At 31.7% G+C, this 144,179-nt stretch overlaps 5 protein-coding genes and 3 long non-coding RNA genes across 15 annotated transcripts; 2 read left to right on the forward strand and 6 right to left on the reverse strand.

The window, feature by feature from the left end:
* Positions 1-1,483: 1,483 nt before the first annotated feature.
* Positions 1,484-43,069, reverse strand: LOC134692786 (tyrosine-protein phosphatase non-receptor type 11-like). Of its 4 annotated transcripts, none has more exons than XM_063553322.1 (15): positions 42,962-43,069; positions 22,001-22,123; positions 17,747-17,941; positions 15,241-15,409; positions 13,997-14,113; positions 11,683-11,796; positions 9,985-10,081; positions 8,986-9,065; positions 8,256-8,402; positions 7,477-7,644; positions 6,502-6,662; positions 5,721-5,788; positions 4,332-4,483; positions 2,421-2,548; positions 1,484-1,786 (listed from the first exon to the last, which is right to left on the reverse strand). In XM_063553322.1, the coding sequence occupies exons 1-15, from the start codon at positions 42,973-42,975 to the stop codon at positions 1,723-1,725; spliced, it is 1,797 nt and encodes a 598-aa protein (XP_063409392.1). In that variant the 5' UTR covers positions 42,976-43,069; the 3' UTR covers positions 1,484-1,722. The 4 variants fall into 4 exon arrangements, with proteins under 4 accessions (XP_063409392.1, XP_063409390.1, XP_063409389.1 ...); XM_063553320.1 differs by lacking the exon at positions 42,962-43,069 and adding an exon at positions 33,438-33,623; XM_063553319.1 differs by lacking the exons at positions 11,683-11,796; positions 42,962-43,069 and adding exons at positions 11,844-11,957; positions 33,438-33,623.
* Positions 33,683-49,315, forward strand: LOC134692787 (uncharacterized). Of its 5 annotated transcripts, none has more exons than XM_063553326.1 (3): positions 33,683-33,780; positions 34,080-34,184; positions 47,889-49,314. In XM_063553326.1, exon 3 carries the CDS (start codon positions 47,889-47,891, stop codon positions 48,966-48,968), a length of 1,080 nt encoding a protein of 359 aa, XP_063409396.1. In that variant the 5' UTR covers positions 33,683-33,780; positions 34,080-34,184; the 3' UTR covers positions 48,969-49,314. The 5 variants fall into 5 exon arrangements, with proteins under 5 accessions (XP_063409396.1, XP_063409394.1, XP_063409395.1 ...); XM_063553324.1 differs by having other exon boundaries at positions 34,080-34,199; positions 47,889-49,313; XM_063553325.1 differs by having other exon boundaries at positions 33,738-33,793; positions 34,080-34,199; positions 47,889-49,313.
* A 1,295-nt stretch (positions 49,316-50,610) lies between these two features.
* LOC134693362 (uncharacterized) lies at positions 50,611-55,537 on the reverse strand. The gene is made up of 2 exons (XM_063554136.1): positions 55,384-55,537; positions 50,611-52,343 (listed from the first exon to the last, which is right to left on the reverse strand). The coding sequence occupies exons 1-2, from the start codon at positions 55,454-55,456 to the stop codon at positions 51,142-51,144; spliced, it is 1,275 nt and encodes a 424-aa protein (XP_063410206.1). The 5' UTR covers positions 55,457-55,537; the 3' UTR covers positions 50,611-51,141.
* A 6,015-nt stretch (positions 55,538-61,552) lies between these two features.
* LOC134692197 (uncharacterized) lies at positions 61,553-65,725 on the reverse strand. The gene is made up of 5 exons (XM_063552646.1): positions 65,694-65,725; positions 65,342-65,386; positions 63,956-64,128; positions 63,152-63,268; positions 61,553-61,639 (listed from the first exon to the last, which is right to left on the reverse strand). Exons 3-5 carry the CDS (start codon positions 64,079-64,081, stop codon positions 61,553-61,555), a joined length of 330 nt encoding a protein of 109 aa, XP_063408716.1. The 5' UTR covers positions 64,082-64,128; positions 65,342-65,386; positions 65,694-65,725.
* A 35,168-nt stretch (positions 65,726-100,893) lies between these two features.
* Positions 100,894-104,516, reverse strand: LOC134692045 (uncharacterized). Its single transcript, XR_010102212.1, has 3 exons — positions 104,397-104,516; positions 103,810-103,824; positions 100,894-100,966 (listed from the first exon to the last, which is right to left on the reverse strand). It is a non-coding gene; the product is annotated as an uncharacterized LOC134692045 (long non-coding RNA).
* A 5,797-nt stretch (positions 104,517-110,313) lies between these two features.
* Positions 110,314-113,971, reverse strand: LOC134692047 (uncharacterized). The gene is made up of 4 exons (XR_010102213.1): positions 113,863-113,971; positions 113,391-113,414; positions 111,503-111,607; positions 110,314-110,415 (listed from the first exon to the last, which is right to left on the reverse strand). It is a non-coding gene; the product is annotated as an uncharacterized LOC134692047 (long non-coding RNA).
* Positions 113,972-120,319: 6,348 nt separating this feature from the next.
* Positions 120,320-122,141, reverse strand: LOC134693115 (uncharacterized). The gene is made up of 3 exons (XR_010102337.1): positions 121,935-122,141; positions 121,263-121,320; positions 120,320-120,337 (listed from the first exon to the last, which is right to left on the reverse strand). It is a non-coding gene; the product is annotated as an uncharacterized LOC134693115 (long non-coding RNA).
* A 2,383-nt stretch (positions 122,142-124,524) lies between these two features.
* LOC134692198 (neuroglian-like) lies at positions 124,525-137,849 on the forward strand. Its single transcript, XM_063552648.1, has 10 exons — positions 124,525-124,608; positions 131,200-131,256; positions 131,825-131,933; positions 132,463-132,839; positions 133,451-133,585; positions 134,216-134,318; positions 134,569-134,765; positions 135,918-136,061; positions 136,891-137,049; positions 137,827-137,849. Exons 2-10 carry the CDS (start codon positions 131,208-131,210, stop codon positions 137,847-137,849), a joined length of 1,296 nt encoding a protein of 431 aa, XP_063408718.1. The 5' UTR covers positions 124,525-124,608; positions 131,200-131,207.
* Positions 137,850-144,179: the final 6,330 nt, after the last annotated feature.

Genomic DNA, 144,179 nt, shown 5'->3' on the forward strand with positions numbered 1-144,179 from the left:
GAATATTTTTAATTTTTTTTTAATTTGCTAGATTTTGAGGAATATTTGGGAGTCTGATATTCACTATCATTTCTAACCTACATCTGGTGATTAAATTCTGCAACATTCAAATAGAACAAGCAGCAATCTACATTTCTTTTTAATAATTGTCGTTCATATTTATTCAATTAAGGTGGTACCCAACACTTTCACTAAAATTAATTTGGCTAGTTTAATTTTCATAAAATTTTGTCAAAGTACTTACTTTGACCCTTTAACAAAAATATAAAAATTTCAAAAATTTGAACCAACGGTTTTGTAAGAAAAATTACACTGGTTATATAGCAGTTTGACAAACACCAATTTTGATATTTCAGATGCTTAATATTCGTTAATATTAAAATGTTGAGCTGACTTTACAGAGTTATCTCCCTGTAGTATTAGGTACTACCTTAATCACCTAAATTTAAACAATAGCATTGAGAAAGATGACAATTCATGGATATTACAGAAGTTCTGCTTACATATTTATATAATGCATTGGAAGATACTTTTTAAATGAAATCATGAGTAGCTAACAAATACAGAAGTTCTACTTACATATTTATATCAATCATTTTAAATTGCTTTTTAAATAAAATCATTGTATAAATGTGCAGCTAATAATAACATTTGTATGGCACCAAAATTACCAAGAGGTAGCGCTACTTGTAACAAATCGTTGTTTATACATCATATATCTATTACAAGCTTATCATATTTGTAACATATATTTACAGATTTAAAGAATTACATTTTATTCAAATCAAAAAGCAACACTATATAATACTTATAGAGCACTGAGAGAAACAAAATCTATGACTTACAAAAAGCCAATACATTTGTATATTTTAAATCTTAGTAATTTGAATGGTTAAAATCTATAAAAAAATTGTACAAAGGGATAGTTTATTCAAAGGCGATGTAATGAGAATGAAAGACTGCTTTAAAAAAAAAAGTTATTTAATTATATAAAGTATATAAAAATGATTTTTTTTTATAAAAGTTTACCAATTCATATTCTTGGACTTTTTGAAATTGTTTCATTTGCCTTGTCAATGAATTATGATTGAACTTTATCTAGGACTTAAAATGAAAAAATGAATATGAATATAATATAAAGTCATGTCAAAAAACTTATTAGAAACTTCATTTTATTTCCAAGTGTTGAAGTGGCAAGGGAGATAATTCTAGCGATATTAATTAAAGAAACATGGATATATCTTTATTACCAGTTTCGGACCTTAAATTTAAACAAATGTTTTCTGTAGATTTTAAGGTTATTTTCAGTCTACATTTTTATGTATTGTATATATAATTGCTACACACTGGTAGATTTTAAAGTTGTTCTATGTCACCATTTTTGTATATTTGTATACTAAAGCTTGACACTTATACTCTATATATTTGAAATTTACATGGTAGTTTTTGAACAAACTGTGATGTCTATCTCTTTTATTCTAGATCTTGAGGCTGAATAGCCTCTGATTTTTAAATATAGAGTCAATTGCTTAGATTTTGCAGCTTTCTTATGTTATACAAATCTGAACATGACCTTTAGACACCAGGTCAAGGTCGCTGTTCTGATGAAGTGATAATAATCAATTACAATAAAAATACTGACAACAGTAAAAGAGCCCTAATAATAAATATGTGTGAAGTTTTATCTTCTTCTGTTTGGCAAAGTTAATACAATGGGACCTTTCATGCTTTGTTTGTCTTTAAAGGAGTAATGTTTTGATAAATTTGTCTGTTATCTTCAGGCAACCTACAACAGAAATATACATTCTTTAAGCATAAAGCATACATCGGGTAATACATATTGATTAACTAAATATACAATTGTTGTCCCCAATAACTGTGACACTGCCTGCTATCTCCCTGAAAAACAACACCTTTAATTCGCCTTCCATAACTTTCAGCCCAAGTGAGACAAAAAATTATGAAATAATGATATAAATAATCACTTATATACATAAGTGGAAATACCAAATAAAGTAATTTCTTATAATGTATCATTAACAATGTACACACACGATCATATTCTTCTATTTTCAGGTAATGATTTCTCATATCATTTTATTTTTCAATAAAATATAAACATTAAGAAAGAGCTGCTCTTGACTGACCTGCTCCTTTTTCTAGATTGTTTTTTAATTGAATTCATTCAGGATTTTTATAAGAGTAGCATGTCTTTAATTTTATTGGAATAATATTATACATTCGTTCAATGTCATTTTGTCTCTGTTGAAGAGTTGTCTCATTGGCAATTATATCTTATTTCATTATCATTTTGGCAACCACACAATTGGTATATTTGTTCCTCTAAAAAATAAGAACAGCCTTTAAGCTTTCACTGCAGAGTGATGCCATCACAATCCTTTTTATTCCCTAATTCTTACTTTGGTAAGTCTTTCTTTTCTTTCTTCCTTGTATTAGCTGGCTGTGGCGGTACGATGGGCCTTGATGTTGGTCTGGCGACAGACTCAACTGTGTATTTTATGTTTGTGTACTCTCGTCCTACACTTTGCTGAAAATATATGAGTACAATATATGAGTACAATATATGAGTACAATATATGAGTACAAAGCTCTCTTATCAAACAAATGTGTACATTTATCAATACAGTTATATGTGTTTTTCCTGTACCATTTTACTGCATATTTTTATGTGCCATTTGTTAGCCAACATATCGATATTTGAAAATCAGAGAGGGTTGAGATTTCAAATTGCTCAGTATTAGGCTAACCCTAACAAGCCTATATGTCAGGATCATTGTTACAGGCTGTTCTTTGTGATATATATTTTAAAATGTATGCTTTTGTTATTTGAAGAACTTGTTTAAGACAGATCTTTAATAGTCTCTGCTTAAATTGTTTACAACTTTTTTCTAAATTGGGGCAATTAGAGTTTGAAATCTATTGTGAAAGTTTGTAAATTAACACTTGATGTGTTTTGATTATTTGTTTCTCATGGTTTCTATTTTATTTGAATATAACCCATATTTTGAGAAAAAAGTACACTATTTTAACCCCCCCCCCCCCCAAAAAAAAATTATGTTTCTACTGTATTTTAAAAGTATATTTGTTCCCTGAATTGAATATGTCAGTCCCTTATAAATTGTTCTTTAGAATTCATGAATGTTTATATATGTATAGGTATGTTAGTAACTAATTGAAAACATAAAAGTTTGTTATCATTTTATGACAAAACAAACAGCCATTAAGTCAGATTTATCTGAATTGAAAATAAAATCTAAACAAATATTACAAGCAGATAATGATTAACTATCAAGAACCCTCAGCCACCAACTCTTCAACCTTTTTTTTCAAATTTGAATTAGAAATCAAGAATTTGTGTCCATGCATAGGACACCATGCCCAAGTCATCGATATCCTATTTCCATTTTATGTGAACATTGCAAACAAGAAACCAAAATTCAGCTTATTTGATGTGACCACAACTTCATGTCAAACTAGCTACATTTAACAAAACTTTAAAATGATTATGAAGAACAAACTGATGCAGAAAATGAAAAACAAAATGCTCCCCTAAAGTCAGTGATCGCAGGCAGGGCATAGAAGAGAAACTGGATCAGGCAGTTATTTTAAAGTCCTTAAATAAAGCTTTGATGTAGAATTATTTTGTGTCTTACTGGACAGAAATTATCAGCAAATAAAGTAAACAGTGCAAGAACATGTTAATGAATACATTCAGAGATTTCTTTACTTCTGCAATAGATATGGAATTAAGCAAAAATTTTGTTGCGCAAAGAAGTCAAGTTAGCCTTTTTATTTTATTTGATGCTGTTATGAAAGAAATTTCTATAATTTTACAAACCATTTCCTGGGTAAAGCAAATACATAATGTAAATATAATGTTTGTGTGACTACAAACTATCTTTTTTTCAAATAGTGATGTATGAACAGAAATTTATCAAAAATATTCTGCTTTTTTCAAATAGTGATGCATACCCGTAGCCAGGGGGGGTTCGGGGGGTTCGGACGAACCCCCCCTTGAAAACTATTAAGCACTGTTAAAGTCGATGTTCTGTTCGAATTGTGACTGTTAAAGTCGAGTTTGTGAGTCAAACAAACCCCCCTTTGGAAATTCCTGGCTACGGGCCTGGTGATGTATGAACAGAAGTTTATAAAAAATATTCTGCCTGAAGTTAATAATTATTCAAAAGTTGATATGGATTAACTGGTATTAAAAAAAAATTAATTATTAAATGATTTGATATCAGTAAGTAATGTAGATATTAAACTGATTTTTTTATTAAGAAATTTAATCATTTTAATATTTCACACACCTCTTCTGCTCGTTTCCTCTGTTTTTCTGTTTCTAAGTAATGAAGTACAGCCATATATACAAATTTATACTGAGCTTCAGTTTGTACCATACCAGATCTCTGAGATCGGACCATTTGTATTGTTTTTTGTATATCTATTTCACACTCCAATCCTGTAAAATATATGGAAACACTACTTTTATATACTGTGGATTCATTAATGTTCATTTGATACCAATTTTTGTTGATTTTGTGGATACAAAGGAACCACAAATTTAAATATTCTATGAATTAACTTTTGTTTAAAACTTTGCCAAAACCACAAAATTTAATATCCAGGAATATGCACTTTGACTGTAATCTACGAAAATTGGTACCAACGAAAATATTTGAATCCACAGTACTTTATTGTTTTGAAAATATCAAAATCAATTAATTAACCAATTACATGTCAACATACATTTTCTCTCAACTTACAGTCATACTGACATTGCTACCACATCGATTGTGCTCTAACATTGGCAAGAAAGAAAGACATCATGTTTCAAACAACTTTGTGTAATGTGTTATTTTTAAGCTGGCTAGGTGAGCACTCTCAAATAATGTAAAATTTCTTAAATTGTAATTCCTCTTTATTATGTTTATACCTTTATAATATCAAGTCTTAATCTGAAAAAGCAAAAAAAAGATAACTCCAAAAATTTGCTGTCCTATATGTTTCTTTTAATTCTACTTTAAATTCCATTAATTCTTAATTATTTTGAAAAAGAAAATTTTAATCTTATTTAAAGTTATTGTATCATAGTTATCTCCCTTTCATCAATCAGAATTGAAATTGGATATCAATAGAAATAAATTTGGACCTGTTAATATCAGTATTTTTTTTTTTTAATTGGAAGTGTCCTAGTTATTTTACATTTTAAAATTTATTGGTTATCTATAAATATATGACTTAAGTATTTCATATGTAATGTCCAGAGAGCAAATAATTGTTTCAAATTCAATATAGGCATTGTCCATGTAAACAGACATGGAATATCTTATTAGAGTTGACCTATGATTATATAGATTATCATTGGTCATTTCAATGAGACTGATTTTTTCGCAGGAACTAGTACTGCAAAAGAGAAAAATGCAATCGAGATTTTACCACGGGTTGTCCCTTTATGCCGATATTTTACCCCTCGCTATTGCTCAGGGTAAAATATTTGTCATAAAGGGCCAACCCGTGGTAAAATCACGATATATTCAAGCCCCCATGAATTATTTCTTAAATAACGTCACAGGCCCCCTTAGTTTCTAGGAATAATATTTCATATCACTCAACTGTGCTGCGATAGGAAACTATCAGTTAGTAAGATCAAATGTACATTTCGTAAAATAGCGATAACCTATATTTATATTACTTACCAAACAGTTTGATTTGATTGAGTATAATATCTATCACAATAAATGTTCCAGTTCGGCCAATACCAGCACTGTAATACAAAACAGGTCAATTAATTCAATGTTCACTTTCTCTAATAACTTGGGTATCAAAAATCTTATAAGGAAGGCACCCCATTTAATTTTTTTGTATTTCCCACGTATTTAATTTCTTATCCATTTGTATAGCCTATTATATATGGCAATAACGAGATAAAATATTCAAAATTCAGCCAACAAGATAAATAAACAAAAATATACGGAACTTTTTTAGACTGTTTTGTGGTATTGCATTTAGAAAAGGACTATTTTAGCCTGTTCTGATGTGTCACACAGAGAAATGGACTATTTTAGCCAGATTTGAGATGTCACACAAGCAAAAGTACCATTTTCTCGTGTTTTGAGGTATCATACAGTGAAAAGACTATATTAGTACGTTCTGAGGTATCACTGAAGTAAAAGGACTATTTTAGCACATTTTGAGGTGGAACAGTTTGGAAAAGGACTATTTTAGTCTGTTTTAATGTATCACAGGGAAAGACTATTTTAGTATATATGTTATGCAGTGTCACACATGAAAAAGGACTCAGTTTTGAGCTATAAAACAGAAAAATGACTTTGTTAACCTGTTTTGAGGTATCACAAAGACAAAAGGACTATATTAACCTGTTTTGAGGTGTTACAAAGACAAACGGACTATTCTAGGCTCTATCCCGTTTCAAGGTATCACACATACAAAGAATAACAACTGTTATAGTTTACTTACCTACAATGAACAACAACGGGACCAGCCTCCTTTATTGAATCTTGTTTTGTATTGACTATGTTTAGAAAGTTGAGTACACTTCCTGGATCACCTGGTACCCCATAATCAGGCCAAGGCAGAAAGTGATAGTGATATATACTACGTGGAGTACTCTCTAATTGCTGTAAAACAACAATGGGTATATTAGTCAATAATAAAAAACATTGCAATAATTTCTGAATTTTCAGTTGTTTACTGAAGATCAAATCTCATGAATTGATTATTGAAGTAAAATTCAAAGTAATAAATTGAAAGTCATTAAAGGAATTTAGTTACAGTGTTTCTTTGCTTTTTGTGTTTTTTACTGCACATGTCCTGTCTTATATTTTGGTCATGGATGGATACCAAATATACTCTTTTTCCATAAGAGCATGTGTCCCCAGCTAGTCATGAATATATAAAGCAATTATTATCAGTGTTGGAAAAGTAATTTATTGTGGTCATATATGTATTGATTTTTTTCATCCTTGAATGTTAATTTCTTTGAATAAAATTACTCATGTCTGTGTGGGAGTTTTCCTGTGAAACAACTAGAAAAATATTAACCTGGCAATCATGTTTTTTTTGCTAAATATTTATTTATTTAAGTCTTAATGCATTATGTAATTTTTGTGCAGGACACAATTATAAATCTATGTAGGATTTTAACCTAAGTTTCCTTCCTTACAGATAACAACATTTTTCTATTCCGATTCAGCTTCTATATGTATACAAACACAGCTTCTCATGAATAAAAATAGACATCTTATCTTATCCTCATTAATGATCAAGTAATATTTGCCTGTGAATATATGCATCTAACTTCTCCAATGCATTCATTTTATGGTGGGATAAAAAATCAAAATCTAAGCTGTGATCTTGGAAAATCTTTTTGGATATATTTGCAATAAAAAATTGAAACAGTAGGTGATCTTATAATAGTTTCTTTCACAATACCTTTCCATCTCGACCTTCACGATACAATTCAAACTCCCGATATATAAAGTCTGTATCTTGTTTCTGTGATATATGTTTTAATGTCATTTTGCCATCATACACATCCCAGGACTGTGTTAAATTGTTTTCTGGGTGATCAGGCCCAGGCCAATACCGCACAGCTTTCACCTATTGGAAATTAATAAATTAAAATTTAAAAACTTCTTTCATACTTGTGCCAACTGTTACTAGTTTCTTCCGGAGCACCTGAGATTACCCCTATTTTTTGGTGGGGTTTGTGTTATTCTTTAGTTTTCTATGTTGTGTCATGTGTACTATTGTTTGTCTGTTTGTCTTTTTCATATTTAGCCATGGCGTTGTCAGTTTGTTTTAGATTTATGAGTTTGACTGTCCATTGGGTATTGGTCCTCCCTCTTTCCTTGTATATTAAGGTTACTTTATCTGCCTTTTCAGTTCACAATAAGACTGAACATAAAAGTTTGGAAACACATCATTAAATATCAAAATCTTTTTTTTCTTCCATGAGCTTGGCCTACTGTTATTATGGCATGTGCTCCTTACAATATACTTGTGCTCACTGAAACTAGTTTCTTATGCATTCATTATGTTTTATTGTGATACACAAACTTATACCATCACTGAAGATATCTTATAGCTGTAATAAATTCAAAATATGCAATAAATTCATTTTTTATTTTTAAATAAGTTAAGTGTCTATTTCACATTGTTATTTATAGAGTGTAATAAAAGATCTACATACATCAAACTTTCATGTTTACCTTTCCACGTTCTACTTCCTTTGTTGTCATGACAATAGTCCGACAATTTTCCTGCCATACCATTCTCCAGAAATCAACAACAGTATTTGGCAAGGCACCTTGAGTAGCAATATAACCTTTCTTCAGATCTAAATTATCATCTTCCGTCTGTAAATATAGAAATTGCTTTAAATTTTAAGGAAAATATTACTTAACCTAATGAAGAGCATGATCAGTTACTGATCATGCCTCATGGTCATAAAACTTTTGAGCATGATTTTTGTACTCAGACTTGAAATTCAACCAATCAAATTGCTGGATTTTATGTTTCGAGCATGATTTTTGTGCTCAGAGTACTGAGCATAGTTTAATGCCTTCAAGGCCAGGAATTCAAAATTTCAAATGATTGATATCATTTCAATTTTCAACTGTTGCATGCCATAAATCATTCTTAAACATCGCATTTTCAGACTGTAAAACTGCTGATTCAGGTTTATGTATGCTGTGACCTCAGGTATGACCATGAATACGGTTAACATCATGAATATTGCAAACAAAAAACTAATTCTGTCCTTTTTTTTAATTTCTATCAAGACATTCACTCAATTCTAAATTCTTTTCATCACAAGAAATTTAAAGTGAATACCCATGTATATTTTATCATGCTTTTACATTTTAAATGTATAATCTTCTTTTTTTCTTATAAAGTTATCACTGATTTTTATAACATCAAATTTATATATTTACTTACTGATATTAAGTTACCATTAATATAGTCTGAACCTATCACTTGTGGGTCACCATCACGTAATACAATGCGTGTATGATCAACTGAAAAATACAAAATTGAAAATTAGAAGAAAAAAATTTAACTTTACAATAAATTTATTGAAACCATCAAGTTTTCAAACAACTTTTAAAAAGTAATGCTGAGTTCACACGTAATTCGAATTTGATTCACATTAACTAATTTGAATTAGTTTAATTTGCATTCGAAACGTTTTACGTCCTAACGTCAATTCTATTTCGAATTGCAATGAGCGTCAAATTCGCTTTACTGTCCAAACGGCGTTAGCTTTTAATTCGTATTAACAAAAATATATTTCTAATGCGAATTGACTAATTCGATTTAATTAGAATTCAAAAAGAAGAGTGTGTGAACGCAATAAGCGAATTCGATTCCGATTCGATTCGAATTCAATTCTAATTAAATCTCTGTGTGAAGAAGGCATTAAGCTTATACATTGTAGTAAGGGTTTCTGACCTTCTTGTTGAGATTACCTGACATTGGTTTTTCTAGATGGATGTGAAGTCTGGTTTGTTTCATGTGTTTTTGTTCTCATTCTTATGTATCAGAATATTTTTCTCTTTTATATAGTTATCAAAAGAAACATATATTCTGTCTTCCTGTTTTAAAACTTTTGTCCATATCTCATAAAACTTGGAAAATAACATTAATTGAACCTCAATAAGAATTGAAATCTTTTAATTTACTCCTTTACTTTAAAATAATCAATAACTATTGTAAACCAACTAATTTTTTGCGAGCGATTGATTTTCACGACTAGATAAAATCGTGAAGTTAAATCGTTGCAAATATGTAAAAGTTGGATCTTTCCTTATTTCACAACATCCAATTAATTAGAAAATCGCGAAATTAAATTGCCGCGAAATGAAATGGACTCCAAAGGGCTAAACGCGAAATAAAGTATCCACGAAAATAAGTTGGTTTACAGTATATGAGACTTACATGGCAAGATATTTTTGTATCTGTTTCGTGGTTTGTTTTCTGGTCTCTGACCTTCTTTACGACTGTATAAATGTCGGACTTCCATCTGTTGTAGTTGCTGCAAAGAAATAAGGTGGGTTTCCATGGTAAAGGATTATATATTTACAATCATTTAAAATATTTTAGCCAAACACATCTGTTTTTGCTCTTTTTCTTACACAGCTACTTTTGCATAGGTACTATTTCTGTACTAAAAATATGTAGTACAAAAATTTACTTTTAATACTCTGTACTATTTTGTTACTTTAAAATTATTGTAATATTTAGGTACCTGTATATTACAGTACTTAATTTGTACTTGAAATCAAGGTAATACAGATTTTTTGTTACTACCGTTACATTTTCAGCATTTTGAAAGTTTTTCTATTTCAAATCTCTTCAAATTATGATTTTCAAACTTGGAATATTGTATTATTTCTGTACCAAAATATTAAGTACAAATCAAGTACTGTAAAATACAAGTACCTAAATATTACAATAATTTTAAAGTAAAGAATTAGTACTAAATATTAAAAGTAAATTTCCAGTACTACATATTTTTAGTACAGAAATAGAACCTATGCAAAAGTAGCTGTGTAGATAATAATAAAGACAGAGGACTTTATGCTCTGTTTGTTATTTTATCTATTGTCTTTTAACTACAGTTGCTCTGGCCAAATTTTATTTTATTCATATTGATAATAAAATAATCAAGAATTAAGCAGAGGGTTTTTTCCCCTAAGAAAACCCCAGATTCTTTTTACAGAAGGATATAAAATTTTCTTCTACATTTGTACCAGCAATAGATAAGATATAAAAGGGCCTTTCTTTGCATCTTTAAATTTGAAAATCTTACCATACCATCTCCCTTTTTTTAACTGATTTGTAACTTATCAAATGTGTGGATTAAAATTAGTTTTATTTGAATTGCACCAAATAAGAATCATATACAGCTAATGTGACTTATTTTACTTAAAACAAGAATAATCGTACTTTGGGAAACATATTTTCAAAAGGTTTATCTATCGACTAAATGTAAATTTATTGCACCCCATTGAAATTACATTGAATGTTAATAAGCTACCATAAAGCATTAACTTCTTGTAAATGTGAAAAAGTATATGGTGACAAGTGAGGAAATCCGAAAATTTTAGAGCAATAAAATCTAGAAGGCTATATTTTATTTTGGTTTTAAGATATGCAAGTGATTTAGGCAAGAATAAAATCTTCCTCCCTCCAATGTAATATTTTCTGAATCTGAAGTACATTCATTATTGACATTGTGAAGTATTTTTTCTTCTCATCTCATTGTATTACTGTAAGTGTTATTGGTATACCCTTCTTAGTAAAAGGGGTTTTCCTACCCATCTCATTGTATTACTGTAGGTGTTATTAGTATACCCTACTTAGTAAAGGGGTTTACAATGTGATAAGTGCATCTGTTTATTGGTATGTAAAAAATGAGGCCAAAATAAAGACCTTTCTGAATTTTTATCATGTAACATTTTGACTGGAACAAAATTTGGCTTTGCCAAAGCATATCTAAACCTTCACCATGAAATATAACAAGATTATTAAGTTATTTTAGTACATTTTTTACTTACTAGATGACATATCAAAAGTAGTTATTGTTAATTTTGCCTGTTGCCTCATTTTAATGTACCCTAGATGTTCACCAACCTCAAATTCATCCCAAAATCCACCTTTGTTCCCTTGTTTCTTTTCCTTATCATTGTCTAGTTGTTTGACCCGAGCCTGCAGGCCTGATGCTGATATTCGTGTAGCATTGAATGGCTGGAAATAAAATTTTGATTGATATAGATGTGTTTTTTCATACAAACCTCAAACTCGTCCCAGAATCCTCCTTTACTTCCTTGTTTCTTGTCTTTCTCTGTTTCTAATTGATTGACACGTGCGCCTAGACCGGATGCCGATATTCTTGTGGCATTGAATGGCTAGAAATATAAAAGAACACCGTTCCAATGTTCCCAACCAATGCACATATTTTACATGTCCAAGGGCAAAAACACATATAAAATGCTTTGGTGTTCTTTTAAACTTTTCATACATATTTTACATGTCCAAGGGTAAAAACACATGTATATAAAATGCTTTGGTGTTCTTTTAAACTTTTCATACATATTTTACATGTCCAAGGGCAAAAACACATATAAAATGCTTTGGTGTTCTTTTAAACTTTTTCATATATATTCTACAAGAATTTGACTTATAATTCTATTTCTAAAGGGCTTAATTCCTATAAAACAGCTGTTCATCAAACTCTTTCAAGACCTTGCTCAATTAAAGCTAAAAATGGTGTGAGAAACGCAGTCTTGAGCAGCATCTATCTTTATTATGTTGCATTTTTTTTCTTCAAATTTGTATTTCCATGGGACATAACTCCTGTTAAAATAATTGATTTGAATTGATTTTGTTACTTTTCCCAGATATTACTGATATAAACCTTTGATATAAATTTCAAAATAAAGCTTAAAATATCTAGGACCAAGAGCAATTGCCATATTTAATCTATATTTCCAAGGACCATAACTCATTTAAAAGTAAAATGATTAGCAATAATTTTTTACATGTCCAAGTAAATTTCAGAAAAATCTGGTAAGAATTGTAAGTGTGAGGATGTTAACAAGTTTAAGACACACAAAATGATGCCCAGTATTGTTATGTCCTCTGCTGAGGACAAAATGCAACAGTAAATCTAAAACTATGTTGTTTACTACAACTTTTCATTCCAGATTTGAATTACGGCTATATAAACAAAAGATAATCCTCAAACAGTAAGAAACTTCAATTTTACAGAAGTCTACTCCCTTATAATTTTTCCTGAATTTTTACAGTGGCGAGCAGGAGAAGTCTTCTACAAATGTAAAAAATAAATAAAACACACAATCAAAATCAATAAATGACCAGAAAGGAATGTTTTTGCATTTGAGAATGGATATAGTGTATTGTGAAGTTTATTATTTGTTCAGAAATTAGTTTGAAATTTTTTCTGTATCTAGAGCATGCATGTTGTTTTCCTCATTTATGAAAGCAAATTAAGGTGGCTTGGGTGTCTTCCTCAATCTTGGAATTTGAAGTAGCAGATAACTTAGGTCTAGATAATTGATGAAATGTGCAAATTTTGAGAGTTGCATGTAATTTATGTAAAAGACTTTTCATAATTACAGCTGTAATATCTCAAAAACACCTTGTTTGTGTTTGATAAGATTTTTTTTCAACTTTGCCAAATAAGTAGAGATAACTCAGATGAAGTAACACTAATAGAAAGTGTTATGAATTACCTATTTTGATATGTAGCAAGAAAACAAGTTTGATGTCCCCATTTCTACTTGTTCTTATCTGAAAGCATGTTGCAAGAGCTATCTTCTCAAATTTTATTTTAAATTTCTAATAGTAGGTTTTCTTTTTATCACACAAAATTTGATTTTCCATGCATAATCTATACAAAATCTGACAATTTTGCACTACCTGTAGCGTGAAAAAAAATCTGGTGACCCATACTTTTCAATATATTTTTTGAAAAAAGCATAATAAAAACTTCATTTTAACAAGTTATCAAAAATTTCTATCAATTTTAATTAAGCTGCCCTAGTCACCTTAAAGACAAAAGGTCTTCCTGGTGTGTATTCTGTGTATTGATGGCCATAATGAAGAGTTCTTACTACTTACTGTTTTAAGATGTACAACTGTCCCCGATCGTTCAACCATAGGATTTTTACGATAATGTTCTATTTATAATACTTACTGTTTTAAGATGTACAACTGTCCCCGAACATTCAACCATAGGATTTTTACGATAATGTTCTATTTATAATACTTACTGTTTTAAGATGTACAACTGTCCCCGATCGTTCAACCATAGGATTTTTACGATAATGTTCTATTTATAATACTTACTGTTTTAAGATGTACAACTGTCCCCGATCGTTCAACCATAGGATTATTTCGATAATGTTCTATTTATAATACTTACTGTTTTAAGATGTACAACTGTCCCCGATCGTTCAACCATAGGATTTTTACGATAATGTTCTATCAAATCTGACAAACTTTTAAATTTCTCACCACCTCCAACATCATAATTCTCTTCCTGTAAAAATAAGAAAGAAATTAAATAAATCAACTGTTGACACAGAAAAATGTCGCTGCATTGAAGACCCATTGGTGGCCTCATCTGTTGTCTGCTCTTTGGTTGGTTTGTTGTCTCTTTGACACATTTCCAATTTCCATTCTCATTTTTTTTTATTGTCTGTTACTATATGTAATTAAGATAGTGAAATGCAAATGTTGAAATTAAAATAGCAATTCTATTCCCAACAGTTAATGAAAAAAAAATATGTAACAAGCAGACTATCAATCATAACACCTAAATTTTGGTCTAATATTTGTAAATTATCGCTATTTTACGAAATTTTCCTTTGATCTTGCTAGCTGACAATTTCTTTCTCAGTGGAGTAGAGTGATCAATATGAAAATTATCGCTAGAAACTAAGGGGGCATGTGGCTTTGCAAATGAAATTGACATGAAATTGACAACATCGTCATAGGTAAAATAGTGATAAACAGATTATCATTGGTCATCTCAACTTCATTGCTTTTCTCACTTTCGCTGTACCAGCCTAAGCAAGAAACCAATCTGGTTGAGATTATCAAGGATAATCTATAAATCTATGGGTGTCATGTAAACATACCTAATCAAAGATTTTACATATAAGTTGATGTCAGTAGCTTCCAACAGAATGTTTTTTTGAGGAGAGACAAAAATACTGATATTTCAGTCTTTATAAATTAGACTTTTTAATTTTTGTTGTTGTTGATCACTGTTGGTGTATTAGTGTGCTTATAAATCAACCTTAATATTTGGAACAAGCAGTAACATATATTATTTCAGCTATCAGATTTAATAAATATTTCTTGAGACGCATTATAGCAAGGTTTAATATATATATACAAAATAACATTCTACTTAATGAAAATAGATCACAACATGTGTAGCCATTTCTGCCAGGTAGTGCAAGGTTTAATATGCTTGTCTTATATATAAATTTATAACGTACTATTTCTTAAAATAACAGACCATAACTTGTGTGTTTCTAGAGGGGCAAAGTTTTTGTATTACAGTATATAAAAAGACCTACTAATTCATGAAAACAGATCATAGCTTGTGTGTTTCTAGAGGGACAAATTTTATGCATTACAGTATATAAAATGACCTACTAATTCATGAAAACAGATCATAACATGTGTGGCTTTGTCGTCCGTCCTGACTGACAGTACATAATCTCCTGGTTTGCTCTGACTCTCTCTAACCAGGTAACTACCGTTCTTTCCTTTTTCCATTAGCACCTTTTCTGCCTCCTTCCCAGATAAATGGCCATGAAACCATCTGTAAATAACAAAAAAAACTCAATATAAAGAAAAAACATTTATGTTGATTACAGTACTAGTACTGTGATGTAAATGATCATGAGACATGCATGCTAAATAGTTTCAATTTTTTTCATATCACATCTGATATTTCATGCTCAAACAATAGTATGACACTTAAATTTTACAATTTATCAATTATCAATAATCATAGTTTTACAAATTCATCATATACATGATCATGATGATGTATGTCTCAGGTTAGGGGAGGGCTGGTGCATTCAAACTAGTTTAACCCGGCCACATTCTGTATGTGCCTATCCCAAGTCAGGAGCCTGTAATTCTGTCGTTTTTTTATGTGTTACATATTTGTTTTCGTCTTTACTTGTACATAAATTAGGCCGTTAGTTTTCTCTTTTGAATAATTTTTCATTTCAGGCCTTTTATAGCTGACTATGCATTATAAGCTTTGCTCATTTGTGAGGGCAGTACCAAGACCTATAATTGTTAATTTCTGTGTCATTTGGTCTCTTGTGGAGAGTTGTCTCAATGGCAATCATACCACATCTTCTTTTTTATATATATGTTGCCCTCTGGTTTTATTGTGGTTTCAATATTGTACATACTAAGAAGGTTCTACTGATGATGTACTGCCTAAACTCTCTATAAGGCCATTAGCAAAATTCAAAAGATAATTTATAATTTTATATATTGTCAGTTGATAATTTATGTAACCATGATATCTGTACTTTAAAATAACTATGACTACATGTACAGCTCCTTCAGGCAAAGCTGACCTAAAATTAGTTTTGAAATTATCTTGAGGCCTTGCAATAAAATGTTTTATTAATTGGCTTCTTAAACTTTAGGTTTCAAGTCTACCTGATAATCATGATAAGGCTTATTCTGAAAGCATGTTTTGTGTATATTGATACCTAACCTTCAATGCTTTTCAACTTCATACTCTCTTTGGTCTGTTTAACTTTTTTGTTTCAAGCATCACCGATGAGCCTTTTGTAGACAAAACACAATGCAAATCTGACATCCAAATTTTGAATGCTGGTACCTATGACTTTATTTATACCAGTCAAGCTCCAGATACTTCAACACTGTCATTAGTTTACATAGGCGGATCCCTCCCCCCACCCCCACCCTCTTTCGTGGGAATAATGATTATTTACACTGGTTTACATTAATAATGTATTTGTATGAACTTGATAACCTACGAGGATGTTAGTATCATATCATATTTAATGAAAAACTGTAATTTTACAAATTAAGGAGAGGGGAAGGGTGTTTCAACAATTTAACCCTATTTCATGGTCATCATCATGATCGTGGTGTGAGTGAACCTAAACTATTCTTTATTGATCAATGCTATAATACCACATCCTTTACTATGAGGAATTATATTTACGACATGCAACTTACATGTAATAATACATGTCACCATTTGTAATGTGTCATTTTTAGCATGGAACGTAAAGTCTAATTTCAATTTAACATACAAATGTACTATTAAATTATTCTATTCTTTGTTTAAATCTAATTAAACCATGATAACATAACGCCATTGATACATGTATACGTATACATAGCCATTTCCGTCACAGACAATATCATAATCGCTCACAGGAAATTTATTTCAAGTACATGTATATTCATATCACTTAAAACTTATAACTTCTTCATCAAATTAGGGTCTTAATTCTGATAGAGAATTGTTGACAGGAAATATAGAGGAAGTGGAGTATTGATAGGCTTAAGTTTGATAATTAATATTTACGCTTGTAGGTGAACTGGCTATTATTTTTACACCCTAATACCTTACATAAACAATATCAAGGTTTGGTACCAACAGTCAGGTTGGATGCAAGGCCAGATTTTGATAAATAACATTTACTTTTATAGGTGCAATTGCTATTATTTTACACTCTAATACCTTACATAAACAATATCAAGGTTAGGTCACAACTGAGTCACGTTGGATGGAACTACGTTATCAATTAGAATTATGTACATTTTTTTAAGGATTTTGCACTTAATAATTTCAATCGTCCTTAGATCATGTTGATTTGAAATTGAAATGACGCACAATTTTGTTTTTTTACACAGTTTCAGGAAGTTCTTCTTCGTGAACTTTTCCTCATGGTACAGACTGATGCTGAATCATAAAATTTTACTGATAATTATAATGTGACCTTGATAGTGCCGTTAGAGTGACCATGATAGCACCTATGAACATGTTGTAATTAAACTATTGATTTCATGCACTGCAACTGTTTTTTCACATTAGACGTCCCTATCAAAAACATTGCAAAGGGAAAGATTTTTATAGGCTTGCTATCTAAGTTACCTTTCTGTTGTGGGATCTTCAGAATTTAAAGGATATTTAAGTTCAATAACAACTCCATTTTTCTCCTTGAGTTGACCTTGATTTTCCATATAATATTGCACAAGTTCAGCGAGGGTGGCAAACTTTTCCCCTCCATACAAATCATAATATTCTCCATTGTTCTGGATCTTTATGTGTGTTACTTCATTGTTCCGTCTGAAATTAAAATAAACGTTAACTATCAATATATATTAGACTAAAAACAATTGGTTGATGCATGATTGCTATACATCCAGCATCAAATATCACATACATATTCAGTTGAATTGATTGGTTGGAGTTGAACTACACCACTTTTATCACTATATTTTGAGGCAGTTAGTTTTTATTGGTGGAGGAAGCTTAATTCAGTTGGATACCATAAAGATAATTAAATATAGTTACCATTATACTGTACACAGCATTTGGTTACATTAACATTGTAATCAGAATAAAATTTGCCGAAATCATTAAAATCTTTTATTTAACAAATTTTACTGCATCATATAGAAATATTGAATATCAAAATTCATAATATGTGACTACATTTCAAATGGTTTTCATTAAGGAAATACAAAATGAAAACCGAACATTTTTTGAAGAGGAAAAATATAAGAAGTTGTGCTGCTTGATAGTAATCTACGATAATTAACAAAATTGAGCATGCACTACTAGGTACAGTATGTTATCAGGAAATCAGTACAACTCAGTAACATCTCTGCCAACTTATTCAGATACATGTACATGTACTTGGAAAATTCCAATGGTAGTAATTATAACTTATTCTTAAGGGCCTTAACTTCACAAACTTTACAAATACTGTCGCTATAAATTTGAAGTAATATTTAAACAATATTTTTAAGATTTCCTCAATTTGAGTTATATAAAATTTTTAAGATTTCCTCAACTTGAGCAATGCTGTGCATGCTGAGTGAAGTACTATGTGTTTTTATTTTATATTTTTTTTAAAAGTTCAAGTCTAATTTATTTCCCTAGCTTTCATGTCACGATATACATAATTCTTAAGCCATTTTACTTCCTGCTTTAAAACAAATCTCATTCTATCATACTTTCAATTTGATACCATAATGGTTGATTATTTATAAAAATGATGTAATTGACTCCAACTAAAGCTCTATTGAAGAAAAGGTTAACCTTAACCATAGGAAATAATTTTGTTTGTTTGTATATAAAGATTTTATTGTGTAAAATAAATGCAAGCAAATTTATATCTAACAAGAATGTGCAAGGATGCCCCATCCGCACTATCATTTTTTATGTTCAGTGGACCGTGAAAATGGGATAAAATCTCTTATTTGGCATTAAAATTAGAAAGATTATATCATAGGAAACATGTGTTCTGCTGTTGTCTGCTCTATGGTCGGGTTGTTGTCTCTTTGACACATTCACCATTTCAATTCTCAATTTTAAGTTTCAAGTTGATTGGATTTCAACTTCATCAAAAACTACCTTACCCAAAAACTATTACCTGAAGTAGGACAGACAAACAGGCAAAAGAATGAACGAATGCACAGACCAGAAAACATAATGCCCATAAACATGATAAATGTGGCATAATAAATGGGGAATAAAAACAAAATGAAAACTGAGGCTTCTGAGAGTACATATCACTTCAGGAAAAAATACTCTTAAGAAGATACTTTTTATAAATTTGGATTAAAATTGTTTTGTAATTATAATTATTTCAAATCCCTTCAATTTTAAAGCCATGTAATTTGTAAATAAGTCTCAGAAAAGGTTTTTGTTTATTGGTCAACAAAAGTCAAAGATTTCCTTATTCATCTGATAAGAAACAAACAACTTAACAAGGGTACTTTTCAGTTACCTCGATCGATCTCTTTTGTAAATTTAAAGAACTAAGTGAAACTTGGTAGTTTTGGCATTTACCCTTTACCATCTAGTGATAAGCTAATTAAGGTCATAGAATTACGCAAGGTTCAACATTAGAGAATGAAACACAAATATTAAATCATTTGAAAGACTTTATCATGTTTATTGATGCATTTTTTGTATTTCAAATCTGTGAAATATTTATAAAAGGATTTTTGATTGAAAGGAACTGGAGGTACATTCTTGTAAATCTTATCAATGCAAATTGACATTTATTTTAATTCTTTTATAGCCTACCATACATAAATGTTTTATTGAGATTTAAACCTTTTTTAGTGTAAATATAGGCAGTTTGACAATAAACTATACAGGAAGTTGATAAAATGCACTGATAAAACTTGATTTGATGAATTTAGGTCATATACATATACACAGTGATATACTGATCTTTAAATTATCAATAAATCATATCAAAAAATAAATCGTGTTCAATTGGCTATTTTCATTATCACATCAATACTTATCTTTATTTAGTAATGATACCATCACAAAAATACTTTACATTTTTTTGGTTAAGTTTTCTTAAATATATTTTTCTGTATTGTTTTTGTTCGTACATCTATTTGAAAAGCCAAAAATATCTTTACAATACAAAATAGGAAGGTTTATTCTTAATTTGCATAAACATAAATTATTACGTCACACGATTATAGGCAGAACCGAAACCTTGTCACTTTTATAAACATCATGTGTATACATAGCAAAGTTTTGACACATTTTTTGCAATACATAATTTTAAAATGTGTCTTGTTTTCACAGCCTCATATTTGTGGAAAAAAATACCTGTGCAAACCTTCACATGTTTTTCCCTTACTTTTTCCTCCACAATCTTTGCTTTTAAGGTAATATGTCTTAGTAATTCTATGGCCCTTGTCCTATATCTAGTAACATCATAAGTTATGCAAATTGTCACTTTTTTAGGAAGACCAGAAATTGTATGTGTCACTGTTGCATATTTGCCAAATACATGTATTTGTTGAGTATGTTTATATGTGAAACTCATTGAACACATTACATGTTTGTGAGAAAACCCAGTATTTGTTGAGTAGATTGTGTGAAATTCTATCTTTGGTTTGTAAGAACAACCCAGCAATTGTTGTTGAGTAGGTTGTAAGGAATTGGTGCTATTTTTGTAAGAATAACCCACTATTTGTTGAGTAGGTTTCAAGAAACTCTCTCCACTTTTGTGAGAAAACCAAATATTTGATTGAGTAGGTTTCGTGAAACTCTTTCCATTTTTGTGAGATTAACCCAGTATTGATTGAGTAGGTTGTGTGAAACTCTATCTTTATGTGTGGGTACAATCTAAATACTAGTAACATTTTTACATACTTAGCAAAACTTACTCCTTGAAAACAGGAACTCAGGAGGATAATTTTATACTTTTCCTTTCGTTTTTCATTGTTTCGTTTTATAATCTGTTATTAAAAATTTTCTTATACTTTTTTGGTTTCTTTATCAAAAAAATAAATCCAGACATTTAATACAATCAGAAAAAGATGAAGATAAATAATGTTTAAGTATGAAAACATTGATCAATGCATAGATATCTGGATATAAACCACTAATGTGTTTATAATGAGCGTTCAAATCTTATGGGCCTTTAACAACAACTTGTAAAAATTATGGGTACAACCTCAGCAATAAACATCAAATTCAATGGTAAAATGGAACACACTTACAGCTAATTTCATTTAGTGTGTAACCAAGGGTAATATCTTTGGTTAGCTTGCTTGTTAGCTGAACGGTGAAGTCATTGTTAGGTAAGGTATACTACCCTCCTTTCGAAGTAGCCTAGTCCTACAGACAGATAAGTTGGTTTTCTGTTGGACTAGTCTATTCTTAAAGGAGGGTAGTTTACCTAACCTAACAAAGACTTCACAGTTCAGTAAGCAAGCAAGCTAACCAAATATATTACCTTTGCCTACACACTCATTGAAATTGGCTGTAACAATAAAGGTAAGTCTACTTTTGATTGATTGATTGATTGTTAGTGTTTCAACGCCACTTTTGACTATTTCTTTGCGGTCAGTATTTATTGGTGGAGGAAACCATCTGACTATTGATAGGAAAACTGACAATCCTAGTCAATTAAGATTGGAGTCAAGTGCACCCGTACAAGCAGGGTTCAAACTCACAACCGCAGTGTTGACTGGCTAGTGAATACAGTAGTAGAACTACACGGACCACTTCGCCACCGATTCATTTTTGAACAAACTGATAAGTATATATATTGTTGCTTTGGGAGGTGGATTTCCTGGTATGTAACTTGCGCACCTTGAACACACTATTATGTATACAAGTTGATAATATATATATACAAACCTGACAGATAGTGTGAAATCATTTGGTGTACTACTACTGTGTCTGGCTAGGAAGCTCCCGTCATAACCTCGCTCCTTCAATAGTTCCTCTGCCTTTATCCCACTAATGTTAGGATGGAACCATCTGAAATAAACAATATATCAATTAATTATACCATGTATACTGCTTTATGCTGAGCTAAATGTTTTTATCAAAAATAAGCTTCAAACAAAATATTTTTTGTTTTTGTTTCAAACATTATTAACAAGAATGGAGCATTGATTAATACCAAGGTTTTATCTGTCATTTTGGTTAAATATGTCAAAATAAGCCAGATAACTAAATACTAGCAACTTTATTCAATTTGACTTGCATGACTTGCTTGTCAATAACTAGACCTCATTGTATTCCAGTCATTCCAAAGGTCTATCAGACATGTGGCAATGTCCAGTAATAAATAGTTTGGTCCAGTTATTTGTCATCAACTACTGGACCAAATGACCATGGTAGGTGCAAAAACTTTGTAATACTCATAGTGTAAAAGACTGCTAAAACACTGTCTGGACCACTAATGGTTGAAAAATTACAGAACCAAAAGACCACTGGTATCCAAGAAACCTTTGGAACCTCTGGTATTCATGTGCATAAACCATAATTTCACAGGAGGCTTAATTAACCACCTCGTACCCTGGTGTTATATTCTCTACCATGGTACTTATAATCTGTGATGATTTTGTAATTGATTGTATAGGGGCCAATTTTGCAGGGTGCTATATTGTGTTCGGACAACCTGTCTTATAAGGGCTATGCTTTTTTCCATGGTACTATCTGCAAATTCATGGCAGAACACTGCAACTAATCATAACAGGCTATTATCTAAACTTGGAATTATTTTTAATTATGGAATTTGCATAATTTCTTGTGTTTAAAATTTTTAATGAATTCCATGTGTATTTGGTATTATAATCTTTTCAGCAGTTAATAACACTTTCCATACAATATATCTTGGTTAGATAGTGTTGTGTGCGGCACAGTACATTCTACTGAAAATATACTATTTTCTTTGTGAAAGGAAGTGTTGTGCGCAGCACAGAACATTTCAGTACAGACAATGACAGAATAAAAATGATAAACATGGAATTTATTAAAAATTTCAATAACAAGGGTTACACGCCATTATTCCGACAGCCCATTAGTCCGACAGCCCATTGGTCCGACAACCCAATAGTCCGACAACCCATTGATCCGACAGCCCAATACTCCGACAACCCATAAGTCCGACATTTAACAAGTCAGTACCAGGGTATCAGGTGAAAATAAAATTTGTCTGTCTGTATTATATTACGTCTAGATATGTAGTAACATATTTTAAGAAATAATTCCGTATATATAAAATAAGGCTTAGGTTGTTCGAATACTTTCTATATACTCAATTCGAAATCTGTATATAAAATATAACAGAAAAGAATACGTCATTTTCCAAACTAAAGGCTCTTTGAAGAACATATAAATCAAGAACAACCATTGAGGGTACGAGCTGCTGATGAAACCCCCGCCCAAACATTTCGTTAAACGGGAAATGTTTGAGTTGTGAATCATTGAATTGTAGTTTCTGAGAAAAATGTGACGACATTTTCAACTTGGCTGTCATGTAATGAGTAATGAATTTGAAAAGGCATCACACGACATAGCCAACTTCAATAAACCTTTCAGAAATCCTTGTGATGTAGTTCCTGAAAAAGATGCAACGAAAATATTTATGGGACGGGTGGACGAACTGACGGATGGACAGACAGAGATAAAACAGTATACCCCCACTTTTTCAAAGCCGCGGTCTAATGATTGGGTCAATATTCCTGACATTAAGACATTACAATACTTGATATAATTATCTTTATAGCACTATAAGCCTCAGTTACCAAGACAAAATATTATCATATTTATCTTACTTTTTAAAGTTCTTACATGTGCTAGAAATATGGTGAAAGAGTTCCTGCCTCGAATTATTATGAAGTGAGCATTCGATTAAAAATGATTTTTATCCTCAACTTTATCAGCTGTACAAGTATCTAGCATTTTCAATTCTTTTAAAATGTAATGGAAGAGCACCGATTGTGAATTAACATATGAACTACCTTTCTTAAAATCAATAATATCTAAATATTTTTCTTCTTCTTGAAAACAATCTTTAAATGAAAAATAAGTGTCAAATTTCCAACAAAACACATAATGTACCAAGTTTTTAAAATTAGATAATTTGACAAAGACACAAGCAGGACAAGAATGTCACACATTGTCTTAGTTTTTTTACTAGTTTGTTATTGGCTTTCATACTGCAGTCATTCTATTTGAGCAGTCAAAATGCGTTTACTGTATATTTCTGCGACAAAACTAATTTAAATAAAACTCAGATGATTGATACAAGGAGAGAAAGCGTTGCGACCAAAGAGGGTAAGTAGTGTTATTCAACTCCGATATATTTATTTATGTAGTTAATAGTAAGGGAAACCTCACTCCTCTGATACGCGAAAGGGGGGGACCGAAGATCTAGTTAAGTCTTAGATGCATGATTTTTTTTATTAGTTGTTAGTGGCTTTGAACTAGCTTTCAGATAACGGCAAGAACTCTCAGATCTGTTCCTAGTGTCTTTTTGTTGTCGGAATGTACAAGTACCCGGCCACGTCCACTTGTCTTTTTGTCCATCTGATGAGTTAAACCTTTTTCAACAGATTTTTATAGTTCGTTCTTATGTTGTACTGTTATACCACTGTTGCAGGTTAGAGGAAGGGTTGAGATCCGGCTAACATGTTAAACCCCGCCACATTATTTATGTATATGCCGGTCACAAGTCAGGAGCCTGTAATTCAGTGGTTGTTGTTTGTTTATGTGTTACATATTTGTTTTTCGTTCATATTTTAATACAAATAAGGTACTTTTTACATTTTCATATCGGGGCCTTTTATAGTTGACTATGCGGTATGGGCTTTGCTCATTGTTGAAAGCTGTACAGTGACCTATAGCTGTTAATGTCTGTGTCATGTTGGTCTCTTGTGGATAGTTGTGTCATTGGCAATCATACCACATCTTCTAATTTAAAAAGAGATAGATCAAGCCACACATGCAAAAATTAGCGAAATAGAACAGCACAGACTGATATTGGACATACAAACAACGAAATATAAAGATAGATAAAGTACCTTGACACGTAAAACGAATATTGGACGAGGATAAGGACTGAGCAGTTGCTATAAGCATGTTTATCAACTCAATATACTGAGACAAATATCCCGAATGGAAAGAATATTTCTAATCAAGACGGACAACCACACATACCATAGAGGACGGAGTTGGTCTTTTTAGAAAAAAAATACCCATACCATAAGAAAAACGCATTGTCGGAATAATGGGCTGTCGGAGTATTGGGTTGTCGGAATAATGGGCTGTCGGAGTAATGGGCTGTCGGAATAGTGGGCTGTCGGAGTAATGGGCTGTCGGAATAATGGTTGTCGGACTAATGGGATGTCACCAATAACAAGAAATCAAGCAAATTCTATAATTAAAAATAATTCCAAGCTCAAATAATAGCCTGTTTCAAGTAATATCATTTTACTTTCAGTTTTCAACACTACAAAATGCACTTACACAGATACACATATATAGAAGTTTATATATATTATATATATATATATATATATATAAAGATAACAAAAAAATTAATGAACAAGAAACAGGAAACTGGAATTAATTAGAATTGTTTCACAAATTTATGAAACAATATTTAATTTGATTGCATATATTTTGTCAAATAAACTTTCTAAAGTTATGAACATGATGAAAGAGTACATTAGCACATTCTCTTTTTATAACTCTATACATGTAAATCATTTTTCATTATTTTAACCTGCTCCAAGTTTCTGAATAATAAAGGAAGTTCTTTTGTTAACTGCTTGTTTTGTTGAAAGAACCTTTTGTATATACTAAAATAACTATGTTGACTTATTATATGTACTACATGTATTATGTAATACCAGCCCCATGTGCTAAAAATAATGGCTTTGAAACAAAGCTTTTTATTTAAATATCATTTATTCATAATTTTTTATCTCAGGTACATCATATTTTAGAATATGGGATGTGGTACCGTATATGATAATTTCAATGAGAAAATTATCCACCAGAGACCAAATGAAATGGAAACTATAAGCAACTAAATGAAATGTCACTGTCAAGACTACTGGGTTCAACATATGGATTTTTATTTATCATTTTTCACTGGTTTCCCTATCAAGAAACCCTTTATAATGCTTCTATATTATACTAGATTCATGAATTAATTATTGAAAGTCTGGGATTTAGCAAAAAAGAAAATTCTTACAGAAAATATTATATAATAACATTTTTAGTTTCCCTTCATACTTGATGCATATTAAGGTCAGAACAGTTTCACAGTATTGTAGGTATCAAATATTAATCTTCAATATCCAGGAAATTATTGCAAGTCTATCCATAATGTTCTGTTCTGGTCCCTTGCACTTTCTGAGAGTTGATGTTAATATACAATCAAACTTTGTTGTATTTGAAACATAAATGCAAAGATCTGTGACTTCAGTTTGTGATTAAAATTGTGTCAGTGATCGATGGATCCAGAAATTTTCATAAGAGGAGGTGGAACTGGGGGATGGAGGCACTGACTGCATAAGAGGGGACCTGCTGTAAATAGTCAACCAATTTTTTCCCACAAAACTCTCCACCTTCTTAATCCACTTCTGGATGTCTTAAAGCTTCAATTACATGTACATGTATAAATCTGGGCTTTTTTTAAAATCATTTTCTATTTTTTAGGCTACTATCACTTTGACATTTAGTAACAAGTGTAAGCTTCAATGAAACTAGATTTCAATACATAAGACATAACTGCTAAGTTACTTTTCTTTTAAATTTCGGTGATTCACAAGAAATGTTCACACCCATAAATTGGTATCCCAATTATAGAATTAAACCCTTTAAATGGCATACAACATGTACCAAATCAACACTAAATTATCTCTCTGATAATATAAGAGTCCCCTGACTGTTTTTTTTTTTTTAAAGAACAGTCAGGGACCTCTTATATCAGAGACATATATAATTGTGTTCATGTGATTTTATAAACACTTGTAAACTCAAGTATATATAAATTTAGTTTTGAAGTGGTAGTATATATATATAGTCATAGATGGCAATAATATGAAAACCATCTTAGGTTTTTAATTTACCAGTGAAAATAACCTATTCTATTCCATGTCTGTATATATCTATATATAGATAAAAGTAGATTGATACAGAAGTTGTCTGGACAAACAGTCTCCTGACAAACAATAGTTTTAGATTGTGTTAAAACAGGAATAGAAAGTAACTTTGTTTTCAAAATTATTTTAATTATGTTATAATTAGCATGGTTAGGTTTAAATAGCAAATTCTAAATGAGCTAAACTTGAGAAAGACAATGGGGAATATGTGATCAAATAGACAACAATTAACAGACCAAAGAGCAGACAACAGTGGAAAGGCCACCAATGGGGAATATAACAAATAGACAACAACCAGACCAAAGAGCAGACAACAGTGGAAAGACCACCAATGGGGAATATGTCAAATAGACAACAACCAGACCAAAAAGCAGACAACAGTGGAAAGACCACCAATGGGTTTTCAATGCAGCGAGACAATCCTGCAACCAGAGACGGTCCTCAGCTGGCCCCTAAATAAAATTGTGTACTAGTTCAGTGAAAATGGATTTCACACAAAGCTCCAAAACATATAAATGAACCAAAATTAAATAACATGTATACAAGACTATACTTAGAAAGGCAATTATCATGATTATGTATATATTTTTTTTTTGTGAAATCAGAAAAAAAGACACTATATAAATATAATACATGCATATTTCATGTATTTTAACCAGAATTTCTTTCATGTAAATTGAATTTTTCCATGAATAGAAAGTTGATATGTAAAACCTTCTTGTAGGCCTATTAAATAAGGAATTCATGAGTATATGAAATTTCTTTAAATTTTTTAATGCAATAGTAACTTCAACACCATCATATCAATTCAAAATATGCAAATAGTTCGTAAAACCTGTCAAAAGGTAATGACCACCAACGAGGAAGTAAAAATAATAAAGTCAACAATACCATCGTCCACAGACATCATCCATCAAATTAAATATAAAAGACGATTCAAAACTACAAAATCTTATGAAATATATGTTATTAAATACCCACTTTTTTTGTTCCACCATCCTGGCTATCTTAGATGACCTGTTTGTGGACATTTTGAAGCAGGAAGTTATATTTGAACTAGACAATTTAAACCTAGATCATTTAAATATACAGTACTCTACTTGGGTGAGGTATCACAAAGGGTGATTTCAATCAGGAACTTTTAGTGTGTCAAATGTTCAACTTCAATATCAAAGAGCAACAATAAACATGATAAATACATAAATATGTCTAACATATTTTTTGTGCACTTTAATAATACACAAAATACATATAATTTACACACATGCATAGAATGATATATATATATATATATATATCTACATAAAAATAAGAAAATATTTTTTGAATATATCTGGGTATATACTAAACAGTATAGACATGGTAAATAGTCAAAACAAAAACCACTCATACAATTAGCCAATATGATTACAAGGTTCCGAGGGTCAAAAATAACCATGTCAGTATGTAGTTTGTCAGTACCATTGTGAATAATGATTTATTGTCACTCATTTTACTGATATTATCAATTTAGATTTTGATACTAAATGCATTTGTATACATTTACATACATGATATATATATACAGGTTCATGTAAATCAAAAGTTTTAACTGCATACATATCCAGAAATCAATTTGCTTATTTGAATATTATACTAAAGAAATCGGATACGGGTCATGGAAATTACATTAAAAGGATACAGAATTTTGAAAAAATGTCTGTTTTAATTTTAATTTAAGTGATAAACAGGTTGCTGAGGCAGAAAATGAATATACACAACAATATACACCATTTAAACGAAACATAATGACTGTTGTTGCAAAAATACAGGTTCCCAAGCTATTTTAAAAATGGAAGCGAGAGGCTTTTAACATTGCAGTGTTTTGAAACTCGAATTTCCAAAGAATAAGCAAGTCCAAACCTTGTATGTGTAGTCGTTGAACTCTTAAGGTTCCCACGTAAAATAAAATGTCACCATTTCAAGAAGAATAAACTCATGTAAGCATGAAAAATTCACTAAATTCGCGTTCATTGTTTTGATTTTGACCGCCTGACAACATTACGGAAATATCAAAGTGATTGTAAATAAGGACTCTGTGACAGGCAACTTATAATATCCGTGTTTCAAAGATTTTAATGTTATCAAGCCTATCAAGCCAGTTCAGTTCAAACTACTATCACGTGGTACAATTCTAATTTACATAAATGAATATTAATTAGCAAAACCACTACTAATTTCTGGCTATGAACCTCTTAAAAAATCTAATTCTAAAAGGAGTCAATTGTTCTAATTTGAATTTGTCCAAACAGATTGAGGTGAATATGGTGAGAAAATATGCTTTTAATGCCAGGATAAGAAAGTCCAAAAATAATCTCATCAGTGTATCCTCAGGGTGGGAACCATGGCTGAGAATAGACCTAATCTTCCTCAATTTGTGACAAAAAAACAGGTAGTGGATCAATTATATAAATAATATAACAAATTCACAAGGTGAGCAAGACATTTATCAACTTGTATGGAACCATCCACTCAACCTCCCCCCCCCAAAAAAAAATAATTTAATAAACTAAATACTATTTATACTAATACTTATATTTTTATTTTTATTTTATAATCAAACTAGGGAAAATTTAAAGCAAATCAACAGAATTTCTGACAGAACGTTTACAAAGTAAGACCTCTTGAGATTGTTCACGGTGTGTCAGTAATTCTACTGGCAGTATATTTATAATCTGTATTCATTATATAAATTAAAAAAAGGTAATTTACTTCCTGTTCCTTATCAGACTTATATCAATATAAGGTATATACTAATGTCAAAAGCTGATTTACTTAGGGCTGTAAATAAATATAAAATGTAGATAACAAAAAATTTCACCTGTATCATCATATAAATGTCAATACAAAGTAGCTGTTGTACAGGCAGGGGGTTTTGATATATTTTGTACATGTTTATTTGCAAGAATATCTTCCTTTTATACATTGGCATATATAACATACCCGTAGCCAGGGGCTTCGGGAGTTGGGACGAACCCCCCCTTGAAAACAAATAAGCACTGTTAAAGTCCATGTCAGTCGGGAGTGATTGGTAAATTTACCGATATCGGTAATTTTAGTGTGATCTGTAATTCTACAGAGGCTGGATCGGTATTTTTAACAATGTCAAGATCGCGCCTCTTTTCTTCCTCCAATAACAGTGATCATGTTCTGTTCAAGTTGTGACTGTTAAAGTCCAGTTTGTAAGTCCAACAAACCCCCCTTGTAAATTCCTGGCTACTGGCCTGCATAAATACTTGCAAATGTTATTAAAGTGATTAAAAACTCTGAATTCTAACTGTATGATTAATTAATGTCATTAATGCAAGATATATATGCATTTTCCCTAAAAAACCTGCCCTAAATGGACATGATGGATTTGGCATTGGAGGAATTTTTTTAAACCGACTTTTATTTTGCAGAAAACTAGAGGCTCTCAAGAGCCTGTGTCGCTCACCTGTTACTGTATTTACTGATGTCGGTCATCTTGGTTGGTAGGTGGGGTCATTATACACTTTTTTTAAATAGATTCCATAGTGATGATTGTGGCCACGTTTAGTTAAATATGGCCCATAGTTTTAGAAAAGAAGATTTTTGTACAGGTTACAAAAATGACGAAAATTTGTTCAAAATTGACTATAAAGGGCAATTAAGGGGTACTCTTACAATTTTTATCATGTTGACTTATTTGTAGATCCTACTTTGCTGAACAAAATTGCTGTTTACAGTTTATCTCTATCTATAATAGTATTCAAGATAATAACCAAAAACTGCAAAATTTCCTTAAAATTACCAATTTTAGGACAGCAACCCAATAACGAGTTGTCAGATTCATCTGATAATTTGCGAGGGGATAGATCTTATTCTGATGGACATTTAAATCTTGAAAGATTTGCCCTAAATGTCTTAGTTTTAAAGATATAAATCAAAAACTGCATTTTACCACTATGTTCTAATTTTAGCCATGTCGGCCATTTTGTTTGGTAGGCGGTGTCATCGGACACATTTTTCAAACTATATACCACAATGATAATTATTGCCAAGTTTGTTTTAATTTGGCCATGTAGTTTCAGAGAAGAAGATTTTTGTTCAAGTTACAAAAAATGACGAAAATTTGTTAAAAATTGACTATAAAGGGCAATAACTCCTTAAGGGGTTGACTGACAATTTTGGTCATGTTGACTTATTTGTAGGTTTTACTTTGCTGAACATTATTGCTGTTTACAGTTTATCTCTATCTATAATAGTATTCAAGATAATAACCAAAAACTGCAAAATTTCCTTAAAATAACCAATTCAGGGGCAGCAACCTAACAACGGGTTGTCCGATTCATCTGAAAATTCTAGGGCAGATAGATCTTGACCTGATTAACAATTTTACCCCATGTCAGATTTGCTCTAAATGTTTTGGTTTCAAAGATATAAGCCAAAATATACATTTTACCCCTGTGTTCTATTTTTAGCCATGGTGGCCATCTTGGTTGGATGGCCAGGTCACCGGACACATTTTTTAAACTAGATACCCCAAGGATGATTGTGGCCAAGTTTGGTAACATTTGGTGCAGTAGTTTCAGAGGAGAAGATTTTTGTAAAAGTTTACGGACGCCGGACGCCGGACGCAGGATGACGGACGCCAAGTGATGAGAAAAGCTCACTTGACCTTTCAGGTCAGGTGAGCTAAAAAATGAAATATAATAGGCTAATAACTTCCGAAATTTGTGAAAAACAGCATTGAGTTAATTTTGATGATGCATTTTCTTATAGATCTGCAGAAAATTTTAAGAGCAGGGCTAGCTAGTACTGTGTTGGGACTGGAACTAATTAAGTAAGTTACTTTCTTTTTTTAGAAGTTTTTCCTTATCATATGTCAATGATTGGTCCACTTAATGATAAGTAAACTTTTAATCTTCTTGTCAACAAGTGCAACCTAAAGGTTTGCTTCCCTCTTTAGGGGATTACCACTTGATATATCCACTTTTCTTGACCTAATTTGCTAATTAATAAGGCCAACAAATGGCAAATTACTATAATAAGAATGCCCCATACATATATAACATTTGTAATTGAAAACCAGCTTGTTTTCTTAAAACTGAACTAATGGTATTCCTTTGATTTGTACATGTTCCACAATGACAGCCAGACTTGATGACTGTACTGAGACAGCTGGTTATTGGTAATTCCTATATTTTCCCTTTGATCTTACTGCCTAATATTTTCGAGTATCAAGGTACTGGCTGTTTCACTAAAAAGAGTATGCAATACATTGTATGACGTCATAATTACTGATAAACAGAATATAATAGGTAGTCTCTTTTTTGATACTGACTATATCATGTGGAATATCTAAACTAGCCCTAACGGGCTAGTCTGGATATTCCACATGATATAGTCAGTATCAAAAATGAAACTACCTATTATTCTTTACATGTAACTTCATTTACTTTTATTGTCTCATTCATCTGCTTGCTTGTGTTTCACAACACTATCAAATAACTTAGCTATTGATGGCCAGGGTATTCATGGAAAAAGCAAAGTAACAAAAGTGAACCACCAGCCTCCAACAGGAAAACCAGAAATTCTTTAAAAAAAAGAACCGAGTTAAATCCCTCAATTAAAAGAGATATTATACTATAGGTAAGGATAACTGACAAAAAAGAAAACTCATACATCTTTTAAACACATATTATTGAATGATAAAAAGGAAAAACGATACTTAGAACTTTCAAACACCTAAATGAATAGTTTATAAAACAGAGAAACACATACATCTTTTAAACACTTAAAAGAATGATAAAACAGAGAAACACATACATGTACATTTGTTTTGTACATCTTTAAACACTTAAAAGAATGATAAAACAGAGAAACACATACCTCTTTTAAACACCTAAATGACTGATAGAACAGCTGAGAAACCCATACCTCTTTTAAACACCTTAAGGAATGATTTAACAGAGAAACCAAATGATAGCTTGAACCCTTTTTACATATTATCTTTTATTGCTGGGCTGGATATGTACATATTTAAAAAAGAAAAGTTAACTGTTTACAAGTAAAAGGTAAAGTTTTATGTAAAGTGTGAATGAGTCACTTGTCTAAACAATCAACAAAGTTGAACACTTGTGTTTTAAGAGTTATTACAACAGTCCTACCTTCTTTGTTGGATAATTCTTGATATCCGGCCTTTAGCTTCATCAGTAATCCTATCTACTACCATGCCACCGGCTGACATGTTAACACTGTCAACTTATAACAAACTTTAAGTTTTTAGAGATGTTGTTTTCCAGTAATCACGTTCATTTCCTTTGATTATTGATAAAGAGGAAACTTGCTTATAGCCAAACGACTTATTTCCCCTTTTGAAAAAAAATTGTATTTATAAAAATTTGTACACAAAGTTCCCTTGAAGTTTGATTGAATTGAAGATTATATGTTCAGTATACAGATAAAGGCACAAACCAGGCATGAAACATTTTATTTCCTGGTCTTTTCATGGTAAGAAAATCAGGTAACAATATATCAATGTTTGCATAGTCGTTAAATTCTCATTTTGATATCTTTCACTTTTACAGTTATAATATTGTAATTTCTTGTCATTTCTGTCCAGTATTTGAAAGAATTGTACATGTATCAATCAATTGTCAAACTTTTCAATTTCCACAATTTCCCCAAAAATCAAAACTTTTCTGCCTCAGACTCTTACATTACATGTAATACACGTCTATCCATTAAATGCACATCACACTAATATTCGGTACTTTTTCTTAACACTGAAGTTTAAATTTTAACAATAGGCAAACTGAAAGTAAGGATGGATGAATAAATAGATAAGTCCTGTTACACGGACGCACATGTGCCGTGGCCAATACACAACAGAATAAATTTAACGCAGTCAGCATGTAAGTAATTTCAAGGTAAGTTAGTATCTAAATGTATATGTAGATATATAATAATGTATGTAACAAAATCCAGGTAAGCTTTGTCAAATTGCATTAAATCCTTACAAGTTTTATCCAAATCTATGAACAACAACAAATCTAATTTCACAACTTGTAAAAAACAAAACCAAAAATCTTTTTAAAATACACATCTAAACTAATCACACAGGAAGTAAATGGATACATAAGTACATTGTACAATTTTATAAAATTACAGTTCAATAGGCTAGGACAATGTATATCAATCTAAGATGATTTAAATCTCTCAACTTCATGACTACATTACAATTTTACACCTCTTAATATGCAAGTCTATTATATCCAAAGTGTAAACTTGTTACCATTACAATTGGGTAGATGTCATTCTCATTGTTAGATGTGAAAAATGGATAAATAAGGAAACAAATGTTTCCAGCTTAAATCCCCCAAAAAAACTAACAGATACAAAATGTTGGAGTTATTTTTGTCAAAATAAGCACTAAAACATTGCAACTCAATAATTAAAACTCCTTGATTTCATGAGACTTTTAATTTAACCCCATAAATCAATTTTGTAAATAGAGAAAGTGAAACAAGAGCGAGCCATTTGGTGGACTGATTCAATTCACAAAATACTAATTTTTGTATAAGTAAAAAAAAAAAAAAATATAACTGACATATATAGACAAATATAATTGAGCATGCTCTCTATCTATTTATATTTATGTTTATACAGAATGTATCTAGTTATAAGACAATGGTCAGTCTTCAGAGGTCATATCAATGGTTATTTAGATGACATCAAGCAAAGTCTTAAATACACTTTAATAGCTGATACATACAATGTATCATTGGGTCTGTGCAAATCTTAACTGCTTTATATTTAAGACTTTTTTGTAATTTGGATATCCTTTTTAGTAGGTCAGTGGCAGATCCAGAAATTTCCATATAAGTGGGGGCCCACTGACTGCCTAAGAGGGGACCAGCTCCAGTCACACTTCAATGATTCTCTATATAAGCAACATTTTTTTCCCCAAAAAGGTGGAGGGCACCACCTAAATCCGCCTCTGTAGGTTATAAACTAAATATGAGAATTTTGAGTCAAATCAGTGAACATAAATTTGACAGCTTATGCTCCTTTTTAGATCCTTATATAATAAGTATATAAACCAGTACCTAACTATTCAATTACATGAAGGAATTATAAATTTTCTTGAAAGTATAGATCTAAGTTCCTCAAGTCCTTAAAAATGTGAATTTAAAAAAAACAACAATTCCATATGATAATAGTAGGTGCACAACTTTAGCATGTGCAAGATGTGAATAATCTTTCTGAGAAGTCTCAGGTTTAAAAACTGTATAAGAAGTTGAAAACAGCAGATGTTGAAAACTTGGACATTCTTTCATATTATTGCTTCAAGTTGACTAAGCTTGGAAAAAATAACAAAAAATTCCTAAAACAATTCAACAATAGCAGATCCACAAATTCAGTATTATACATGTATGTGCAACAGGCCCGTAGCCAGAAATTTCCAAGGAGGGGTTCGTTGGACTCATGAACTCCACTTTAACAGTCACAATTTGAACATACTGTTGACTTTAACAGTGCTTATTTGATTTAAAGGGGTGGGGTCGTCCAAACCCCCAGAACCCCCCTGGCTACGGGTATGTGCAATCTCTGTGTGAAGTTTGAGGGAAGTGGGAAGAGTTTGATCATCTTTCATAAATTTTGCTGATACAAACTATTTCTTTCAAAATAATTTAAACCTGTCATGCCTGTGCTTCAAGGAAGTAAATATGCATCAAATATATAAATATATATACAATTCAAATGTGTTCAAACTATAAAAGATAAAAAGATTTAAAAGATAAGCTTGCTATATTACAACTGATATTACAGAAAAATAATTGATTTTTTCTACCTAAAAGAAAAGTTTATACAGATTTAACCTTTGGAATTAACAATAAAGTGGGAAATTTATTTAGAAGGAAGTTTCTCACAGGGAAGACTACAAGCATGATAAGGTATACAAACTCAAATTTTATTGATTATTCTAAACCTATAGAATTTAAAAAGCAAGTACAATGTTTACATATATCTTTGTCAAAGATTGAAAGAAGGCAATCTATATCTTGGTAAACGACTCAATGATTAATTATCTATATATAAACCAAGGAAACACACATTAAAAAAAATGTTTCGACTTGTTGAGCCAAAATCTGCATCCACATGTACGTGATAAACGCCTTTAGAAAAACTGTACTTAATTTGTCAAACATTGAAATTGGTGGTTCTGATACTATTATTCACGATTGGAACCCCACAAATAATAATCAATCCACAGTTCTAAATTACACTGAAGTAAAATACAAAACATGTGCATAGTACATGTAGTATATATAAGGAAGTTGGTGTGTTAACTGATCCTGCCTTGGTAAAGCCTGTGAATATGATTTCGACAGCGAAACCCATATACAAGCTAAGTTATTCTACAATAATATGCAAAGTACATGCATTTAAAATAAAATAATATATTTACAATTAAATTTCAAGAAAGTGAAACATCATTTTAATAAATCATTTAATAATGATTTATTAAATAAATTTTCATTGTTCATTCTGTTTTCATTTAAGTGGGGCGAGTTGGCAGGAGTAAAATTAACTGGATTTAACTCTTTTCTCAAGTGGGACAATTTTTTTAAATTGTGGAGCAAGTTCACTAACCAGTTTGGGGCGATTTTTGTAAAAGTGGGGCGATTTGTGAGCAAAAGACTGACATCAATGATAGTGTCAATAACCATTGATTTTGTCTGATGATGTTGCTCTGCTAGGTTTAAGTGCATCCCCAACATTGAAGACTGATCATGAATATAAATAATGACTAAAATCTTGTCTTACATTGGGCCATAATAAATAATAGGTTTGTTTGCCCAAACGCTACCTACCCAGAAAAAAGCTGCCTACTCAAATTCTTTTATTGTCCTGATTTGAAGAAGTTTTTTTTTAATCAGATAGGCATGAAGACTAATTAACATCTGATACTTCAATTTCTTCTTTTGAAAAAAAAAAAAAGAAATTGCCTACCTACCTATCCACTGTCTCAACCTCTGGGTAGGGTTTGGGCAAACAAAAATATTTTTAAGTGTGGCCTTGTATAATATTACCATGATTACTGATCACATTTTCTGTTTAAAATTCATCTCAATCACTATCTTCTATAAGTGCTTTCTCAAATCAGAAAAGAGCAAATCAAAATTATTCAAGAGCAATACTCCTAAAATGTAGTCTGACAGATTTGATGTACATTGTAAAAGGACTGTCTGTACACTTTCAAAAATGTACATGTATATATATATATATGCCATCATTCTGTCTTTTTCCGCTTCGCTCAGATTTTCTCTGTCTGAAGCGGTTCATGTGATATTAATACATTGTAATATATACATGTATCCTGATTTGAACAGTCATTATTTAATTTATTTATCAAAGACAACAGCATCCATTTAATGTTTTTAAAATGCCAGACTGAACTGACAATAAAACATTCAAACTTACCATTTATTACCAAAATACTGTGACTTATTAATTATGTACATGTAGTGCACATCAATGTACATGAAATATGAAAGTGTAATAAATAATCTGTCCTTCAGACACTCCTTCTTTGGTAAAAACTTAGAAAACTGAAAAAAGAAGAAAGGGCAAAATCTGGTTGGGTTCATGACTAAGGAGTAATTAGGTGGTCATAAGTCAATGGTCTAGACTATACACATGTACATCATCATGTAGATATTTACAAATGTACTATTTTTCTTTATGCATCTATATACATTGTACATACAGGACATACAGGTCATTCATCAAACAAGGAAACATTAAAGGATCTCATCAACATTCACCTCTCAAGGTCAAAATACAATTTTTAGTCTTGTGCAGAAAAAAACGAAGTTAAATTTTTTTTTGTTTTATATAAATTTCGAAATTTCGAAAAACTGTCTATAGTTGTGTAAAGTCCACACCTTTTGTACAAATTACATATTTAAGGAAAAAAAGTGCTGACTATACATGTGTACATGCCCAAATACAGAATTGCCATTAAATTACCATTTTCAGCACAGCTTTCACAGCTGTAAATACATTAATTGTAAGTTAAAATCTGTTTTTGCCAGTTTAATAGTATAAAAGCCATGTGCACTTAAGTTCTCTTTATATACAAAGGGAGATAATTCAAATTTTAATTTGTGCAGTTATTTGAAGTCAGCAGGTCCTCCTGTCATCAATTCATGGCTGTGGAGTAATAGGCTGACACACGTATACAAGCTTTTATGACTGTTATCAGCTTATTACTGTGCCTTAAACAGATGAAACTTGAAACGAGAATTACAAAGATTTTAATTTTTAATTGTAAACAGTATATATATATATATATATACAACTCGTCTAAACATCAACCCAACAATGTTAGACCTGTAAATTTGCTATATATAGAAATAAGCAACAAATTATCAAAGAAGATAATATAAAGTATAAGACCATTATAATCATTATAATCCATTGCAATGCATTGTATCTTGCAGTTTTTAGACGATGTTGATCCTCATCCACACATTATTTTGAGGTTATTTCACAAAATACCTAGTAAGAAATTGAGGTGAAATTGGTAACAAGGCATAAATATTAACCAAGGGTAAAAAATTTAATCTTACATGTATATAACCACACACACACACACACACACATTACCCAATAAGTATGATAAACAGCTTTGCATGCCAATGCAAATGACAAGTTGATAAATATAGAATAAGTAAATTTACTTATCCATGTGAGCAAAATGAAAGTATTATGCCCTTCATGTACATGTACTACAAATAAATTGATTTATCTGAAAATTATATATTTATTACTTTTGATGACAGTTGAATGGTTCATCTGAAATCAGCCAATAGATTTAGTTATGCTTATTGGGTTGCAATTTTACACTTGAACTAGCGAACTATGTGAATCAATAGCTACTATCATGCAATTAGTATATATAATTGGAATAACTTAATTTAAATTTCAAAGATTTTTAAATAGAAATAATATCATTTCAATAACATACATGACATAGTCATGATACTACATGCAGATCTCATTTGAAATTTCAGTAAGATTGGAGTTTCTTAATTTGTTGGCTTTGATGTATATACTAATAGGCAAATTTACAAAAATGGACAATGTTTGAAGTATTAAGTTAATTCTGTAAATAGGAAAAAAGACCATCCATTAATTGATTGTTCGTAAATTTGCCTATTCTACCAAATTCGTTTTTCGCTAAAATATAAACAAAAATATCTGAGTATTTAACAAAAAAGGTTGTTTTTAATTAAAATTTCACAATATAAAGTTCTTTAAATAAACAATGTACATGTACAAATGTAGTAGACCTGTCCAGAAATGTGGTTTATGCACATACATGTATGTTGTAAATTAACAGAATGAAAAGCTATGGTCATGATGGTACATACATTGTAGTCCTGTACCTAAGGTTTTGTTTTATTTTTGTCAAAATTCTGTAAGATTTTATTTTGAGTTGTAAACTACATTGTATTTCATCCTATATACATGTACATGTATATATATGGACTCAGCTTCAAACGAAAAAATCAGAGGGGTTTGGTAAAATTTCAACTAGTCTGATTGTTTCTGATAAAAGGGGTCATTTGATTTCATCAGTGTTTTGGAAAGGAGATGTACAGCTAGCTATAACAGGGGCGGATCCAGGATTTCCAGTTAGGGGGGGCGCAAATTTTATTTTCGCCGAGCGGAGCGAGGCGAAAAACTTTTAGAGGTTTTTTTTAGGTAAAATTATTGAAATATTCTTCTAAAGGGGTGAAATGTAGATATCTCGAATTATTGTGTGTTAAAATTAGCGAGGAATTAAAGTTTCAAGCTGAAACCGCCTATAGATAGACGGGCGGACAGACGAACGCAAAGTGAGACGAGACAGATCACAATTGCTCACCTGACCAATATATTTTTCAAACGAAAAGTTCTACTTTTACCAGCGATTTTTAATTGTCTGTTTTCATTTTTTTGATTTTTCGGAGGTCGTGCCAGACTTTACTGTGTTCGCCACAAACAACTAAAATCAGAATGAAGTGCATTTACGTAGTTATATTTATTTTCTTGGGATCCCAAGCATGCAGTAATACGGTACAGAATTCGGCTAAATATTTAGGTTACAAGTGAGAAATAAATATAGACACAGAGATACAAATCAATAAACTAACCTTTCTCTTGAAACAGTATTTATATCTTTCATTACGGATATTATAAAAGAATCTCACCTGCCGACTGTTTTATTGACCGTGGCTTGATGAAATTGAGTAAGGGATGTTTTGAAACTTCGATTATATCAAACAAATTGATTATAAAAACCGCAAATACAATGTAACATTTGTTGCTAAACACCTATTATACATTGTCATCAAACGCAGCTCCGCGTTTTGAAATTATTTATAGAACTTTAATAAAGCGTAGGTCAGTTGATTAGTGATATTATCACGTTGATTCTGATTCTGTTAAACTGACTGTTTTATATACTTTGAATGTTAAAAAAGATTGAAACTGACTGTTTTATATACTTTGAATGTTAAAAAAGATTGAATGGTCTCTTCTGATACTTAAATATGTTGAAGTTAACCCATGTTTTGCAAATTTTAGGGGGGGGCGCACGCCCGCGCCTAAATCCGCCCCTGTATAAAATGAAATGATTAATCAATTATAGCCTCGGATGTAACAAATAAAGGAAGATATTCAACACTCAATCATTTTTAATAATTGTTTGATATGAAAAAAATGTTACCAGTCCTAGATCCATGCACAAGAAAGTGAAAATTTCATATCTTCTCTCAATTATAAAATGGTTAAGTAGTGCTATAAATGTGTCATTTCATACTGATAAGGCGACTGATAATAATATTTAACTGACAGATGTTTTAAACACAAAATTGTAAAACTTTGAAAGTTTTAGGATAATGCATAGGCACATTTGGGGTTGACCCTCCCCCTTTTTTCTAAATTTAAAAATAAATAAATTTGGAAACATTTTTTGATGTATCGATCCTGCCTTTCAAGATTTATTTGAAAACTTATTATTTTTATGTATGGTTTTTAAATTATTTTAATCTTGCAATTTATTGAAAAAAAATAATTTTGTAAAATAATCAAAATCACATATATATAATTATAATGAAAAAAAAGATACTTTGTTTGATTGGTATTGTGTATTTCATTTGTATCCCTTCTTGCAAATATTGTCACCTATAAATTGAGAGAGAAACCATGTGGTATCTGTGAACTAACATAATATAATTGATGTGACAGGTTAATTTGAAAATATGGTGTTTTCAAAGTGGTGCAGAAGATAAGTTCATTTTTTATTCAACATCCTTTTGATGCAAATTCTTGGGCTTAGTTCATAGACTGTTACCTGATAACAGCGCTTCTTTGTTTACATTTGATATAAGGTCATAAATAATGCCACAACTGAATCCCTAACAACAGAACCAATATGGGAAACATTATGGTTCTTCTGTTTCTTTTATCAACATGTTTGAATTTAACATGTTTATAAAAATAATAATACAGACTTCATGCCCATTCACAGGTAATGCTTGTCTAAATAATTATGACATCTTGAAAGGCTATTATATTTTTTTTCCTTGACGTCGAAGTGGGTTGGTCTTTTCACCACCACACACCACCGAACATCTGAAATACCACCAACCACTAAGAAAAACTTTGATATCATACAATAAAATGATAAAATAAATTAAATTACATATACTTTAATCAATTTTTCGATTTTTATGGGCATCATTTTTATGTTAAAATTGAAAATCAATATAAGGAAAAACCTCTCCGGATTACATTGTGTGTGTTATAAAATTCAAATATATTCATAATTAGTAATTAGTTCAAGTATCCTTTTATTATTATTGGTACAATTATTTTATAGCAGAGTTAGAAGAAAAAATGGAAAAAAGTATATTTGAGGTGTCCATGAGGGTCAGAGGAGTTCAAAAAGTGGGGGTTATAAGACTCTTCCTTTCTGTTTTCTGTAGATATTTGGACTTTTAATCTTCTTATTTGTTAAATTAATAACTTGAATATTATATTTAATTCACATTGATAATGATAAATGACAAAATAATAAACTTTTGGGGTGTTCGGTGGTGAAAAGACCTACCGCGTCGAAGTAAGGCGTCAAAGAAAAAAATTATAATAGCCTTTCAAGACGTCATAATTATTTGGACTAGGGTAATGCCTGCCTCATATTAAAATTGTAATAGACAGGTTTAAATGTGTTATCTTTAACTTATCAGTGCCAAACTGCTTCAGGTATAGAGAATGATATTTTGTGTGCAAAAGTCACTTGCAAATGTTTGCAGACAGTTTTTTTGTTTTTGTTTTGTTTTTTTGTGGCCTGATGAAGTAAACTTGACATGCTAGAAGGCAATAAATAAAAGAGCATACAAGATCCTTAAAGGGAGTATACAGGACATCCACATAACCTAGTCTCAAATGTTAAGAAATCAGCAAGTATAATTTGTTAAGAACCAAAGATCACTAAACAGAAAAAAAATGCCATATTTTTGTGTACTAAGTGCGTAATTACGACTAATTACTATGGTGCCAGCCTTCTGAAGGCTATTGGCATTTACAGAATTAATCAGCTAGCTATAAAATTGATTTCGGGAACTAACTGTACCTTCTGGAGGTCATTATTTGCCCCAAAGCACCAATTTTTTCAGTATTCTCTCCCAAATTTTTTTGGAGGTGTCCAGCGGAAGTGACTAAAGCCTCGCTCTGGTCCCGATCATAGTCCTCCACACGTTTTTTAAAATGTAGTATTAAACCGCGGGATCTTTTGAAATCATAAATAAATAACAATAAATAATATTAATTGGCATAATTGGCTACAATATAAGTTAACAAGCAGTTGAATGATGGATTCCCTTTATTATAATAATAAAAAAAACTACTTTCTTAATTGCATTTCTTGTAAATAAAAAACAATAGAATAGAATAGAATAGAATATTTTTATTTTCCAAATTAGGGCCCCAGGAGGGCATATGATACAGACAATATTATTATAAACATTAACATATGCAATACACACATAATAAAAGATATATAACAGTGTTATAAAAATAATAAAATAAAATAATATACCACAGAAAATACACTCAAAATAGTACTTAGCAATGTATTATTATTATTCAATGAATACTATGTTGAAATTGACTCAAGTGCACCCGGTAAGTGTATCTTCACTTTAAAAAGACAAACATGAGGCATTAGTAGTTTGTGCGGAGAAATGTCAATATAAAAAATGACTATGAGGTATACTGCAAATAACAAAGTATATTTAATAAAGGATATTTAATATGACTTATCTGCAGAAAGCACCAAGAGTCGGTGCTTAAAGGGGAGTCCCTACTTGTACTTTATGCAGATGATTCAAGCTCCTTAATTATTGAAAATATATTTTTAAAGCATATTTTTAAGATTATAGATTCTGTGTCCAGCCAGCAAAGATCATCAAGGGACGGTGCCAAAGAATTTGAAATTCTTCTTATGATCTGTGCATATGATCCATCACCAATGTAGGCTACATAGGCTTTTGCAAGTAATCTTATTCTCTTGCCTATGTGCTAAAAAAAATGCGACTCTTTTCAATTTGGCCTTTTCTCTATACTACAAGATGTGTCCTTGGGTCTCTAGTGGACACAAGTCTCATTGGAAATCATTACCCATCATGGCCATTTTTTTTGCAAAGCCCGGTAGTGGAGTCTTGTTTATAGATCTTTATATATCTCAAGCTTTCAGAACTTTATTGGTGTCTCTCGTTGATACGAGTGGGATATTGCAAAAAAAAAACCAATAAGATAGGGCAATGTCATCCTATAGCAAGAACTGTAGATGCAAACATCAGAGATATTGCAAAGATACCAGTTCGATTAAAAATTGCAACTGGCACATACATTCTCCAAACAAATAGAGCCGCCTTTAATCAAAACAAAATAGATGCTGTCTGTATGCTATGCAAATGTAGTGAAGAGACACTTGCTCATTTTCTGCTAGGCTGTACCCGGCTTGAATATATACGTAGAGATATTCTTGAAAAGATCACCAACACTTGTAGCTTGCTGTTTGCCAAATATAATCTGTCCGTAGAAATAGATCTTCTCACTGTCGTAGTGAATCCTTATGCCTATTGTATCACCTCGGCACATTTAGAGCTTACTAATGACATTAACATTCATTTAGAACCATTGTGTAGGCATCTTATATACAAATTGCACCATAAGCGATATGAATTACTGAACACTATTCCTAAGAAGAAGAATCGAAAAGGTGGCATTAAACATTAATCATTTCAATAGTGTTGTCAGATCACCTACGCAATATATATCTAAAATTCAATTTTAAATTATAAATTTTAGATTTTAAATCATACATATGTGTGGATAAAGAACTTTTATCAGTGTAAATAATTCTTATGGATCTACTGTAAATATTGGTGGAGGATATTCTGTATAACATTTATTATACACCGTACTCCGGGTACCAGGAGGTGTGCCTTAATTGGCAGAAGATATACAGATAGCTAGAATCGCTTTATTTACTGAGTATGTATGCTAGACGGGTGTTTCTCTGTAATACTTTTATCATATTGTGGATATGATAGCTTCAAAGTTATTGATATTGAACTTTGAACTTTGAACATTTGTTGTGGAATAACATTTGCATCGTACACCAACATCAAGTTATAATATAAGAAAATAAAGTGGCGGATGATATTAGAAATGAGGAATTACTGTTCTATACTGACAGCTTCTCAATAATAATTCCATACAGAGACTGTATGTTACTAAAGGAAGCTGGCCCCTATATTGTATTTTAGATCTCTACAATCATTTTTTAAAAAGGAGAGCGTCTTGTTAAACACAACTCTTAGTAAGCGTTTATCGATGATGCGTCATTATCACAGCAACAAACTCTGAGTTAATACTGGCTAGATTTACATTCATACTCATAGGCGGATCCAGGGGGTGGGTTACTTATATAGGGAATCACTGGAGCGCCCCCCCCCCTTTAGGTCAGTCAGAGCCCCCCCCCCTTTATGGAAAGTGCTAGATCCGCCACTGATACTAATTTGAACTGTTGAACAATTTGTTATGTTTTTTTGTTATTCATTGTATACTTATTTGAATGTATAGTTCGTCTCTCTATGTTTAATATAAAATATACCAGGTTTGATTAGTGTTTAGTATGACTATAAATTTTCACTACTTTTCTCGTACAATGAACAACAAAGTCATTTAATTTGTAAAAATATTTCTGTTCTCCATTACCGTATACAGTTATTTTCATTTGCATGTGTGTGTTGTTCTGTTTGGCACGGTTTCTTTCAAGGCTGGGATTGTTTTTTTCTGAAACTGTTTCATGCGCCCCTTGTTTTATTGGTTATTTCATAGATCAAATGTATTCGTTCAGTGAAAATTCATTTGTTAGTGTTAATATGTCTTTTGATTGAGTTAACCCATTTCAAATGATATGTTATAGTGTGTCTTTTTATCATGTTGTGGTGTTACACTATTTTTTTCAAGTAAGGGTGAAGGTTGGTACTTGTTAAAACGTTTAACCCGGCTGCATTTGTATGCACCTGTCCTAAGTCAGGAACTTGATGTTCAGTGGTTGTCGTTTGTTGAATTGTTTCATAAGTGTTCCTCTTTTTCATATAGTTAAGATCGTTCTGTTCGGCCCCGTTTGAATGGTTTACATTAGTCATTTTTGGGTCTCTTCATAGCTTGCTGTTCGGTGTGAGCCTAGGCTTTGTGTTTAAGACCGTACTTTGACCTATATTGGTTTACTTTTTCAAATTGTGACTTGGATGGAGAGTTGTCTCGTTGGGCACTCATATCACATCTTTTTTTTTATATCTATATATTTAAATTAGATGTATGTTTCATTATATACGTGATTCTGATTGGCTTCACTGCAATGTCGATAAAACCTATCATTTATGATGACATGAAGTCTCACAAAAAAGTACACCGGTAAATAAAATAAAAACGTTTGAAACAAAATGTACTTCGGTTAACGCTTTTACACCCCAATAAAGTTACAAAAAAGACGCATTCAATTCTTAAATACATCGGTATTTTAATTAAGTTGCTTTAATTAAAAGCTTTTAAAAATTATATATCGCCTTACCGATGAGGAAACCCACCACACTGCATATATAAATATCAAAATATCAAACTTAATCAAAATACAGCTAATCAAAAATCAAAGTTCAAACGGAAATAAAGGCTATCATATATATGCATAGTCCCATTTATTTTTATCCACGTTTACTGTTTTGCGAAGTTCTTCAAAAATCTGATAAACGTAGACGACTATTTAAACGATCATATACTATCTTTTCAAATCACATGATAAAAAATAAGTTCGTCAGTAGAAACGTATTATTATAGTATTTGTACTAAATCATATATATATATATATATATTAGGCCAGCGAGAAAATTACAGGTAATTCCTTCCACGTCATTTTGGCTATAAATAGATACAAGGTATTTCTGTGGGTATATATGTATATATATATAAATGTCATATGCCATTACTGGATACTGTCTGTGCTTTGGCCATTGTGAATACTCATAAAGGAAGAAAGGTAAGTTGCTCATGTTGATACAGTAACAAACACACAACAAACAATACTGTATAGGTAGCAAGATTAAATTGGTGAGGGTACCGAAATTACACCTATTTTGACAGACTTTTTCACCTACGTGTATGTATGACTAATATACACGATCCTACTTTGTATTTTATTTTGTATATAATACTAAGATGTATCTTTATTTACTGCAGAAGTACATGGGAACAGAACAAATTTGTATTGCCCTCCACCTTTTTTTCCTTCCAAAATCCGTTATTTTTTTCCGCTCTTTATCAATTTCAATTATTTATAAGTTTTACTCTAACACGAGAACATAAAACAGCTTTTGTAATAACGGATTTTGAGAAAATAAAAAGGGGGAGTTAAAAGAAATTTCCTGTCTCCAAGTAGCTATGATTTACTACTACATTTGTATATTGATCCACTAAATTATTTTTGAATCCATAGTATATCATAGATCTTCGAACAATGAGTTTGAACCAAACTCCACATGATCCATGATTCTGTATAGAAATATATTCAAATTGAATCGAATCGCTGAACTTCACATCCGTAAAAATCAAATGACTGATGTTTTGTTTTATTTCTCATGATATTTAGAACAATTTGACACAAGTTAAACAAAAGAGGAAAAATGGATGTCTGTAGCATAATGAATATTATTATAAGTTCATTTGTATAAAAGGACTGACGTCGCTTGACCACGTTTACATAGATTTTACATTACATTCATATATTCACCTCTTAATTAACTTTGATATCTTGCCTACTTTATTTTCCTAATTAAAATTATGTATGCATCATTTGGTCTCTGGTGGAAAATAGTCTCCTTCGCAAGGTCAGTCACGCCACATCTTTTTGATTTTATATTCACTGATACAACAAACATAGGTGTTTTTATGAGTTTAAAACCACAAACCAATTCAATTATATCTTTTTTCAGATGTATGTAACAGAAAAACACAGACAAGAATTGCAGAACCAAGGTTTCACTGTAATAGAAAATGTCGTCACTGAAAAACAATGTGACAAATGGATAGATGAATATAAAGTTTGGTTATCTCAATTTAAAGAGGAAGAATGGCCATTCACCGCTCATTCACTGCTTCAAAGATACAATACTGGCAACTTTGAAACCACGTGGAAAGCTCGATTGGCAACAAAGAAAGTATTCAGCGAATTATGGCACACAGAAAAACTTCTGTCAAGTGTTGACGCCATTGCTATTGGACGACCACCTGAAACAAGCGACGAAGACTTTGCACGCCCGGGCCAACACTGGCTGCATTGTGACCAGGATGCACAGAGAAAAGGTCTTCATGCTTACCAAGGCGGCCTGTACTTGGAGGCTGCCGCTGAAGATGATTGGACTTTCCATGTGTTAAAAGGTTCACATAAATTTATCGGGGAGTTTTATAACGAAAATAAAAAGGCGGCTTTCAGAAGTAGTTTGAACAAATATTATCACATGAAAGATGAAAATATTGAGTGGTTTGAATCAAAAGGTTGCAAACAGGCGAGAGTAGCAGCTCCTAAAGGGGGAATGGTATTATGGGACTCAAGATTAATTCATGCGAATGTTAGGCCTGTTGAAGGCCGTAATAATCCTGAGCGATGGCGTTTTGTTGTACTGTCTTGCATGGGTCCTGCAATTTGGGCGTCGAAAAAAGACATTGAATCGAAAAAAGACGCTTACAATTCGGTCGCTATGACAACACATTGGCCCTGCCAAGGAGTCAATATGATGAAGTCACAAATCCCATCGTTTTGTCGGAGTGATGTTACTATGCCAACAGAACAGTGTGAAACTGCAAAATCAAAAACAGTAAAGGAACTATGTGGTGTCATTTCATATAATTTTAAGGACGAAAAAAGTAACGGACCTAACTGGACACCGGAATGGGGAGAAGAATTAAATGTTCCGAATGACAAAATGGTTAATTCTAAATTCCAATTGAACAGGACGTACGTGGCTGTATTGGTTTTATCATTGGTTGTAGTATTTATTGCTTATCAGTTTTAATTCAAACTTATTACTAGTAAGTGCGGAATTCATTTGACAAAAGATAAAATAAAAACATTCGCATTATTAACCACATGAAAGCAGATGAAAATTAAACAAATGATTTATGTCAATAATAGCGCTGCATATATTCGAAATATTATTATACTAAATGAAAAACTCACACGTTACAATAACACGAATTTGATTAAATTTGGTAAAGTATCTTTGTTATGCATTAATTATTATATAATTTATTTATTAATATGTAATTCGTTTGATCTTGACAGTTTTTTATTTCTTAATTTATTTGTTATCAATGTTATATTATAATGATTTAACCAGGTGTTTCGATGTTTACATACTATTTTGTTTAAATTATAATAAAAAAAAATTAATGAAATAATGGTAAATAATAGTAATTATGCCTTTCATCCCATCCCTGTGGTCCACTCTTTGCCTATATACGAACGTCTGTCTGTCCTAAACACTTTTCATGGAAACTCAGCTGCTTGATATATGCACATGCATGCGTTCTATAATGAAAGTGTATTTAACTTCCAAATCAATGTCCGTGTGTATTTTTTGTTACTGTTTGGACATGTTGGATATTATTTACTGTTGTGATCTTATGCCAATTCTATAAATTACGAGAACGTATTAGTGACATTTCAACATGTGCCATCATCCTGCAGGTCCACTTTTCGCACCCTCTCACTTATTTTGTGTATTCACGAAAAAAAGTAAGTATTCACAGGGTTGCCTTCAATATCGTATCAATTACATATAGGACTACGTATATTTCTGACTATTTAACGTGCATCTAGCCTAGCTGCTACATAAGATATTGATAGCATATAGGCTAGCTACTCTGTTGTCTGCTCTATGGTCGGGTTGTTGTCTCTTTGGCACATTCTCCATTTCCATTCTCAATTTTATCGTCCAGAATACAAAAATCTACACAGCATTACGTAGCCGCTACGATATTGAACGCAACCCTGGAAAGTTTCGAAGCTTTCATTTTCGTGTAGAAAAATGCTATAAACAGATTAATACATGTCCTTTTCCATATCTACCCGGGTATCACCTAGAAACTTCAATATCAGCTCGAGACGTAAGTCAAATTTTGATTGAAACTGTGCTATCTCCCGCCTCAGTTTCATACATTGTAAGAACAAACCTGTTGAATTATATTTTAGTCAAAGATGTTCGCTACTCTTGCTCTTGACCTTTTTTGCAGATAGTCTGTTCCGAATTCTCTGATTCTTTCCAAGCAGTGCCAATAAAATATATATTACCCTTAGTTTTCTTTTCACAATTTTATAATATATTGTTTAAGAAGCCATTTAGGTCAATCTTTTAAAATCCTTATATATTTTTTTATGAAATTTAAAAGAAAAGAGTGCCAATGCTAAACATCTGGGGAAAACAATTTCCCGCCATATTTTCAATTGATTATAACTGAAAAGCAAGAGCACGAACCTGTCATAATTTTCTAATTTTTAAATTCCATAAATGATTAAACTATCAATACGTAGAATTTCGTTTGATTGAATGCTTTTATTATGAGCGTCACGAACATATGATGACTATATATGCAGGTGTTAAAAGAATTATCAAACGAAATATTTTATAAAAATGTAATTAACTTAATGATGAATAAGGATGTTGAAATATATAAAAAGCTACAAATATGAAATTATATAATTTAAGGTTGAAAATAGCTGTATACGGATTCAAAATTAATCAACACCTCCTAGATCAAGAATGAATTGTACAGCCACAGATATTAAAAGTTATTTTTTATTGCTGTCCGTTCTTGTGTTTGTTTTGTGATATCTACATGAAAGGTATCTCTTCATACTGAAGTAAAGAACACATCTCAAAAGTCATAATACACAGCTGTGTTTGTCATCTTTAGACTCCGGGTCAAAAGGAGGTTACTTTGGTAATACATGATGTCACATTAGACGTCGAAACCAACCAGAGACTGCACGTCGACCTGGGTCTTTCATATATACACCAAAATCAATGTTACTCTACCATCTAGTAAGTTTGGCCACCTCGTATATTTATTTTTGCTTTGCACCTGAAGCCATTTGTAAGCTGAAACGAAATTATCTGGAAGAACAGTATTTATACTTCTCGCATGACGCTTCCACGAAAATTTGTGTTTATCTCATTATGCAAAGTGTCATGGTTTTATACCCAAAACACGTGGAGAATGTTTGTACTTTCTTTGAAATTTCGGAATTATTTTAGATTTTATCCACGGATTCATTGACATCATTTGGTTAAAAGGACCCATGATATTATCCATACTGACGGATGATGTCTGTTGGAGAGGAAACATTTCCTGCAACAATGACTGTCGGTGACGTTCTTCAATTTCCTTCTCCCGCCGTTTTCGTTTCACTTTTAGATCTCTGAAATAGTCCGTCCATACACTTTCTTTGTGAATAATGAGTGGAATTTGATGATCTTTGTTGCTGAAAATGTCTTTCTTGTCGATCGTAGTAGTCAAAAACGGTAGTTGAGTTGGCATTCTGATCTGATGATCTAAGATATCAATCAATGATATATCTTTTGATTCTTTTCCATTTTCATTATTAAAGTAAAAGTTTAGATTTTTGTTTCTAGAATCTAACGTAACACCGTATCCGGTTTCGAATGGGTGTCTGTATGAAGGCTCGCGAGATTTCCGTATTTCACCTTTCATTAAATTCCACACTGCATCCTGATACTCTCCGGAATCAGTCGTATGATGCAGGTCTCCATGGAATATATCCCCACCACTCTGGGATAGTCGATAACTATTTGGCATTTGAATTGAACCATATGAATTATGCCAAACGTGGTCTTTTCTAAACCATTGTTTTGAATCATAAGAAGGATGTTTATATCTGTCAACAAACAGTTTGAATGGTGTGGCACTATCCTGCAGCTTGTCTGAATCACCGATTAATGGTTTCCCCTGAGGATATTTCTGAATAGGAAACGTATATTTGATACCATTTCTTAAGATGGAAGTTGTGCTTGCGACAGGTCTTTGAACAATCCCAACCGTTTTGTGACGATGTATTGTTTTGTCATGATCTTCACTTTTGTTATAATTTTGATTCTTTTGACTTTCAGTGTCTGAATTACCCTGTTCATTCCTGATTGTATCATTAGCAAGATCAATATCATCATCATTTAAAAAATCGGAATGTTCGTCTTTGTTTCCATTTTGTATCACTGTTACATTGCTTTTACCTTCATTGTTTGATCCTTCATTGCCACCGTCGATTGACTCTTCTAGTGTTTTGTTACAACACCAAACATATTGTCCACATGTGATTGTAGAGTTTATTTCCGTATCACTACAAGACTCCTTGCACTTGCACTTGTAGACAACTGCAATTAAAGGACACAAACAAAATTACATTTGAATGACATTATAACATGTGAAATGTTGATATAAAAAAGCAAAATGAAAATATCTTGTTGCATGTTCAGATTCTCAAATGATCATATGCAACTATTACAGTCATAATCACGTTCGATAACTCTGCATGTGACTGGTTCAATTAGGATTTTTATACTGGTTACCTGATGAATTATTTAAAGAAAATTGAAAAATATATTTAGTTCACCTCGGTTTATATCCATTCGATGTCTTCTTTTATGAATATAAAATAATATTGCAAAGAATTTCATTGATAATCGGACAACACCAGGTATTGTCAAAACATGCATCTGCATGGGTATTGTCAAAACTTACATCGTGATTAGGTGCCATGTTTGTTTTCTTTGATCACGTTGATGTTATGACTTAATTAGTATCTCCTTAATCTTGCTATGCCTATTCTTATAGTTACAATAACGTGTCATATTTAATTGCAATATAAACAGAGAAAATAAATTGAATTATGTGCATTAACAAAATAAGTGTCGAACATCCTCTACGTTTGAAAATTATTTATTCGCCATTTTTCAAATTTTTATAAAAATAACAACAGCATGTTTAAGCTTGATAAAAAGGAACCAATGTTCGATTACATGCTGCTGTAAGGTAAGACAATGTATGAAAACGCGAGCATCCAACAGTTATTTAATTTTCATAGTAAAAATCGTACAAATAATATTTTTACCATGTCGCCCCACGCTGTCAATCTGGTCGCCATCTTGAAAAATAATAGCAGATTTTCTGAAAATAGCTTATTTTCAAATCAATTTGGAAGGGACATAATAGAAAATTAAACTATTCTATATACGATATTTCAAATATTTATGAATATAATAATAAGCACAAAGACCCACAATTATTCCATCTATTTTGTTTAAATCGCAATTTAAGTTAAAAACGACAGAAAATCCAATATTTACCGTAGTTGTGTGATTTAACAGTGTGAGCTTCACAAGCGGCAACTATCTATGCTCTACTCTTTATTATCGGCCAAAAACCAAACTATTCAAGATCTTGTTCAAAGACAATCATCAATTAATTTTGACAATCCAAAAAGTTTCTTCTTTTGTGTGATGGAAACCTTACAACTATATAATCTTCCAAATATATGGGAACTTCAATGCAGTCTGCCTACTAAATATAGTTGGAAAACATTAGTGAATCTCAAAATGTCAAACCACTGGAAAAATACTCTTCAAATTGATACAATTCAAAAGACATCACTCAAATATTTAGCTATACATCAAATTAAAAATGGAAAGCCGCATATCTCCTACACCACATTGCAGCCTACAATTCTTGATGTTCGAAAAGGTATAATCAAAAGAAGGATGATGACACGAACGTACACCCTACAAGCTGATCGGCACAAATTCAGCAGATATGAAATTGCTCCAACTTGTCAAATGTGCAATCAAGAACCAGAAGACCTTACTCATATGCTTACTACCTGCTCAGCATTAAGTGAAACAAGAAAAGAAACTTTCAACCCTATTAAAAACCATGTAACGAAATTTATTGGAGAAAGGAAGTGGAAAGAGACATTCTTTAATAGACATCAAATTACAGTCCTTATAATTGACTGTACAAACTTCTCATATATATTTAGTGAAAGTAAGCTCAAAATAGAGGAACTAGAAATGCTCACGAGAGATATGTGTTATAAGATGCACAACTCGAGGCTAAAACTGATAAGTATAAGTGCGTAATGGCTGGTTGACAATTATCACTCAATCTTAATTTTTTTTTATTTAAAGTCTATTTTAGATTTTAAGCAAGTGTATATATTCTTGGAGTGTGTATATAGTTAGACTTTTAACCATATTACCCTCAAAAGAGGGGTGTTCCTACCAGAGGAAGCTTATACGAAGAAAAGAAGTGTGAACTATCGAGGCAACAAGACAAATTTTCAAAAGCATTTGGAAGGGAGAAGATCAAAATTTAAACTATTCCAAAAGGAATTTTTATATTTCTAAATATATGAGGAATTACTACAAAGACCCACACTTTTAGTATCATGAACTCAAAGTAATGTATTTCATCGATTCCAGAAAGCCCCTATGCATTTCTATACAGTTTACTTGGGCTTGATACGGGTGATGTGTGACGTCACAAAAGTCACGTGATGACTGCTATAGTTGGATATGATGCATATTTGCTTTTATAATCAACAAGTTTTTAACGACCTTGACTGGCTATACAGCCCTTGCACGGTCGGCTTAAACTTTTATAATCCAACGAACTATATAATGAATATACATCAACGATACCACCAATGAGCATATCATGACACATGTATTTGGGACGATCATGACACGTGTATTTGAGACGATAATGACACGTGCATTTTGGACGATCATGGCACGTGTATTTGGGACGATCATGACATGTGGATTTGGGACGATCATGACACGTGTATTTGGGACGATTTCATCATACATGTTCTTTACCAAATTACCATAAACTTATGCAACAGAAGTTAGCCGACGTTAAAAACTAAAAACTAATCATATATTGTTAAGAAACCAATATATATAATATCTTATTGACTTTTAATATTCTACAGCAGATGAGCATTTTGACAAATAATGTCTCTTCAGTGAATACTCGAAGCCAACATACCATAAACAATCAAATGGCATGCCCAAGAATTGATGTGATACGAGAAATGTCACAGCGGGAATTGAATCAGAGCTTACATTGAAGAAGATATAATCCTTAGTTACAACCGATTTTTTAAATTTTATCAATTCAAGTTTTATATGAAAAAAAAACATATTCAAATGTTCATCTAGGAAAAAATTCTCAAGCTGCTGATCTGATGGAACGTTGTACCCCTATTTACTACAAGTCGAACATCAGATGCGTTATTTAAGCGAACACTTTCCCGTGTAATGAATCAATTGAAACATTTAAAAATCTTGAAGTTACCGAAGTATCCGGCAGATATAAACACAACAAAGAACAGATATATACATAATTACTTACATTCTGAGGATAGAGGCAGAACTGAATGAAAAGTAAGTAAACATCCCAGAAGAAATATAACCATGGAAATCATTGTCTAGTCACTAACGTGACAACTACAATGTGTCGAAAGTAACGAAATGAACATGGATATGAGTGAGAATTTATGCTAATGTTCTACAGAATAAATCACAAAATTTAAAATATAAAACATATCTTTTAAAAAGTGTCACCTTTATACATATCATAATCAGTCAAACTGTTATAATTCTTACAATGCGTCGGTCTGACTATATGATCAGTAAAGGATGTTTTCTACATGTTGATCTTGACATCTAAAAATATGATTTTGTTTTAAAATGTTTGTTTTAATTATCGAAATATACATGATATGATCACTCATCTATTGGGTTTTATATCGTCTGATACTTCTAAATCAATAAAAGGTGATTACGATCTTAAATGAAGAAGTATTTGATCAGTCATCAAAATTATACTCCTTTTTCTCCTTAGTTTTTGTAGTAGCAGAGCTACACTAGGAAACAGAGATAATAGAGATTGTCAAATTTAAAGAAAAAAACTAATATTTGTTATGGGCCGGCACTAAGCTGGTTCATTATATGATATGGGTTTGAGATTGTTACATGCGTTTCTGTGGATCTACATTAATATTTTCTGCGGTGTACGGAAATTCAAGACAATTAAGTAATTGAAATACATACATTTTTAAAAATTATTTTTTGTATAAGAGTAAGATGTCAAATAGTTATAAAAATGAATGCTCATTGTTTATTGTATAACATATAGGGGTCAAGAAGACATTCATTGTCGAAATGCACAAGTGATGCAGACAAAATAAATGGTACCATAAATGTAATTTTACCATAAAATTGAGAATGGAAATGGGGAATGTGTCAAAGAGACAACAACCCGACCATAGAAAAAAACAACAGCAGAAGGTCACCAACAGGTCTTCAATGTAGCGAGAAATTCCCGCACCCGGAGGCGTCCTTCAGCTGACCCCTAAACAAATATATACTGCCTATGCACACTTAAAGAAAAAGAAAAATCGTCCTTCCGTCAATATACTAAAAAAATCTTAAAATGTTGGAAATATATGAAAAACTTGTACACTGATGATGTTATAAAGTTTATTTTTGGTAAGACAAAATATTATCTCGATTGTCTCGGGTATGCAACTATTGTAATATTTAGATAAATTAGTTGACAATTACATGTAGTATGTTTTTTTGGGTACCTGCAATTGCGATATTTGATTAAAGATTATGAAATATACTACGTAAAAAAGCCAAATGATTTTACCACAATTGATTAATATTAAGAATTCAGTACAACACTTACTGTGGTTAATTTGATTATATTACACTGGAGTTCATACCCATAAGGTATAGTTCAACAAGTTCTGATTAAGTAGCTAGAAAGTTAAACAAACAAACCAAAAATCTTTAAAAATTGTCACAAGAAGACTTATTCAATTTTTGGATAACGGTATTAATTTTAATACGTTATTATTAAAAGGTTATGTCTAATATATACTAATTTTTTTTAACACTTCAAAATTTGATAACGATAGTATATTTTCAATTTCGATGCCAATATTCTTTGTTAAAGGTATTGCATGTGATATTATATTAACAAATGTCATTCGAATTTTTTAGTATTAAGATTTTTCGATAGCTTGTTGGTTTTTGATTTTATTTTCGTCGCTCGAAGGTTTTTAAAAGTGCAGTTACCATTAATATTAATATATAAAACTTCAGCATCAACAGATATATTACATAAACCTTTCTGGAAGTAAGTTAAAGCATTGTTTTAATTTTATAGCCTATGGTTTATTTAATTCTAGGAGGCTTAAAAACGTTTTACCTGAAAGATATAATTGAGTAAAGCAATTTCTTCATTGTTCCTACTTTTAATGTTCCTTTAACAAAGTTTTAAAAGTACTGATCTCTATTTACTATTCAAAACGAGGGAAGTCCATTAATCCTCATAAGTATAGTCAGATTTGAAACATTTATTTTGATGTTATTTTATGTAACAAACTGTTTTATATGAAAAGTGTAACCCCAGCGAGGACAAGGTTTGTGTAGTTGATATCATTTTGTTTATTAATTGAAAAGCGACACATTGACACATTGACATATTTGTTTGTTTTTATAGTGATTAAGATTATAACACAATGTTGACTGATTTAACCCTATTTTTGACATTTATACCTGTTATGTAAATTCGTCTTATTCACACATTATTGTAAATATTATTGAAATGTATGCAACTGTTATTCAAGTAAGAGGTTTATCCAGCTATAAAACCAGGTTTAGTCAAGCATTGGTTGTGCAAAGAAACGTCTGTACCAATGCAAGTCAGGAATATGATAGATGCTTTCCATTCGTTTGATGTGTAAGAGCTAGTGATTTGATCAGAGAATTTCCATTTTGAATTTTCCTTGGAGTTTATTTTACTTTTTACACATTGAAAGAAACGTTGAAGCCTTTTCCAGACATTTAGAGCTTGAAACAATATCCATCCTGTTCCATTGTAAGTTACGTTTAAATAATGACATCAAACTATTTATTAAGGATACTTTTTTTGTGCTAGATTGATTTAATTACATTGCCTTTTATTCAAATATATACTGTTTACACCTACGATGAACTGTACTTATAAAATTGACATGGAGACGGTAATTAGACAGTATCAATCATCATTAAACAGATCTTAACTACAACAAGACAAAGATAACAAGATTAAAAGTTACAATGACAAATTAGATTATTTACCATAAGTCAATTATACCTATACTATAAGGTTGTGAAATTGAAACATATTCATCGTTCTGCACAAAAGTCCGGAAACAGTAATAACTAGTTTTCAAGGACAATGTCTGTGTTTTATTTTAATCGTTTTGGTAAGATGATTTGCTCAAGCAAGGAAATGGCGACTTAAGTAAGAAAATTTTACTTTTGTTCCTGCGCAGGAAATGAAATATCAATAAATGTTCAAACTTCTTGAAGAGGACCCAATGCAATTAAATATTCTTTGTTCATTGATTCGTACCAGTAAATTTTAAATTGGAATAGGGAATGTGCAAACGAGACAACAACCTGACAAAAGAGCGGAAACAGCCGTATGCCACCAATAGCTCTTCGACACATCGATTAATAGTTCATTAAAAGGGACGTCATACTAAACTCCAGAACAAATGAATGAACTAAAATTTAAAACCATTCAAGACTAGCAACACCCAGAGGCTTCAGAATTGGTACATGCACACGCATTCGGCGGGGTTGACTATGTTTAGTCAGATCACAACATTTCCTCTATACCTCTAGCAAAAACAAACACACAGCAATACGCCTAGTAAAACTAATTTTAAAAGAAGTCCTTTTCCGATGTCAAATAAGGTAAAACAATTAAGCCTGTTCACAATATACGGACTTCATATATAGGAGTGTGTTCCTGATGTAGAAACTTCTTCAATAGAGGTATAGGGAAATATATTAAGAATTAAATGAACACCATCGCGTACAGCTTGATCTATATATACGATGTGTCTGTGTCTAAACTAATTTACAAGGTTTTTACTCTGTCTTACTTTGTGGTTTACCATCTACGCTGTCTGGTTTGCAAAGTACCGAATGTGACCTACTAGCATTAACGAACATGACTGTTTTATCAAGGTCATTGCTATACGACATATCTCTGTTACTTCACATTCAATTCTCATGCATTTAGTTATGATGTTTGTTTTGTAAGTCTGGTTGATAAATAAAGGCAACAGTAGTATACCACTGTTCAAAACTCGTTAACTTATGGACAAAAAATAAAATCGGGATAACAAACTAAAACTGAAGGAAACGCATTAAATATTAGAGGTGAACAACGACACAACATAAAAATGTAACACACACAGAAACGAAATAAGCATTAGACAAAATCCGATGAGAATAACAAATATAACATCAAAACCAAATACACGAATTTGGGATAGAAAAGTACCGTGACACGTCTTATAGTAATGTGAATTCACACTCAAACACAAGAGAAAACAAATGACACAACGGAAACACAACGTTAAAATGTAAAACACACAGTAACGAACTATAATAAAACAATGACCATTTTTCAGACTTTTACAGGACATTTGTAAAGGAAAAAATGGTGGGTTGAACCTGGTTTTGTGGCATGTCAAACCTGTCATTTTAATGGCAATGTTAAATATAACATTAAATTGACAACATAATTTAACAGGATTAAAATACAAATAAATAGGAGAACATATTAGACAAAGAAGCACATGAATAATAGCTAACAAAAGGTATCAGGATTAAAATACAATACGCCAGAAACGCGCCGTCCACACAAGACTTACCAGTGACGCCCAAATATAAAAGTTTGAAAGGCAAACAAGTACAAAGTTGTACAGCACTGAGGATCCAAAGTTCAAGAAGATTGTGCCAAATACGGCTAGGGTTTTCCTTATTATTTGGAACAATTTATGCTATTGCAAACAGTAAATTTTATCAAATGACAGTATTATGCATGATGTCATTTAAGGATGATGAAGGATTTTTTTACTTTTTTTTTTACACTTAAGTCAACTTTGGTCATTGTAAACTATTTGAACTAATGTGGTCAATATTGTTTTTGGTAAGGGCTTAAACCAAGGATTTAATTGCATCTGATGAAGGATTTTTTTACTTTTTTTTTACACTTCAGGATGTTTGCTTGTCATGATTTGGATTTTTATGTCAGATTTTCAAAATCCTCTGGTTTTATCCATTTGAATGCATTAAAAAAAAATTGCCCATGAACCCCCATTTTTCTTTTCATAAATCTTTTACATGGATATTTATACGCCATTTCTAAAAGTTTTATAAAATTTTATTTATTCTTTAATAGTTTTTGAGAACTTTAGCAGGTCAATGATAAGGCTATGAAAAATCAAGAGAATTCATTTTCCCGCCAAAATTTCAATGGCTCATATCTCGAAAACAAGCACATTGACCCCTATATTTTTTTTGCTTTTCTGCTTTGTCAATTAATCCCCTATCAATTTATACTAGTTTTAAGAAAAGTTATTTATTTTGAAACTGATCAGCAAACTTCCTTAAGTCAACTTTAGTCATTGTAAACTATTTGAACTAATGTGGTCAATATTGTTTTTGGTTTTAATTCTAATTTCATTTTCTATATGTATGACACATAATTATTCAACAATTTCATTTATATAATTTTTTATTTAAACATGTATTTTAATCATACACAGTTTCGGTTTTGAAAACAAACCAACATGGTTAGATGATACAAACAATTACACCATTACAAGTTCATATCCCTAGTATGTATTCTATTTTAAGAAAGGAGAAGGGAAGGTAAGGGCTTAATTTGACCAAGAATTTAAGTGCATCTGATGAAGGTTTTTTTTACTTTTATTTACACTTAAGTCAACCGTAGTCAATTAAATTACTTAATGAAACTATTTAAACTAATTTGGTCATTAGACGCATTAATTCAAGCTTAAATATGTCAAATCTAGATTACAGTTATGTAACAAAAATATTCTTCTTTCCACAAAATATCTAAAAGTTTATTTAGTTTTTTTGTAATGCTATATTTTGAGGCAGCAAATATTGTGTTTCTGTTGTGCCGTTGTTCTCCTCTTATATCTGATGTGTTTTTCTCAGTTTTAGTTTGTAACCCGGATTTGTTTTTTTCTCAATTGATTTAATTAAGAGAACAAGTGTTGTTTTAAAAATGTCATCAGAAGTAAAAATCGTGTGTCAACATATGTTCATCGGAGTTTAAAGCAAAATTGATGGTCCAAACCAAAAGTAAACCATTATAGGTCAAGGTGCGGTCTTCAACACAGAACCTAGGCTCACACCGAACAGAAAGCTATAAAGGGCTCCAAAATATAATAATGTTAAACCATTCAAATGGAAAAACCAATGCTCTAATCTATATAAGCCATTTTTTTTAACATTTCAGTGATATACAAAATGACATGTCATTACTTTATTGCTTTTAATTTTTTTGTTTAATCATAAAAGACAGTTTTATGAAATATTTGCTTTTCATGGTCGATCGAAAAAAATACATTTTGAAACGTTTATTTAACAAATAGTATAATTGTATTCCTAATTTATCTCGGATAGTTATTGTTCAATCACCACATTATAACCTCGTAAGAATTGGAACTCGGACTTGTGATATTTTGTAAATGTGTTGTAGTACCACATGCTTGTTCGACGATCTGAAAGCAGACACAATATAGAATATTAATGCAATTGAAGTGGTATTCACCATAATTATGAAGTCACACATTGTTATCTGTCTAAAATCATAACAACTTGCTTTAATCATTAAATATATTTACAAAAATACCTGCAAAAAATAGCATTCTTTATTACAACTTCTCATTTGAAAGCTCAGGTTGCAATTTAAAGATATCTATCTACTTCAAAAATTTAAGTGATGAATTAAGTAAATCGTCTCCTATAATCAATGACCTAATGAAATCAAGACGTAGATGCACACGAAGTTGTCAGCCCACATCTTTCATCCGTTGTGTGACGTGTGATAAGCGAATAGCGGGTGATAAGTCCTATTTCTGAGACATTTTGTTGATTTTAAGTACTAGTATCTGAGATTCCGATATCATGAGCTCGATAGTCAGTACTTCGGTATGGACACAATTAATGAAAAAAATATCTTAAATGGCCTGTTTATAAATTTTAAATTTATAGAGAAATTAACATTTCCACTACCTCAAGCAAATTTGGCCTCAGATGGATTTGACTAATTTTTTATGTGTTTTTCTCAATTGTTAGCTCTTTACCGTTTGTGTTTTTCTCAATTGTTAGCTCTTTACCGTTTGTGTTTTTCTCAATTGTTAGCTCTTTACCGTTTGTGTTTTTCTCAATTGTTAGGTAGCACTCCACAGTTAGGAGTGTAGTTTCGCATTTTGGCCCCTGTGGATTTTTAAAATATGAGAGCTAGTGTGAAATAAAATTCATTTTTGGATAGCTGAGTACTAAAATAGCCTTCGTATTGGGTTTATATTAACATCAAGATTATGTAATGCATGTAATATAGGCTGTTTTCTGTATGGCAGTCCGTATTTGCATGCCCATACCATACATTGGTCCGGCAATTATTGTAATGCTTTTTTCCAACTTTTTGTGGCACGAACTTTATGATTAGATTTTATGAAAAAATGAGGCGAAAGACACCCATTTTTTATTTGATCATTAGGAAGATCTATGCAAACAGTTTCTAAAAAGGTATCACTCAAAGGCATTGAAATTCTAGTTTGATCCAAATTTTGGGGGGATATGTGACATGTTTACCCCCCTTTTTGCAATATTTTATTGTAAATAAATTCAGAATGTTGCCATGGATACACATAAAAGGAATTATTTTTCACCCTTTTAACTTTGAAAAATCAATTCTATGGAAGATACTTATTACATACATATGCACATGTACAACACAAACAGTAAGGTTAATGTATTAGAAATCCAGGAATAGGAGATGATAAAACATTTTGTGGCTCATTTTTAATTTTATTTTCTAACTGTGGAGTGCTACCTTACCTCTTTACCGTTTGTGTTTTTCTCAATTGTTAGCTCTTTAACGTTTTCGGTCCTTATACATGTTTGCTTTAAGATACTACGTTATCGGCTTGGAGCGTTAATAAAAAAACGCTTCGGCTGCATGCAATTTAATATGTGTTGTTTTCATTATTAACCGTAGACATATTTACCTCAATAACCCCATTGCTGTGACAGTTAGTCATAATTCCAGAAATGTCTGTAAAATGGCCATGTCGAGTTCTTCCAATGGCAATATATGTTGGTAGATTGGCACAATTTGAAATTACCTTAATATACATATTCAAATTGTTTTTCAAATAATTTAAAATAATTATTACACATGAATGTGATAAACTTTTCATTATAACCTCATATTGAATAGTAATTCTTTGTTTGCTATGAGATTTAAAATGAAATAATAGCATGTACAATTCTCTTTCTATTTTTATGCTTAAACTGAGACAGGAAACAGCTACACTTCAACGATATAAAGCAAAAGAAACTTGAAATCAACGTTTGAAATTTGAAAGTGAGACAAGCTAAACACTATATGCGAAAGGTTGAGAACTATGTCAACTCGTGATTAAGGTGGTACTTAGGTGAGGTTTAGGAATTTTTGTCAAATGTTCGGACTCCATAGTGTTTTAGTATGATACAGTTTAAAATATTTTGCTCTACGACACCCACTTGTTTTTTCATATAACACTGCAATAGCTCGTTTACCAAAATTTAAGCAAATTGTTAATTTCTTTTCTTTTGGTGTGTGACCCAAATAATTTCAATGCAATTATAAGGTACATATCAGAGTCCATTTCGAAAAACTTAAATATCTCGAAAAAGAGCTCGATAACCTTGTTAATATGTTTAGCTTATTTGTTATCCTAACCAATAGTCGTCTGACTTATACTATCAATTTTATATTCTTAATTTTTCTAAATTTCCTTAAGTAAATCCTTAAATAATACAAGACATACATTGACACCTCGTTTCCACATGGACATTTCAGGAGCACTACAGTAACTCATGAGTAAGGCATCAGCTGAGTTTGTGCCGTCCAGACAACCTCTAGACAATGGGGCGGACACACTTGTCTTTGTCATCAAACTTTTTATGGCTCTAAATTTATCACATACATGTGCGTTGGATGCTTGTTAAAAGACGGGAAATATTCATATTTGTATTTCATGAAAAGTAAGGAATTTTGATGAAATATGAATAAAAATATATGTTTCAATGTGTTAAAAAGTTATGAAATATACAGACTAGTGTGTAAATTAATGATCAAAATATACATTAAAGGTGAAGGAAAAGAATTTGATTACAAAAAAATCACTGTGTATAAAATGATAAATCATTTGAAGGTTTTAAAGACGGTCAAATAATACTCTATAGCTAGGTTGGGTACAACGTTTGGGAAATTTTGGTTCTGAAAGCTCTTATACTTTTTAACTGTTTTGATTCGTACATCACATATGAGCGACACAATCTTGTACAATGACCGAAGACAGAATACATTACAATATTTCCTTGCTTTTCGAATTGATAATCATGATGACAATACAAATTGAACACTATTAAACATAATTAACTGAATGCACATGAGCTTGATTAAAAGACAATGCATTTAAGCTGTTAAGATGACTTAATTGTAGAAATTTTAATAGTTGGAATCATGTGTCTTCAATTATCTTCAATAAGGTATAGATTTGTAAAAAATAATATCGCAATATTAATACTTTGCTTGATTAATGTTTGGTATAGATATAACCTTTACTACAGTAACATTTATAAAATGTACCATATTGTCTTTATTTGTAATAATATTGATTTTGTTATCAGTAAATTCAAATCAAACTAAATTTTGTTTCTATATACAGATCTTTTCAACTGAGATTCTTATAATTTGTTCGTATGACGTATTTTTACCCATTGCCTGGTTAGGGGAAGGTTGGCACGCCTTATAACTACATCAACACATTCTGTATGTGACTGTGTCAGGTCATTAGCCTGATATTGAATGGTTGTCGTTCATTGCCGTATGTCATATCTATTTGTTTTTCTTTGTTTTTTTTATATAAATCATTGTAAATCAGGCCGTTATTTTCTCGTTTGGACTATTTGACATTTATGGGGCCTTATTAAACTGACTTTGCATTGTGGGTGTTCTCATTGCTGAAGTCCGTGCGGTATCCTATTGTTGTTAATTTCTGTGTCATTTGATCTCTTTCGGAGAACTGTCTCATTGGCATTCATATCACATCTTCTTATTTTCACATCGTTAAGAATTTAGTTTTAGCAGGCCATTGAGTAAACTCATCATCAATGGTAGTTAACAACTCAGCAAAAGAGTTAATATTTACCTGTCGTTGGAATAGTTGGAATAGCTGTAGTTGGCGGAGGTAAAGCTACAAGAAATGTAAACATATAAAAAGTTTGTTTTAAGATAAGATAAGATTTTCTGAAATAAGATAAAAAGTGAGGAATATACATTCTTTTCATTAATAACAGACTATATTACTAGTACATTTAATTTCTGAGTCATTATGTCTCTTGTAGTGAGCAGTCTCGTTCACAATTCTAAAACATTCATTTTTTATATCATGCCAAGAACATGAAACTAGTAAAGTTATAAAAATTCATACACAATCAAGTCATTGATGATACTAATCATCAATGATAGCTAACAATTTCAGTAAAAGAGTAAATATTTACCTGTCGTTGGACTAGCTGTAGTTGGGGAAGGTAGAGCTTAGAAGTAAATGTAAACAAGTTACAACTTTTGATTTGAGATAAAATAAGATAAGTTTTCCTAAAACTAGATAAAAAGTAAGGACTAGATATTTTAATTATTTATTGTATACTATATTTTGTTTCATTCCTTTGTCATTTGGTCTCTTGTGTAGAGCTGTCATATTACAATCATACCACATCCATTTATTTTTTATATATACCATCGTTAAAAATTTCATCAATGGTAATTATCAATTCAGCGTTTATATTTACCTGTCGTTGGAATAGTCGGAATAACTGTTGTTGGCGGCAGTAAAGCTAAAAAGTTTATGAAAACATATCATAATTTGTTTAAACATGTTTAAGATAAGATATTTTTTTCTAAAATCTATACTGCTTAAGATGGAGACCGATTTCATTGATCCGCATCAAAAACCATACAAAGTTGGAAATATTTGTGATACTTGTGTACTATTATTTTCCTTTTTTTTCTTCTTTTTAGCCATGGCATTGGCAGTTTGTTTTCGATCTATCATTAGTTTGACTGTCCCTCTGGTATCTTTTGCCTCTCTTTTTTAAAATGATAGAAGCGAGGAATAGATATACTTATTATTAATTATAGACTAAATAATATTTTTTTCTGGCTAGAAAGTAAAAATGTAGCCATGTTATATGTATTTCAAATAGATTTCTCAGATTTATGATAACGGCCTTTAAATAAGTGTCTTTTCCTGTTTGCTAATAAGCTTTTATTCGTTCAAGCAATACAACTTCCACAAAATGGTGTGATGAAAAATAGAACTTTTAGAAGTATATAGATTATTGTATTTTGCATAGGTTACATTTGGTATTTTTATAATGCCATAGCTGTGAAACCAAATGAAGGATACAACTGGTTTTATTATTCAAAACCTCAGTTAGACCTTTGAAAGCTATCGGCTCGAAATTTTTACAGCAAAACTAAAATATTACAATCTATGTTTGTTAATTTATCAGCAACACTCAGATTGACGAACGAATCAATTCACCTAAATATTCAAGCAAAACAAATCAAAAAGAGGCTAAGGTACTTACTTGTCGACAATACAGTTGTTTCGGTTGCTGTAGCTATCAATATACAAAAATCATTTTATCTTATATATGTTTGAGCATATAAACTGTAATACATATTAACTATATTATCATCAATGAAACTATATTAAAAATAAATCTTACAGATTTTCATTGTTCGAAACCAATTTTGTTCACACAAATGTTGCAAGGGCTTTATGTTATGTTATGTCATTTTAATGAATATTTTATCACTGTTTGTAAATGAATACTGTTACCAGTGGAGCTTTCACTTATTGAGTCGATGTTTGAAAATTTTGTTGCTGTTTGAAAATTACATTCGCTGTTTGACAATTTTGAACCTTATGCATGACTATTCCATTAAATGACTTTTCATTTGCCTTTTTCTCACTTTATTCTTTTGTCACTAGGTGAGAATTTAATACAACATGGCGTTCAATGAGCAGTCTATATTTAGTGTTCCTTAACACATTATTAAAAAACGGTATTTTGTCGTCATGTAAAATATACCTCTCATTTAAGCTGATGAATTTCCAAAATGTTATTCTGCACACTGACATAAAAAAATGTTGACTATGTATATATATTTTTGACCTATAATGGTTCACTTTTACAAATTTTGACTTGGATGGAGAGTTGTCTCATTGGCACCCATACCACACCTTCTTATACCTATACAGAAATAACGGAAGATATACTTACTACTCTGACAGTAAGTACCATTATAACCAGTGGTGCAGTAACAGTGAAAACCTTGAAAACTACTTCGGCACACGCCTCCATGTTGACATCTTACATTTGCACAGTCTAAAAGTCATGTACAAAGTGTGTTTAAAATATATGAATATATTGGAATCCAAATTTTTTCCTTATCATCTGGAAAGCAGATTCTGATTTTCTTATTTCAAAATGTTCTGTTTCTTTGATAGAAAGAAACACAAAATATGTGTTATTTTTATATTTTTGTCTGTTCTTTTGATGGTATTCATTTCACGTGGCGTGGTACCTATATATCTCGTTATAGCGTTATTGTTCTTTGATTATTTTATTCTTGTCTTTCATTTTTTCTAATATGTCTTTTCTCTATACTTTTTGGTGTTTCTTGGTTGCATATGACGTGGCTGTGTACATAAACATTCCGTCGTTGTGTTTTTTCCATGATTATTTCTGTGATCTTCGTTTTCGTTGTTGCTTATGTGCTTTGTTTGTGTGCCTTTTTGTGTTTCATTTTAACATGTGACGTGGCTCTGTACTTATACATCCCGCCATTATATTTTCCTGTCATGGTAAATGTTTGTTAACATATCTGTTTGTTTTTATGTTGAACAAGATTATATCACAACGTTAACTACTGTACCCCTATTGTTGACATTTTACCTATTATATCTGTTTGTTTTGTTCACACATCGTGTTCAATATAATGGAGTTTCATATGACTGCCTTACAAAAGGTTTATTTAGCTATACAACAAGGTTTAACCCACTATTTTCTACACAAGAACAAGTCTGTTCCAAGTCCGGAATAAAACAGTTGTTTTCCATTCCTTTTATGTTTTTAAGCTTCTAATTTTTCCATTTGATTAGGGACTTTCCATTTTGAATTTCCTCGGAGTTCGGCATTTTTGTGATTTTACTTTTTTCAGTAAACTTGAACGCAATATAGAGACCGTTCGCTATACATATCTTTTAATCATAAAATGAAAGTTTTTCCTTGGCAATTATATACTATCCTCTATTTTTATAATTAAACAGGAGTTTTATTATATAATTTATATTTATATAACGAACAACTAATAAAAGTAAACACATAGTCAATATAGGCAGAATTCGTACAGGTACGAAATATAAGTTTGACCAGTTACTAAAAGCTTTTAATATATTTTCAATATTTGTAGTATTGGAAATTTATTTAGTTTTTTCAGCGAAATGGTTTACATTATGTTACAGTTATGCAATTGTTCAGAATATATAAGACAAAAACTAACTGTACTAGTACGGACAGTACTGGTGATACGTATCATGATTTTATAAACAACCACCCAGTGTTGTTTTGTTTATAGATATTAAAAACTGTCTGTATCCTACAATTGAGTCAAATTGCTTAATAGGAGACAAAAATACTCACGATCAATCACTGAAACAATAAATTAAATATCAATAAATTAATCATCAAAACCTAAAATTCAAATATTGTATTTTAAACAACAAAATACATACGATTAAAAAGAACTTCAACGTCAAGTGATGAAAAAGCAATGTCATATATATATTTTCTTCTTAACTCTGCCTTAAAGAAATGCTTTGTGAATTTACTAACAAATACAAGGGAATGTATTTCTTTTATATAGAGGTTCTGAAATACTAATCATAAGATAGAAATATCAGTTTTAAGTATTCTGTATTCAAATGGTTCGGCTTACAAACAATCGATTGAAAATCATAAACAGTACCAATGTCAATGCACCATATGTATAAGGGATGCATGAGGCCAACCCATTGAATAATCTTAATCTAAAACATTTGTCGAAGAGCGGAACAACCAAAAAGGACCTGTAATATAACAAAAATCCGGTCTGCGTATGAAGAAGATATTATCTATAATTATGTTTACAAGGAACATTATAAAACTCAATCGTGCCGCATGTGGAGCAGGATCTGCTTACCCTTCCGGAGCAACTGAGATCACCCCTAGTTTTTGGTGGGGTTCGTTTTGTTTATTCTTTAGTTTTCTATGTTGTGTCATGTGTACTATTGTTTTTCTGTTTGTCTTTTTCATTTTTAGCCATGGCGTTGTCAGTTTGTTTTAGATTTACGAGTTTGACTGTCCCTTTGGTATCTTTCGTCCCTCTTTGATAGATTCATGAATTGTAAAGAAAAATTTTCGTAGGCAAAGTTGACATCAGACAGATTTGACTATTTTTTCATATAGCATACATCTTTGACTTTGAAATATTTGGCTTAGAGGTACTTTCATTTGTTAATGTAGTTAATGCGCTTACCGTAGTCACATAATTTCCCCGCATATCCATTATGGCAATTACATTGAAAATCTGCTCCCGTATTTACACATGACCCAAACACACATGGATTTGACTTACAATCTATACAGTCCAAATAGAAACATGATTAAGATCTATCAAGAATTCTGTCGTCATATAAACAAAGTTACAAATTAAATTGCACGAGTATAATATAAATAGAAATCACAACAATCAACAAGACAAAAAAAAAACCCCAAGTATGGTTAAAATGGATCAGTTGAAAGAACACCTGTGCTCGCTTTGAGATAAGACACAGATTAAGCAAATAACATTAAGACTGACATGCTATGCTTCTCCTTCAAACACGAAGCATTTAGATGTTGGAGCAAAACTAGTTTACCTAAAGTCATAATTATGATTTGGAAGTATGACATCTCTCATAAGGATTAATGTGTCATTTTTGTACCGTTATTTTTACCATAAAGCTCCTAACGTGGATATTGATACATTCACAATCCTAGTTTTCAAATTTTAAGTTGTAAGCTTTCCAGTGAAGGTAAATCCAGAAAACAAATTCGGACGCACCAAATACATGAAATAGTAAGTGTTGTTTTCATTTACTGCAGAATTTGACCTCAATGACGTTGTATTCAGTTAACCTATACAAACAAGAAAGCTAGATAGCCTTTTCGTGTGAACCATCAATAATTAAATAGTAAATAGATCAGAAAAAACGTTTACTCTACCGTTTATACATAAGGAAATGCCTGAATCAAGTCAGGAATATGATAATTATTATCAATTCGTTTGATGTGTTTTGTGTTTTTTGATTTTGCCATTTGATAAAATACTTTCCATTTTGAAATTTTCTTGGAGTTCGATATTTTTGTAATTTTACTTTTTCAATGAATGAATGAAGGAATGAATTATTTTTTTTAACAAAAAACCGAACTCCAAGGAAAATTCAAAACTGAAAATCCCTACAAATATCGAAAGTATACTTTACTTTATGTGTTGTAAGGGTTTACCGTAACGTTCTATTCATTTTCACTTACGATCGATCCCTGAAAAGATAAAATGAAAGTAATATAAATTCATTGTTACAACAAATATGTATGTCTTGTTTTACCCTTATTCCGCTTATTCAAATAAACTGCATTCAAGAGCGATGTATAATCCTGGCTTTCACCAGTAGAAAAATAAGGTCAAAATGAATCGTAAGGAATATTCAATACTTTCATTTCTCATAAAAGAAACATCTAGAAAAATTAGAAAAAAAACCGGAATTCGTCTTTTAGACTTATAAGACATGAACACTTTAGCATATTAGTTTTCCAACTCTATTAGACATAAAAAAAAGTCTTTTGAAGTAAATTGTTTTGATAACAACATGATTTCATTAACGCTTATTGATTTTGGACGCACACAATGTCTAGTTGGTGGTTGTTTTTAAGTCTACACATGACCTTTATCTAACTATTGTATAAAGATAAAAAAAAAAGTGGACTCAACATACAAACATACTGTGGATTCATTAATATTCGTTGGATACCAATTTTCGTGGATTTCGTAGGTACATGATAACCACGAATTTAAATGTTGAACGAAACGTAAAATTTCTATTATGCTTTGTATGCCGATATTGGCATAACCACGAGATCAAATATCCACGAAAATGCAATTTTTCGTCAATTCACGAAAATTGATACCCACGAAAATAAATGAATCCACAGTACATATACATAAATATTTCCTGGTATTTTGTTTTTTAGACTAGACCGTTGTTTTTCCCGTTTGAATGGTTTACACTAGTAATTTGTGGGGCCAATTAAAGCTTGCTGTTCGGTGTGAGCCAGGATCACGCGTTGAAGGGCATACCTTGACCTATAATAGTTTTCTTTGATAAATTGTTACTTGGATGGAGAGTTGCCTCATTGACAATCAATCATACCAAATCTTCCTATATCTATATATGTATGTCAACGGATTGTTCAATAGGTAAGTAATAAATATTAAAGTAATAATTTCACACAACATTACCTATTTCACAGGTGACTCCAGCATATCCAGCAGGACAGGCGCAACTAAATGATGACAGTGTATTTGTACAAGTGCCATGTACACATGGATTCGTAGAACAATCTGAAATTATTTTTTTATTTCGTGTAAATACTGTACGAGAAATCTTTCCCCAAACTACTCAGGTTTCTATGAGACGTTGGACATATTGTAACACACATGAATTGTTTCGTTTAAGTTAGGATGGAATTTGAAATTAAAAAAATAAATATTAAAGGGACGAAAGATACAAAAGGTACAGTCAAAATCATACATGGAAAATAAACTGACAACGACAGCATTAAAATTGTCATGTTTCTTGCTTAACTTAGCTTAACACACATATTATGCTAGGCATTCATGTGTAACTCTATGATAATTACTTTAAAATTTTATATATACATACACGATGCTTGCATTATTGGAGACGCTAACACTGTTGGCTGGTTTTACTTTTTTTGAATTCATGACATTCCCTCGGAATATTGTTTGTAACCTTGATTTGCCTGTTCGAAGTCAGGAGTATGATAGTTGTTAACCATTCTATATGTGTTTGGCCCTTTGACTTTGCCCTTTGAGTACTGACTTTACGTTTTGAACTCGGAGTTCGGTAATTTTATCATTCTAATGCAATTAGTTTGTAACGATAATTTTCATTGGACGTTGATAAATATTTTGAGGGATTAGATTCCACGTTCTACCAGTCAGTAACTAAGAAAGCCACCATTTTGATTTCTGGGATATGTAATTTCTCAAAAAATAAACAAGATATTCACATTTTGAGCCTCAAAATCTTCTTTTAATCTATATTGAAACCATTCTGAAGCGTACGAGAAGTAAAAATATGTTTAGTATTCATGTTTGACATCCAGAGGAATCTGATGTACAGTAGTTGTCGTTTGTTTATGTAATATATACGTGTTTCTCGTTTCTCGTTTTGTTTATATAGATTAGACCGTTGGTTTTCCCGTTTGAATGGTTTTACACTAGTAATTTTGGGGCCCTTTATAGCTTGTTGTTCGGTGTGAGCCAAGGCTCCGTGTTGAAGGCCGTACTTTAACCTATAATGGTTTAATTTTTAAATTGTTATTTGGATGGAGAGTTGTCTCATTGGCACTCACACCACATCTTCCTATATCTAAACACATGACGTCACATTGTTTAGATGCTAAAGACAATGCAACAGTTTCGCGGACTTTTTCATTTATGCCATTTTTAAGCCAAAATATTTATCAAATGACATTTATTTTAATATGTGGCATTAGAATGGAGATAACTGTATTGTATTTTAAGCTTGGCCTTCGTAAAACTTGATTTTACTGTCGCAAATATCCGTTTACCTATCTCCGCTCCGCGTCGCTAGGTAAACTCAATTTGCGACAGTAAAGTCTACTTTTTACGAAGGCCAAGCTTAAAATACAATACAGTTATCTCCTAATTTTACTTTTGACTAATGGGTTGTAAAGAATTTGAAAATCAATCAAATAATGACGTTTTTTTTTGTCATCCCATGCAGCAATTGTAAAGTTGTATACCAACTTATCAACATAAAAGTCATAAATGTTTATCGGGTGCCACTGTAATCATTATGAGTTTGTTACATGTATTTTATTTAGACTTTGTTTATTACAAGAGGCAAATATGCTACAATGCAAAGGTGTATGTTTCTGTCGATTATGGTAAAAGGTGCGATTAAAACTTCCAGATATCTTGACCTTGAGCATCAATGAAGCGACACTACTTGTTAAAATGTGCATCTTGTGCATTACAATTGCTATTGATTTAAGGGGAAATAGTAATAAGCATCATGATGACTTGTATAAAAGCAACTACTAGTAGTATCTGTCCCAATATCAAAAATCTTTGTTGCATATTTCATTGTACTTGACATATGATCATATATTGAACTTCAATATTCAAACTGGAATTCAATATTTGTTGGAAGACAAATCTATAAACAACTATTGGGAGCATCAAAATCAATGAAAAACTTTATTACCGCCTTTCGTAGTTACGTACTCGCTTTGATAAAGTATTACAATGAAAAAATGACATCCGGGTCGTATTAGTATTATACATGAAATACCTTTTCTAGGAAAATTCATCATGGATGTGATATATTTGTCATGTCTATAATTAATGGAATACTAAATTGTATCAAAGCTTTTACGCGAAGAACGTGTTTTTCTTATAGTTTCAGTTCTAGTTTAGTCTGTACTTACGTTCTGTAACTTGAATAATACAAAAAAAAAATGAAATTATGATTAATAATAATTCTCTATTAGTTTGAATGCAGCTCGTTAATTGCAATATGAAAGTTTCAAAGAAAATTTGAATGTTCTGACGTGGTTTATATGTTATGTACACGCTTTAATATGCAATTCATCACGCAAACATTGGTGACATTGTAATATAAATTATTTGATAGTTTGAAATATTAAAGGAAAAGTTGGGCAATTTTTTCTTGTTCTCAACAGTAACAGAACGGGAAATAGTAAAACACTATCAACAGCCTTTACCTCCGGAACACTTTCATTCTCATTTAAGTTTGGGTTTTGCTGTTGTAATAGTTTTTGTCATAGTGCTTCCTGTTTAGATTTCTTCCATTAATACCACATTGGTGTGTGGTTTATTTGGACTTATGACTTAAACAAAAGTAAGTTCTTAAATCGACATATTCATCGTATTTTAAATTAAATACTAAAATGCATTATGAAATTTAAATCTCTGTATATGCATTTTCTTAAAACTTATTTCGACTACGACTATACGTTTGCACAAACAATTTTTTTCGGTTTCGATTTCTAATTATATTTGCCAAATTGATGATACTTGCCAAGCATTCTTCGCCATCAAATTTGTGTACAAAATCGTTTTGCAAACATTTATGTTTTTGTTTCACAAGGGAAATAATTACGAGTCAATCAAATAAATCGTTATATTGGTTCCATAAGTATAGATCACTGTATACAATCAGGAGTATGGCTGTTGTTATTTATGTGTTTGCTCTTTGATTTAAATATTTGATTAGGGACTTTCCTTTTTCAATTTTCTTCGGAGTTCAGGATTTTTATTATTTTACTCTTCACTACAAAATACCTTTACAAAACAAGTCTTTCAATAAACGTTTATTGTTAAGGCAAATTGACAAAGTGTGTTATTTACATACTGAAATCGAATACTACGATTTTAGGACGAAACACGCTCTTGAATAGAGCTCTTAAGATTCATTCGAGAGATAATATTGTTAGAGTTGAAACGTGACCTCCGAGTCAGTTTTATAATGCAGATTTCATTGATTTATTGCAGATTTCATTGATTTATTTTTCATTTGACAAAGCAAATATTTCTCTGAAAAAAATAACCCCTCAAATTTGGATGCTAAGAACCAAATCATTAATTTTTCAGAGGCTTATACTTTGCAGTATCTATAACTATAAGGCATTAATCAGTTACCTTTGTTACATCTTGTCCCAGTAAATCCAGTCAGACATGCACATGTGTAGCCCGATAACGTATTGACACATGATCCATGAACACAAGGACTTGAACTACAATCTTCAACAGATATCATTAAAATTTTATTAAAAAAAATAGAGATTTATAAAGAATACATTTTAAAATTGAGAGCTTGTATTTGAAATTTGTCTGTATTTAAATTGCGTCTCGTAGGTTGCAAATATTACTGTTTGTTTTGGACACTGTTTGGTAGTTTTCTCGTTTGAATTGTTTTACATTGTCTTATCGGGACCTTTTTATCCGACTATGCGGTATGAGCTTTGCTCATTGTTGAAGGCCGTACGGTGACCTATAGTTGTTAATGTCTGTGTCATTTTGGTCGTTTGTGGACAGTTGTATCATTGGCAATCATGCAACATCTTCTTTTTTATATTTGAAGTAAATGTTAATTTTGATCATGTCATCATCTAAAATTAAGAGCTGAAACGAACATATAATGATAACGTATTTTAATTTGTTGTTTTTAGACTTGGACGAATTCGGAAATATTAGAGTGATATTTTCTGGTATTGAACTTATTATTTTTATTTTTTATTCATCTCAATCAGGAAAAAACCTCAAAGTATTCTGTAAAGGATTGATCGTTTATCCATTTCTCCATGTTTGTTTGAGGGAACCTAGTTATCTTTATAATCACGCATGTTATTTACGTTCAGTTTTCATATATGTATGTATAATGATACTTACGGTCGACTCCTACAAATGAAATATATTTTGTTATTTTGGAGATATGCTTTTACATTCTAGCATTTATGTTTACCAAAAATAATTGTTTTTTTATGAAAGAGGGGCGAAAGATAGCAGAGGAACAGTCAAACTCATGAATCGAAAAATCAACCCAGGAAATGCCATGGCTTAGACTGAAAAAGACAAAAAGACAAATAATATTACACAAGAAACCACAAAGTTGTATCACTGTCCCAGGTAAGGGGGAGGGTAGGAATCCCACTAGCATGTTCTAAATAATAAGGATGTTCTTATCCCAAGCATAAAAACATAGCCGTATTTGACACAACCCTTTTTCAACTTTTGATCTTCAGTGCTGTACAACTTTGTACTTTTTTTCACTTTCGATTTTTTATATCTGGGCGTCACTGGTGAATCTTGTGTGGACGAGGCGCGTTTTTGGCGTTTGGAATTTTAAACCTGATGCTTTTTGTTTTCTATTAATCATGTGTTTCTTTGTCTAATACGTTCTCCTATTTATTTGTATTGTAGTCCTGTAATATTATGTTGTCAGTTAAATGTTATATTTAACATTGCCATTAAAGTGCGAGGTCTGGCATGCCACAAAACCAGGTTCAACCCACCATTTTTTCCTTTAAAAATGTCCTGTACCAAGTCAGGAATATGGTCATTGTTATCTTATTGTTCGTTTCTGTGTATGTTACATTTTAACGTTGCGTCGTTTGTTTTCTCCTATTTTTGAGTGTAAATTCACATTGCGATAAGACGTGTCACGGTACTTGTCTATCCCAAATTCATGTATTTTGTTTTGATGTTATATTTGTTATTCTCATGGAATTTTGTCTGATGCTTGGTCCGTTTCTGTGTGTGTTACATTTCAGTGCTGTGTCGTGGTTCTCCTCTTATATTTAATGCGTTTCCCTCGGTTTTAGTTTGTTCCCCGATTTTGTTTTTTTGTCCATGAATTGATAAGTTTTGAACAGCGGTATACTACTGATGCCTATATTTACCCCACCAGTCTGATTGTATGTGTCTGTCCGAGGTCAGAAACTGTTTACGCGGTATGGGTTTTGCTCATCGTTAAAGGCCGATGGGTGACATATAGTTGTTTATTTCTGTGTTATGTTGGTCTCTCTCATTGGAAATCATACCATATCTTCTTTTTTTTAAAATAATACCAAATCATTCATTCGATGAAGATTAAAGATGCAAACGTAGGTAACTTAACTTAGGTCAAAATACGCTTCTCAACACGAAGCCTTGACTCAGACCGAACAGCAAGCTATAAAGGACCCTTAAATGACTAGACTAAGTGTAAAACCTGTCAATGGAAAATCAACGGCATACTATTTATAAAAAACGAGAAACGAGAAACACTTATGAACCACATAAACTACTGAAAATCAGAATCCTGACTTAGAACAGGGAGAAACAATTGCAGCAGGTTTAATTGTTTGAATCGGTACAAACCTTCACCCTTATCGAAAACAACAGAATAAAACAAAACAATATAAAAAAATAATAATGTGTATTAGACATTTGATAACATATACAACAATATTTGCTCTTGCAATTAGAGGATACAATATGTCACCTCGCAACTAAACATTAGATGAACAAACATCTACTTATGCTATAATGTTTGTAAATAAATTCATCATAGATACCAGGACTAAATTTTGTACATACGCCAGACGTGAAGACCCTTCGATTAGCACTAGTACATGTTTATAATGAGTTTACAAAAGACAGAAGGTATGGAAAGTGCACAAAATTATATTCAACCTCACAACCATTCAATTATTAATGAAGCTTTCTGCATGTTTCAAAAACAATCAAATGTTCCTATTTATTTAATAGATAAAATGGATAGAGAAATAGCCATCCTTTTGTGAACTTACTTGTATTACACATTGCTCCAGAATAACCTGCATAGCATACACAAGTATACGAAGCTTGATCATTTAAACACATCCCATGATGACAAGGGCTTGAGCTGCAGTCTACAATCGACAAAGTACATTACACGTTTGTACAATATAAACATTATCACAAAAAAGTTATCATTGATGTTTAAAATGTCCAAAATGTTTTTAAAAAAAAGTCTATAGTTTATTCTTCCTACTTTCCGTCCAAGGTGAAACATCAATTTTCATTCTCCTATAACAGTTTTTTTTTCTTTCTATTATTTGATATTTTAAACTTTTTTTTTAGCATTTCTGAGCAAGGTCATTCAAGAAAGTGCACTTTGGAGTAATATAACTTGTAACTGTCAAAAGTTCATTAAATGCCGGTAATAGATATGAAAATTGTTTTTTATAAAGTGTACCAAATTTTCTCAAAATTCGTTTTTTTTTAAAACTGGTTCTGAATTGATAGACTGATATATGCTGTGAAAAATTCATGACACAAACATTATTATTTTGCTTAAATACCTTAACTATTTAAAGATATACTATTGGTGAATATACACAGTTAACTTTTCATTTGATATGTTGCTGAGCACTTTAGACGGAGAACCCGTATCTATACTCGCAAAGAAAAATGCAAAAACGAGCTGTTATTTATGCGATCAATACTTGGTCAGACATTCCGTTTTGCGTTTCTTTGTTACAATTTTGTTTGTTTTTAAATTGATAAAGATTAAAACACAATGTTGACTGTTTGAGCCATATCCATTTTTTCTTCTTATGTCTGTTTGTTTTGTTCACACATCACTGTCACTATAATGGAATTTAATGCGACTTTAATACAATATAGAGGTTTAGCTAGCTAAAAAACAGAGTTAATCCTCCATTTTCTACAAAAAAGATCCTGCACAAAATCCCTAACATAGAAGTTGTTTTCCATTCGTTTGATGTGTTTGGGCTTTTGATACTACTATTTGATTAGAAACTTTCCGTTTTAAATTTTCCTCATTGTTCAGTATTTTTGTGAATTTTTCTTTGTAATATTTTTCTTAGAACACAATATTCAATTGATATCTTAATTTCACCGAAAGGCAATTTAGCTTAATCACATCTCAAGGTTTGTTTTTTCATTAAAACGGCATGGCATTGTAACATGTTTGTTTTCGACTCATAAGTTTAAATATGCCTTTTGGTATACTCGACTGTATTTTACTTACGATTGATGACTGAAATAAATAAAAACAATCTAGTAAACATTATCCTTTATCGTAAGTCATTTTCAATAATAATCTTATAGGTCCTTTGACAAAAAAACATTTCTTAAGGTTTGCAAATAATATGTATATTTAATTATGAAGTATGGTCTTGTTCAGTTAAAGCTAGGATAATATTTATAATTTAACACAATATGAATATTTTGCTTTCCATACATTATCTGGTCCTACACTCTTTCATTCCATATAATTAACTATTGCAAGCGGTAGTTCTTTCTTAAGAATAATATGATATTCTTTTTCCCTATCCATTGTATATTATAGCTTTGTCTTGGAAAAGATTGTATACTTATTCATTGAAATGAGACATTCATCTAGCTTTCGCATACTGCCAGTTTCTTTATATCATTTATTAGCTGGTTTCTGTTTTTAGTATCGTTCTAATCCGTCAAGCCACTTTTCAATTGACGTTTTAAACTCTATATAATTATATTGATGTTTTACTTTTTAGTTACTAGCCTAGCATACATGTAGGGTTAGCCGTTCATTCACATAATATCTAATCATGTCACACTATTTATGTGCATGTTTTAAACAATGCATCTGCAGTTCCGTTGGTTTCTTTGGTTGATGCCGGTCATACAAATTTGCAAACTCCCCGGCAGTTCCAGTTCCGATCCGCATACGGGCCCCAATACTACTCTACACTAATGATGGAGTAAGGGAAAAAAGTTCCGGAACGGAAACGATCACTGTCCGGAGTTTGACAAATTTTTTGTTCAATGTGGTAAGTCTCAATCATGCTTCCATAACTTTTGTTTCTGAACTGTTTCATATTGGAACTCTTCCAGAATTGTTTTTATAGTTTTATAGGATGAGTTTTTATTTATATCTGTAAAACACATATTAATCTGTAGTTTTACATCTTGTCCTTTTGTATCTGATGGCAATCTAATCTCCTCTTCTTCTTAACTCTTTAATTGTTTTATTTTGTTTTCTTGTGTTTCACAGTATTTTATCAACAACCTTAACTCAAACCAATTTTATAAACATTTGGTATAAATTCTTCTAAGACCTTTTGATAATTGCCAATTATTGTGTTTAAAAATTATACGAAAAATTTAAAATCAATCTCCATATTCTTTGTTTTTACCAATATTATATTGATAAACCTTTTCAGATGTACCTCAATGGATTAAATGTTCAACTTTATCCCAAAGTAATGGAAAAAAGATTGAAATGTTTAACATCCTTTTATGAAACTTACCTTTATCACATATTGCTCCAGAATAGCCCGTATCGCATGCACAAGAATACGAAGTTCGATCATTTATACACCTGCCATGATGACAAGGGTTTGGGCCGCAGTCTACATGTAATCAACAAATTATATTACACAAAGGTACAAAATACCCGTTAATAATTTTCACATAAAAGTTGTTATTACTGTTCAAAATTTTATAAAATAATGTATCGATTACAAATATGATCACAATTTTTTTTCTTTCATTCTTTGCCTCCTAAGTAAAACAAATGCATTTCTGTTCTCGTGCAAAGTTTTGATTTTTATGCACCACATATGATAGAAGATGGGCATTAATTTTTATGTTCTGTGTGTCCGTTCGTCCGTTCGTCCGACCGTCTGTTCCGCTTCAGGTTAAATATTTTGGTCAAAGTAGTCTTTGATGAAGTCGAAGTCCGAATATTTGAAAGTTAGTACATTTGTTCCCTAAGATGTGATCTTTTTAAATTTAATGCCAAATAAGAGTTTTTATCCCAATTTCACGGTCAATGGAACATAGAAGGTGATAGTACGAGTGGCGCATCCGTGTACTGAGGACACATTCTTGTTTTTTTTCTATAATTTGATACGTAAAGCATATTTTTTAGTGTACCTGAAAAGGGTACATTAAGAAAAAGTTTTTTGGAGGCACACGACTTGTCATACTCTCATATTCAATAAAACATAAAAAGTAATTCTTCTTTCAAAACAGGTACCGAAATAATAAACCAATGATAGTGTATTACATAAAGGAAGCAAATAATATTGTTTTGCTTAAATACCTGATCTTATATAAGTCATGTTGTTGATACTAATGATATAGCTATGTATACAGATTTGTCAAATTGATGAGCTGTTAACCAATATTGACTTATTGATGTTAACGAATTCCATTACTACATGTTATATAACAAGTATGTGTGTGATAAGTTATGTATCAGTTCATTATGATATATCAATAATGTGCAAAGAATTTGTGCGAATAAATGAACTCATCATAGATATCAGGACACAACAGCGAATAAAAGCTATAAGTTAAATGAAACTGCAAATTCAAACAATAAAGTTAAAGATGTTTATTTACTTGCATAGCTTAGTTTTGCTTTAAAAGAAGTGAAAGCGACCTTGAAAAAAAAACAGAAATTTTTTTGTATTATCGACGTATTCATAAATATACCCATACTGAAGTATTGACTCTCCAAACACTAGCTCGCCGATATATGCAGAGCGTTAAAAACGAAGCATCTTTTTATTACTAGCAAGTGCGAGGGGAAACCGTGACGAAAGAATATAAGTACATATGCTCTTGAAGTTATCCGGTTAACTTTGGCAACAGCTTGAAAGTTAATTGGCTACCTATCAACAATCAATGAATGCAATATTATTTGTCGATAATACAATAAATACAAAAATAGCGCATGCAGGACTTAGTTTAAATATATGCATGCATCATGTGCATTGGTTCAATAATTTCGATAACACTTAAATTTCAAGAAACTTGTTTCAAAGGACGCCATTACGAGTTGCTTGACCCTGATGAAATATTAGCTTGACAGATGATATCGGATATGTTCGTTATGTCTTTACTACAATCTGTGCCTTTTTTACGAATGTGACAGACCGAATTCACCTGTTTGGTAAAAAAATGATCAACACCTGAGATAACCCCCAGTTTTTTGTTGCGTTCGTGTTGGTGTTTGATTTTGCGATTTGGTTATGGACTTTCCGTTTTGAGTTTTCCTCGGAGTTCAGTACTTTTGTGATGCTCCTTTTTTTATATGCCCAAAGGCATTTTAAATGAAAAAAATAAAATAGTTGTTTTAACCCAATATGCATGCTTTGACAGCTGTTTGTTTTCGACTTATGGGTTTTGATATGCATTAGATATCCTGACTTGTATTTTACTTACGATAGATGACTGAAATAAAAAAAAAAATCGATCAAACATTATTCATTTCCAATATTTTGGTCCTTTGAAAACAAACTTATACGTAAAGTTTGCAGTATATATGTTTGCAATAATTGAATGTTGTATCTATATCTAAACACATTATAAATTTCTTTCATTCCATTTATTAATGCTTATGGTGCTTTACTCTGTAGATTAAATTAAATTAAATTAAAGTTGCACCATTATTTGTTTCTAATTGCTGCTTTGGCATTCTTTTTACTTATCCGTTGTAGGTTATGTATAAGTCATATGGTTCAATGCTGACCCAGTATAGATCCATAGAAGGTTAGTAACATCCATAGGGGGTTAAAAAAATGCCGCACACTATATGTATTTTACTCAGCCTTATGGTCCGTAGAGGGTAAGTTGTAAACCGTATAACGAATTTATTGCAGTCCGTTTTTGGCTTTTTTCGTTTTGTAGAAAAATAAACAATGATATAGAACAACATCAATAGAGGTCATAGTCCAGTCAATCTAGCATAAATTTGTCCCTAACCCGAAAGTAATCGCAACAGAAGATTTTTAAGTATTAATCTTTAGCAATATACCCCAACTATACACAGAAAAAAGTCCCATAAAATTTAACTTGAGGAAAACTTAAAAAATCACCATTTAAAATTCCTATGAAATTTGCATTGAAAAGGGAGATAACTCTTGCAAAAAAAGCAAAAATATCAATAAAAATTGATACAAAATTGTAACTTCACCGCTTCTATTAATAAGAATGTATTGATTTTTGATTTTTTAGCGATCTTTAGATTATAACAAACAACTCTAAAGGTGTTTTCATATATTTTATCCAGCTATAATCTAGATTTCGTAATCCATTAGTCGACCATTTAATGAGTTTTTCAACATGTCAAGGTAAAGAATCTCAAATTTAGAAAAAATAACTAAGCATGTATTCTTCTTTTTGTGGTTTAAAGTTTCTTTAGATAAGTAAGTTGCTGAAAAATATAATATGCAGATATAAACAATATCAAATTTTCACATTATTTTTTTTTAAATGGTTACAAAGCTTCAAATTTGCAATTTCTTAAATGAAAAATGCACGAAAAAAATAAAACTATCCATAACACTTGGGTTTTGTACATTTCATGAGCAGGAGATTATATAATTTAGTCAAATACAACCTTATAACCCCATCAAAGTATCATACTTTACATACATTTCAAGAAAAACAACCAAAAACTGACCAAAAAAGACTCATTTTTGCAAGAGTTATCTTCCCTTTCAATGTTAATTTCCATAGGAAATTAAAAATGCTGATTTTGAGTTTTCCTCAAGTTAGATTTTTTGGGACTTTTTTCTGTGTATATAAAGGGCATAATGCTATAGATTAGAACTTAAACATTTTCTGTTGCAATTAGTTTGAGGTTAAATCTTAGTTTGACTGGACTATCATCCCAATTGACATAAGACGCGACTTCATATACCAACATATGTATTTTACTAACCCTATACGGATCCATAGTGGGTCACCGAATGACTGCTTAAAAACAATAACAACGTAATAATTTACACACGGTGCAACAATGATTGATATTAGTATTTTAAACAGGGTATACCTAATTATTGAAATGAGACATTAATCTGGCTGTCATGAACTGGTTATAATGTGTTCAGCAACTGTTCAAATGATTTGTTTAGGTTGCTCTAAGACAGATAAATTTCTTGTTTGATTACTTTTCTAGTATAATGGGAGGGTTAGGTGCCAATAAACATGTAGAAACCAATCACATTTCTTTTTTGTTCAGTGGATGTCATTGGCTGATTTCGGCAATCCCTATGTTTCGTTTGATGTAAGAAGCTTAAATCTGGACTTCGTTTTTTTTTGTTTTTGACCTGTTTCGCATTTGAATTTGTCCAGGGTCGCTTAATCATTTTAAATGATAAGGACCTGTTTCAGGCGATAAAACACATACACCTGCAGCTTAACATCTTGTCGACTATTGATGACAATTTCAGCATGTCTTCTTTTTAACACTCTGGACTATTTTTCGATTGTCTAGTGCATCACCATAGCTTTAACTGTAACCGATTTTATACCACTGCATTATAATTTCTGTTAAGATCCTTTGATAAAAGCACAAGCCCGTGGTTTCCCAATACATCAGGTAAAAATGAGTGTAAGGAAAGATTGAAAACAAAATGTATATTCGGGTTCACAGTCATGCATATATTGATAAAGCTTTCTGCATGCTCCACAAACGATTAAATTTGTATTTTATTCAAAAATAAACAATAAAATAGATATGATATCATACGTCCTTTGTTTAACTTACTTGTATTACATATTGCTCCCGAATAGCCTGCATCACATACACAGATATATGACGTTGGACCATTTAAACACCTGCCATTATGACAAGGATTGGGGCTGCAATCTACAATCAACAAATAACATAGCACGTATGTACAAAATAAACTCAAGTCTTAAAATAAAAACTATTATTAATGTGCAAATTTAAAATTGCATCGATTACAAATCGTCAATAATTTATTGTCAAACTAATTATTATCCTAAGCTAAAAACGAATCAGTTCCCGTTCAAAAGGTGAATTGTTATTCTATCTGTGAGGCTAAATAATTACATTTTTGCATCGTTTTCATAACTCACTATTTTACACTAGTACCGAATTGATTAACCAATACATTGTGTGAAAATAAATAAAGCAAACACTATTGTTCAGCTTGAATACTTTAACTAATAGTATTAATAATATTGAAAGATATATTAATGCTGAAAAGACACAGTATCATTGATTGTACTATTCAGCATTATTGACCGAGAACCGGTATTCCTATTTACACAAAATGATGCAAAACACACCCAACCTGTTAAATCACAACGTGCAAGAAATGATCTCAAAGCTCCCTTTTTACAATGGCACCAATATGATAAAGTAATGGATATTGCAAAACTTGTAAGAATCAAATTCAATCTGTTTTTCAAGCTTGATAAACCTCTCACTTGTATGACAGTCTCATCAAATTCAATTCATACTGACAACGATGTGTGAAAAACATCAACTGATAATAATTGTAAATGTGATAGTAATGATACGACTGAATACAGAGGTGTCATTATAATGCATTTTTTTGCGACTGTCATATTAGTGAGAGTTTAAGCTAGCTAAAAAACATATTAAATACACAATTTTCTACATAAGAAAATGCCTGTAGGAAGTCGCGAAAATGACATTTGTCTGATGTTTTTAGCATTTGATTTTGCCATATAATATGGAAATTTCGAATTTAGTTTTTTTGTTTTGTTTTGCAATTTATGTGCAATAGTTTGGTACAATTGCTGTAGAACCCGTATATATTTATATTCACAAACAAAAGCAAAACAAACTGGTTTACTACAATTATGTATTCTAATAATATGTATCGATAAAACGATGTCCATAATTCGCAAATTTTCGTAGAAACAAAAGACAATATTATACAAGTATCTTAAAACCCCCAAACGATTGATCTTTGATTTAAAAGTTACTTACGATTGATGACTGAAATAAACAATGAGTAACCATTATTTATGTTAAGACAGGTTTATAAATAAAATTATTGTTACTTCGGAAAACACAGGTTTATTATTAAACCTGTTTTCCTTTAAAATTTCTAAATATAAAAAGAAGATATGGTATGATTGCCAATAAGAAACTTTCCACAAGAGATCAAATAACACAGCCATTAACAACTAAAGGGCATCGTACGGCCTGTAACAATGAGCAAACCCCAAACCCATAATCAGCTCTCAAAATCCCCGAAATGACTAAGTTATACAAATTCAAACGAGAAAACTAACGGCTTGTGATACATTTTTAAACATTGTTTATTACAAAAATAATGCATATTTTATCTATCTTACTTAAATTATCTGTTTCCTTTTTTTTTATGTCTTTCAGTTTATCTTAGAATACTATTTTACTTGAATAAGGACAGTGATGATTTTCCGTGATAAATACAAAAAGATGTTGTTTGAGAGCTAATGAGACAACTCTTCATCCTAGTCAAAATTTATAAAAGTAAACCATTATAGGTCAAAGTACAGTCTTTATCACGGAGTCTTTTTTCACATCGAGCAGCAAGCTATAAATGATCCAAAAATATTACTACTGTAAAACCATTCAATCGGAAAACCAATGGTCTAAACTATATAAAAAAAACTTATGGGCCACATCAACAAACGACATCTAGTCAATAAACAATAAACATATATGTGTAGATCAGCCCAATCTTTTTCTTTTCTTTTTCTATTTTTGATGTTGACCATATTTGTTTATTCTTTACGTCTTATAAGCCTTTGATCAGCTGACCATCATGGTTTTGCTTGTAAAGTATTTGCCTTTATGATTTTCTTTTTACAGTTCCCTGTTTTTTGTTTTTTGTTGAAAGTAGAACAGCGACCTGTAGCTGTTAAATTCTAATTTTGAAAATACATTTGTATTATAACGTTTTTTTTCCATTGATGCTTGGAAACTAAGTCCCCAAATGTTGTAATATTTTTCAACTGATTTTGATAGTTCGTTCTTATGTTGTACTGTTATACCACTGTCCCAGGTCAGGGGGAAGGTTGGGATCCCGCTAACATGTTTAACCCCGCCACATTATTTATGTATGTGTCTGTCCCATGTCAGGAGCCTGTAATTCAGTTGTTGTCGTTTGTTTATGTGTTACATATTTGTTTTTCGTTCATTTTTTTTTTACATAAATAAGGCCGTTAGTTTTCTCGTTTGAATTGTTTTACATTGACTATGCGGTATGGGCTTTGTACATTGTTGAAGGCCGTACGGTGACCTATAGTTGTTAATGTTTGTGTCATTTTGGTCTTTTTGTGGATAGTTGTCGCATTGGCAATCATACCACATCTTCTTTTTTATATTAGTTTTGAAATCAGTGTTCAGTACAGAAAATAGTTATAACATAATTGCCGTAAGTTATTAAATTCGCTCTGATCAATGGTACACCATAGATAGTTTTGTTTATGTGTATCGGTTTCTTTTGCTTACGAAGCTCCACACGCATTCAGGCATTTCTAATTCTTTGCCTTATCAATGTTTATTTTGGGGATGGAGCGTTTTCTGGTTGGGTTTAATAAAAAACAATTACGTTACAACAAATTCACAAAGTTTTATATTCATTTTCGCGCACAAAACTGACTGTAACATGTGTAAAACGTATTATTTTGATTGTTATAGCTTCATTTGTTCCTAAAATTGAGTTCAGTGATGACTGCTGCACCCATATTTGACTATTGTACCTATTATGTCTGTTTTGTTTACGCATCAATGTAAATATAATGTAATTTGAAGCGACTGTCATACAAGCGAGAGTTTTAGCGCTTTAAAACCAGGTTCAATCCACCAATTTTTACATTTAAATATGCCTGTACCAAATCAGGAATATGACAGTTGTTGTCCATTCGTTTGATGTGTTTTATCATTGGATTTTGACGTTTGATTAGGGACTATCAGTTTTGAATTTTCCTCGGAGTTCAGTATTTTTGTGATTTTACTTTTTTCAAGTATAAATGTTCTATATATAAACCCACATGTGTCACACTGATGTCCTGTGTATCCAGCATAGCAAACACAGCTAAAGGTTGAATGAGAGTTGATGCAAAGTCCATGTTTACAGGGATCAGTGACACAATCTACAATGAATAAAGTATACTAACATAGCAAACACAGCTAAAGGGTGAACGAGAGTTGATGCAAAGTCCATGTTTACAGGGATCAGTGACACAATCTACAATGAATAAAGTATACTAGCATAGCAAACACAGCTAAAGGTTGAATGAGAGTTGATACAAAGTCCATGTTTACAGGGATCAGTGACACAATCTACAATGAATAAAGTATACTAACATAGCAAACACAGCTAAAGGGTGAACGAGAGTTGATGCAAAGTCCATGTTTACAGGGATCAGTGACACAATCTACAATGAATAAAGTATACTAACATAGCAAACACAGCTAAAGGGTGAATGAGAGTTGATGCAAAGTCCATGTTTACAGGGATCAGTGACACAATCTACAATGAATAAAGTATACTAACATAGCAAACACAGCTAAAGGGTGAATGAGAGTTGATGCAAAGTCCATGTTTACAGGGATCAGTGACACAATCTACAATGAATAAAGTATACTAACATAGCAAACACAGCTAAAGGGTGAACGAGAGTTGATGCAAAGTCCATGTTTACAGGGATCAGTGACACAATCTACAATGAATAAAGTATACTAACATAGCAAACACAGCTAAAGGGTGAACGAGAGTTGATGCAAAGTCCATGTTTACAGGAATCAGCGACACAATCTACAATGAATGAAGTATACTAGCATAGCAAACACAGCTAAAGGTTGAATGAGAGTTGATACAAAGTCCATGTTTACATGAATCAGTGACACAATCTACAATGAATAAAGTATACTAACATAGCAAACACAGCTAAAGGGTGAACGAGAGTTGATGCAAAGTCCATGTTTACAGGGATCAGTGACACAATCTACAATGAATAAAGTATACTAACATAGCAAACACAGCTAAAGGGTGAACGAGAGTTGATGCAAAGTCCATGTTTACAGGGATCAGATACACAATCTACAATGAATAAAGTATACTAACATAGCAAACACAGCTAAAGGTTGAACGAGAGTTGATACAAAGTCCATGTTTACAGGGATCAGTGACACAATCTACAATGAATAAAGTATACTAACATAGCAAACACAGCTAAAGGTTGAACGAGAGTTGATACAAAGTCCATGTTTACAGGGATCAGTGACACAATCTACAATGAATAAAGTATACTAACATAGCAAACACAGCTAAAGGTTGAACGAGAGTTGATACAAAGTCCATGTTTACAGGGATCAGTGACACAATCTACAATGAATAAAGTATACTAACATAGCAAACACAGCTAAAGGGTGAACGAGAGTTGATGCATAGCCCAGGTTTACAGGAATCAGATACACAATCTACAATGAATAAAGTATACTAACATAGCAAACAGAGCTAAAGGTTGAATGAAAGTTGATACAAAGGCCATGTTGACCGGGATCAGTGACACAATCTCCAATGAATGAAGTATACTAGCATAGCAAACACAGCCAAAGGTTGAACGAGAGTTGATACAAAGGCCATGTTTACAGGGATCAGTGACACAATCTACCATGAATAAAGTATACTAGCATAGCAAACACAGCTAAAGGTTGAATGAGAGTTGATACATAGTCCATGTTTACCGGGATCAGTGACACAATCTCCAATGAATGAAGTATACTAGCATAGCAAACACAGCTAAAGGTTGAATGAGAGTTGATACATAGTCCATGTTTACAGGGATCAGTGACACAATCTACCATGAAAAAAGTATACTAGCATAGCAAACACAGCTAAAGGTTGAATGAGAGTTGATACAAAGGCCATGTTTACAGGGATCAGTGACACAATCTACAATGAATAAAGTATACTAACATAGCAAACACAGCTAAAGGGTGAACGAGAGTTGATGCATAGCCCAGGTTTACAGGGATCAGTGACACAATCTACAATGAATAAAGTATACTAACATAGCAAACACAGCTAAAGGGTGAACGAGAGTTGATGCATAGCCCAGGTTTACAGGGATCAGTGACACAATCTACAATGAATAAAGTATACTAACATAGCAAACACAGCTAAAGGATGAACGAGAGTTGATACATAGTCCATGTTTACAGGGATCAGATACACAATCTACAATGAATAAAGTATACTAACATAGCAAACACAGCTAAAGGTTGAATGAGAGTTGATACAAAGGCCATGTTTACAGGGATCAGTGACACAATCTACAATGAATAAAGTATACTAACATAGCAAACACAGCTAAAGGGTGAACGAGAGTTGATGCATAGCCCAGGTTTACAGGGATCAGTGACACAATCTACAATGAATAAAGTATACTAACATAGCAAACACAGCTAAAGGATGAACGAGAGTTGATACATAGTCCATGTTTACAGGGATCAGATACACAATCTACAATGAATAAAGTATACTAACATAGCAAACACAGCTAAAGGTTGAACGAGAGTTGATACATAGTCCATGTTTACAGGGATCAGTGACACAATCTACAATGAATAAAGTATACTAACATAGCAAACACAGCTAAAGGTTGAACGAGAGTTGATACAAAGTCCATGTTTACAGGGATCAGTGACACAATCTACAATGAATAAAGTATACTAACATAGCAAACACAGCTAAAGGTTGAATGAGAGTTGATACAAAGTCCATGTTTACAAGGATCAGTGACACAATCTACAATGAATAAAGTAAACTGGCATAGCAAACACAGCTAAAGATTGAACGAGAGTTGATACATAGTCCATGTTTACAGGGATCAGATACACAATCTACAATGAATAAAGTATACTAACATAGCAAACACAGCTAAAGGTTGAATGAGAGTTGATACATAGTCCATGTTTACAGGGATCAGATACACAATCTACAATGAATAAAGTATACTAACATAGCAAACACAGCTAAAGGGTGAACGAGAGTTGATGCATAGCCCAGGTTTACAGGGATCAGATACACAATCTACAATGAATAAAGTATATTAACATAGCAAACACAGCTAAAGGTTGAATGAGAGTTGATGCAAAGTCCATGTTTACAGGGATCAGTGACACAATCTCCAATGAATGAAGTATACTAGCATAGCAAACACAGCTAAAGGTTGAATGAGAGTTGATACATAGTCCATGTTTACAGGGATCAGTGACACAATCTACCATGAATAAAGTATACTAGCATAGCAAACACAGCTAAAGGTTGAATGAGAGTTGATACAAAGGCCATGTTTACAGGGATCAGTGACACAATCTACAATGAATAAAGTATACTAACATAGCAAACACAGCTAAAGGGTGAACGAGAGTTGATGCATAGCCCAGGTTTACAGGGATCAGTGACACAATCTACAATGAATAAAGTATACTAACATAGCAAACACAGCTAAAGGATGAACGAGAGTTGATACATAGTCCATGTTTACAGGGATCAGATACACAATCTACAATGAATAAAGTGTACTAACATAGCAAACACAGCTAAAGGTTGAACGAGAGTTGATACATAGTCCATGTTTACAGGGATCAGTGACACAATCTACAATGAATAAAGTATACTAACATAGCAAACACAGCTAAAGGTTGAACGAGAGTTGATACAAAGTCCATGTTTACAGGGATCAGTGACACAATCTACAATGAATGAAGTATACTAACATAGCAAACACAGCTAAAGGTTGAATGAGAGTTGATACATAGTCCATGTTTACAGGGATCAGTGACACAATCTACAATGAATGAAGTATACTAGCATAGCAAACACAGCTAAAGGTTGAATGAGAGTTGAAACAAAGTCCATGTTTACAGGGATTAGCGGCACAATCTACAATGAATGAAGTATACTAACATAGCAAACACAGCTAAAGGTTGAACGAGAGTTGATACATAGTCCATGTTTACAGGGATTAGCGACACAATCTACAATGAATAAAGTATACTAGCATAGCAAACACAGCTAAAGGTTGAATGAGAGTTGATACATAGTCCATGTTTACAGGGATCAGTGACACAATCTACAATGAATGAAGTATACTAGCATAGCAAACACAGCTAAAGGTTGAATGAGAGTTGATACAAAGTCCATGTTTACAGGGATCAGATACACAATCTACAATGAATGAAGTATACTAACATAGCAAACACAGCTAAAGGTTGAACGAGAGTTGATACATAGTCCATGTTTACAGGGATTAGCGACACAATCTACAATGAATAAAGTATACTAGCATAGCAAACACAGCTAAAGGTTGAATGAGAGTTGATACAAAGTCTAGGTTTACAGGGATCAGCGACACAATCTACAATGAATAAAGTATACTAGCATAGCAAACACAGCTAAAGGTTGAACGAGAGATGATACAAAATCCATGTTTACAGGAATCAGTGACACAATCTACAATGAATGAAGTATACTAACATAGCAAACACAGCTAAAGGTTGAATGAGAGTTGATACAAAGTCCATGTTTACAGGGATTAGCGACACAATCTACAATGAATAAAAAAAACTGGCATAGGAAACACAGCTAAAGGTTGAATGAGAGTTGATACATAGTCCATGTTTACAGGGATTAGCGACACAATCTACAATGAATAAAGTATACTAACATAGCAAACACAGCTAAAGGTTGAACGAGAGTTGATACAAAGTCCAGGTTTACAGGAATCAGCGACACAATCTATAATGAATAAAGTATACTAGCATAGCAAACACAGCTAAAGGTTGAATGAGCGTTGATACAAAGTCCATGTTTACATGAATCAGTGACACAATCTACAATGAATAAAGTATACTAACATAGCAAACACAGCTAAAGGTTGAATGAGAGTTGATACATAGTCCATGTTTACCGGGATCAGCGACACAATCTACAATGAATGAAGTAAACTAGCATAGCAAACACAGCTAAAAGTTGAACGAGAGTTGATACAAAGTCCATGTTTACAGGAATCAGTGACACAATCTACAATGAATAAAGTATACTGGCATAGCAAACACAGCTAAAGGTTGAATGAGAGTTGATGCATAGTCCATGTTTACATGAATCTGTGACACAATCTATAATGAATAAAGTATACTGGCATAGCAAACACAGCTAAAGGTTGAACGAGAGTTGATACAAAGTCCATGTTTACAGGAATCAGTGACACAATCTACAATGAATAAAGTATACTAGCATAGCAAACACAGCTAAAGGTTGAACGAGAGTTGATACAAAGTCCAGGTTTACAGGAATCAGCAACACAATCTATAATGAATAAAGTATACTAGCATAGCAAACACAGCTAAAGGTTGAATGAGCGTTGATACAAAGTCCATGTTTACAGGAATCAGTGACACAATCTACAATGAATAAAGTATACTGGCATAGAAAACACAGCTAAAGGTTGAATGAGAGTTGATACAAAGTCCATGTTTACAGGAATCAGCGACACAATCTATAATGAATAAAGTATACTAGCATAGCAAACACAGCTAAAGGTTGAATGAGCGTTGATACAAAGTCCATGTTTACAGGAATCAGTGACACAATCTACAATGAATAAAGTATACTAGCATAGCAAACACAGCTAAAGGTTGAATGAGAGTTGATACAAAGTCCATGTTTACAGGAATCAGTGACACAATCTACAATGAATAAAGTATACTAACATAGCAAACACAGCTAAAGGTTGAATGAGAGTTGATACAAAGTCCATGTTTACAGGGATTAGCGACACAATCTACAATGAATGAAGTATACTAACATAGCAAACACAGCTAAAGGGTGAATGAGAGTTGATACATAGTCCATGTTTACAGGGATTAGCGACACGATCTACAATGAATAAAGTATACTAGCATAGCAAACACAGCTAAAGGTTGAATGAGAGTTGATACAAAGTCCAGGTTTACAGGGATTAGCGGCACAATCTACAATGAATAAAGTATACTAGCATAGCAAACACAGCTAAAGGTTGAATGAGAGTTGAAACAAAGTCCATGTTTACAGGGATTAGCGGCACAATCTACAATGAATAAAGTATACTGGCATAGAAAACACAGCTAAAGTTTGAATGAGAGTTGATACAAAGTCCAGGTTTACAGGAATCAGTGACACAATCTACAATGAATAAAGTATACTAGCATAGCAAACACAGCTAAAGGTTGAATGAGAGTTGATACATAGTCCAGGTTTACAGGAATCAGCGACACAATCTACAATGAATAAAGTATACTGGCATAGAAAACACAGCTAAAGGTTGAATGAGAGTTGATACAAAGTCCAGGTTTACAGGAATCAGCGACACAATCTACAATGAATAAAGTAAACTGGCATAGAAAACACAGCTAAAGTTTGAATGTGAGTTGATACAAAGTCCAGGTTTACAGGAATCAGTGACACAATCTACAATGAATAAAGTATACTAGCATAGCAAACACAGCTAAAGGTTGAATGAGCGTTGATACAAAGTCCATGTTTACAGGAATCAGTGACACAATCTACAATGAATAAAGTATACTAGCATAGCAAACACAGCTAAAGGTTGAATGAGAGTTGATACAAAGTCCATGTTTACAGGAATCAGTGACACAATCTACAATGAATAAAGTATACTGGCATAGAAAACACAGCTAAAGGTTGAATGAGAGTTGATACAAAGTCCATGTTTACAGGAATCAGCGACACAATCTATAATGAATAAAGTATACTAGCATAGCAAACACAGCTAAAGGTTGAATGAGCGTTGATACAAAGTCCATGTTTACAGGAATCAGTGACACAATCTACAATGAATAAAGTATACTAGCATAGCAAACACAGCTAAAGGTTGAATGAGAGTTGATACAAAGTCCATGTTTACAGGAATCAGTGACACAATCTACAATGAATAAAGTATACTAACATAGCAAACACAGCTAAAGGTTGAATGAGAGTTGATACAAAGTCCATGTTTACAGGGATTAGCGACACAATCTACAATGAATGAAGTATACTAACATAGCAAACACAGCTAAAGGGTGAATGAGAGTTGATACATAGTCCATGTTTACAGGGATTAGCGACACGATCTACAATGAATAAAGTATACTAGCATAGCAAACACAGCTAAAGGTTGAATGAGAGTTGATACAAAGTCCAGGTTTACAGGGATTAGCGGCACAATCTACAATGAATAAAGTATACTAGCATAGCAAACACAGCTAAAGGTTGAATGAGAGTTGAAACAAAGTCCATGTTTACAGGGATTAGCGGTACAATCTACAATGAATAAAGTATACTGGCATAGAAAACACAGCTAAAGTTTGAATGAGAGTTGATACAAAGTCCAGGTTTACAGGAATCAGTGACACAATCTACAATGAATAAAGTATACTGGCATAGCAAACACAGCTAAAGTTTGAATGTGAGTTGATACAAAGTCCAGGTTTACAGGAATCAGTGACACAATCTACAATGAATAAAGTATACTAGCATAGCAAACACAGCTAAAGGTTGAATGAGAGTTGATACATAGTCCAGGTTTACAGGAATCAGCGACACAATCTACAATGAATAAAGTAAACTGGCATAGAAAACACAGCTAAAGTTTGAATGTGAGTTGATACAAAGTCCAGGTTTACAGGAATCAGTGACACAATCTACAATGAATAAAGTATACTGGCATAGAAAACACAGCTAAAGTTTGAATGTGAGTTGATACAAAGTCCAGGTTTACAGGAATCAGTGACACAATCTACAATGAATAAAGTATACTGGCATAGAAAACACAGCTAAAGGTTGAATGAGAGTTGATACAAAGTCCATGTTTACAGGAATCAGCGACACAATCTACAATGAATAAAGTAAACTGGCATAGAAAACACAGCTAAAGTTTGAATGTGAGTTGATACAAAGTCCAGGTTTACAGGAATCAGTGACACAATCTACAATGAATAAAGTATACTGGCATAGAAAAAACAGCTAAAGGTTGAATGAGAGTTGATACAAAGTCCATGTTTACAGGAATCAGTGACACAATCTACAATGAATAAAGTAAACTGGCATAGAAAACACAGCTAAAGTTTGAATGTGAGTTGATACAAAGTCCAGGTTTACATGAATCAGTGACACAATCTATAATGAATAAAGTAAACTGGCATAGAAAACACAGCTAAAGTTTGAATGTGAGTTGATACATAGTCCAGGTTTACAAGGATTAGCGACACAATCTATAATGAATGAAGTATACTAGCATAGCAAACACAGCTAAAGTTTGAATGTGAGTTGATACAAAGTCCAGGTTTACAGGAATCAGTGACACAATCTACAATGAATAAAGTATACTAGCATAGCAAACACAGCTAAAGGTTGAATGAGAGTTGATACAAAGTCCATGTTTACAGGGATCAGCGACACAATCTACAATGAATAAAGTATACTAGCATAGCAAACACAGCTAAAGGTTGAATGAGAGTTGATACAAAGTCCATGTTTACAGGGATTAGCGACACAATCTACAATGAATAAAAAAAACTGGCATAGGAAACACAGCTAAAGGTTGAATGAGAGTTGATACATAGTCCATGTTTACAGGGATTAGCGACACGATCTACAATGAATAAAGTATACTAGCATAGCAAACACAGCTAAAGGTTGAATGAGAGTTGATACAAAGTCCAGGTTTACAGGGATTAGCGGCACAATCTACAATGAATAAAGTATACTAGCATAGCAAACACAGCTAAAGGTTGAATGAGAGTTGAAACAAAGTCCATGTTTACAGGGATTAGCGGCACAATCTACAATGAATAAAGTATACTGGCATATAAAACACAGCTAAAGTTTGAATGAGAGTTGATACAAAGTCCAGGTTTACAGGAATCAGTGACACAATCTACAATGAATAAAGTATACTGGCATAGCAAACACAGCTAAAGTTTGAATGTGAGTTGATACAAAGTCCAGGTTTACAGGAATCAGTGACACAATCTACAATGAATAAAGTATACTAGCATAGCAAACACAGCTAAAGGTTGAATGAGATTTGATACATAGTCCAGGTTTACAGGAATCAGCGACACAATCTACAATGAATAAAGTAAACTGGCATAGAAAACACAGCTAAAGTTTGAATGTGAGTTGATACAAAGTCCAGGTTTACAGGAATCAGTGACACAATCTACAATGAATAAAGTATACTGGCATAGAAAACACAGCTAAAGTTTGAATGTGAGTTGATACAAAGTCCAGGTTTACAGGAATCAGTGACACAATCTACAATGAATAAAGTATACTGGCATAGAAAACACAGCTAAAGGTTGAATGAGAGTTGATACAAAGTCCATGTTTACAGGAATCAGCGACACAATCTACAATGAATAAAGTAAACTGGCATAGAAAACACAGCTAAAGTTTGAATGTGAGTTGATACAAAGTCCAGGTTTACAGGAATCAGTGACACAATCTACAATGAATAAAGTATACTGGCATAGAAAAAACAGCTAAAGGTTGAATGAGAGTTGATACAAAGTCCATGTTTACAGGAATCAGTGACACAATCTACAATGAATAAAGTAAACTGGCATAGAAAACACAGCTAAAGGTTGAATGAGAGTTGATACAAAGTCCATGTTTACAGGAATCAGTGACACAATCTACAATGAATAAAGTAAACTGGCATAGAAAACACAGCTAAAGTTTGAATGTGAGTTGATACAAAGTCCAGGTTTACAGGAATCAGTGACACAATCTATAATGAATAAAGTAAACTGGCATAGAAAACACAGCTAAAGTTTGAATGTGAGTTGATACATAGTCCAGGTTTACAAGGATTAGCGACACAATCTATAATGAATGAAGTATACTAGCATAGCAAACACAGCTAAAGTTTGAATGTGAGTTGATACAAAGTCCAGGTTTACAGGAATCAGTGACACAATCTACAATGAATAAAGTATACTAGCATAGCAAACACAGCTAAAGGTTGAATGAGAGTTGATACAAAGTCCATGTTTACAGGGATCAGCGACACAATCTACAATGAATAAAGTATACTAGCATAGCAAACACAGCTAAAGGTTGAATGAGAGTTGATACAAAGTCCATGTTTACAGGGATTAGCGACACAATCTACAATGAATAAAAAAAACTGGCATAGGAAACACAGCTAAAGGTTGAATGAGAGTTGATACATAGTCCATGTTTACAGGGATTAGCGACACAATCTACAATGAATAAAGTATACTAACATAGCAAACACAGCTAAAGGTTGAACGAGAGTTGATACAAAGTCCAGGTTTACAGGAATCAGCGACACAATCTATAATGAATAAAGTATACTAGCATAGCAAACACAGCTAAAGGTTGAATGAGCGTTGATACAAAGTCCATGTTTACAGGAATCAGTGACACAATCTACAATGAATAAAGTATACTAGCATAGCAAACACAGCTAAAAGTTGAACGAGAGTTGATACAAAGTCCATGTTTACAGGAATCAGTGACACAATCTACAATGAATAAAGTATACTGGCATAGCAAACACAGCTAAAGGTTGAATGAGAGTTGATGCATAGTCCATGTTTACATGAATCTGTGACACAATCTATAATGAATAAAGTATACTGGCATAGCAAACACAGCTAAAGGTTGAACGAGAGTTGATACAAAGTCCATGTTTACAGGAATCAGTGACACAATCTACAATGAATAAAGTATACTAGCATAGCAAACACAGCTAAAGGTTGAACGAGAGTTGATACAAAGTCCAGGTTTACAGGAATCAGCGACACAATCTATAATGAATAAAGTATACTAGCATAGCAAACACAGCTAAAGGTTGAATGAGCGTTGATACAAAGTCCATGTTTACAGGAATCAGTGACACAATCTACAATGAATAAAGTATACTGGCATAGAAAACACAGCTAAAGGTTGAATGAGAGTTGATACAAAGTCCATGTTTACAGGAATCAGCGACACAATCTATAATGAATAAAGTATACTAGCATAGCAAACACAGCTAAAGGTTGAATGAGCGTTGATACAAAGTCCATGTTTACAGGAATCAGTGACACAATCTACAATGAATAAAGTATACTACCATAGCAAACACAGCTAAAGGTTGAATGAGAGTTGATACAAAGTCCATGTTTACAGGAATCAGTGACACAATCTACAATGAATAAAGTATACTAACATAGCAAACACAGCTAAAGGTTGAATGAGAGTTGATACAAAGTCCATGTTTACAGGGATTAGCGACACAATCTACAATGAATGAAGTATACTAACATAGCAAACACAGCTAAAGGTTGAATGAGAGTTGATACAAAGTCCATGTTTACAGGAATCAGTGACACAATCTACAATGAATAAAGTATACTAACATAGCAAACACAGCTAAAGGTTGAATGAGAGTTGATACAAAGTCCATGTTTACAGGGATTAGCGACACAATCTACAATGAATGAAGTATACTAACATAGCAAACACAGCTAAAGGTTGAATGAGAGTTGATACAAAGTCCATGTTTACAGGAATCAGTGACACAATCTATAATGAATAAAGTATACTAACATAGCAAACACAGCTAAAGGTTGAATGAGAGTTGATACAAAGTCCATGTTTACAGGGATTAGCGACACAATCTACAATGAATAAAGTATACTAGCATAGCAAACACAGCTAAAGGTTGAATGAGAGTTGATACAAAGTCCAGGTTTACAGGAATCAGTGACACAATCTACAATGAATAAAGTATACTGGCATAGAAAACACAGCTAAAGGTTGAATGAGAGTTGATACAAAGTCCAGGTTTACAGGAATCAGTGACACAATCTACAATGAATAAAGTATACTGGCATAGAAAACACAGCTAAAGGTTGAATGAGAGTTGATACAAAGTCCATGTTTACAGGGATCAGTGACACAATCTACAATGAATAAAGTAAACTGGCATAGCAAACACAGCTAAAGGTTGAATGTGAGTTGATACAAAGTCCAGGTTTACAGGAATCAGTGACACAATCTATAATGAATAAAGTAAACTGGCATAGAAAACACAGCTAAAGTTTGAATGTGAGTTGATACATAGTCCAGGTTTACAGGAATCAGTGACACAATCTACAATGAATAAAGTAAACTGGCATAGAAAACACAGCTAAAGTTTGAATGTGAGTTGATACAAAGTCCAGGTTTACAGGAATCAGTGACACAATCTATAATGAATAAAGTATACTAGCATAGCAAACACAGCTAAAGGTTGAATGAGAGTTGATACATAGTCCATGTTTACAGGAATCAGTGACACAATTTACAATGAATAAAGTATACTGGCATAGCAAACACAGCTAAAGGTTGAATGAGAGTTGATACATAGTCCATGTTTACAGGGATCAGTGACACAATCTACAATGAATAAAGTATACTGGCATAGCAAACACAGCTAAAGGTTGAATGTGAGTTGATACAAAGTCCATGTTTACAGGGATTAGCGACACAATCTACAATGAATAAAGTATACTAACATAGGAAACACAGCTAAAGGTTGAATGAGAGTTGATACATAGTCCATGTTTACAGGGATCAGTGACACAATCTACCATGAATAAAGTATACTAACATAGCAAACACAGCTAAAGGTTGAATGAGAGTTGATGCAAAGTCCATGTTTACAGGAATCAGTGACACAATCTACAATGAATAAAGTATACTAGCATAGCAAACACAGCTAAAGGTTGAATGAGAGTTGATACATAGTCCATGTTTACAGGGATCAGATACACAATCTACAATAAATAAAAAAAAACTGGCATAGGAAACACAGCTAAAGGGTGAACGAGAGTTGATACATAGCCCAGGTTTACAGGGATCAGATACACAATCTACAATAAATAAAAAAAAACTGGCATAGGAAACACAGCTAAAGGGTGAATGAGAGTTGATACATAGTCCATGTTTACAGGGATCAGATACACAATCTACAATAAATGAAAAATACTTGCATAGGAAACACAGTTAAAGGGTGAATGAGAGTTGATACATAGTCCATGTTTACAAGGATCAGTGACACAATCTCCAATGAATAAATTATACTGTGAATTCATTTATTTTCGTGGGTACCAATTTTCGTGGATTAATGAATAATTGTATTTTTGTGGATATCTGATTTCATGGTTTTGCAAAAGTCTTCGTATAAGCCTTTGCATAACTTGCATTTCATTGAAGATTTAAATTTGTGGTTATCCTTTACCCATGAAATTCAATGAAAAATAGTAAACCAAAATAAAGTGATATGATTAATGACCACTAAGGCCGTGTTAACATTGACCAAAACTCGGTAACGTTCCCATTGATAAAACTCAATGTTTAAATGTAGTTTAAATCATGTTTTGTCTACATGCAGTCGATAGTTAATATAGATCTTGTGTGGGTTAATTGTTCACAAAATTAGGTATTTAGAACATGAATTTTACCATAGGAAAAACGTTTTTGGAATGAAATTGTTTTTCAGAACAATTATTAATAAATTTCTTTACAGAAATATTTGTCTAAAATTAGGCCCCCAGTTTCTCGTTTGATAAGGTTTGACATTGTCATTTCGGGGCCATTTATAGCTGACTATGCGTTGCATGTATGGTCTTTGCTCATTGTTGAAAGTCATACAATGAGCTATAGTTCTTAATTTATGTGTCATTTTGGTCTCTTGTGGGAGTCGTCTCTATGCAATAATACCACATCTTTTTTTTTTATATTGGCATATTTCTTTGTTTTAATTTTTTTTTTAAGAAGCTTTATAAATCCCTTATCAGGAATCAAAGCATCTTCATTGCCGAAATCATAATTCATTTTAAATGGTCTTCCCGAATCGACTAGCCGTACACAAAAATATTTGCCACTAGTCTTTACTCAATCAACGATTCCCTCATAAATGCATATTGAAAAAAAGTGTGTGTTAAATTGTTTGTTCTTTGTGTAGTGGTGTCTCATATCTGTTAAAATACACTAAGAAATGAAAAAAAACCCACATTATACACATCCTTTTTTTGCAAATACTCCATGGAGAAGAAATGTCATTTGAAATAAACAGGAAAGATAGAAATGAAGTGATTCGTAACAGCTCAATACTTTCATAAAGGAGCAAGCACTTGACTTCAAGGGGAGTGTTATGGCATGCCATAAAACCGGGTTCAACCCACCATTTTTTCCTTTTAAAATTTCCTGTACCAAGTCAGGAATATGACCATTTTTTGTTATAGTTCGTTTCTGCGTGTGTTTAACGTTGTGTTTCCGTTGTGTCGTTTGTTTTCTCTTATTTTTGAGTGTGAATTCAAATATTCCTATAAGACGTGTCACGGTACTTATCTATCCCAAATTCATGTATTTGGTTTTGATGTTATATTCGTTATTCTCGTAGGATTTTGTCTAATGCTTAGTCCGTTTCTCTGTGTGTTACATTTTAATGTTCTGTCGTTGTTCTCTTATATTTAATGCGTTTCCCTCAGTTTTAGTTTATCACCCCGATTTTGTTTTTTTGTCCATGGATTTATGAGTTTTGAACAGCGGTATACTACTGTTGCATTTATCTTTGCTATTTTTTCTGAGTCAGATTTTTTTTATTCGCGCGAAGGGGTTTATTCAGTCCTTAGTTTAAGCCAGCCATCAAATATATATTTTTTTCAATATTTAACACTATAATGTATGAGGAAAATCTTAATACCTTTTTAACATCTGTTTGACCATTATATTTTTTTTTTTTATCAAATTGGGGATCAGAATATTTTTCAAGGAATAAAACCCCGTTACACCCCTAGAAATGTTGTCCGGAAAATTGTTCATTCTGGTCTTTACATGTAACAGCGTAATGAACATTTGAATGACATATAGTTTAGAAGTGTGAACAAATCTTATGTACAGGTAATAGAACAAGGTGTATAGATGTGAACAAATTTAATGTGAAACCTGTGCACATTACATCGAGCTTATTGTTAACATGTTTACTGTTCATGGCGTTTAGTGTGAACACGGCATAAGTCACTTTCACAGTTAATCGTAAATTTATTAAAATAAGGAGATGTGATATGATAGCCAAAGAGACAACTATCATTCAATGCGTTGGATAATTTAAAAAACACATCTATAATTAAATGTTTGTATTTGTTCTTTCGCGTACGGAACAAAATATTTAAAAAGATATAGAAAGAAAAACAATTATATATCGAAATTACACGAATAAACTGTACAAAAGAAAGAATTAACCAATTATGTTACACAAATAAAAGAGAAAACAGTGTAATACATATAAACACGACAATTTAGCTCGAAGCAATTATAAAAGCACATTTTCATAGATTATCTTAGCTGTTTTTGCCAAAACTTTTAGAAATTTTGGTACACAATGCTCTTCAACTTTTTACTTTATTTGGCCTTTTGAACTTTTTGGTGGATTCGAACGTCACTGATGAGTCTTGTAGACGAAACGAGCGTCTGGCGTATATACAAAATGTATCTATTATAGGTTTAATTCAACCCCCCTAGCCCCCCTTTTCATAACAGAATTACAGAAGAATATGACAGTTATTCTGGCATTAATATTAAGTATAATAGAGGAGAGGCGAAAGATACCACAGAGACATTCAAACTCATAGATTGAAAATAAACCGACAACGCCATGGCTAAAAAATAAAGAGACAAACAGACAGATAAAAGTACACAAGACATAACATAGAAAACTACAGACAAAGCAAAACGAACCCTACCAAAATCTAAGGGGAATATTGTTTGCACCGGAAGGGTGAGCAGATTCTAATATGTTGATACTTACGATCAATGACAATAGCTGAAATAAAACAAATATCATAGACTTCCAAATAAATGCCGATTTGAAAATGTCAATAAAATTTCATCAACAAAGAATTATTTTCCTTTAACAACATCATTTAATATCTATTTGAAATAATGACTTTTTACAATATCCTTAAGGAGTCTAAGTTTATCTTATCATGCTTATGTTCCATGTTACATTCCACTAATCACTCAGGGAAAGTTTTAACATTCTTATTACATCAAATTTATGTTAAATAATATCACTCATTACGATTATTCATATGTATTCTAATTGTTTCTAAACATTACTTTCAATTGTTTAACATTACCGTTTATGGCACTCATTCAGAAAAATTGAGAAAACATTGATATTGTTTTGTCTAATGATCAGATGTGTTATAGGCTTCGTAAATAAAAAACTAATACTTGTTAAAAAATAGTCAAAATATTTTTCGTCAGAAATTATAAATCCAAAAAAAAAATCATAATTCTTTAATATCCAATCTATACAAATATCATCTGAATATAACATAAGAAATGTACGAAATTTGATTTACTTAACATGATCACTAAGGCCAATAATACCTATGCTACATGTACTTCCAGTATAACCTCTGTCACATTGACATGTATATCCATTTAAAGAGTTTGTACAGCTTCCATGAACACAACGATTGATACTGCAATCTACGCAACAACAAAAAAAGATTCAATATTAAATTCAAAAGCAACAAATTCTCTTGAAAACAAATTTTACATACTGAAAGGCAATTATTCTAGTTTTGCAAGCTGTTTTCGCATCAGCATAAAATTGAAAATGGAAATGGGGAATGTATCAAAGAGGCAACAAACCGACCATAGAAAAAACAACAGCAGAAGGTCACCAACAGGTCTTCAATGTAACGAGAAATTCCCGCACCCAGAGGTGTCCCTCAGCTAGCCCCTAAACAAATATATACTAGTTTAAAGATAATGAACGCCATATTAATTTCTAAATTATGCATGCAGGTTCTTCAAACCTACAAAAAATGTATAAACTAATGAAAATTAAAAACGTAAACACCTACACTTAATATAATCCTTGATGTCGTAAACATATATATTCAAACTAGGTTAATAGTTGCAAAGACGAAGCCAATTGTATTTTGTCGTTATTAAACTGTTTTAACGTCAATTTAAATCAATTTGTATACAGTGAGATTTGTACCCTTGATAATTTAAAGGAAAAAACAAAGAGCCAAGTCAACTCAATGACCATCAAAATGTGATGTATATGTATATGGCAGGAGTTACAAGCAACAAATGTAATCAGCGTGTTAAGTATCAATATTTAAAAAAAATTGACAGTTATTAATGTCTTGATAAAGAAATAAGGTTGATACTTACGATCAACTGCAATAAAAGAAATAAAACAAATATCCCATAACTACAAATTAACTGGCTACTTGTAACGATCATGTAATTTTGATTTAATCAACAAAGAAAATCTTAATTCTCCTATATCAAATATGTACAAATATAACAGATGTTTTACGTCTCATCAAAATTCTGGTGGTATGAACAATTGTTTCCGTTTTCTCTCAATCAGATTGTTGTATTGTCTACTTGTACACCATAAATTAATGTTAATTAAAAAGTGAAATAACAAGGTTTTATAACCTCTTATTACAACATAGATTTTGTCTAGTACTATATTTATTTGTCAGATATGAATTCTAAATATAGAAAGAAATAAGAATGGACAATGCATATTATTGAATATAAGAACTGTTACTTACCATTTATTTCTAAACGAAACATGGAATATGTAAATTGGTTTTCAACGTACCGATTAACATTTCAATCAAACGCATTTAAACGATTTATTGGTAAACTTTTTATTTAATCATTTGTTGATTTAAACTTTGCTTCAATTTCTTAGAAGGATTTACTGAGTCGGTGCCTTTCAGATGTAAACACATTTACATATCGTTTAGCTATTTATGTGTTATTTTCAATATAGCTACAAATTACCACGATTTCTTACTTTTTTCCTATCTCAGAACATAATTTCATCCAATGATCTCTCAAGTTTTTGAACAACTCCATTTGGTTGGTGAACAGCTTAGTTGAGCCTATATTATGTCCTTATTTGTTCACTATACTGATTCTAAATAAATCTTATAACCTATACACAAGGCCGTTAGTTTTCTCGTTTGAATTGCTTTAAATTGTCATATCGGGACCTTTTACAGCCGACTATCTGTATGGGCTTTGCTCATTGTTGACGGTCGTACGGTGACCTATAGTTGTTAATGTCTGTGTCATTTTTGGTCTCTTGTGGACAGTTGTCTCATTGGCAATCATTTCACATCTTCTTTTTTTTTATACTTATTAATTTATGCATTTATTTAGATCTGTCAAATAATCCAATCGAATAATGTATGTCAATAGATTGATTATAACACACATTACGATGAATACTTACTAGTATTACACGTCAAACCGGTATACCCACGATAACAAGAACAACTGAAGCCAGTGGCTTGATTTGAACATAAACCATGTGCACAGGGTGAATCATGACAGTCTATGGTAAAATATATGAATACAAATGTTATTTTTAATTTTATATCGTCTACAACTATGTGTACCTTTATCTATTATTTGATTTAAGGATACTCAACCCTTATATTTACTACAGTATTCATCACATTAGAAAGATATAATTTATGTCATTTGTCACCACGGTTAAAACAAGTGACATAATATTACCTCCCTTGAAAAAGACTAAATACTGGGTCTTTTCATTGCTTGTTCCGTTTTAGCAAAGGGCCTTACCAATCAATAATTCACGAGAAAAGGATCTGGTAAATAGTAAAAATTGATAAAATCAAAACTTCCATTTAATGTTACCATTTCCCTTTTTGATAGCTAACGACGACTACAGCAGAAAAGCTTTGTGTAAAATTATTTCAAATGTTTGCTAAACGAAAATATTTCTGAAGAACTGACTTCAACTGTTTTTCTATTGGTTGTTTTTCTCTCTGAAACAGGCTTATTATCTGTATATATACATATATGCGGCAAGGTCACGGAAGTTCAAGGAAAATATTCCAAATGAACGTTTTGATATTCAGCAAAGATTTTTAAAATAACATTTAACGGACCTGCTTTTAATGTTAACATTGAATAATGTATAAATAGAAAAGACTGCAAATACATGCACAAAACATAAGACGACTTTTACCTAAATTTTATAGAAAATTATACCAAAAAAAATCGACTTTACAAATATATATATATTTAAGTTTTGAACGTACACTAACAGATTTTCAAAGGGTCCAATACTTCTAAATAGAATGTTCACATCACAAGAACACACCAGTATAACTATATTTTTGAAAATTGTTACATGCTTAGGACTTTGTAAAACAATGCGAAAATCGATTTTGGATTTCATTTTTCCCCATTTTGTTTTTATCAATATGCCACACAGAAAGTTTCAGATTTCAGTTTCAAATGTTTTGTTAAATCTGGCCTAGACTATTTTTGCTAATATTAAAGTATTGTCAATTTCAACATTCTATTAACAGTAAACATACACACCTTCGACTTTTGTTAATTTGATTTTTTTTAAATTTGGTGTCCTACCGGTATTTTTGTCTTTCGTCGTTTTTCGCAATGGCATTTTCAGTTGTTTTCGACTTCAAAAAAAGGTTTGCATTTCCCTATGATCTTCAACAACTATACTTACAACGTACTGGACATTGGTATTGTGCCGTACTTATGAGACGTTTCCGTCATTAATCCGTTCAACCTTATGTCGTTTCGGTCATACACCCGTTCATGCTTGGTCATATCGGTCCATTTTTACTTTTTTCCCCTTAACATTTTTCATGTAATATTAAGGTAGTCGAACAAATGAAAGTTTTCAACGACCTTGACTGGCTATACAGCCCTTGCACGATTGACCCTGGGTTACGCCTTATTGGGCATTTAATAATTTGATTAATGGCAGTTACAATAAATGAATGTTTTAACGACCTAAACTGGCTTTGTATAAGGTAGTTTATGAGTATAGCGCCATTTTAAATTGAACAATCACAGTAAATAAACGGTCTAGCACTTTGTCAAAATCTATAAAAATTGGAGACAAATTTGAAATCTATTGTTTACAATAATTATATACAAAAAGACGACTCAGGTATTCATTGCGTTATCGAATTTTTTTTTACAAATAAGCCATTTCAGGGGAGATAACTTTTTAGTACAAACTTATACTGCAGATATTTTGAATTTTTCGTTTTTTTACTTCTAGCAAGAAAACAAGTTCGGTGACACCATTTGTTATTTTTATTTTCATAAAAAAGATTATAGAACCTATCTTCACCTATTTTATTTTCAAAATTGTGTATCATAGGTTTCTATTTAGGCACAAAAATGTGTTTTTCATGAACAAACTAAGAGATGCTAGCAATTTTGAACGATCCATACCTTGAACAATAGCACAACGATCCATACTTTATAGTTTTTAAAGCATTGTAAAATCTTCATTTTAGCAAAGTATAAGAAAATTTTGTCATTATTATTCTATACCCCTTAACTACCTGAATGTTGTTTACTTTTACAAATAGTAGCATGGATAAAGAGTTGTCTCATTGGCACTCATATCACATCTTCTTATATTTATTAATTAATTCTACATCAGTGATACAGACTTTTTTAATTAGATAAACATGAAGCAGAGTACTGAAAATGTCACAGTCGGCATTTCAGGGCCTTTTATATCTGTCTATATACGGTATTAAATTTGATCACTGTTGACGGCCGTACCGTGACCTATAATTGTCAACTTCTATGTTATTTGATCTCTTCATAATTGCACATCCTTAATTAAGAAGGCTCGAGGGTACAACTTTAGAAAAACTTGAAACATTTTTTTTTTTCATTATAAATATTATTTATGACATTATTAGTTGTTACTTTATGATATTGTACAACAATCAACCTGATTAACACTCTTTACTACCATTATCTTTTAGAAACGTGACCAAATTTGACTTTTAAGTTTAACATTGTGTACTTCTTATCAAACTCAAATTAAAAAATTAATGGTACTTTTAATCTGCAGTCAACTTCTAATTCACTTTCAAATATTCAAGTTATATAGGTGAACAAATCATAATAACAAAATATCGTTTGATCTTAAATAAAGGTATGACTGTAGATATATTTTGCCGTCACCTTAATTTTCATAATAGCATTACTTTCCTTTTGTATACATGTTGTATGCACATTGATTGCTACATATAGTATACTAGTATATTCCAATGCATTTTGCATATTAAGGTATACAAAAGCTTCTTTTTAATCTTATGTAAAAAGGAGGGTGAGTAAAGAGATTTAGAGAAGATACTTTGTTAAATATTGAATTCACTCACTTGTCGATATTACAGTGTTGAAAAGGCCACTAATTACTTTAAAGTGTTTTAACAGAGATATCATACTCATTAAGTATTCGATAGTGATTATGTTAGGGGAAACAACAATAAAAATTGACAAAAACCAAGTAGGTAAGTTGACAAAAGGAACCCGCCTGTTATAAACGGATAACACGACAGGCAAAGTGAAAGAAAACCAATGGGAAATTCACAGGTCACAAAAAAAACACTAAAGAGTCAAAACGTGCTTTGTTCTACAGAAAGTTCACACATGTAACCACCACTGTTATTTTAATCTATCAGGTAATCAAAATAGCTTGAAAGAATATGACGAACACTTAGGCGCAAATTGTAAAATAATTTAAGTATGCAAAAGGTTTATATATTAGCAGGGTTCAATGATCTCAATATTTCGCCTAAATATCTGTCAGTTTCTATTTAAAAAGCGATAACATCTAGTTGTTTTGTAGCTTTACTTACGATTTATTACTGTAATATAAAACAAACATATTAAATTAGTGAAGATATATGATTGATATTGAATAAGAAGAGTATATAACATTTGAATTCTAATCTGACTTTAAAATGTTTCAACTTGTTTCATTCCAATATACATTTTTGTACCTGCATCCCTTTTTTGAAGCAATTTGTTAATATTTTATTACCTAAGTCTTAATTGTACTATAACTTTATCTATTTTAAACAAATTTTTGGTTTTATTCAATATCATTAACGGACTTTTTCTGCTATTCGAATATACACTTTTAGTAAAGAACAACTAATTTATCGATATATATTTTGTATAAAGGTTATAATTCGTTTTTTTGAATAAGGTTAAGTAATCACTGAAATTGGAACTAAATGTGTTGAGCATACACAAATGTTCCCGTCAGTTGCAAACTCGATGAGTAGAATATTCGAAACAAAACGAAAACCTAATCTATAGCTTATATAACTAAAACTATGAAACTATATGTACATTTTAAATACATTTGTAGCGTATTCAGGTAAAATAGAAACAAAAAATATTTACACAAAACACTAACCCTATAAAATGATATAATAAATACTGATCTTACCGGTTTCACATAGTGCTCCAGTATATCCGGCGTCACATTTACAGTGGTTCCGATGAGAGGCACTTCGAAAACACTTTCCATGGTGACATCCGCAATCCAAAACTTGAAAGTACATTTTTAAAGTCATTTTGGGCGAAAAATATAGGAATGAAAACCGTAAATGATTTTTGTATGAATTTTATCGCGGATTTAGGTTATTTATTTGATTGTACATTGTTTTGTTTATCTTATTCCTGTTTTTAAGATCATGATGAGATTAATATGATTTAAAAAACCTTAAGATAAGTTATAATTATTATAAGATATTTGAAAGCTTTAAAGTTAACAATGTTTGTGCGATAGTTCAGGACTAACTGTTTATCATTAGTCATCACAATTTACTTGCTGTTCCTGTCAGATTTGTAGGTTTTCCTAACGGACACCATGTCAAGTTGGTTTATCGTTATGAAATACTTAGTATCTAATTCAAAGAAAACAACGAATAGAATTGAACTGTTGTAACCACAATCGCGTCCTCTTTTCCATGAATGTGACCAGTTGTACTTACGTGACCAACAAAAGGAGTGCTTAATAAAGAGCAGGATCTGCTTACCCTCCCTCTGTGTTTGGTGGAATTCATGTTGTTAAGTCTTTGATTTTCTGTGTTGTAATTCGTATTTTTTTTAGTTTCTTTTCATGGTATAAAACTAATCCGTTTGTTTTTGACGAATAACTTGGAATAAGTTTGAATTTTCCACTGTGTTATTCGTCTATAGATTTGTTCAAATCAACACATGAAAAATTTCCTTCTACTTTATTCAAGCAGCAGAACAAACAAAACAGAAAACATAGGTTAAATATATCAAATCTAGTGGTCGAATAATATTATTTATTGTCATTAGGAAACATCACACATGTGTATGCGTAAGCAATAGTCATAGTTATGACATAAGTTAATTTGGAAATGTTGAATTAAGCCATACATGCAATAAAAGCCGACGATTTTGTAAAATTTACCTATAAATGTTAACTGGGCGTCCATATCTTTGAAATGGACTGTACCAAGTCAGAAATAGGACAGTTGTTGTCCATTCGTCTGATGTGTTTTATCGCTCGAGTTTGCCATTTTATTAGAGATACTCCGTTTTGAATTTTCCTAGGAGTTCAGTATTTGTGTGATTTTACTTTTGTTTAGCATTAGATCACTTACTTTCATTACAGTGAGTTCCTTTAAAGCCAGGTGGACAGATACACACAAAACCATGTTCCTTATTTTGGCATGTTCCACCATTATGACACGGTTGGCTAGCACAGTCTGAGAATGAACGACAAGAAAAACTAAGAAGTATCAATAATTAAATCTATAGAAAAAATAAAATGCTGCGTAAAGATCTCGTGCATTTTGCTGTGTTTAACGCCCGATTCTTATAACACGACGGGTGCCACATGTAGAGCAGGATCTGCTTACCCTTCCTGAGCACCTGAGATCATCCCTATTTTTTAAAGGGGTTCGTTTTGCTTATTCTTTAGTTTTCTATGTTGTGTCATGTGTACTATTGTTTGTCTGTTCGTCTTTTTTAGTTTTAGCCTTGGCGTTGTCAGTTTGTTTTCGATTTATGAGTTTGGCTGTCCCTCTCGTATCTTTCGTCTATCTTTTATATAATTTAAGACAAGAATGTGATATTCATTAACTATAAAGTATGCTAATTTTGCGTTATTTTGTAAAAATTGACCCAAGGTGAGACTTAATTATTTGACAAGAAACATGAATGGATTTGCAGTAAACGAATACCATTTTGATTTAAAAAAATGATAAGAATATGGATTGTATACTAAAAAAAGAGAGGGAAGGTATAAAAAGAAAAAAACAGAAAACCAAAATACAATATCAACAGACAAAAGATTGGCTAAAACGTTTGAAAGACATACAACGGTTCTCAAATTACTACAAGCATCCCGAAACAAGAATGGAACATCGATGCTTTGTCTTCCAACTTATCATTGATTCTGAATATACTGCAGTTTTCAACCTTATACACTGCTTCTGCACGGACAGTTAACTTGATACACTCTGTGCGACAAAGATGTAAATAAAATTGAGGATATCAAATCCACATGAAATCCAGGACAAAAATAAAATTTGTTTATAGAAGTATGCCACACATGTCAGTAATTATGTCCAAATTGCAAAACTGTGACACAACTACTGATATTTTTAATTTTTAAATTCGTAATCATAGACCATTAACGTTATAATGAAAACTTTTGTAAGTAGAGATTACTGAGTATGGTATGTAATTCATTTCGTTGTAATTTGTTAGTCATTTCCTGTTTATGAGAAAAGCAAGTATAATGATAAGTATATCAGGTATGATTGACAATGAGACAAAAAATCAAATGAAGTAAAAAATATATCATTATATCATATGCAACCGCACACCTATTTCACGATGCGTAACCACAGTATGCCAATAAACAATGTAAACTGTACAGCAATTATAGGTATCACATCACAATAAGGTATGTAGTTTCGCATTTTGGCTCCTGTGGATTTGTCAAATATGACAGCTAGTGTGCAACAAAAGATGGGTTTATATGAACATGAACATTGTGTAATGTATGTATTATGGCATGTTTTCTGTATGACAGTTCGTATTTTCATATCTATATCAGACATGGGTCCGGCAATAATTGTAAAATTTTATCAAACTTTTTGTTGCACGAATTTTGTGATTAAATTTTTGGTTGAAGACATTTGGTAGATTAATGTCAACAGTTTCAATAAATGTTTAAATCAATGGCATTGCAATGCTAGTTTGGACCAATTTGGGGGAGGGAATGTGTCATAAAACTTTTGAAAATAAAATCTATGGAAGATACTGCTTACATATACACTTGGATGACGCACACAGTTAGCTTAATGACCTTTATGAATTAGAAAGCCAGGAAAAGAAGATGATTAAACATTTTGGGGTTTAATTTTAATGTTATTTTCTAATATTTGAGTGCTACTATAAGTGTTATGCAAGATGTTTTACAACTAGCAGGATTGCACTACTGAACTGATAATTCAAATGAGAAGAAAAGACGTGACTTACGATCTACATGATAATGGTGAACAGCTGAAAACAAGAAAATACATCATTCAACACCTCTATATGTACATATTCTCTTGAAATTGAAAAAGGGAAAACACCCATTTTTAATTTAAACAATATTATAATTCGCGAATATAGGAACAATATAGTAGAACGTATTCTGTTTTCCCTTGTTCTCTTTGTTGATAACGTTTGGTTTTGTTCACTTTCATTGAGTTTCCATTTTTTAGTTACCGTGGAGTATTGAAACAAATTTATTTATTTATTTTTTCGCTTTATTTAAGCACATCGGTGGTTCTCGACTGTTTTCTAATCCTGGTCGTGTTGTTGTATCTTTGAAATATGTCCCATTTACTTTCTCAATTTTATTAAAAATAAAAAATCTTTTATTCTAAACTCATACATGTATAATAGACCCACTTTTTTATGTATCTAGTGTCCTTATTGGAATGAGCCACCGTAAAAGACTTACCATAGTTTTGACAATGAGTTCCATAATAATGTGCTGGACAGGAACAAATGAAATCGTGTTCCTCATTATGGCATATTCCACCATTAGCACACGGATGGCTGGTACAATCTGACAATAAACGACAGGAAAAACTTGCATTTTAAACATTTAAAGAAGTATCGGTTTTGAATTCCGAAGACGACACAATTCAGAATATAGATCACGTTTTTGCTAGGTCTTAATATAAAATAGTGGACAGCTACCTCCAATCAATGTCTGATTTTAAAGTGCGTTTAAGACAGGATGTGATGATGATTTTAACACTATGATGTCTTATGTGCTTGCGTTATTGTTTAAACTGCTAAAATTGACAACTCATTACTTTAGTTACTTAGAATCATGAACGAGTTTGCAGTAAACGAATAACATTTTGATTACATTTTTTTTGGTGTGTTTTAACGCCACTTTTAAGCCACACATTTGGGCAGTTTTTATTGGCGGAGGAAGCCGTAGTGCACGGAGAAACCCACCGACCTTCGACAAGAAAATTGAAAATCCTAGTCAATTAAGATTGGAGTCATGTGCACCGGCACGAGCAGGGTTCTAATTCACCATTTTGATTAAATGATTTGAATGCTAAACATATACTTAAAAAGGGGAATGTACAAAAAGGGGAAGCCAGAAATCCAAATCAAATATAAACCAACAACAAGTAGGCAAAACATCTACAAGACATACAACAGTTTTGATATCAGTACACCGATAACTAAAATAAAGCAGCACGATACCCATCCAAAACAGGGGTTGAAGTTTACAAATTAATTTACACTTTAACGAATTATAAATTACTTCAAACGTTTGTACATTTTCAGTGCAACGTTTTAATTTGATATAGGAAGATGTGGTGTGAGTGCCAATGAGACAACTCTCCATCCAAATAACAATTTAAAAATATTTTATTTTTTTTCATTTAGAACAAAAACAACTGGTTATTGTAGTTTCAACTTAAAAACTCCTGTTAAAAAAACATAAAAGTTATACTGAATTCGCCATAACCAATTTTATAAAGAGAAGTATAAATGATATGTACTGCATTTAATTGTAAATTTCGAGTTTTTACTTCTTAGAAAATGAATAATGAGCGTTCGTTCTGTGATGTGGTATCAACAGTTAGCCAGATAAACAATTTAATATGATTGGCAAAAAAAAGTAATGTAGTCCAAGATTATTTTACAACTAGCTGGAATGTAATACTGATTTGAAAACTCAAATGACAGAAGAAAAAATTCTCGACACTTACGATTTACATAAGAGTGAAGATGAACTGTAAAAAAGAAAATATAAAAAACGATTTTATGTGTAACTGTCTACTTTAAGACACGAGATTTATTGTTCGAAGCAAGCCACACATGTCCGTTATTATGTTCATAATGTAATGTTGTAACAAAAAATATTGTAAAGTTTTTATTCTTAAACCCGTGATCAAAGAACATAACAGCTATATTAAATGCGCTGAAACATGTTAAAAAAAGATGTAAAGAGAAGTTTGTATTGTTTTAGTTTTATTTCTTTAAACATGACTATGAAAAGGACCAGTGCCCTTTTTATGATTAGTGGACGACAGTTTTTCAAATAAAACAATTAAGTATTCGAAGCATTACTAATGTAGTCCAATATTATTGTAACACTGAACTGCCAATTAAAAAAACAAGCAAAAAAACAAACTTGGACACTTACCATCTACTTGATGCGATATAGAATGGGACTGTTGCGATATAGAATAGGACTGATAAGTTTCTGTAAACAAGAAAATGAGAATAATTAAATACTTAACCGTACACTTGAAATTGAAGTCATACATAGACAAAATCATATTCCTTAAATCAAACAGCATAACAATTTACGTATATAAGACAAATATAGTAAAAAGGAGTTCGTTTTTCCTAGTTCTGATAGTTTGATGTTGTTCGTTTTTATAGAATGTTTGAGTGATCTTGGAGTTCGAAGTTTTTGTTATATCCATGTGGTATAGACCTATGCTTTAAGTAAAATTATGGACAAACTGGTCGCATGTTTCTTATGTTAGAACACTTACCGTGGTGGTGACAATGAGTACCATAAAAGCCTGGTTTACAGGTACACACAAAATCGTGTTCCTCATTCTGACATGTTCCACCATTAACACAAGGTTGGCTGGTACAATCTGACAATGAACGACAGGAGAAACGAGCATTTTACAGCCGATTTCAATGAGTGTGTTGATTAAGGTAAAATATTTGGTTTGCTTGTTTGCTAGCTGTATCGTGAAGTCATTATCATAATAAGTAAGCTACCATACTTTAAGAGTGGACTAGTCCGGCAGATAACCTATCTATCTTTCTGTAGGACTAGACTACTTCGATAGGATAGTAGTATATCGTACCTTATAATGACTTTACAGTTCAGCTAGCAAGCAAGCCCACCACAGATATAAGCTTTAAAATTGAGAAAGGAAATTCCGAATTAATCAGAGCGACAACAACCCGATCATAAATCAGACAACAGCCGAAGGCCACCAAAGGGTCTTCAATGTAGCGAGGAACTCCCGCACCCGTAGGAGTCCTTCCTCTTCACCTACATATTCAATGGAAACGGTTGTAAACATTTGAAGAAGTATCTGTTATTGGGTCCACATAGAAAAAAATGCCTAATATACATTACATGTATGTTGTTGTGACTAAATATAAAAATTACCTCCTATCAACGTCCGATTTTATAGTGCATTTAAGACAGGGTTGTGATAATTGTTAACTATAATGGATGCTGTTTTTGCGTTATATGTTAAATTGGTCAAATTGACACTGTGACACTTGACAATAAATATAGGCGTGTTTGAAGTAAACGAATCACATTTTGATTATATAATTAGAACGCAAAATTTTACTTAGAGAATGATCGAAAAGGTACAAAAGGTGGCAACCAGAAATCTAAATCAAAGGAGTAGGTCCGGTAAGGACCGATTTTGGCCTCACATTTCAGGTTCATCTGACAAAAGATGTTGACCACTTTTTAAACACTTAAGTGTGTATTTTATTTGATCCACTTAATTTTTGTGAAAGATTTTTACTAATTTAGTCATTAAAGAACCGCTCCGAATCAAGCTTAAATATGAAAAATCTACCAAATATGCTGAAAAATGTCACTTTTAAGATGGTGTTTGTCAAAAATGAAAGTGTCCGCATCCGTTTTCATCCTCAACCTTTATATTAGTTATGTATTATCATGAAATACAACTTACGTTTAAATATTTTGGATGAACACGAATGCGGCCACTTTTGTTTTATACGGAAACCGTCTAAAATTTAACCAAAATGCTAGAATTGTAAAGATTTCAGTAATGTAGCATGACTTAATGGTTCTAATACTCGATATAAGTACATCGTAATGTCAAAAACAGCCCATACTTATGTAGCAGAAGCATTCTACTGTCCAATAGATAAATAAAAGTATACATTTTAACAATTTTGTAAAACTGCTATATTTTGGGGCCAAAAAGGGGTCGTACTGGACCTACTCCTTTAAACATATAAGCAAACGCGTCTTATAAGAGGGACGAAAAATACCAGGGGGACAATCAAACTACACTTAACAAACAGTCAATTAAAAACACACAAAAGAACACGATCCCCACTCGATGCAGGGATTGAAAATACAAATAACATTTGCATTTCAACGAATTATAAATTTCTTTAAACGCTTCCATAAGTATAATGTAAAGATTTTTTACATTTGTAATTTTGTAATATATTTGTACGATTCATTGTAAAGGTTCAAGAATTTAACAGTACAAAATATTAAGCTTTCAATCAGAAGATGAATGAACGTTCCCACTGCCTGTGAACTGTACGTTTTTGATGGTATTATGCAAGTTTCTGTTAGTATTCTGTTAGTTTATGATGGTATCCTGTTAGTTTCTGATGGTATTCTGTTAGTTTCTGATGGTATTTTGTTAGATTCTGATGGTATCCTGTTAAATTCTGATGGTATCCTTATAGTTTCTTATGGTATCCTGTTACATTTGGGTGGTAATATGGGGGATTAATCGTCGAACTTTTCATTGCTCGTGAATGCAAAACAGTTACCAGTTTCTTTCTTCTTACTGATTTTTCACGGGCACTTATTTTGATAAATAATTTCGGGATAAATTATGTGACAAATATGCGAAGAATATTAGTACGTCAAATACGCTTGATAGCCATGCAAAAGATATCTTAATAGAAGTATGTTACACATTTCCCTCCTTATGTTTGATATTTTGTTCATAATAACAAAAAAAAACTTGATAATTTTAACTCTTAAACGCATAATCTAAGATCATAAACGTCATTTGAAGGGGGCAATACCTTTTTATGCTAACCTGTTTAGCCTTTTTAAGGTGTTGTTAACTGTTATCTGAGATACATTTAAACTGTTAACTGTTTTCAACGCACTGTGTTAACTGTTTTCAACGCACTGTGTTAACTGTTATCAGAATGTTCGCATTTGTTGTTAACCGTTTTTGCCAAAATCAAGGTTAACGGACCCCCTTTTTCCAAAACACTTTGTAAAGAGAAATTATCTATGATATGCAGTGGTGCATTTCATTGTAATGTTTGAACTTAAATTTTTTTAAACATGAATAATGATAAGTTCCCAGTTTCAAATTTATATGATGTTTCAACGACAGTAAGTTAAATAGAACAATTTAATATGTGAAGCATTACAAGTGTACTAGTCATTTACAACTCACAGCTATGTAATACTGGAATGATAACACAAATAAAAAGAACACCGTCGATACTTACGATCTTCATGATGGTGAGAACGATCTGTCAACATGAAAATATGAAAAAAGTTTTAATATGCAACCTCCTTCTTGACATTAAGGGGTGTCAACTAAAGGCATCTGTGGTATACCGTTGTTCAATTATCATCAATAACATTACATTAATTAAACAGTAACATTTTACTTATCTAAGAAAAATAAAGTAAAAAGTAGTCCGTTTTTGTCTGTTCATTTAGTTGATAACGTTAGGTTTTATGAGTTTTAATGGACTTCCCAATTTTTAGTTAACTTAAAGTTCGGTGTTTTGCTATACTATTATAAAACAAATTTCAACTTTAAAATCAAATATTTCAAACACAGTTGGTTTTACGTAATACAATGTTTTCCTTTGAATGTTAGAGAGGGTTGGATAAGGATAGAACAACAACACAAACATTCACGACTTCAAATGTTTCCTTATCAGTTTCAACTAGTGGAATCATTTATATGTGCTGCTCTCGTACTAGCTAATCATATAGGCTTATAATCGCACACATTAGTTTCGTGAACTTTGGAAGATAGTTGACTTATTGGAAGTCATGCCACGTCTTCCTACTTTTATGTATTGCGGGCGGGAGCTATTGTTAATACAACCAGCCAACCTGCCGTTATTTTCAAGATACATTTTTTTTCTCAAATATATCGAGCAAACTACTTACTAAATTTTCTTATGTTTTCTATAAAAATCATGCAATTAATGTCATGTTCCTTTAAACTGTATAGACAGGAAAGGATAACAATATGCCCGGGCATTGTCACTATGCCAAAAACATATCATAGTTTTCTATGTGCAAAGAAACTTGACAATATAATAAAGCAATCATAATTAAAACGCAAAAACACTGTTAAGTTTCGACTCGTTACTGCTCAAAAGTTAGCTGATGAAATACACATCTACATAGCGAGTTCAAATTTTCTACAAAGTTTGATGAAACTAAGAGTTTAATTATATTCTCTTGTGTGAATTCAGGGAAGTTTCGATGTCAAATTGTTGCAATAGGGCAATCAGGACATATTTTTAAGTTCAAATGGACATAAAACTTAGAAAAAAAACAATTGACTAATAATTTACTGCATATCCACAAGGTAAGTCCTTGTTATCAGAAAAAAAAAAGTTTAGTAAAATTCTGTTGTGTGGTTTTAGAGGAATTGCGATTACAAAAACTGGCCAGAGAGAGGGCCATTTAATTTAAAAAAAAGGGTATGTTTTTTTTTCTAAAGAAATATTCTGATCCCTAATTTAGTAAAAAAATATTGTGCAAAAATAACTCGTTAGATAACGTCGAAAATTTAAAAAAAACCTCCCCCACCTACTTCAAGCTTAATGAATATGAAAACCTATTGCTTATAATATCTTTAAATGAACCTTATCACATGAAAACTGAACGTTAGCCAATGCACCATGAAGTCTATAAGTGGGATGTGTAGTGTCGTAATGTAAAACAGTTTCTTTCAAAAACAAAACTTGTATACATCGGTTCAAATGAAAAGGAAATCTAAACAATGGCTTGTTGTTTGACCAAAAGCTAAACAAACAAATAAATAGCGACACGAACCTCATTTAAAAAAAGGAACACCCAGTTCTATTTTTGAACTTGACATTGTTTTTAGAAACTATCATATATATGTACTTACCAACTCGTTTAAATGTATCTGCAAATTTTTTTACAAAATGTACTCATAGTTTAAACAAAAAATGAAATGACATGACAGTTAAACTCCTTGGAATAATGGAAGCCAAACCATAAAGTGGGATGTTATGCTTGCTATAAAACCATGTTAAACCTATTATGTAGTTGCATACTTTCCTAGGTTATACATGACAGTTGCTTTTCATTTGTACTGTAAATAATTATTATCGAGCGTTTGTTTTTGTCAAATCAAATGTCATGAACTTCTTCCTTTTTGGGGTTTGGTATTATAAAAATATGAAGTTTTAATGTTTAATTTCTATATGAACTAAACCCAAAAAGCTGTCAATCTCGTTTGTTTCTATCAATGTCTGATAATGTTACATATCACTGCAGCATGATGGTTTTCATTCTATTTGTTATGGTTGTGTTATAAATAACAAATAAACGTGTACTATAATCCTAGCTATTATTTAATTTTTTTTTTGCCTTATGGTACATGAATATTACTCATTATCGCTATTTTGTGCATTTTTCCTTTGATCTTTTTTGTGATCATTTTTCCATATCATGCTACTCGCTTGAGATGGCAAAGTACCGTTAGAATCTAAGGAGGCACGTGGCGTTGCTAAGGAAATTGACATGACATTGACATCGTCGTCATAGGAAAAATAGCGTCCCGGCGCAAGCGAGAAAAGCAATCTCGTTGAGATGATCAATGATAATCTGTTTATCGTTATTTTACCTATGACGACGATGTCAATTTCATATCAATTTCCTTAGCAACGCCAAGTGCCTGTTTAGTTTCTAACGATACTAAAATGCTTTTTCTGTTACTAAATACTATAAATAAAGTGTTTGAACACACAGAAAAGACCACTATTCAAAGCGAAGAAGGAACATTAAATTAGAAAAACAAAATAGTAGTTTTTACAAGGATAACATACCACAACACTTGTCCTTGCATGCTCCGTCCTGTCTTCTGACATAAAACGTTTCTTGGTTCTATAAACAAACAAAAACAAACTAGCTACAGATTAAGAACGGTGCGGTCATTACCGAAAATAAACTTATATCAGATTTATTATTTGTTTTTTTTTGTAAATCTAATCTTCAAAGGCTATACATACAGATTAATACACGTACGGATATCAACCCGAGGGGTTAGTTAAAAGGCTGATATGGGTCGAGGATGATACACGGGCCGGTATGAAAAAGAAAATTGTTTCAACCTTTTTTCCATATATTACCTATGTACTTACACACCGAGGCTGTCAATCACGATCACATGACGTCACATTGGGTTGATGGGTTATCAGAATGGGTGTGAATGTATGGGTATATTATCGCTCGTTACACATTACTAAAAAAAACTATGTATGTGATATGTTTTTTATTTGGACGGTATTATTTTAAACTTTAATATATTCACATATCTTCCATTTTTATCTATTTGTGTCCATTTGGTGTTAAATATAATAGATGTTTTGAAATATTGATATACATTGTAGATCACTGCTGCACAACTTTTAAAACACTATTGTAATATGCAGTTAAATAAAAACATTGTTTCATCAAAACTTATTTTTAAAATATCAAATTTAAACTAAAATTCTTACTTTTTGTACTTGTATCCAAAGTTCCTCTCCTATAAGTTTTGAAGAACCAATAAAGACAAGCGACTTATTGGTATAGCTACACCCATACTGCTCCTCAGGGAACTTGATGAACTCTATACACTCTAGCTCATTGTTTGGTTCATAATAACAAGGGATATTTTTACAAGAACAACCAATCCAAAATATGCACAGAAATAACAAAACGTACTTCATCTAAATGAATAAAAAATGTGTTTGAAATAAATAGACAGTGTTATCATATTTTGTTTTCTACTGCTAAGAACCAAAATAAAACCATTAAAAAGGGATTTTCAAACGCTATGTACCTATGCGAATGCATTAATCGTTTAAAGGGGGTTCCAACCGCTGCAACCTTACCTGCATGCGTCACTGCAAAATACTTTGAAAAACGACAAAAAGACAAACAGCAGTTTAAAATATACTGGTAATTAAACCAAAGACCGAGCAACGCGAACCCAACACAATACTAGGGGTATCCACAGGCGCTCTGGGAGCTTCTCCTCATAGACTTTCTTGAAATAATAAGCTACTTAGAGTCAAGATAAAAGCCAACCTGATGTTAAAACATATACAACACAGGCAACACGGGACAAAAGAGGGACGAAAGATACCAAAGGGACAGTCAACATGTTATTGTCTGAGATAAATGCAATCTTAGTATTTAAACAATTACATAATAATTTACAGTAAACAGTTACACTTTTTATATACCATGCAAATCCAAATGTTTAGAAGATATTAATCTTTATTTCTTATGTTATGTCACAGAAGACGCCGAGATAAAATAATTGTTTCATTAGGCTTTAATTTAAATGCATATGAGTTAACTAGATACTTAGCGAAAAAATGACATCAACTACATAATATCCATTTAAAGACCATAACGTGTTCGTTTATATCTCATAATAAAGAAAATTCTATATTTCAAATATTTTTTAAAATTTGTTCTAAAGAAAAGGGATTAAAACCACGTTTATAATACATCAGTTACAACTTCTTTTTAGCCTCTATTTATAATTGCATGTAATGAGAGGTGGGCGAATATACGAACTTCCATAAATATGAAACTTTTTATACGATGTTATATATCTGCATACAAATTTATATTGACTTATAACTAATGGTTCTCCTTCAAACTGACCTAATCAACAACTTATATATCCAACTTAGCAAAAGTATCAAACGCAATGGACAATGACTGACGGGGTCAGGGCAAATATCCACATTAATAAGATAAGCCAATGCTAATACAGCTGCATACCAAATATGATCTCCCTCATTCGGGGTAACCACTATACATCGAGACCACCTAATACTTATGGTTCCCCCAAGATACATTACAATTTGCATTAAATGAAACAACTTACGTTACGAATTATTGTACATACACTGTGTGGAACTTACATGTACATGACATAATGATATGTAAGATAAGACATGTTCTAAATAAATCGTACTGTAATCTCCATATGGACATAGTGATTTAGCGGTGATATATAGCCATTCTTTCTCCATGCCAGTTTTTTCACGGGGAAAACTGGCATAAGCCCGGGGGGAAAACTGTCATGTGCCAATTTTTCCGCTGGGGAAATTTTGGATCATTGCTGTTCTTCCCCTGTGGAAATTTGTAGAAATATAGTAGCTTTGAAAGTCTCATCATGCATGCGAAGGGAATGGGGCATATCTGTTTTCTCGGTTGAAATATTTTTAACATAGTTTTGTTCAATAACAACAAAAGTATTTTTGAAAATTCAATGTCGTCTTGTTTTGCCCCTAATTCTCAATAAATTGAGACAAACACATGTCTTTTCTTCCAGATTTTCCATGTGATTTTTTTATCTGTGAAAATTTAGAATCAATGGCACAATATATTATTTTGACCCAAAACACATACTTTTGAAAATGACTAGTAAAGGTGCATCTTACAAAATAGAACATTTTATTGTTTCTCCCATATACGTTAAAGCATTGATGATGATGATGTATTGGTATTTACTCTGATTGTAAAATACAAATAAGAAGATGTGGTTGATTGCAAATGAGGCTGATCTAAATGACTCCGAAATTAACAACCATAGGTTAATGTACGCCTTCAACAATTAGTAAAACATGATATAGATAATAGCATTCTAAGTCACCGTTTGGCCTTCATCAATAAGCAAAAACTATACTGCATGTTTAATTATAAAAGGGTCCGACAAAAAAATAAGTAGAACAATTCAAATTAGAGAACCAATGGCCTGATTTATTTACAAAACAACAAACTAAAAAACTACAGCAAACCATAGATTTTGAAAAATGTATTGTTTTAACCCCTCCCTATCATTTATAGTGAAATATGCATTGTTAGGTCTAATGATCTATGTCTTCCTGCGGTTGAACACACTTAACATTATCACATAACAAAATATTGGAGATTTGCATCAGAATAAATTCGGTGTTAAAATACCAAATCAAAGATTTTTTAGATTGATATTTAGATTTATGCTGGAGATGGTAGAATACTCCCTATAATTACATTGATTACTACGATAATAGCTTTTGTAGATTCATAAATCAAATATTTATCAGTCTGAGCTATTTAGGAAGGAATGCCTGGCAACTTATTATTTGTCATAAATGGATTTAAGTTTGCTGGAGTAAAACTTCTAAGGTATAGTGATAAAGTTTAAATTAATAATCAATTACATTCAGCTGTCTTGTCTTATTTTTTTTTATTCATGTTTAATTTCTTATGAACTATGACATTTTTATTATTTTAACTAACAATTTTAACATTAATCATTTTTCCGTTTAAATGCAAATTTAGTATTAAGAGGTGAAAATACTACTGAAAAGGTGATTGACATAGTAAAAAGGATAGGAGTGAACATAAAAGTTGATGACATTAGTGTAAGCCATCGTACATGAAAATTCAAGGAAAATAAAACTCGCCAAATCATAGCAAGGTTCCCAAAGCATGATTTAAAAGTCGAAATTTTAAAATCGGCCAAGAAACTTAGAGAAATACCAGGTCTTCAAGATATTTGTACAAACCAAGACCTAACAAAGACGCGAGATGAAATAGCATTCAAAGCTAGAGCGTATGTGCGCAACCATAGACTTAAGGCAACATGGGTGGTTGATGGAAAGATTAATATGATTATTGGGAACGACAACAAAAAACACGCCGTCACACGTATGTATGATCTGAATGACTATGTTTTCCAATCCGATAACTTTACTGAAATAAACGAGATTGAAGACAACCAAGAAACAGAAATGCAGTACGCGTCAAATGGTCATGACAGGGTCAGCGATCAACCAGCTAGTGACGTTCCTGTTCAACTTTATACGAGTGCTCTAGGTACTAATTAATGATCAACCAATTTAAAAAAACGATGTCAAAATATCACATTTACAATTTTCCTATACAGCGAAAATTTTAGATTAATCAAGCGTACACCTGTACTCATTTGACTATTAGTACTTATGAAAATATATACATAATTATTGTTACTTTAATTATTGTTACTTTGATACATGTAAAAAGAAATATGCCAAAAATAGTTATGTTCTACTACATGTAATTCAAAGTGTCATTGTATTCTACCCCTTATATCGAAATAAGTTGTATTCCCGTTTCCCTTTGGCTTTTTACTTACCCCCCCCCCCCTTTTTTTTCCCTCTGGTTATGTTGTTGTTTTTTCAGTTTGTTGGTGTTTTTTTTTTGTGTTTGTTTTATTTTCTTGCATTGTTTAAGCTTTTTTTTTTTTTTTTTGCACCCATTACTCAAAATACCTGAACTCCTACAATACTATTTTCTGATGAATATCAGTCACGGTGAATATTTCAAAAAAATCACTTTTGCATAAGTTATATTACAAAGAATTCAAAAACGATTCTTTTTTAGACTAAGCCTACAATACTCTAACTGTGTTTTTTTTTGTAAATCTGGGTGACGCATACATACTCACTCACCCCTAAGCAAAGTTGAATTAGTTAAACAGATCAAATTCACTCAAAAAGCCTTTGTTCATTGCTTATTAGTAGTCAAATTAAAGTACCAAAAACAAACAAAAAGGTTATTCTAATATGTCTTCTTGATATACGAATCTTGATGTCCAAACAGAGTTAATACTAATTATTTTCTTTTAACAGTACAACTATTTTTGGCACTGTTGTGGTAAAATACTGTTTTTTTTCTGTTACATGTTCCAACCCCTTTTCACTTTGTATATATTTTACTTTTTCCTACTTACTTTTTTTATCAGTCATCCACGTCCTACTATTCCTATCAGCTGTCATCAGTCACTGTTGCCTCCAACACACGATCCGATTATAACCATTTTTATACTATGAGCACACTAAGCCCCCACGCGTGTCCTATATTACACAACGTATCTACTATAATAATAATACCGTTATGTCAAACGTTGACCTAATTACATATAGGGCACGCGTTGGGTCAAATTACTCGCGGTCTACTCGATTGCCTAAGCATCTACGCCTAACTATAGAATTACTGATCATAACAAAGTACAAATCTTTTGGTGTACATTTATATGTCCTATGTCGAATAATATGTAACATTGAAATAACAAAGTTATTTTATGCTTTACTGAATGTTAGATTTAAACTATTACTCAAAACAAAAACATAAACTTGATGATTTTCAGAATATGAATTTGAGTGTATTGTCGTCGTTGGTGATTTTACTGACCATCTTAATTATTGCCACGTGTTTATGGTTGTTTTATCTCATGTATAGAGCTGGTGATAAAAATCCCGGTCCAATCTCTAATTCTACAAGTAGTCCAAGTATCTGTTCAACACATTCCGACTCCTTGCTCACTGGTAGTCAGTTCCTAACTTTTACATGTTTAAATACACAAAGTTTCCTAGCGAAACGAGACTTAATTGAAGCTGAGCTTAGCGACAGAGATATTTTGTTATTTACCGAAACCTGGTTTAATACACACACTGATGACAGCAATATCAAATTGGAATCTTTTAAAAAACCTTACAGAAATGATAGAAATCATAAAGCAGGAGGGTGTGTGGCTATTTATGTGAAAGAAATTATTTTTAGTGAAAAGAAACCTGAATTTAAAATAAACGGATTGGAATGTGTTTGAGTCAAAATACATGTTAAAGGAACAAATATATTATTTGGAAATTTTTATAGACCGCCAGATTCAGATAACCAAACGTGGGAAAAAATAAACTATTCAATAGATCTTGCCATCAATTCGAATGCAGATAAAATTATAATTTGCGGTGATTTTAATGATGACCAACTTAATCATAGCAAACAAAATCTTAGAGAAATTTGCAACCAAAATAGCTTATATCAAATAATTACTGATGCTACATATTTTTTGCGAAAAGTTAGTGTCGCTACTTGATGTTATTATGGTAAATGATCCGGAGGTAATACTGTACTCAGAAGTTGGTGAAAACATCCTCGAAAATTCTGTACGTTATCATTGCCCTATAAGTGCAGTAATAAATATCGAAAAACAATTAACCAAATCCTTTAAAAGACAAATTTGGCGATTATGAATTGTTTAAAAACGAACTCCTTAAAATTAACTGGGATTCTCTAATTGATAATCACAACATTAATACCGCGGCAGTAAATGTTACGGAAAAAATTCTCGAAGCGGCAGCAAAATCAATCCCGAATAAAATGGTTCAGGTTAGGAAAAAGTTTCCACCTTGGATGAATTCGAATATAAGAAAATGATTCGGAAGCGAAAGAGATTAAATAAAAAGGCAAAAATAACAAACGATGAAATTGATTGGTCAAATTTTCGACGTATAAGAAATAAATGCATAAACTATGTTCGATCAAGTAAAAAAAAATTCTTAGAAAAGCAAATTAGTAAAGTTGATAGTATTCACACATTAAGCACTTAACAATGGTGGAAAACCATAAAAAATTTGATAGGACTACCAAACAAAAACTCAGCATATCCAACTTTAATTTTCAATAACCAATATATAGAAAGTGATTGCGACAAAGCTACATATTTTAACGATTATTTCTGCGCTCAGTCTTCTGTTGATGATCACATAATGTATTACCAATATTAGAAAATGATGAAATAAATAAACTAGAGGAACTGGTAATAAGTGAGCAGGATGTTGAAGATGTGCTTTTGAATCTTGATATTTCAAAAGCTACAGGGCCTGATTTAATCAGTCCAAGACTCCTGAGGGCGGCAGCAACTGTCTTGAAGTATCCATTTACAAAACTTTTTAATCTATCCCTCTTAACAGGGAGGTTCCCAGATGTGTGGAAACTAGCAAATGTTATACCTGTTTATAAGAACAAAGGTGGCCCAGAATTTTTACTTAATTATAGACCTATATCTTTGCTGTCTAACATTGGTAAGACAATGGAGAGATGCATTTTTAAATACCTTTTTAACTTTATTACTACAAATTCTTTATTAACAAAATTACAGTCTGGTTTCATCCCTGGTGATTAGACAGTAAATCAACTAAGTAAGTACTATGTATTATTAACGATTTTGGTAAAGCATTAGATGAAGGGAAAGAGGTCAGGGTAATTTTCTGCGACGTTAGTCGAGCTTTCGACCGAGTTTGGCATAAAGACTTACTATATAAGCTTAGAAAAATAGGAATTGATGGTAACTTGTTACATTGGTTTGAAAGCTATTTAAACTTAAGAAGGCAACAGGTTGTCATTGGTGGAGAAACGTCCAATAAGGAACATGTCTCAGTTGGGGTACCCCAAGGGTCTATCTTGGGTCCTATTTTATTTCTCATTTATATAAATGACATGGTTAATGACATCGAATGTGATATAAAACTTTTTGCTGATGACACCTCAATTTATATAGTGGTTGATAACGAATATGAAGCGGCAGAAAAGCTAAATAAAGATATTGAGAAAATACATAATTGGTCTAAGCAATGGCTTGTCAATTTCAACCCTAACAAAACAGAAATAATGACCATTTCAAAAAGGCATCATAAACCCCACCACCCGCCAGTGTATATGAATAATAATATCATAAAAGACGTTGAGTCGCACAAGCATTTAGGGGTAATTATAAATGAAGATGGAAGCTGGAATAATCATGTAAAAATGATTATTGATAAGGCTATTCCTAGATTAGCATTATTCCAAAAGTTAAAGTTTAAACTTAAAAGGAAACATTTAGAAACTATTTATTTATCTTTCATACGCCCAGTCTTAGAATATGGGGACATTGTCTGGGATAACATACCTAATTATTTAAAAATATGCCTGGAAAACTTACAACTAGAAGCAGCAAGAATCGTTACAGGTGGTACTAAGGTAACATCGAGACAGTTGCTGTACGATGAAACCGGTTGGGAAACTCTCCAGTCTCGGCGTGATAAACATAAGTTATTAAAATTTCATCAAATGATTCACGGAGATTGTCCTGATTATCTTTCTGTGTTAGTTCCAAATCAGAGACTAGATCTACACGACCACAGGACTAGGGGGTCTTCAAATTTACAAACTGTACTATGCAGAACAAGCTATTATCAAGAGTCATTCCTGCCAGTCGTAGTAAACCTTTGGAACAATATTCCTGACGACATTCGTCTAAACCAATCAAAATCGGGTTTTAAAACTTATCTTTCTCAAAATATTAATAAAATACCATTGTATTTACACTTCGGCTTTAGAAGAGAACAGATATGCTTAGCAAGACTAAGGCTCCAGAGTAGTGTTCTAAGGGACCATCTATTTAAAAAAAAACCTAATCGAGAACGCACTGTGTTCCTGTGGTCGGGTAGAAACTATCTCTCATTATTTCTTCAAATGTCCAAAATATAATGAAATTCGAAGGGATACTATCGGGACGATCTCTTGTTCTAATCTTACGATTATTTTATATGGGGATAGTCTAAAAGCTGACGAGGACAATATGCAAATATTTCATAAAGTTTCTGAATACATTAATAAAACAAAACGTTTTGAAAGTTAATCTAGTATATGTATATATATTATATATTTAGACTTTTTTTTTTTTTTTTTTAAATATGATGTAAAATTGAGTGGATTACCCGGTGTAGTTGAGTGTGGTCGGACGTGTGTGTTGGTTCCAGTGACTGTCTAGAAAAGTAAATAAGAGTTGACTGTTTCTTGTGTTTTTTGTTTTTTTTCCTCACTTTTTATTTTTTTCGTTTATTTTATTTGTTGTATTTTTTTATTTTGTGTGTGTGTGTGTTTATTTATTCAATGTATCATATGCTATCATAAAATGTATATACTGTTGGTACGTAATATTGTATATTAAAAATAGATGTTTTTTGTTTTTTTTAGGGAGACGGATTTATAAAAGTTTTTCCAAACTTGTTTCCGAATCCCATATTTGTACTTTATGTAACATTGTAATATTTGTCTTGGAATTTGTTTATTAATAAATATTGTTTAAACTAAATTTAGTATTTCCAAATTTACTAGCATATTTTATTATGCTTTGAATTTTTCAAAACACTTAGTATTTTCTTATCCCAGGCATAACTTACCTTAGCCTTTTTTGCACAACTTTTTGGAATTTTGGATCCGAAATGCTCTTCAACTTTGTACTTGTTTGGCTTTATAAATATTTTGATATTATCGTCACTGGTGCGTATTATGTAGATGAAACGCGTACTGATTTATAATCCTGATACCTTTGATAACTATTTACACCACTGTGTCGATGCCACTGCTGGTGGACATTTCGTTCACAAGGGTATCACTAGGCAAGTAGTCAACGCTTAGGTGTTGACATGAATTTCAACAATGTGGTCATTTTTATAAATTTCCTGTTTACTAAACTTTGAATTTTTAGACAAAATAAGGATTTTCTTCTCCCAAGCATAGATTACCTTAGCCGTATTTTGCACAACTTTTTGGAATTTTGGATCCTCAATGCTCTTCAACTTTGAACATGTTTGGCTTTATTAATATTTTGATATCATCGTCACTGATGACTTTTATGTAGACGAAACGCGCGTCTTGCGTACTAAATCATAATCCTGGTACCTTTGATAACTTTTATTATATATTTACAGACTGTGCTATGAACCCGTTGTTACTTCTTCGCTCGGTTGCACATTTGGTGTTCATTATTTGAAAAGGATATTTTACTTTTTTAATTATGTACAGACTGTGCTATAAATCCGTCGTTCATTCTCCGTGTTGTTGGAGATTTACCAGTTTTTATAACTTTTAATTACTAACGTACATCTTTAATATTTTTATGTACAGACTGTGCTATGAACCCGTCGTTCCTTCTCCGTTTGTTTGCAGATTTAGTGTTTATTAGTAAGTATTTATATAAGTTTTCTGTTCTTTTTACAGGGTGACGGGATTAATTCCCTTAGTAAATAATCAGTACGCGGTTTGCCTCTAGCTCAGTCAGTATACGCACTGCCTTGTAACACAGGGGCCCCCAGATACGAGTTCCAGTGGAGACAATCGAGTTTTGTACTGAAATTCATGCTCTCAGGTTACAACAGTATCGAATAAACTAATCACACGAATTGCGTAAAAAAATTAAAGACTTTTTCTCTATTTCTCTAATAAAGTTTTTTGACAACTTAGCGCGACGAATGATCAGCCATCACAATTTAGGTTATTTTCATAGTCATATATTGTTTTCAATCAAATCTCTCAATCTCAAAATAGAATTGATGCAATCTTTTCGCTACTTTTTATGAACGTTTGTCTTTAATAATCGAAATTGCAAATAAAAATCTCGAAAGACATGGGAGCGGTCTGCAACTTCATTTTTTTGCAGTAAAATAATTACAAATAATTCTTTGTTGACCTTGTTTTATGACAGAAATTTGATAATCAGCATTTTCACTTCGATTTATTTTATGCTTTTCAGACCAAAATTGTCCTCCAAGTATTAAGGAAACTGGAGTAAGAGAAGTTTATTTTAAAGAAGGAGAAAAGCTGAAGCTGAGTTGTGTAGCAAATGGAGTTCCAAAACCACTGTATGTAATCTATAATATATATAAAACAACAAAAAATGAAAAGTCTCACAAACTTTCCTCCACCATTTCCCGGATGATCAGAAATAAAAACAGATTCTCTTTTCTCCTCATAACGTTTTTCGTCTTACCGGGATGAGCGTTTTATGAATTCTGTATCTTGCGTCTGTTTTTGAGACGATAAAAACTGTGGAAGAATAGTGAAGCATATTTAAATTGTAACCGTTTATTTGGCAATTTTTTGTCATTTTATCTATAATGATGTAATTTCTGACAATATGTCTTGCCATTTTGATTTGTCTTTTAATTATAACAGATTATAAGCACAAATAGAAAAAAAATTACAAGAACACATGAAATAGCATACAAATAAATGCTAGATTGGATTTTAAAACTAATTAGATAAGTTACCGTCTCTTTGTTGCCTTTACAAACTGTCCTTCATTTCAAGTGTGCGATTTATTTTCAAAATATTGTTATGGACTAGTTGGATAGTAATTCAAACCTTAAAATTAACCAATATGTATATAAGTTACAGATGGACAAAGAATGGAAAGGTGTTCAACCTAAGTCGACACAAGGGTCGTATAGCTTTGCAATCTAATTCTGGTACACTTCTTATGAAGAGAACGAAACGAAGAGATGAAGGAGTATACCAATGTGAGGCCTGGAATATTGAAGGTGTGTCACTGTCAGATAAAATAACAGTAAAGAAAGCTAAACTGGAAGATTTTATTGATACAAAGGATGTTACCCTGAAAGTAAAACGTGGACACTCGGTAAACATATCATGTTTAGTTCCTCACAGCACGCCTAAGGCAAATATATCGTGGGTTCTATGGAGTCTAATCGATGCATCAGTCACACAAGTTAACTTTGACGATAGAAGGTTTACTCAAGACCTCGAAGGTAAAACAGTATTATAATGATTGTAAGAATAATAATAAGCATTGTCTATTTAAAAGAGGGACGAAAGATACCATATGAACAGCCAAACTCATCAATCGAAAAACAAACTGACAACGCCATGGCTAATTGTGAGGGGATTGAAAATCCCACTAAACAAGAGACTCTAATGTTAAGTTTAAACATATTTTATTTGTTAAAGTACAAATTGGATAGGATACAAGTCAAACAGACTTATGAAGTCTTCTCCATTTAACATTTATAGCAATATAATACAAAAATATATGTATGAGCATGCATGTATAGAATGGTATATCTATTTAGTAAATATATATATAATGTACATTAGACTAGAACATTTGTCTTAGCACAGAACACGTTATCATACGTCCCATTGTCGTAACTATTGTTGGGTTTGTGGACAGTCAATTTCTTATGGAAACCTGACAATTTGCAGGTATTTATTTTCTGGCATAATTCAAATGATGCGTTTTCTTAGTAAATTACAAAATTACAATTTGCATATTTAAAAAAAATGATATCAGTTGTATTCTGATAATGATGCATATTACTGAAATAATGCAAGAATAATGATAAAACGTAATTTTTCACAGGAAATCTGTATGTCACAAACGTGAAAGACGAAGATTATCAAAATGGCAGATTGTATGTTTGTATGGCAAGTAATGACGTGGCTGGGCAAACGACGTTTTCTAACGGAACTGTCATTAAACCAACTGGAAAGAAAGGTTGTATTTTTTAAACAGTGTAATAAGTAAAGTACCAGCGATTATATTGACTTCTTTTGTAAAAGAAGTTTCATTTTTAGCCATAACTATTTTAACCTTTTAAAGATTTTTTGTGTTTAAATATCCGAGTGTTGGGGACAAGAGACACAGCCAGCCTAATAGGAGCTTTCTGAAATTGTTTTTACTATTGAATGTCGAAATTGTCATGTATGATCGTGTTGCTCTTAAAAGTTAAGGTTCAATATGTGCTGAATAAGTCCTGAACATGAAAACGTTGGTAGCAAAAGAACAATTGTTTAACGATACATATTCCAAGTCAAATTCTCCAAATTATACAAAAGTATGTTACGAAGGACAAAAATGCAACAAATGGCCAATTTCCTTTCTTGGAACAAGAATAAGGAATCCACCCTGCTGCTTTTCTTTACCAAGTTTGAATCCAAATTGTAATGCACCAAATATAATACTAAACGTCCTTGTAGCGTTTTGTCGATCAACATTCAATAGTTCCGTGTATTAAGTTAATTTCAAATGATACCGTGAAGCATGTCCATAACTCTTGTCAAAAGAACGTCAACTCTATACACAGAATGAAAGTATAGTATTTACAATGCAGTGTTTTGTCTTTAGATGCTAATACATTTGTAAGACCGCATCTAATGTGGGCATCACCCGAAGAAACTATTGGAATTATGGGAGATCCTTTGAAGCTGAAATGTATATTCGGAGGAAAGTAAGTTGAAGTATTAAGTCAGTTAGATAATGTAAAAATCCTCGTTATTCGAGTTTTTTGTCAAGATAATGGGCAATATACATACAAAGATGCAACAAAAATGACGAAAACCTGTGTTCAACTTGCATTTTTTGTATAAAATCATATTGAGGCGACTTCTATTCACACATTTACTCAAACTGAAAAAACGTCCAGAATGTAACTATAGTTTTGAAATCACAAAGATCTCCAAATATGTTTTACTTTTCAGTCCATCCCCAAGCATGCAATGGTCATTTTCTAACAATTACAATAATTTGCTAGTGAAAAACAAAACAGGAATCAGCGTTGATGGGCAAGAATTAGGCTTTAATCGATTGCAGTTGACAGATAGAGGAAAATATACATGCTACGTAGATGATCCAACTGGCGACAGAATAGAACACGTGATAAACCTTATTGTCAAAGGTTTGTATTGTAGTTTCCGTGCATATCTTATACATAACCAAAAATGATCTTCTTTAGAATAGAAACAAGTGATAACTGAATGAATTCATTCAAACAAAACATCCTTTAAAAATGCTTTATGTATTTTTTGACGATAACATGTCAATGTGATATGATCAGGAACCCTGCTGTAGATGAGACCGACATGCTTCGTATTTTTACGTGTTTGTCTCTAAGACAGTTGGCAATTACATACGTGTATAATGTGTTGACCTCGAGAATACCAGACTATGTTTTTTTTTTCTGTAATGCCATATGTTAAGCATAGATGCCGCGATTATCAGATTAAGAGTCTATGATTGGGCGAGGCCAGAATCTAACCAGCAACCACAGGCCTCAACGAGATGACGCGATAACAAAACAAAAGAGGCATATCAAATTTGTATTAATTGAAACAGAGAATATGTAATAAATTGAGGAATGCAAAATGAAAACACCCTCGATCGAATTCCAAATCACCTTAATAATTATATCTATAATTGGATAAAATATCATACCTTTTTTACTTTAAGATGTTCCCTGGTGTTCATGAAGATTCCATATAACAATCAACATTAGAGTCACTGATTAGTCTTTTGAAGACGAAACGCTCGTCTGGGGTATATACCAAATTTAGTCCTGGTATCTTTGATGAGTTTATTTACAAAAAAAAAGAAGATTTGAAAGATAACAAAGACCTTTTTGACATGCCATTATACTCACAAAGGCAGGCTAATCAAGAAAACAGACAAAACATAACAAAATACAAAACAGAAAAATAAAAACTGAGCAACATGAAACCCACCACAGCCAGAGGGGGATCTTGTGTGTACAAAAAAGGTACGCATATTCTGATTCAGATGTGACACCTGTCGTGTGAAACATGTTAGTACACACACTGTAATAAATCTTATTCGATAGGTAACGGAAATGTAGTTATGGCAATTTGTATAATAACTGGTATAAAACAAGTTCTTAGCCCTAATACTTTTGTAGAAGAAAATTGTTAATGATATTGCCATGCATAACAATTCAATACGTGTTTATTTGAGTGGTAGAAACTGATGTCAAATATTTCGTATTGTCAACTTTTAAAAAAGTCTTTTTTCGCACTTTACTTTTTTCTTACTCTAGCTAAGCCGTTCTGGCTTGAGGGAGGTCAGCCAAGTGATATTCATGTGGAGAGTAGAACAGGAACAGTTGCTACTTTTTCATGTAAAGCGGGAGGATTCCCTACTCCTGAAATAAGCTGGTATATAAATGGCGTTTCACTAAAAGGTGAGAATCTATCATCTACCTGACTGTTATATGCAGTTTTCTTGCATGAATGTCATTACACATCTCTATTTTAAGACTTCTATTGATTAACGCACTGGGAAATACACATGTTTAACTGTTCATTTATAGTGTTGTCTTACAAAATATCAAGAGTTGGAATTGTTATTTCGGAACATGTAGTTGTCTATTTTGATTGATGCTCAAACGCATGGTATTCATCTAATTGGTTTAAATGTATTTTAAGAATGTTAGATAAAGGCAAAAATAGTATACCACTGACTTGGTACAAGACATTTTAAGAAAACATTGTGGGTTTAACCAGGTTTTATGGCTAGCCAAACCTCCCGCTTATATAGAAGTGTTTAATATTCCGCTAAAATGACAATACAACTTTAGGAATACAGTACAAACATACACAAGAACACTCAACACAGAAAAAACACAAATTGTTTTATATAAGTAATTCGTAGCATGTAAACCACAGAATATCAACGGACATATCCCTTCAACAACGATAGAAAACCAGGTCACCACAAACGAAATATCAACGGACATATCCCTTCAACAACGACAGAAAACCAGGTCACCACAAACGAAACATCAACTGCTCGTCAACGTGTAATGGTCAATTGTCTAAATCTAACAAACATGTCGGAAAGTGTGACTGTGAATGGGAACCTTGATTCATCGTAAAAATGTGTAACTTTGAAAATATAGCAAAAGAATAGTACATTATATACTTAATGAAATGATCAGTTTAGTTCGTTTATGTTAAGAACAACACTTTTATACATATATTATAAAGATATCAGCATGTTTATTTTTGTAGAATCTAACATCTCAGCAATGTCAGAAAACAGATTTCAGAATCCAAATGATTGCACCGTCACTATTACTGACATACGACTGACCGATGCCATGGTACTCCAATGTAATGCTTCAAATATGTATGGTTACTTGTTCTCAGATTTCTATCTTAACGTCTTTGGTAAGATATTATAAAGTCTTTACATACACTAAACATCGTATGAAAGACTGTGCGCGAAAGGTACTACTTTTATGCACAAATAAATCTTTTCAGTGTTATATATCTTACTCTTTGTATATTGTCAGAATGTCTTGTATACATATAGTTTGAAATTCAAAATGTATGTGATGCTTTGAAAACGTCACATCAACTAAATTATTCGACAAAATATGGTTAGTTTATAGTTTAATATATTGTCTTTATGAGATTTTTTAATGATTTGTTTACCACGGATTACAATTACATTTAAGAAACATGTGTTCAAACAGTTAAAGATATCGAATGATTCAGATCCGAAGATGTTTTCTCTTATTCAACATGTTCAAGACTTTCTAACATAGTTTTATTGCCATACAGGTGTCAAAATTTTTGATATTTTTTTTCGATTTTTCATTTCATCAATAAGATACAACCTACTCTTGCTTGATTTATTACATTCTGAAACGTACAAGAGATTGTAAAATGTTTCTCGCCATACCATGACATATGACGGTATATGCAAAATCCTAGGCCTAGATCAAGTGTTGCAGACGTTTCTATTCGACGCATGGAAAATGTTTACCGAAGGAAAAATAAAAAAAACTTAAGAGGATATCGCTTGATATCTTTTTTCGTTATTGAATAATACATCTTTTATCATAAATATGAATTAGATAGCTCGAGATGATACAAAATAATTTCATATTCTCACTCGATATAAAACCTATAACTATCCGTTTATTTTTTTTTTTATTTCAGAATTTAAACAAAGGGATACATAATCTTCAAGTGAATAAAACGATAGTGTACTAAATGACAAATACTTGTCTAGAGACACAACTATGTTTTTTTTAAGTTGTTAGAATACTATTCAATATACAAACGGGTATTTCTATATTTCAATTTTTAATCGGTTTAGTCTGCTTAATATTGAAATAAGGACAGCTTATAAATTTAAAGTCTTGTTGGATATGACTAATTAAGTCTTAATAAGGTTGATAACCAAAGCTGATAGCAACAAACAAACAAATATTGCTATAAATATGATTACATTAACAATGATATATAAAGTCGACGAATAACAGATTCCCCAATGATGAAAAACCAGCAGTAGACGAAAAATGAAAACAACCTCCATCAAATTACATCAGTCAGAAGAAATGTTTCGTATTTACAACATGTGATTCACAAAATTTTTTGTTCTTTTGAATATAGGATGAATTATATTCCCGAGATATTTGATTTACGTACTCGAAACATTTAACATAGATTTTAAAATCGTAAAGATGACAATATGTAAAAGCATTGAAATTAAGATTTTCTTGACTGTGACATTTCATCAAGATTTTTGTAGTTTTTGTTACTCTTGTCAATTTGGAATATAAAAGATCAAACTGACAGTCATATTCATTTAATAAAATATTCTTTATTAAACTGTGCAAATGTTATTTCTCATACATTTATTTGTGTCATATTAAGGTGGGTTTTTTTAAAATAAAAAACGGCGCCACCACTTGTTTTTGCAACATAATTTGAACCAGCATTTTAAGCAATCGGCAGAGAGCTTTAAAGAAACATTGACACCTAATCGAACAAAACAGAAATACAAAACTACCGATTATTGTGTACAAAAGACATCACAATCTAAAAGAGTAGTTAAAGAATTCAATGAAGGAAAATGATATAGTCATATGAACTCAAATAAAAGATAAAAATATCACACACAATAAAATAACAGAATAGCTAAAATAAAAGAGAAAAATAAATTACATAAAACAGATTAAAAACACCCACAGTCTATTTAACCAATACGATAATCATTCATGATTGTTAAATTAGAGTTGGTCTTGAATTTAAAAACAACAATAAATTAACATCAATACATTTAAAGAGTAACTAACGAATTGGAAGTTTCCTTAAATAAATAACAAACACGAACCCGGTAGTTATTTAATCCGGAACGGTGAACATATTAATTATTTTATTCACTTTCTTTGAATCCTTTATCCTTATTTCGAAGTAATCTTAGTTATGCTTTTAGATTATGATATATTTAACTGATTAGTATTTTGGAAGCTAGAAGAAAATTTCCAGTTTAACTGGGGTCTAGTTATATAAGTGTGTATACTTTCACTCAAATAGAAAGAAGTCTCAATGTTAACTATAAATTGATGTCATATGTGAATTTATCTGTAACATATTACACTGACAGTGACAATATTTAAAATATTTACAATTAATACGTTGATGTTTCGTCGGATTGTTACAGAAAATAAGAAAAGGTATGAGCTGTTGAAGAGTAATAATACAAATCTATCGAAAACGGAAAGGCCAACTAATAAGTATTTAACTTCGTACATGATTTGAGCTGGTATTTTCAAACAAAAATTGATTATAATTTTTGAAATACGTTTAAATAACACACACTCAATTTAGCTTTTTGTTATTTATATAAGGAAACTTCCAATTCGTTATTTTTTTTTCAAATGTATTGATGTTAATTTATTGGTTTTTTTTAAATTCAAGAAAAACTCCATTTTAACAATGGTCGAATAGACTCAGAGAACTGACTGTGTTTATCATGTTAATATGGTGTTATACTTATCCTTTATTTGTCATTTGCAATATTACTTTTACTGTTTAGTGTAGAGTTGGTGACATCCATTTAACTTGATTCGGTACATAAACATCTCGTTATTGTGTTAATGTGCTATGGTAAATATTTGTATTCTGGTCTTTCATTTTTCTGATTTGCTTTGTCTATTTGTCAAGTTGCCTTTTTTGTATTTCATTGTTACATATGTGTTTTTCCTTATACATTTTTAGTGAATAAGATTACAACACACTGTGTTACGAATTTATCCTAATGTTGTTACATTACATATTATTATATTCTAATTTTATTAAAACAATATCGACCAAATATATTTAGATAACATTGTGAAATATTAAGAATTTTAGGACTATAAAACAACTATTTATTTCATTAGGTAACCGGTATAATGGAGATAATTCCAATTGACATAAATAAATTATACCGAAATTTTCTAAGACAATATTAGCCGATCAAACTGCTATAAACTAGTCAGGATAATAAGGTTTTCCAAACGTTTATTGAGGAACGAAGGACAACAGGGTCTTTCATGGAAGATTCAAACATCTCAATACAACGATTATACTAAACATCACATCGACAGATATAAGATTTTAGAAACAGTTTTGCATTTCTCCAGAAAAAAGCAACCATTACATTTTATATTCTATGCAATTTCAAGCATATTTTGCATTGCCTATTAAGAAAAAACCATTCCGTATATTTATTGCAGAATGTAGGACAAAAATAGCTTTATGGAAGATACAAACACATCTCCATACAACGTGCTTACTAAACATCTCATCAAAAGATATAAGATTTAAGAAAAAAATTTGCTTTTCTTCAGAAATAAGCAACCATTGAATTTTGTATTCTATGCAATTTTAATCAAATTTTGCTTTATTAAGATATAACCATTATAACTTTGATATGTATCTATTGCTCATCATTGAAAAAATGAGTCCAGTTTAATCTACTATTTTCTAAGTTACGCAAACTTTGTAAATATTAAAATCAATCGGGTCCAGGACCAATCCAGCATATCCTCATCAAATCCTTCGAAATTATTTCAATTTATTATATGTGCATACTCAATGTATGAAAAATATTCCTTGTAATGGAATACATTTTTTTCAGCATTAATTTTCATATTTTGTTAAGAAATTTGTAAAAGAGAGAGTCAAACGCATAAATCGAAAATAAACTGACAACGCCATGGCTAAAAATGAACTCGAACCCCACCAAAAACTAGGGATGATCACAGATGCTCCAGAAGGGTTAGCAGATAACACATCCGGTAAATAGTCTTATCCTGTAGGTCACATTCATGAAAGGGAAGTGGGTTATAGTTACGACGTAAGGAACATATCTGATATCATTTGTGAAACGGTTATTCCATAACGGTCAACCAACTCTTGATGGCGTCCCTAAAATTTGCGAAGGGATGAGATCAACTTCACCATTTGGAACTCTTGGTTTTAATAGCTTCCTTATGAGCAGCAACCCTCTATCAAGAAAATCATGATATGAAATACAAGCACGGGAATATCGTATCAATTGGGAGATATATACCCCGTATGCAGGTGCTGCTGGAATGTTGCTACGTAGAAACGGAAAGTTCACAATTGGAAAGCTGAAATCATCTCTTTTGTCGTAGAGTTTCATCATTGTTAATATCTAGATGTAAGTCAAGATAAGAGACCGACTTAACTTATCTGTAGTATCTTTTATCTCTAGTTCGATGCGTTCCACATTATCACCAAATTTTGAATTATGTAGTGAAAGAATATCATCTATATAGCGGAAAGTAGAGTCAAAGGATATCGCTAACTCGTTATCTTTCTTCCTAAGAGGTTCCTGTAAGAAGTCAGTCTCATGATAATAAAGAAACAAGTCGGCAAGTAGAGGGCCACAATTTGTTCCCATTAGAATGCCCACAGACTATTGAAAAACACGTCCCCCGAACGTAACAAATATGTTGTCAATCAAGAAATCAAGCATATTCATAATGTCAGTTTCAGAGATTATTTGTTTGAAACAGAGTGATCCTTTACAAGGTAGGATGTATCCCTCCCTAAGACAAGATACTTGTATCTACGTTGGCCAAAGCAATACATTTGAAAGCAATTGACCAATTCTTTAATAACGATACAATTGGTCTGCCAGGAATTCTAATTCATTTAAGTGTTCACTTATATTTTGTCTCGATCAGTTTGATTTTAAATTGTGCATCTTTGGTAGCATATATTTTCGCACTGATTCTTATTTTCGTATCATGCTAAATACTCATATGTAGTGTTGTCATGTAATCGTTTCAGCAGTCTATTTTATATAGTCTGAAATATTTCTATATGTCACTCCTGGATTGTTTCATAATGTATGTTTTTATTTAGTATAACCATTACCTGTTTAATGTATAATTTCTTATCAAGAACGACTGTGGATAAATTCTTATCAGCATTTTTAATCATAATATTTTCATTTGCTCGTACATTGTTTAAATCTTTCCTTTCCTTTTAACTGAGATTGTCTCTAATTGTTCTTCATTTTAAATTTGTTAATTTCCAGTTTGGTCGCAAATAGATTATTATTTGCATGTTTCGGTATATCCGGATTTTCTCCTGAATGGGTGGTATGTTTATGTATTGGAAATATCTTCAAATTGAAATTAACATCTCATCTTCTTCGACATTTCGTCGAAATCATGTAATAGTTTTTGTTTAGCATATTTATTTTTTAGATTTACCAATAGATTAAAAACCTTTTCCTACAAGGAGTATTTCATCACTTGGTAGGTTTTCTTGAGTAAATATATCTAGTAGATTATTTAACGCTTTCTCAATTTTGGCATTGTGTTTACTGCTATAAAAAAATGTGTTTGCACATTGCTTATAAACTTAAAACTCTATTTGAAGGATCAAATATCTAAAATTTGTTATTCTATTGAAGAACAACTTCAGATAAGCAGTCTCTATTTGAGAGATTACTTTATTTTTGCCTTTCTTCTTGAGAATAATATAGTTTAGTAGTTTCTATTTGAGAGAGTACTATATGGTTAACGTTTTTGGTCGGGATAGTTTTTGATGCAGTTGAAGTCCAATCAATTTGAAACTTAGTACGCATGTTGCTTATGATATGATCTTTCTAATTTTAAGGCCAAATAAGAGATCCCTTCCCATTTTCACGGTCCATTGAACATTGAAAATGATAGGGCATCCATGTACTGGGGACACATTCTCGTACTCCTCATATGTTAGAGCGTTTAGATAGATCCTGCAATGTGTAATAGGTAAGCGTGTGTATTTTATCCATCATATATTTCTACCTTATTGCCTTTACGTGATCACACGATCTTGCATGCTCCTTGGTTAGTTCTGTATACGCCACAGATACATGCACGTTTATTTAGACCTCAGCTTACCTAAATCATGAATAGATTACAATGTCTTAAAATAAATCAGGATAGCTACACATATTTAAGTATCAATTTCTTCTTGTGGATCTTAATTTCGTTACAAAATATGAAAATAAATGCTGAAAAAAATGTATTCCATAACAAGGAATATTTATCATACACTGAGTAAATACACAGAAAATTAAATTAATTACGAAGCCTTAATGAGATATACTGGATTAATCCTGGACCCGATTTGTTTTAATAAATATGAGAATAAATGCTGAAAAAAATGTATTCCATAACAAGGAATATTTATCATACTCTGAGTATGCACATAAAAAATTGAATAAATTTCGAACGATTTTAATAAGATATACTGGATCAGTCCTTAACCCAATTGATTTTAATAAAATTTAAAAAATCAAAACATCAGTAAAAAAATTACAAATAAAAAAAGACTGAGCAGTACGGACCCGGTAGTAAAATAATCCGGGATGGTCAACATATTAAAAAAATTATTTATTTACTTTCTGTGACTCGTTTATCCTTACTTGGAAGTTATCTAAAATTATGATTTAAAATTGTGATGTATTTAGTTGATTATAATTAGTTTCTCGGAATCAAGAATAAAATCCCCAGTATAAGAGTAGTCTAGTAATATAAATATGTTTCGCTTGAGTAGCAAAAAGTCCCAATGAGTAAAGAACAAAGTTTGCAGTTAGCTTTAAATGTATGTCATTTGTGAATTCATCTGTAATATATTACATTGACAGTAATTTGTAGCAATATCTAAAATATTTACAGTTAAACCTAGATATTTCGTCAGATTGTTACAGAAAATAAGAAAAGGTAGGAGCTTTTATGAGTTATAATACAAATCTGTTAATAAAGGAAAGGCAAACTATTTTTTTTAAATGTTTGGGTATACTTTTATAAGTCTATATAACATACCGTAATTTTAATTTTTGTTATCTATAAAAGGAACCTTCCTATTCGTTAATTAGTCTTTAAATTTATTGATGTTAACTTTTTTTAAACTCAATGACAAATTCCAATTCCACAATATATGATAATCATATTGGTCAAATAAACTCTGGGTACTGACATTGTTTATCATTTCAT

This window comes from Mytilus trossulus, chromosome 12 (assembly GCF_036588685.1).
Source record: "Mytilus trossulus isolate FHL-02 chromosome 12, PNRI_Mtr1.1.1.hap1, whole genome shotgun sequence".
Classification (NCBI taxonomy): Eukaryota; Metazoa; Mollusca; class Bivalvia; order Mytilida; family Mytilidae; genus Mytilus; species Mytilus trossulus.

What these genes read in the sequence shown, in the direction of transcription:
- LOC134692786 (XM_063553320.1), bottom strand. Translation starts at nt 33,517, where the DNA reads ATGTCAGCCGGTGGCATGGTAGTAGATAGGATTACTGATGAAGCTAAA. An exon ending in CCCGTTGTTGTTCATTGTAG is followed by an intron (nt 5,789 to 6,501) that starts GTAAGTAAACTA and finishes TTTGTATTACAG; the next exon opens with TGCTGGTATTGGCCGAACTG. An exon ending in AGAGGAAACGAGCAGAAGAG is followed by an intron (nt 2,549 to 4,331) that starts GTGTGTGAAATA and finishes ATATATTTTCAG; the next exon opens with CAAAGTGTAGGACGAGAGTA.
- LOC134692787 (XM_063553323.1), top strand. Translation starts at nt 46,877, where the DNA reads ATGCCATTACTGGATACTGTCTGTGCTTTGGCCATTGTGAATACTCAT. An exon ending in ATACTCATAAAGGAAGAAAG is followed by an intron (nt 46,937 to 47,888) that starts GTAAGTTGCTCA and finishes ATCTTTTTTCAG; the next exon opens with ATGTATGTAACAGAAAAACA.
- LOC134693362 (XM_063554136.1), bottom strand. Translation starts at nt 55,456, where the DNA reads ATGATTTCCATGGTTATATTTCTTCTGGGATGTTTACTTACTTTTCAT. An exon ending in TCTGCCTCTATCCTCAGAAT is followed by an intron (nt 52,344 to 55,383) that starts GTAAGTAATTAT and finishes CTTTAATTGCAG; the next exon opens with TTGTCTACAAGTGCAAGTGC.
- LOC134692197 (XM_063552646.1), bottom strand. Translation starts at nt 64,081, where the DNA reads ATGACAAAGACAAGTGTGTCCGCCCCATTGTCTAGAGGTTGTCTGGAC. An exon ending in TGTGGAAACGAGGTGTCAAT is followed by an intron (nt 63,269 to 63,955) that starts GTATGTCTTGTA and finishes ATGTATATTAAG; the next exon opens with GTAATTTCAAATTGTGCCAA. An exon ending in ACAGCAATGGGGTTATTGAG is followed by an intron (nt 61,640 to 63,151) that starts GTAAATATGTCT and finishes GTCTGCTTTCAG; the next exon opens with ATCGTCGAACAAGCATGTGG.
- LOC134692198 (XM_063552648.1), top strand. Translation starts at nt 131,208, where the DNA reads ATGAACCCGTCGTTCCTTCTCCGTTTGTTTGCAGATTTAGTGTTTATT. An exon ending in AATGGAGTTCCAAAACCACT is followed by an intron (nt 131,934 to 132,462) that starts GTATGTAATCTA and finishes TATGTATATAAG; the next exon opens with TTACAGATGGACAAAGAATG. An exon ending in AAATGGCGTTTCACTAAAAG is followed by an intron (nt 136,062 to 136,890) that starts GTGAGAATCTAT and finishes TTATTTTTGTAG; the next exon opens with AATCTAACATCTCAGCAATG.